Source organism: Ambystoma mexicanum, chromosome 7q (assembly GCF_040938575.1).
Source record: "Ambystoma mexicanum isolate Mex_15411 chromosome 7q, UKY_AmexF1_1, whole genome shotgun sequence".
NCBI lineage: Eukaryota > Metazoa > Chordata > Amphibia > Caudata > Ambystomatidae > Ambystoma > Ambystoma mexicanum.
The window spans coordinates 1,043,703,879-1,043,848,057 of NC_090941.1; the positions used below are offsets into that span (position 1 = coordinate 1,043,703,879).

Consider the following 144,179-nt stretch of genomic DNA (forward strand, 5'->3'; position numbering starts at 1 on the left):
ACCAACTTCCACACTGAATTGTTTCACTTCACCATCAACAATCACACTGCCTCCAAAAGCAACATCTTCTTGGCAATTCCAACCCAGGTAGTTCCCACCCAGACAACACCCCATACTGAACAGTATCATCCATTTTCCCGCTATGACCCTCTATGACCTCACCCAATAGATCATCTCCCCCACCCAACTAGCTGGCAACACTCTTCAATGTCTAATTTCTTGCACAAATTCAGTTTCTGTACAAAATAGAATCTGTGTATCATGGTCAGACATCCATGCCATCCCCTACATGCTCGCTCTGTCACGCAATATGCCCCCTCCTGCCACACATCCCCATGCCCTGATGCTAAATCAAATGCATCACAAGCACAGCGGTTGCACTACCCATACCACCCCCCACAAACCTGCCCCTTCTTAGACATAACAATTACATACCCACAATCACCCACACAGTCAACCAAATAGCCCCCCTCAAAATACACAAAAGAAATCCATGGCTGCAAGCCATGGTTCAACAATTCCCTCCACAACATCATACAACAAACCAGATGACAAGACAAATCCTAGCAAGAATCCCTTGCCCACTTCCCCTACCAGGCCATCACTCAAAGGACCTCATTACGAGCATGGCACTAGCCGTGCCTGTAGGGCAGGCATGGCTACCGCCATGTTCGCTACCGGCAACGCCTCCCATGATTGGGCAATAACCAACCCATTACGAGATAAATGGGCCGGTAATTGCCCATTCGCGGGTGGTGGTAATGCCGGGCTCCCGATCCCCATTCTGCCGCATAGGGCAGAATGGGGGTGGGGAGCATGGTTGCACCGGCACCGTTTATAATGGTGCCGGTGCAATCACGAATTCTGCTCGTGGGTGCCGCACAACCCGTCAGGTAAGACCTGGTGGGCTGTCAGGAACCCACGAGCAGAACTCGTAATGCTGCGGTCCCGTATGAACAGTGCCTGTGCCGTACCGGCACCGTTCATACCGTGACCACCACATTTAAAATGAGGCCGAAAGACTGTTGTTCCAACTACAAGGTGGCACTATGCATCTCCACAGCTGGCCCTACCTGCAAGAGCTCTACCTGTCCCCAATCGCATAACGAAACCTTGTAGCATCATCAAGTCCCTCTCAAAACCACCATCCACCCCTAGCACACCCTCTTCCACCTCAGTCTGCAACTCCCTCATGGATTACTTTATCTCCAAAATACAAAACATCAGAGAAGCCCTCCCATGCACAGTCCATCTTTCATCCCCAATCCCAGACCCTACAATGAGTGGGATATATTCCACCCCCATCAGCCAACACATCCTCAATACCCTTGCCCTCAAAACAAATCCAGCACACGTTTTGCCCCAACCCTCAGAACAGTCCAAATCACCACCTGCTTAAGAAACCATCCCTTGGCCCCTAACTCCCAGAACACTACCATAACACACACTCTTGCTACAGCATGCTAGACTCATGAAACTTTTTGTCACAACTCCAACAGCACATCAACACAAACAACTGCCTCAATCCATTCCAAACAGGGTCCATCCCAGCCACAAAACCAAGGCTGCAACCCTTCACATCTTGGATGAACTCCACAGCACCACTGACAGACAGCCCTTCTAGTCCACCTCAACCTAGCTCCAGCTTTCAGCACCATCGACCACACCACCCTCCTGAACATCATGCTCTACAGGATGAAATGCTCAGCCACTGTTCTCACCTGGTTTACATCCTTCCTCACTGTAACAGCACAAACATAGTCTGCAGCCACCCTAACGATCACATCCCACCCGGCCAAATACAGAGTACCACAGGAAAACTCATTTAATCCATTTTCATTCTATATGTTGAATCCCTTCAAAAGACATTGAACACCCACAACATTACTTACTAGCAAAGTAGCTGAAAGGCGTGCTTTTTGCTTCGTATGAGGAATTGGTATGTTATGCATAACTTCATCAACGTTTTCTTGAGACGGCTCAAGAGAACTCTCAAATTTAGCTATTACACTGTGAAACCACCTGCATGATGAAACCTAGGACATATCTCCAGATCTGCGTTCTCTGCACTGGACAAATATCACTGCAGCCGAACAACATCAAAGCCTACGGTTTGTATACATTACACCACGTCTGTGGACACGGGCCGCAGGCACGGCCATACGCTAGCATACAGCGACTGCCAACTAAAAGAAATTCGGTATAGCTGGCCATACATCAACTCTTTTCAACATAGTACCCTATTGCAGACCTTTAACAGCGCGTACCCACGTGCCTGACCACTTTAGGCCACTTAGTCGAGCCTAGCCACCCACCTAAGTCTTAGATGCTCACACATCACCTAATCTAAAATTCTTAGAACCTCCATCACATTGACTATGTGTGATCACTGAGGGCCTTCCAACCGCAAAGCTCATTGAGCCATACAAATGGGGAAAGAGCACTATATAAATGACCCAATACAATACAATACAACCCAAGACTGAGAGCTCCCACCGATGCAACAAGCAACCACATACACATGCCACCCATTCAAAGGAAGAGATAAACCTTTTCCCAAAAATGTGATCGAGTGATAATGTTATTTGTAGTGTGAATTATCCGGAGCCTCCAACTCACGGATATGCTTTAACAAGAGTTGTCTTAGGTTTGCATTAATGGAACAGTATTGATCATTTTTGTTTCATGTGGCCTGAGTTTTTCTTAATGAAACGTATAGACTCAATCGAGATACTACAAATAAAAACCATCACTTAGAGCTCCAGCCCGCATATACATTATAAAAATCTACCGTAAGGTAAGCAGTTTAAGACATTAAGAAATGTTCTCCTACAACTATTTACAAAAGAGAGATTCTAAATAGAATGTTTCTATAATCTTGTTCCCAAATAGGCAAATGTACACAGGGTTACCACACTTATCAAGGAAGATCCTTTTGAGAATGTTATGGACCCCTCATGATTTGAACCACCTGTAGTACTTACCTTTATAACATTAAGGTAAGCACTTTTCCTTTCAAAAAAGGAGAGCGTTGAATCGTGCTAAAAACTAAGGTATACAAGTTTTACAGTCCCCTCCGTTTATGTACCTTATCTACAGGTTGACTCGATAATTTTCTCCGGCCACCCAAAAGCTCCCTACTCATTCAGGGACCAGACCCACTAAGGACTGTACCCACAAGTTAAAACAAGTAATGAATAGACCCGTTCTTCAATGCAGAAAATTTAGTCTATGAGGTATGATAGCATTTATAGCTTACCCTCTGTATTTGTATGCTTTAGCAACAGTTGAACCATACAGGATCTAATGCACCAAGAAGAACTGTACTTAACCAGTATAGTGACTGTGACACCTCTCCTGATGAAGGTTCTACAATCGCTGCAAGAACTGAAATGCGTCGAGCGAATAGTCCTAGTAATAGTATAACTAGGATGTATTGGAGAAACAGAAATGAATAGTGTTCAATTCAAGAGAATCAAAACAAATTCCGAATTTGTGTAAACCATCAATGAATTACCATATAGGGTCTTCCCCCTCTCTCTTTGAGACAAAGAGAAGTGTTTGTCACTAAGACTATTACTTTTTATGATAGTTTTTATAATTGATCTATTGTGTTATGCACTACTTAATAATTGTATATTGCATGAATTGTAATGTTTTCTTCTGTTTTTAAAAAATAGAATTAATTTCTAAATAAAATGTATGATATTTTGTTAAAATCGTATCTTGGTTAAACTGTTGATCTATCTACCTAATGGTATACCTGAACCTCTGTGTGATGCACCACTGTCCATTTCTACCATCCACTCCGCTTTATCCAATCTGCAACCGCCTCATTAAACCAATAACCTCCAAAGCAAACATAAACTAATCAAATGCACATCAACCCTCACAAAAAGCATTCACATACCCATATCTCACACAGCATGCGCACACACACACGCACGCACACACACACACACATGCATGCACACAGACATGCACAAATACATACACATACATACATATACATACACAAACACACACATACATAGCTCCTCCCAATCGTCCTGTTCATTAACCGCAGATTGGTATACACATGGCAACTCTATATATGGGACGGCACCATGCACTATAAACGATACTCTTTATTCATTTTGGAGAATTGGCCTATCCACATCAATGAGCTACAGCGTCACCCATCAACCATGCCCTCACAAAGGTGTTCATGGCTTAATCATCATTTAAATTGTGTCTCAAATGTATCTCACTCATTCTACTCTCCACGCATCCTTTAACTGCCAGTCAGTGCATCACACATATGCAATTGATCGCATCCACCCTGATTCACAGCTTCCTTACAACAGGTATTTCCTTGAGGCGTTCACAAATCTCATTGCATCCATAACCTTTGAAAGCACTGACAGAGCATATCATATTGATATTAACTTTCCTGACAATCCTTCCACTGGATCCATGAAGCACACCCATACATATGACCTCCTCCCTTAACTTTACCACCCACAAAACATGTCCACACTCTACCGCTGTATTATTTGGAACAAAGCCTTCCAGCCACATGTTATCTTATCTGACTTGATAGCATCACACGTACTATTCCTCGAGTCACAAAGTGCAACATAAACTCTGCATACAAAGGTCTGAGCAAGCCTGGAAAAGTCAAGGCCATATCCATCACAAACACTTACTTGACAAACTGTGACAGGCACTGGTGACACACCACTCAATCATGTCTGTGAACATGGGACCTTTTCTTAACCATCGCCTCTCCACACTCAGCAAATTCACAGGCCTCCCTGCACATCTCCACACCAAAATGATCAAGCCAAACCCACTGCACTCGGCGACACAATAGGGCACAACGTTTGCAAAGTTGAAAACAACTAGCACTCCTCAAAGACCCTGACATCTTCATTTTGTTTTAAAATTCAACCAAATGTAGCATGGAGGCATGGAATCATCAAACGAACATCTGTCTATGACATCAATACCAACTAGGAGCAAAGCTATGCAGACCTCCTTCTATCATGAATCATTCAGTACTCAATGGTCCACCAGCACTAATATCCACATGTCATAGCATTGCCCACGCCAAGTCTAACTCATGCAGACCACTCATCCTTCCATGAAATGTTGCTACTGGGTGGACCTTGTAGCCCCGATGTGCAATACCAAAGTAAATGCCTGCCTACTCATCTCTGAATTACCCTCTGAAACCATCTCTCATCTGCCTTCTAGCTAACATGTTTCCCTTTCCTCTAATCTGCCTCTGTCCCTCACATTTTCTGCCTCCACTCTAGCACTTCATCCATCATGGTCATATCTCTAAAACAGCTGGATGTACCGCCTACGTGCACTTCAAGATTTCTAATTCTTGTCCTTAATCTTTGTAAGTCCACCCACTTATTGTCTTTCATTTGCTCCCCTCCACAACCTTGTCAGAATTTCACTCGAACTCACCCCATTGTAAGAAGCTCACTGTTTCCCGTCAAATCTGCTTTTGTATCTATGGTATGTTCTGTTGTAATCAAAAGAGCATTGTTCCTTCCTGTATATAAATAAATAAAATAATACATAAATATGCATTCTACACTCAGCACCCTACCCTACATTCCAGCAAAGGAACTTGCTCCACTGTGGGTCCAGTATATGTAAAACCTCACTCTTTAAATGTATCACGCATTCATATTCACACCTTCCTGGGCATCACATACATTCACTAGAAAATGTCCCAGCTCTCTCATTCTTTGTGAAACCTCATGTAACGTCTCCTTATACAAGAAACCCCTATGGGGTATCTCCTTTTTTAAGACAAGATTTTGAAAAACGCACCAGTGGTCGGCCATCAGGATCAAAGGGGTGCAACATCAACAGTGTTACCAAAAAGGTCCCCAAGCCAGCTACGTAACAGAGACTGAAATAATGCAGCTTGATTAGGGTTCCCTCTATTCTAATCCATACTTTAAGGCTTTGTCCTTTCACAAGTTTTGTGTCTTTATCCTCTTTCATCCAAGTTGTAGTCCTTTTCCCGGTTTGGGTTGATTTGGTTGAATACATTTCCTCGTAGGAGATTGTCTTTTGTTTGTCAGGTTCATTTTGCTGCATACATATGTAGGGGAGACCCCCCCACAGGATCCCCCTCTAAACCTCCTACCTTAATTATTCTACTAAACCCACCCCACACATATATATGTGACAAAATGCATTGCAAAAAACACGACAAATTCTCCTTTGAGGAAATGTAATGCAAAGTAATTTACCAATACCCTTATCCCAGTCATTAAGATCTACCTTTGCTCCCCATCCCAAACCACAAAAAGTCTAGGTCCCTATTCACTATATACACAACCATTGTCACAAGAAACTAGACTAAGTACCCCATAAACGTTTGCTCATTGGATGCACCTTCACCCTGTCCAGCGCACACATGATGAAAATGGGGATCGCAATAACAATCAAGGAAAAGAGGTTGCCTTCTCCTTTTTGCAAACACTCTAAGGACGAAGCTGAAACTACAACCTCTTTGCTGGATAATCTTACCTTCCCTGTATACCTTCAGAAACGAGCAAACACTTTCCTTGATCTTCCATCTCCCTCTTGCATCTGGATCTTCACTTTAACACCACCCTATATCCTGCTTACCTCTTTATTGCACCTATTCAAAAGACGGTAAATTACTCATTTGATTAACTGTATAGGTCAGTCACCCCGTTCATTTAGAATTTACTTTGAAGGCAAATCAGACTGACGCCACGCTATACTAACATCCAAAGTTAGGAAGACTGTAAGGGTGTCCGTAATTACACTCACACCAGAATCAATAAACCCCTCTAGCGAAATAAGGCAAAAAGGCGATCATGTAAGGATAACAAGTTTAATCTTACAAAATGAGGGTGCTAGCAAAGCACTCTGCTGCCTGAATGGTCTTCTTTTGTCCCTCTTCTGTTCCTTGCTTTCCAAAGTGGTCTCAAGCAGGGGTTTATCTAGTCCTGGCTTGCCATGGTGCTGTCACTGGAGCTGGATCATGACTTCAGCCAAATCCATCCTTCTTCCATAATAGGGATGCTCAAAATTCTTCTTTCTTCATTGTCAGCGGACATTGCTTTCCATGTGCAAACATTTTTCAGTTATTCTATCCATATTCCACTCATTCTGCTCACGTTTATCTGGGTCCTGTAGTCTCCTCCACACTTTACTCTTATAATTGACCACATTCTACATTTTGCCGCACAAAACATCTGATTCCTATTTTTAACCTGCATGGACCCTTGACGGACAGTAGGCACCTGGTGAGTCAGTTCGTGCTGGCCATAGTGCAGAACACTGCACACTAAGCCTGCAGTCTATTTTAGATCCCACAGACCGCATTCCTTCTGGGAAGAAGGGGGAGTTTGACTCCTCTATAGCACTAACATTTTACAAAGCGTAGGATCTGACATTACAAATCAATACAGCTAAAAGTTAATTGTGCCTTATATTTATACAATAACTACCTTCTTCAATGCTTGCCTATGTCTGTGTATGTGATTATGTTTGCATGAGAGAGTTTTCCCAGTGCCCCTCCTTCCCCCTAGTCCATTATAGTGCCTTAATGAGGTCTTGCCTAACTCTAAAGCGCTTGGGGGTTTGGGAGGACCCTAGTTCCTTCCCAACAAGACAAACAAATAATAACAATGGCACTAGACAGCAGTCCTAGCCCAGCCTTCATGAGTTGTGAGACATATGACCTGTTAAGTTGTTTACTTGTCACATTGTTGAAAGTCCATGTTTCCCCTTTTGTGTAAGAGTGCAAGATGTATGTGTATCCTCCTTTCAATACAACACATGTGTTTTGAATAACATACAAATGAGGATAGCTTTTAAGGAAGGCTGTGCTCTTTTTTAGTTTTCTCAGATATATATCTATTTGATTATGTATACTGTTTTTGTAAAGGCTGCAGCCTTTACAAAAATCCATTAAATGTCTTTGAAGCATATGCTGGAATCACCACCCCAATCCTCTCCCCCCGTCTCTGACACCTACTGATAGGATTTCTTTCAGACATGAATGTGTGTTGTTAACTTGATATAAAGATTGCGTTGCTAAAGTCATCGCTTACTCCGTCTATATAATCTGCTGGGCATCAGGGTTAATGCCTCTATCATTGCCTGGGGGGGGGAGGACACCTAAAAAATATTTATTGAACTTAAACATACCAGAAAACAGTTGCTAAGTGCTACAAAAAGTGAAAACAATACATTTAGCACAATACAATGTAATGCACATACTTTGCTACGGTCCAATGTATTTAAGTGCCTGACTGGAAAGAACATAGAGTTTCAATCTAGAATTTATATTTTGACCATTAATTTGCTGGTAATTATGAGGGAGGACGCCGGTGGTGGCACTTACAATGCTGTGTGGTACGCATCCCTGTCCCCAAAAACAAGGACAACAGTGCTTTTTTTATGTGGAAAATATGGAGCTCTGCCTCCTTTAAATCTTAACAAAAGGGTTGTATTTGTTGCATATGAAGGTTGCCACTGACAAAGCCAAGCTATGGTAAAAGCCCCACCTGGGTTTCACTGGTCCCCAGGTAATACCCCAGGTCGGTTTCGTTGATGTCTTATCTTTTATTATTGGGCTGGGGCAGACAGTCATGTGTGAATCGGAGAGTGCTAATGGCCCCTTTCCCTGACAAGTCACATCTCACTGGGAAAGGAGCTATAAGCATTCCAAAGCCCATATTCACCCTATTCTCCACAGTAGATGCCTGCATCACATAAGCCTGAACCAGTGTAATGCATGCACACGTGGACATTCTATTCAAAAGGTGCTTGTGTAAAACAATCTCTGAGATGTTAAGAAAGTAGGGCAAAACACAGAGATATCTCCCTGTCTTGTCTTAGGCAGGTTAGAGAATTGCAAGCAATGGTGTTGTAAATGTTTGCAGACTCGTTGATTTCGAGAATAACGGGTGTTTAAAATTAATGTTGGAAACAAGGAAAGGGGGTGTTTTTAAAAAAGTGGAGACGAGCATGGGTGCAACTTTAAACTGAGAGTTCCAACAGAACATTCCAGAGACACTCCCCCTTCATAGTGCACCCTCTTTATGGGGACAGTCTTTTGTCGTACAATGCTAGGGTCACCCAGGTTCATGTAGACAATGGAACCTAGTCAATAACAAACAAAAGGCTAGGTGCGTGGGGATAGCTCAAGGGCAACGTGCTTGTCTTGGAAGCAAGCCAACGCAGTGCAACACATGTTCGAATCCCGAGCCTAGAAACCTATCTGTGGTATTAAGCACGTTATAAAAGACCAATTATAATTATAAAGGCTTATTTAATGGTTCTTTCACTTAATATGGTACAATCACCTGACGTTTCTTGGACGTCACCAAGAAGAATTCAATGCTTACATGTATCTGCAATAAGTAACGCCATTCCTAAATGTGTCATGCTATGTTACTCTACATGTCAGTATTCCAGGCCCAACACATGGAATAAAAGGTGAGTTCAGAAAGTGAAGATATGACGGGGGATTTCATACATCTATATGGCATTATGAAAAAGTAATAGGGGATATGTTTGGGGTGCCAGAGTGAGTGGTTTTACAGAAAAGGTTCTACCTTGATCAGAAATCCACTTCAAATGTGTAAGCTTTATAGATGTGTCCCTATGTGGTCTTGGGAGTGGTGAAAATAATTTGCCCCAATGGAAGTCGAAATAGGCCAATGTGGCCAACCATTGATGCCCTCCGATGGAAGTCGAAATAGGCCAATGTGGCCGACCATTAATGCACTCCGATGGAAGTCGAAATAGACCAATGTTGCAGACCATTAATGCGCTCCAATGGAAGTTGAAATAGGCCAATGTGGCTGACCACTAATGCGCTCCGATAGAAGTCAAAATAGGCCAATGTGGCCGACCATTAATGCGCTCCGATGGAAGTCGACATAGGCCAATGTGGCCGACCATTAATGCGCTCCAAAGGAAGTCGAAATAGGCCAATGTGGTCGACCATTAATGCACTCCAAAGGAAGTCGAAATAGGCCAATGTGGCCGACCATTAATACGCTCCTATGGAAGTCAAAATAGGCCAATGTGGCCGACCATTAATGCGCTCCAATGGATGTTGACATAGGCCAATGTGGCCGACCATTAATGCGCTCCAATGGAAGTCAAAATAGGCCAATATGGCCGACCATTTATGCGCTCCAAAGGAAGTCAAAATACGCCAATGTGGTCGACCATTAATGCACTTCAAAGGAAGTCAAAATAGGCCAATGTGGCCGACCATAAATGTGCTCCAATGGAAGTCGAAATAGGCCAATGTGAACGACCATTAATGTGTTCCAATGGAAGTTGAAACAGGCCAATGCGGCCGACAATTAATGCGCTCCAAAGGAAGTCGAAATAGGCGAATGTGGTCGACCATTATTGCACTCCAAAGTAAGTCGAAATAGGCCAATGTGGCCGACCATTAATGCGCTCGGATGGAAGTCGAAATAGGCCAATGTGGCTGACCATTAATGCGCTCCGATGGAAGTTGACATAGGCCAATGTGGCCGACCATTAATGCGCTCCAAAGGAAGTCAAAATAGGCCAATGTGGTCGACCATTAATGCACTTCAAAGGAAGTCAAAATAGTCCAATGTGGCCGACCATAAATGTGCTCCAATGGAAGTCGAAATAGGCCAATGTGAACGACCATTAATGTGCTCCAATGGAAGTTGAAACAGGACAATGTGGCTGACAATTAATGCGCTCCAATGGAAGTCGTAACAGGCCAATATGGCCGACCATTAATGCGCTCCAATGGAAGCCGAAATAGGCCAATGTGGCCGACCATTAATGTGCTCCAATGGAAGTTGAAATAGGCCAATGTGACCGACCATTAATGCCCTCCAATGGAAGTCGAAACAGGCCAATGTGACCGACCATTAATGCGCTCCAATGGAAGCCGAAATAGGCCAATGTGGTCGACCATTAATGCGCTCCAATGGAAGTTGAAATAGGCCAATGTGGCCGTCCATTAATGCGCTCCAATGCAAGTCGAAATAGGCCAATGTGGGCGACCATTAATGCGCTCCAAAGGAAGTCGAAATAGGCCAATTTGGCCGACCATTAATGCGCTCCAAAGGTAGTCAAAATAGGCCAATGTGGTCAAGCATTCATGCGCGTGCTGTTGTGAATGGCTTGGAGAGGCTTGATGTGCAGACAGATCACACTGTGGATGGAGGAGTGGGCATTGTCCCACTTTAAATGGAAAATGGTTGATAGCAGAACAACGTTGATGTGGTGGCTCCAAATGGATGCTAATTTAGTGTAGAGAAGGTATGGCTGGAATTGCAACTCAGGCAGGTTGTGGGGTGATCCTTGTTTGATGGTTAGAAGGTTGGGAGTCAATTGCTACGTGCGTTTGAGAGTTAACTCTGCAGGTAGATTAGAGCAAGTAGAAGCAGTGGTCTTGTGCATTTTAGAACGTTTGGAGGTGAGGTGGGTGGCAATAGGTGCCTGGGAAAAAAAAGGGTTGCCCACATGACTGTTTCCCCGGCAAGAGTTAAGGATTCCAGAGGCCAAAGCATGGTATGACGGATTGCCTGGAGGCGGGATACCTCCACTGGGCTGACCACAGCTTGTCCACTAGACTCATAGACTCACCGACTGCACTAGTATCAGGAGCTGGAAATGGAGTGCTGCAGAAAGGGCCCAGTGCTGGCAAGAGGTCCCCATGTGTCGTAGCACCTGCTCAAGCTGGGACCTTGGCAAAGTGCTGGTTCGGGGTCCTCCTGAAGTGCCCCACTCCTGTGCTGCACACTGCCATCCATTCCTGTTGGTGAGGGGGTGAGTGTTGAGGGCTCACGGTGGCTTGCTGTGATCCGGAGCACCGCTGTCACCCCTGTTTTTTTGGCCATTATCTACTTTTTTCTCCTACGTGCATCCTGCCAGACGTTGCAGTAGGAAATCAGAGGGCCTGGCTGCAGCCGGATTTGTACAAAGGCATGCTGGAAGATGCATGCTTGCATGAAGCACGTTGACCGATTAGATGGCACCTGGGAAGTCCTGTTGCCACTCAGAAAATCCCTTGGAGGCAGACTGAGCACCCCTGCATATAAGGGTTTTTGGGGGCAGAGACTCAAAGCAGCAAAGATGGAAGAGTACCTGTAAGAAGACGACATTCCATACAGAAGGTCCATTGGTCTAAATGAATGTCACAGAAATGATTGGCTGCGTTTCCCTAAGGCTGCTGCCTTCGAAATATGGACCCATTTCACACATTTACCTCTGGTGGATGGCCATTCTATTCCCATGGTTACCATTGCTTAAAGAGGAACATAGTTGACTGTATGCTGTTGCCCACAGCTGCTATTATTTGTGTTCAGCGAGAGATCACTGCAAGGTGCTTTCCCTGAAGTGGGGTATCTGTGTGTTGGTGTCACTCACCACTATGCTGGAATGAGGGGTCACATGTCTTAATACCGAATACATATATGTCAAATGCCCATATATCTAAACCTTTACCTTGAAAACATTTATATTGAATGCATTTTTTTGGAGGGGGAGAGTCCACCCTGCAAACCTCCTTTCCAACCCCTAGAAACCCACCCCGAACATTTCCCAAAAATATTTAACCCTGTACCCCACCATTAATACATTCGATATACAGGTTTTCAAGATAAAGGTTTCGATATAAATGTCATTTTATATAAAATATTCGGTATAAACACTGTACACCGGAATGGTGATGTCTAACAGATTTCAAGCTAAACCCAACTTCGTTACGGGAACAAGGAGCCCAAAATATCCCCTTCCATCCCAGCAGTGAGCTGGTGGAAGACCTCAGTTGTCATGAACTTCATGTTGAGATAACATTGGCGTAAACAAATATTTCCTTCAGCTGAGTGTAAGGATTGATGGCACAGGCACTAAGCTGGATGCACACGTGCAGTACGTTTTTTAGGGGGAGCAGATTTGGCGACTGTAACGTCCCCTGAAAGTAGAGTCTGCACAGAAATGAAGACATCAAAGGATAGTCCCATCTAGCCAATGTAAGAATCCCGCGGGTTGGGGCTCCTCAGTCTCTATATTTAGGCAGGATGTCCATGTGGAGAAGATGAGCACATGCATGATTGATGTTTGCCACATCTCCCTTTATTTTCATTGCAGGAGGAGTGCACTCATCAGTGGCCCCCCTGGAGTTTCCAGTGCTACCTCTTGTCCCTTAATAGTTTGGTACATTTATTGTAGAGAAAGACATTCCATGCTTCAGATAGCCAGGGAGGAAGGGAAGCTCCAGTTTCAGGGTTGTGCCTTGATTTTCTTAACAGACATCATAGACAAGCAGCATAAAATCTCTTCACCGAAGACAAGACCGTGACATATCAAATACCCCAGATCCTTCTCATCCTCACCATCGTCTCCATTGAGGGGGCAGTGAATACCTTCATAGGTTGCACAGATGTGTGGCACAACTGGAGACTCACGTGTTGCCATGTCAATCACTTTCACCTGGAGAATGAGAATGTGCACCTAAAATATATGTTTAGAATCCTCTGCTGGAAAGCATTGTAGCATCCTAAATCTTGAAAACAAATCCCGAAGAAGCTCTCACCGGCAATACTCTATAGTGTATATGATATGTACAGCATAATTGCAGCCTCTGAAAGATCTCCAGAACCTTAAATACTCCTTGCGGGTCCAGAATTATACCTAGCAAATCATTCCAAACAACCCACGTACATTCTAAATGATGCTCCCTGCAGAATTGCCTATTTTCTGATCTCCAGGACTGGGATGCATTTGGTTGAGGAATGTAGAGTTTTGCCTAGGACCCTCTGTGTCCGCTCCCCTATCGTTTTAGCAGTTGTTACAGCATTCTGGGTTCATCCACAGAAAGGGTGGACAAGTAAATGGGGTAGTCTCACTGATGTTGCATTTATGAAAGTTGATAAGGAGGACATTGTGGATTGCCTTTGCTCGTAATGGACCCTCAGTAGAGTCCCAGGCCGTTATGTTGGAGGTTTTCAAGTTGGTGAAAGTACTTATTTGAGATATTTACATCTTCAAAGCAGTGAGGATCATGTGAGCCGTCAGAAGTGACCTTCATAGTTCAGAAGCTAAGCTATATACCCTTAATTCCGAGAAAGCCATTTGCTGAGGTGGATAGTACTAGCTTAGATTCATGAGAACTTAGTAGAAGTTCAGCACTTACCCCAGTCTCAAACGACTGAGTGCACTTGATCCCCCCTCCCTGTGACCCTCTGTGCACTTGCTCGATCCTTACACTCCGTGCCTGAAGATCGCTGTCTGTCTCTCCCTTTTCTTCACCCCTAATAGCGCTGGTAAAATTGAAGAATCGCCGTAAGGTCTATTTGCTATATCCCATACTGTTTAATGTATTTTTACGCACTTACTCTGTCTGTGAAGACTATTATCGTCTCTGTTTTTCAAGGGCTCTGAGCGACTGTTGTTTTTTCCCTGTGTTCGCACCCTCCTTGAGCGCTTTGAAACAGTTGCCTGTGTCTAGACGCTATATAAATAAACAATACAGTCTAATACATGTAACACAACATAAAGAGGTAACAATCCAGAGCAGCAAAAGAACAGGATAACTCCCAAGGAATCCATTGGCATGGGTGGTGCATAATGAACGTGGAAATGTGCATCTATGAGAAATTAAATACTCATTTGGCTTTCAGTCTCTTAGGAAATAAGATATTAATGTTACTGTTGTACCGTGCATGCTGGCTATGCATGAGCTGAGAGAATGTTGATGTGTCACAGTGGAAAGTTTGGGTGTGAGCGTCTGTCAAGGTCCCAGCTTTAGTCAGTTGCGGACAAGTCAGCCTGGGCGATGGGACCCAGCGGTTCTCTCTGTACCATCTTAAAGAGACTTACAATAAAGCTTAACTGAAGGAACCTAAGGGAGTGTCCAAGAAGCAGCTGTCTTACAGTTACGTGCTCTGTATTATATGAGGATGACTCCAAGGTAGGTATATCCATCGGAAACATATGTCAATAACCCTAACCTTTCCAGTTTGGCTGGGATAAGAGTACTGCATGCAACCTTTGAATGCACTCTCAATGGGAGGTAGACTATGACCTAGAAAATGCCACCAGAGAAACTCCTCAGCATAACAGGGAGGTGTTGCCCATGTGCCATCATCTGCGTCTGTTTGACCATTCACCAGGTTACTTACACATGCACCCATACAACCACAATCAGACACCCTCCCCATCAAGCCTGGTGTGCCTTTCGATCAGCTTGCCATTTGCAATGACCCATGCAAATGGCATCTCTCAGCACATACCCCAGCTTCTGATTGACTGGGCGGACTTGTTCCCCTCCCTCCCAGCTCTGCACTTGCCCCCCTTGATCTCCTGCACCTGTCTGCACTCTTGCATAATCTGAATGCACCATTCTTGAAGATTGTCTATCTGTTTTTTCCTTGTCTCCTCTCCTTGCATGGTGACTCTTCAATGCACTTGGAAAAACTGCAGAATCGTCATCAGACCTATTTGCTGTTATCTACACCATTAATTGTATTATATGCACTTGTTCCATGCATCCACTCTGCCTTTGTAGACTTGTATCATTCTGAAATTCAAGGGCTCTGAATGACTCTTGTTTTTCCCCCTTGTTCCCTCCCTTCTTGAGCGCTTTGAAACTCTTGCTTTGTGTATAGGCGCTTTACAAATAAACAATACCATACCAGAAAACAGTTGTAAGGTGTGTTGTAATCTGTCTCCTGAGCCTTGCACATGTAGAACCTGGAAGGCTCGGAAGCGGGATTCGAGGACCGTTGATGGGCCATGTGGCAGCTCTGTGCGAGTCCCAACAGGCGTGCTGAATAAGGAAACTTGATCTTACCTACATGCGTGCTTGGCCTCTTTCAGTGGCGACGAGGAGAGAGTGGGCATGTGGGGGACCCCTTATCCACCACGGAATGAATTAGGTTGTGTCTGCACCAACGTAGAAGCTTAGGAAGGCGGATCCCGACCCAGGGAGAACGTCACACTAAGGACGCTCACTTTGGCTCAATCAGCAGGTGAGGAGTATAAGGAAAGGTGTCAGGACGGAGCAGCAACAGGCCTCACAGATTTTGGCAGAGGCACGGTAAATTGCTTGTAGGCCAGAGGAAAGGACCTGCAAACTTAAACACCAACACAAAGCAGGAAGCCTGCCATGGCAACCCAGCCCACAACATTACGGCCAGTAAAGGGGTAACCAATCAAGCCAGCAACATGGCACAATACGAAATAAACGTGTTCACAGCGCAGTATCTGCAGATTAAAGCTGATTTCAGCAAAGTACAAGACATGTAATGACTGTTAGAGGAAAAACAGAGGGAAATCTTAATATTAGATGCTGAGAGTGACTTAAATACTGGGAAAATAACAGTACAGACAAAGGATAATCAGAACAAGTACAAACATGGCAGTTGCTAGCATGGCACCACCCCCACCTTTCTTAGCTGAACCAGGCACACCTACAATCAGGTGGAAAAAAAAGGTTGACACCTATTTCTTAGCAATAGGAGGCGATACATTTGTGTACAGTAGGAAGCAGGCTGTTCCTCTGCATAACCTAGGCGCAGAAGGGAGGAGTGTATACGACGGCCTCCCAGAACCAGAAGAGTCTGGTCAAGGCGACACTGATGAGTATATCATAGCATACAAGAAATTGCAAAATCACTTCAAACCAAAACAAAAACATCACCTTTGAATGCCATACATGTTTTGAAAGAGTGCAGGAACCGCAAGAACCGGTGGAATGTTTTGTTGCAGCTCTGAGAACACTAAATCACACATGTGATTTTGGGATGCTGACCAACTCCTTGATAAGGGATACATTAGTACGTTGTACTAACAGTAGTAGAGGGCAAGAAAACTGGCAGTGGAAGTTGCTAGAGGAATAGAGCAAACTTCCCGATATAATGAGAGCATGAGAAATGAGAAACAAGGACATGAGATTGCAGCATTAAAACAAAATAGAAGAACTAATGAAGGAAGGGAAATTAAATGTTACACGTGCCACAGCAATCAACACCTATCTTCCAACATATGCTGTCCGGCAAGGAACTTGAACTGCGTTAAATGCAAAAGGAGAGGACATTTTGTAAGAGTTTGTCGTGAATCATTTTCAATTGAACCTATTGAAACAGGGTGGAGATCCCAGAGCAAGAATAAAGGACAATGAACCAGTCCATGGCTTAAACTAAGCATGTGCTAGAAGTAAATGAAGTCTCCGGAAAAGGAGGGGGAACGACTGACGTATTCTTAGTAAATGGCAAAGTGGTGACCATGAAGGTGGATAGCTGCTCTGCTTGAACCATAATGAGCAAGGTATGTATGAGGAGTGCGTGGAAGGAAAAGTTGAAGACTTGCTAAAATACGACATAGAACCCTATGCTTATGGAAATGTAAAGATTGAGTTTCTGGGTAACTTTTCTGTAGACGTCAAGTATAAGGGCAGGAGCTGTGTGGTAGATGTCTACGTGACTAAAGAAGGATTGTTGTTGTTGGGCTGGAATGAGCAGTTCAGTTTAGGTATTTGCATACAAGCGAGCGCACCAGTACTGATTACCATAGCAGAAGTTGGTGACAAGTGGGAAAAGGAATTTCCAGAGGTTTTCTCAGAAGAGTTAGGGAGATTGAATGGTTTTGAACATTGTGTTAGACTCAAGAAGGCGGCGGTGCCAAAAGTACACAAAGTAAGAACAGTTCCACAACAGCTAAGGAATAAACTGAAAGAGGAACTGGAGATGTTGCTTCAAAAGGGGATAATTGAAAGGATTGAAAGTCAGAGTGGTTATCTCCAGTCGTGATTGTGGCAAAGCCAAATGGTAGCATCAGACTCTGTGTAGATCTAAGAGACTTAAATAAGAACATTTGGGTGGATGGCCACCCACTACCCATCATTTCGGAAGCATTATGGACACTAAACAATGCAAGATTGGTTTCAGTTATTGTCAGGGAGGTGACAGCAAAGGGATTAGTGGCATTTTTGGAGAAGATCTTCTTGAAAGAAGGTTTTCCCTCAGAAATTGTCTCCGATAATGGTGTTCAATTCTGTTTTGAATTCATGAAGAATTTTCTTAACAGTAATGTCATCAAACATACACGCACAGCCTTATTTCATCCAAGGTCAAATGTGATGGTAAAAAGGAATAACAGATTTATTAATGATGGTATCCAATAGGCATTATGGTCAGGGTTGCTGTGGAAAGAAGTTTTGGATCACATGATGTGGAGTTATCTCACCACACCCCACCCGGTAACAAAGGTATCACTGTTTGTGTCTTTAAAAGGAAGAGAACCAGGAATCATATTGTGCCCGGGGTGGCTAGGTTTGGTAAATTCAGTGGTAAAACATAGGAAAGGCATCATGGATTACATAAAACAAAGTCAAGGTACGTCCAAAGAAAGGTTTGACAAACAAAAGGTGTGAAGGATCTAGAATGGAGAGTGGGAGAATGGGTCCTTTTACAGAATCCTAGATTCACCCATAAATGTATAGAAAGTAAATTTATTGGGCCTAAGAGGATCTCTGAAGTGAGGAATGGTGTGGTGATTGTGGAAAGAGGGTACGTGTGGTCTATGGGCAGATTGGCCAAATGTGAGAATGTTTGCAGTGGCGTGTCAAGGGAAGCTGAGTCTGGTGATGTGGAATTATCGTCTAAGAGATTGAGACAAGAGCCCAAGTGGCTGCAGGATTTTGTACGCATATAATGGGGTGTATTAGTGCGTAGGTTGGATACCCTTCCTCATTTTATGTTCTCTTTCACAGGTCTTTTCGTTCCATAGCATTATTTTTTTATGTTAACTTTTGCCTTAAGTTGTTGGGTTTGGCCATCATCATTGTTTTCATATTCATAGTTTATTACATCACATTTGGTTTTGTTGTTATTTGAAGTTTGCATTGTTATTGTGGGGGGGAAGATGTGTTGTAATCTGTTTCCTGAGTCTTCCACATGTAGAACCTGGAAGGCTCGGGAGTGGGATTCGAGGACAGTTGATGGGTCGTGTGGCAACTCTGTGCGAGTCCCCACAGGTGCGCTGAATAAAGAAACTTAATCTACCTACATGAATGCGTGCCTCTTTCAAGGTGCTACAAAAAGTGCAAGCAAACAATACGTTATGTTGACCATGAATTTGCTGGTGATTATGTGGAAGGGCACCAGTAGTGGCACTTAAAATGCTGTGTGGTACGCATCCTTGTCCCCAAAAACAAGGAAAAGGGTGCTTTTTTGGTATGCAAAATAGGGAGGTCAGCCTCCTTTAAATCTTAACAAAAGGGTTGTATTTTTTCACATGCAGCTTGGCACTAACGAAGCCTGTGAAGTAACAAAGCCAAGCTATGGTAAAAGCCCCACCTGGGTTTCACAGGTCCCCAGGACATTCCCCAAGTCAGTTTTGTTGATGTCTTATCTTTTATTATTGGGCTGTGGCAGACAGTCATGTATGAATCGGAGAGTGCTAATGGCCCCTTTCCCTGAGAAGTCATAGCTCACTGGGAAGGGGCCATAAGCATTCAACAGCCCCTCATTCTGCCTGTTCTCCACAATAAATGGCTGCACCACATAAGCCTGAAACAATATAATGCATGCACACGTGATCATTTTAATCAGAAGGTGCTTGTGTAAAACAATTCAGAGATGTTAACTAGGGCAAAACACAGAGATGTCTCCCTGTTTTGTCTTAGGCAAGTTATAGAATTTCAAACAAAGGGATTACATAAAACAAAGTCAAGGTACGTCCAAAGAAAGGTTTGACAAACAAAAGGTGTGAAGGATCTAGAATGGAGAGTGGGAGAATGGGTCCTGTTGTAAATGTTTGCAGCCTCGTTGATTTCGAGAATAAGGGGTGTTTGAAATGAATGATGGAAACAAGGGAAGGGGGTGTTTTAAAAAAAGGAGAGCCGAGCATGGGAACAACTTTAAACTGAGAGTTCCACCAGGACATTCCAGAGAAACTCCCCCTTCATAGTACGCCCTCATTCTGTGGACAGTCTTTTTGCCGTGCAATGCTAGGGTCACCCAGGTTCATGTAGACAACGGAACCTAGTCAATAATAAACAAAAGGCTGCGTGACAGGGGATAGTTCAGGGGCAATGTGCTTGTCTTGGAAGCAAGACAACGCAGCCCAAAACATGTTTGAATCCCGATCACGAGCCTAGAAACCTATCTCTGGTATTAAGTGCGTTATAAAAGACCAATTATAATTATAAAGGCTTATTTAATGGTGTTCTTTCACTTAATGTGGTACAATCACCTGACATTGCTTGAAAGCCAACAAGAAGAATTCAATGCTTACATGTGTCTGCAATAAGTAACGCCATTCCTAAATGTGTCATGCTATGTTACCCTACAAGTCAATATTCCAGGTCCGACCCATGGAATAAAAGGTGAGTTCTGAAAGTGAAGATATAATGGGGAATTTCATACATCTATATGGCATTATGAAAAAGTAATAGTGGATATTTTTGGGGTGCCAGAGGGAGTGGTTTTACAGAAAAGGTTCTACCTTGATCAGAAATCCACTTCAAATGTGTAAGCTTTATAGATGTGTCCCTATGTGGTCTTGGGAGTGGTGAAAATAATTTGCCCCAATGGAAGTCGAAATAGGCCAATGTGGCCAACCATTGATGCCCTCCGATGGAAGTCGAAATAGGCCAATGTGGCCAACCATTGATGCGCTCCGATGGAAGTCGAAATAGGCCAATGTGGGCGACCATTAATGCACTCCGATGGAAGTCGAAATAGACCAATGTTGCAGACCATTAATGCGCTCCAATGGAAGTCGAAATAGGCCAATGTGGCTGACCACTAATGCGCTCCGATAGAAGTCAAAATAGGCCAATGTGGCCGACCATTAATGCGCTCCAATGGAAGTCGAAACAGGCCAATGTGGCTGACCATTAATGCGCTCCAATGGAAGTCGAAATAGGCCAATATGGCCGACCATTAAAGCGCTCCAATGGAAGTCAAAATAGGTCAATGTGGCCGACCATTAATGCGCTCCAATGGAAGTCGAAATAGGCCAATTTGGTCGACCATTAATGCGCGTGCTGTTGCGAACCGCTTGAGAGGCTTGATGTGCAGAAAGATCCGACTCTGGATGGAGGAGTGAGCAATGTCACACTTCACATGGAAAATGGTTGATAGCGGAACAGCGTTGATGTAGTGGCTCCGAATGGATGCTAATTTAGTGTAGAATAGGTATGGCTCGAATTGCAACTCAGGCAGGTTGTGGGGCGGTCGTTGGTTGATGGTTAGTAGGTTGGGAGTCAATTGCTATGTACGTTTGAGAGATACCTCTGCAGGTAGATTAGAGCAAGTAGAAGCAGTGGTCTTGTGCATTTTAGAACGTTTGGAGGTTAGATGGGTGGGAATAAGTGCCTTAAAAAAAGGGTGGCCCACATGACTATTTTGAATACATAAATTCCTAAATGTGTAGTGATATCAATTAATAAGCCACCGTTTCAAAATCTCCAGCAAGGGATAAGGATCCCAGTGGCTGAATCATTGTATGATGGATTGCTTGGAGGCGGGATACCTGCACTGGGCTGGCCGCTGCTTGCCCACTAGGCACATAGACCCACCGACCGCACTGGTATCAGGAGCTTGAAACCGAGTGCTGCAGAAGGGGCCCAGTGCTGGCAAGGGGTCCGCAGGTGTCGTAGCATCTGCTCAAGCTGGGACCTTTGGCGAGGTGCTGCTTTGGGGTCCTTCTGAAGTGCCCCACTCCTGTCCTACACACTGCCATCCATTCCTGTTGGTCACGTGGTGAGTGTTGAGGGCTCACAGTGGCTTGCTGTGACCCGGAGCACAGCTGTAACCACTGTTTTTTGGGCACCATCTTCTTTTTTCTCCTACGTGTATCCTGCCAGACATTGCAGTAGGAATTCGGAGGGCCTGGGTGTAGCCGGATTTGTGCAAAGTCATGCTGGGAGATGCATGCATGCCTGAACCTCGTTGACTGATTAGATGGCCCCTGGGAAGTCCTGTTGCCACTCGGAAATCCCTTGGAGGCAGACTGAGCACACCTGCATATAAGGAGGTTTTTTGGGGGCAGAGACTCAAAGCAGCAAAGCTGGAAGAGTGCCTGCAAGAAGACAACATTCCATACAGAAGGTCCATTGGTCTAAATGAATGCCACAGAAGTGATTGGCTGCGTTTTCCTAAGGCTGCTGTCTTCGAAATATATAATTCAGTGGTATGGATGGACCCATTTCACACATTTACCTCTGGTGGATGACCATTCTATTCCCATGGTTACCATTGCTTAAATAGGAACATAGTTGACTGCATGCTGTTGCCCACAGCTGCTATTATTTGTGTTCAGCGAGAGATCACTGTAAGGTGTTTTCCCGGAAGTGGGGTATCTGTGTGTTGGTGTCACTCACCACTATGCTGGAATCGGGGGTTACATGTCTTAATACCAAATAAATGTATGTCGAATGCCCATATAGCTCAACGTTTACCTTGAAAACATTTATATTGAATGCATTTTTTTTTTGGGGGGGGGGGTCCACCCCGCAAACCCCTGTTTCCAACCCCTAAAAACCCATCCCGACCATTTCCCAAAAATATTTAACCCTTTTCCTCACCCTAAATACATTCGATATACAGGTTTTCAAGATAAAAGTTTCAATATAAATGTCATTCAATATAAAATATTCGTTATAAACACTGTACACTGGAATGGTGATTTCTAACAGATTTCAAGCTAAACCCAACTTCGTTAGCGGGAGCAAGGAGCCCAAAATATCCCCTTCCATCCCAGCAGTGAGCTGGTGGAAGACCTCAGTGGTCATGAACTTCATGTTGAGATAACATTGGCGTAAACAAATATTTCTTTCAAGCTGAATGGAAGGATTGATGGCACAGGCACTAAGCTGGATGCACACGTGCAGAAGGTTCTGGAGGGGGAGCAGATTTGGAGACAGTAACGTCCCCTGAAAGTGGTGTCTGCACAGAAATGAAGACATCAAAGGATTGTCCCATCTAGCCAATGCAAGAATCCCGGGGGTTGGGGCTCCTCAGTCTATATCTTTAGGCAAGATGTCCATGTGGAGAAGATAAGCACATGCATGATTGATGTTTGCCAAATCTCCCTTTATTTTCATTGCCGAAGGAGTGCACGCATCAGTGCCCCCCTAGAGTGTTCAGTGCTACTTCTTGTCCCTTAATTGTTTGGTGGATTTATTGTAGAGACAGACATTGCATACTTCAGATAGCCAGGGAGGATGGGAAGCTCCTGTTTCAGGGCTGTGCCATAATCTTCTTAACAGACATCATGGACAAGCAGAATACAATCTCTTCGCCGAAGACAAGGCCGCTTCATATCAGATACTCCAGATCCTTCTCATCCTCACCATCGTCTCCACTTAGGGGGCTAGTGAATACCTTCATAGGTTGCACAGATGTGTGGCACAACCGGAGACTCAAGTGTTGCCATGTTAATCACTTTGACCTGGAGAATGAGGATGTACATCTCAAATATATGATTAGAATCCTCTGCTGGAAAGCTTTGCAGCACCCTAAATCCTGACCTAGTCAATTAAAACAAATCACTGAGAAGATCTCACAGGAAATACTGTGTGCAGCATAATTGCAGCCTCTGAAAGATCTCCAGAACCTGAAACACTCCTGGTTGCTCCAGAGTAATACCTCTCAAATTATTCCAAACAACCCTACTACATCCTAAATGATGCACCCTGCAGAATTGCTTCTTTTCTGACCTCCAGGACTGGGATGCATTTGTTTGAGGAATGGAGAGTTTTACCTAGAACCCTCTCTGTCCACCCCCTATCCTTTTAGCAGTTGTTACTGCATTCTGGGTTCATCCACAGAAAGGGTGGACAAGTAAATGGGGTAGTCTCACTGATGTTGCATTTATGAAAGTTGATAAGGAGGACATTGTGGATTGCCTTCGCTAGGAATGGACCCTCAGTAGAGTCCCAGGCTGTTATGTTGGAGGTTTTCAAGTTGGTGAAAGTACTTATTTGAGATATTTACATCTTCAAAGCAGTGAGGATCATGTGAGCCGTCAGAAGTGACCTTCATAGTTCAGAAGCTAAGCTATATACCCTTAATTCTGAGAAAGCCATTTGCTGAGGTGGATAGTACTATCTTAGATTCATGAGAACTTTCAGCACTTACCACAGTCTCAACCGACTGGGTGCATTTGATCCCCCCTCCCTGTGACCCTCTGTGCACCTGCTCGATCCTTACACACCATGCGTGAAGATCGTTGTCTGTCTCTCCCTTGTGTTCACCCCTAATTGCGCCGTTAAAATTGCAGAATCGCCATCAGGCCTATTTGCTGTGTCTCAACTGTTTAATGTATTTTTTATGCACTTACTTTGCCTGTGCAGGCTATTATCGTCTCAGGTTTTCAAGGGCTCTGAGCGACTGTTGTTTTTTCCCTGTGTTCCCACCCTCCTGGAGCGCTTTGAAACACTTGCCTGTGTATAGACGCTATATAAATAAACAATACAGTCCAATACATGTAACACAACATAAAGAGGTGACAATCCAGAGCAGGAAAAGAACAGGATAACTCCCAAGGAATGCATTGGCTTGGGCGGTGCATAATGAACGTGGAAATGTGCACCTATGAGAAATGAAATAATCATTTGGATTTAAATCTCTCAGGAAATAAGATATTAATGTTACTGTTGTACCGTGCATGCTGGCTATGCATGAGCTGAGGGAATGTTGATGTGTCGCAGTGGAAAGTTTGGGTGTGAGCGTCTGTCAAGGTTCCAGCTTTAGGGCCTCATCACGAGTTGGGCGGTAACGCTGGCGCTATTACCGCCAGCGCTATTAGCCCTACCGTCAAACCCTCCGTAGCTATTAGCGCTGGATCACGGGTTTGGCGGAACGGTTAGTGCCCATTCCCCATTGGGCCCATTTGGGAATTCCTCATTCCCCAATGTGCCAATGGGGAAAATCTGCGCTATTACTGCTGGCAGATTTCCCGTCGGCAGTAATAGCGCCGAAAATCAGCAAATTTGCAACAGATTTTCCCCTAGCTCAGAGCTGGGGGGAAATCCGCCAAGGCCATGATCTGGCGGACCCTTAAATGCGGCAGTAATAGCGCTACCGCCGCATTTAAGGGTTAACGCCAGAGTCGTGATGATGCCCTATATCAGTTGGGGACAAGTCAGCCTGGTGATGGGTCCCAGTGGTTCGCTCTGTACCATCTTAAAGAGACTTACAATAAAGCTTAACTGAAGGAAACTAAGGGAGTGTCCAAGAAGCAGCTTTATTACAGTTCTCTATTATATCAGGATGACGCCAAGGTAGGTATAGCCGTCGGAAACATGTGTCAATATCCCTATTTGGTCGAGTGGGATAAGAGTACTGCATGCAACCTTTGAATGCACTCTCAATGGGAGGTAGACTATGACCTAGAAAATGCCACCAGAGAAACTGCTCAGCATAACAGGAAGGTGTTTCCGATGTACCATCATCTGTGTCGGTTTGACAATTCACCAAGGTTACTTACACATGCACCCATACAACCACAATCAGACACCCTCCCCATCAAGCCCTGTGTGCCTTTCCATCAGCTCGTCTGTTCATGTCTATCCTACTCCTGCTGAACCTATGTTCCCACCGCTTTGCCCTCTAAGTTTTCCCCGTAGAACACAGTGTGGAGAAGCCGGGTGGCATCTCAATATGTCAAAATATTGATATCTTTCAAGAGCGTTCATTTTCAAATATCCATTTACCTGTCTGCATTTCCCTTATCGGCAACGCACACATCTCCATTTAACGACAGCCAACACCTTTGCATGATGCCCTACCTTTCTCTGTACACGTCATTGATGATGCAGCGCTCAGTCTTGCCAGCTTCTCTGAGGATGATTAAAGCATATTTGGGTGGAAGCCACCTGCAGTAACATGGAAGGAGAGGGCCCATGGTAAGCCAGTCACAGTTGTACTGTAACCACAGTAGCTCAGTACATATGAAAGTCACAATGTATTTTTTCATCTTGTATTTTTTGGCTTTAACAACCAGTGGAGTCAATCTAGAACTGGGAGGTTCTGACTCAATATGTATGGCTCTACCAGCTAGCAGGGCCAATCCTGTATTTTTCAGGACTCTTTGTAGTCCACGTCTCTCCCCTTCTTCTTCTACCTTCTTCCCCATTCACCTGTAAGAGGATAGGCCTTTACTAGGGCGTGTGCCCCTTCCTGGCATCATTCACTGGCACAGCACCCACCTGCCACAGCTGTCAGAGGCCAGGAATTGCGGGCACAATGCGCTTGCATGCCTCATCATTCTGTTCTTCTTCACCTGCCCAAATGCCCCACACTGACAAATGTATCAGCACTGACAGGATGGTTTTTTGCTGGTGGTAGCAAAGCAGCCAGGCATGGGGGAAGGGGTGATGCCAATGGAACAGGTTGACCATGGCCACTCATAGAGGGTCAGAATGTTTTGAGTGGTCCAGTGTCCTGGTGAGATTATCATTGCTAGTGACAGCGTGTCCTGTGATAATCTGAAGCTTTATCTAACACTCCCACTTCATAATCACCACTGGAGGGTGAGCAGCAGTGGAACCAGAGGCATGTGATGTGTGCTGTTCATACATATACTTATGTCACAACCTGAACTTCATGAACACCACTCTGGTGATGTAGGCATTCCTAGCTGAATAACCCAGATTGACTGACTGACCTTTGGCAAGGCTTGCATTGTACTATACATACCTCCCTGACAGCCTTCCCCTTTGATAAGGGTGAAGTAGTCCCAGACCCAGGACCCATGCATACTTGTGCGAAAGGTCTCATGTAACGTCTGAACCTACCTTGTCCCTTTTTCATGAGAAGGCAGTGGTGCAGTGGCCCTAGTCTCCTCCTCTGCTACCTGTTAGGGGAACATGTCTGGCTGTTCCCCCACGGTGCTCTTTGGGCTCTCGTTTTAAAATGTATTTTATTTATTGTTATCAGTCGTCAATCAGCCCACAAAGGACATGGTGGTTTCAACAACAATGGCGGGGGATGGTGCTGCAACCAAGTAATTTCTAAGCACCTAGACCAACCAACATATCCACGTAAAGAGGCACGCCTGACTGAAAGAGAAATGTCTTTATCCTTTTCCTGAAAGTCATCAGATCACCCATACCCCAAATATCGATAGGAAACAGGTTCCAGAGATTGGCACAAGTGACTGATCTAAAACCCTTGGAAAGTCGAACGTGATCTACAACCATGGTGTAACTTGATAGCGCTCTTAGTGGCCAGGAAGAGTTCAACCATCTAAGATGCTTCTTGATGGAGAACAAGGATCAGCCATATGAGGGTTTATGGGCTATGGTCAAAAGCTTGACATTCATCAGTGATCTTAGTGGGAACCAGTGAAGTCTTTTTAACACAGGAGCAACAGGGCATCGTCTAAGGGAACAGGTCACTATTAGGACAGCCATATTTGTTTTTCCGATAGAAGTGGTTGAATCTGGCTCAGCGTCATCAGTTGATAATGGGAAGAGCTGATGACTTTATTTATCTGAGGAATATGTGACAGAGACGAGTCCAGCAAGACCCCGGACATTTTGGCTTTTGATTGCGTTCTGATATTGTGTCCTGCTAGAGTTAAATATGGCTATGTGTTCAAGGTTTAGTAGAGTGAGCCAGAAGCAGAATCTCAGTTTTTATCTCCTACTTAAAACACTTGTATATAGGCGCGTTATAAATTCCATATCATATAACCAAAGCCACTTTTCAGATGTCCAACATTCAATAAGGACATAGATTGTCTGAATATGTGTCATTTTGGCTAATGGTTCCGGGCCAAGTTGAAACACTAGCTGGATATCACCTGCATAAACTTGAAAGAAACCCCATGATCATTGAGTAAGTCATGCAGTGGATTGAAGGAGATATTGAAGAGAGTGGGAGAGTTGCACGATCCCTGAGGTACACCACAATCTACTAATTCGTCTTGCCAGCTGTGATTAATGATAATAATACATGACGATCTATTGCAGAGGAAAATAATAATTCACTTTGCCAATTTCATTGACACTCGGGCGACATCCACGACCGGTTGTAATAAGATAACATGATTAATGGTATCAAAGGCTGCTGGAAGGTCAAGAAGTATTAGGACATCCACATAGCCTTCATCCAAAATCTGCAGTAGCGAGTCTGCGTGTTTTGTCACAGCTGATTCCACACCTCTGCCCGCTCGGGATCCTGACTGACAGTGACACAGGAGACAGGATCTCTCATTGAAATCTTGAAGTTTACGAGTTTTTGACCATTGTTATATTGCAAATAGGTAAGTGGTTTATCGGGGTTAGGCATATAAAAAACAGGAGTGGAGAGTAGTGGGTCGGAAGAAGGAGTCAGACAAATAGTGGACGTTCCTGATGTACTTTTATTTAAATTACAAGGAAACATAGCTTGCTCACCCTATCACTGTAGGGGCTTCCCTACATACATACATTAAACTAAAAGTGCCTGTCAGTCATCATGCAGTCCAAAGTCAAAATGTCCTCAGTCCAAACCTGAATCTACCTGACCCTGCAACTAACAGTAACAACTACAAGTGGCCAAAAGAAGTTTCTCTTCTGGCTTTCTCTGCTTGGCCATTTGACTTTAGGCTTTCTCTCAGGGTTTTCTTCTTCTAGACCAATCTTCAATATGTAGATGTGTCTATTTCAGAAAATCTGTTCCTTATGATATACTTTTTCTAATCCTTTTCTCAGGTTGTATTCACAAGCTCTTGTAGCTCCACTCAAATGTTCAAAGATCTTGTTGTCTTATTTGACTTTATTTTATTGTTTAAAGCACAGACCTAGTTTGAGAGTAGCGGAGCTCAAAGATACAGCATTTACAATTGTTTTCTTTGAGATATTCTCTTAGACACCTTCCTTTTATTTTATATTGTTCCCTTTTTTTGTTAGTGTTGATAGTTCCCCGCTCTTGGAGTATTTTAAATCCATTCTTCCTCTCCTTGTTTAGTTCAGTCTGTGCTTTTAGCTCATAACTATTTTGACAGTTTCTCTTTAAGTGGTCTCCCCACTCTTCATTAATGATGTCTTGTGGAAGTATCTCTTGTGGCTTTCTCTCCCTCATCCAGGATATTTGTTTCAACTTTCTTAGTGACTCACAACCATACTTCAGTTTTTTGAATAATTCCTTAGATATCAAATTATACTAATTCAATGTTCCGTTATTGCCCTTATTGCAATCATAGTCTCATCTCTTTATAAGGTCTTTCCCCCGCTTTTGCTGTTCACCCCTGTGCCTTTCGTTTGATGTGGGGGACCTTGTGGGGCTGGGCATTCGCTTAGTTATGTTGGTTTGCTTTCTCGCTTCTTCCTTTCAGACTTCACACGCAGAGCTGTCTCTGCAACTCTGCAGCTGGCCCCATTCAGTGAGCGATGGTGCATGGGAGCTGTCAACTCTCCTGGTCTTCCAGTTTTCGGGATTGCTAGACATGTGCCTGGCCCACCATGGTATGTCCAGGGCCATGCCACCACGCTGGATAGTTCCTTAGACTACGCCCTGATAAAGACTTCACTGTTGTCTGCTTTGCTAGGCCTCCTGTGACTACACTTGGCATTCTCAGCTTCTTGCAGCTCTGCAGGTCCAGCAGTTAAACTCTGCCCCTCTTCTCCACGTCGTTCTGATGTCAGGAGGCTTTCCCTGTTCACCGTATATATGATTTTCTTCTTAAAGGGGTAGTCACTTTTCTTTCAGGTGGTGTGCTGGATTCAACTTTGCCTAAAGCCAAAGAGAAGGAGGACACAATGGTTTCGATGGAAGGCAGTCCCATACATGCAGATAAAGTGTCCTACATAGGGAGTTCCATTTGGGAATGGGAATCCTTGTCCCCTGAGGGGGCGTCACTCCCAGTAAGGTCAAACTTGCCAGATCCCTAGGGAGTGTCTTGCGGAGTGGGCTCACCTCTCTAGCCTCTGGCTCACCATTGGGAAGAAAGGACAAATACTCCTGATTTGTCACAGGGGACTCACAGGAAAATCTTCGTCAGTCTCTGGTGGTAAGACGCTTGTTATAATGAAGCTGCCTCACATGTGTGTCATTTAGGCATCCCTTGGGGTCAGAGACAATAGCCCCAGCAGCACTAAAAATATGCTCACGCTGCATGCTAGACCGGAAGCAGGTGAGGCTTCCACAGCTTGTTGAACAAGTACAGATGTCCACTCTGCCCTCGGCCAAGCCTGGATTGCAGTATATTGTCATCACTTCCAAGTCAACATTTGTCAAGATTATAGTTATCAACCATCTGATTAACAGTGGCCAGCTGAATTTGCAGAGTCCCTAGTAGCAAACCAGACTCTCGCACAGCCTTTTACATGTTGCTACTCTCTCTCTGAAAGCTCACATTGGTGCCACCAGATCTAATGTCAGGAGTTGTAGAAAATGAGAGTGGCCACTCTCGAATACATTTCTTTTCATTGGTGGATTCTCATATGACAATTCACCTCTAACCTTTGGATGACTTGTTGCAGTGAGCCCTATAAATGTGTGTTTCCTGCATCGTTACATATGGCCCAGCACATCCTTTTGAGAATGACACAGCCTGGCGATTTCCTCATCCTCACATGCATTCTATTTAAAAGTGACCACCTTGACTTTAACCCATGGGTCCAAAGGGATTCCAGAGATACTCCTCATTCCCCGTCGCCTCCCACAATCAAGATGTTGCCATCCGGGGAAGGTCATCGTTTGGCTGGAAACAGAGAGTGGTACACAGCATGTTCTCGCCTGCTGTTTCAGCCACCTGATTGGCTGCGTGTCTTCCCCGGCTGAGAATATACCTTCTCCTAAGGCCTAGAAAGTTCATGTGAAGTGCTTTCCCTCTGCTGCAACATGCAAGTTGATTTTTCAATGCTTTGGCCTGCTCTTCCATATACAAAATGTAAATGGGGTTCTCAGTGCTATGTTCTTCCCTATTTAAGAGTTAAACAGATTGTCAATAATAATGAGACATGCCAAAGGGCGATGGTACAAATGTCACAAAAATTCAGTGACAGAGGCTGTATAGCAGAAGAGATTAAAACAGTGCTACAAAGAGTAACCACTAATAGCATCTGCTCACATAGTGGACATTCAGCTCAAGATAAGAATTAGGATGAATTAGTTTATGTCTCCAAATTTTCCACACAGAGCTCCAAAATTAAGAGGTGTATCCTCAGACGGCTGGAAATCTTAAGACGTGATGTCAGGGTTAAACACCTGTGTAATGAAACCCCACTTTTTCTTGCATGAGGGGCCCCATCCTTAGAGAACGCTTGGTAAGGACTGATAATGTACGTAGAACCCTCATGCAAAGCAGAAGGGTGGGTACATTCCCATGTTTACATTGTACAAACCGTAATTTTGTTACCAAGGGAGATATCATCCACCATCCTCCAACAGGTGATAAGATCAAACTACAACATTTTGCGACATGCCACACAACGAACACCATTTACAACATCAGATGTCCCTGCAGACTAGATTACGTGTGCCAAAGTAGCAGACCAGCGAAACAGCTGTGGAATGAGCACAGATGTAACATCCGCACCAAGAATAGGAATTCTGCAGTGGCACAACCTTTATTGGAACTACACCACCAGATTTTGCAAATGTGCTTCCAAATTGTACAGATGATTAACATCAGGCCACATGGTGATTTAAAGAATGTGCTTGATAAAAGAGAGACCTTTTGGATTGATAAACTGCACTCTCTGACCCCAGGTGGACTCAATGAGGATTGTAATTGTTTGTGTTATTAATGACGATGTGAGGTCTTCAACACAATTCTTGATATTTGTTTCGCTAATCAGACCTGTTGCTACAAACCATCATTAGCATCTATTTTTTTTCATAACCACGGATTATCATGCACCATTCATCATTTACATTTTGTAGCATGTATGTACCCTTCATTAACGTATGTGACGTGTGTTTGAGCATTCATCCTCGCGTGGGTTTCCTTACACCCGTCTTTTTTCTTTTCTCCTTTGATTTCTAACATGTGTTTTTATGATGTAGACATGTGTCAGCTTTGTTATTGACTGATCTAGTTCTCTTAATCTCATTTACTTTAAGATCAATTTTTTTAGACATATATTATTTTTTTATGTTTTGATATGTCACAAGCCCCTTTTTTGTTCCACAACGATGGTATTTACCAGCACCTGCTTTCATGTACATTTGAGCACAATATAGGAATATTGTTATTTACTCAATGTTTTTTTACTTTGTTTATACTTTATTTACACTCATCTGGTCCTGCTTACTTGATGCGGCCGCGTGCATGGTGACAGCATCACGCACATCATGCTGTCATCGCGCCACACGGCCCAGTCGTGTTCGCAGACTTTTCTAGAAACTCTGTTGGGTTTACATGGTTTGCTCCTAGGAGCAATAATATAGCAGATGACCGATGTCCCCCCTGACCTGGGTCACAGGTATGGATAGCAGTATCTACTGCCTTCCCTTGGCTTTTTCATGCTTCGCATGATTCTTGTGGATTTTCTTTTGGGTTATTTTGTTTTGTTTTTTCACACAGACTGGTTTTTCCATTGGCACATGGACCACTTGCTTGTTTACTCAAGCATTGTGCATTACTGTATCCACCATCTTTGGGTAGGTTGTTTATATTGCATTAGTATACAACCACGGACTTTGAGGTACCCTTAACTTACCTTGTTCTCCATTGTTTTATTTTTAGAGTGGTTATTTTTCCAGCATTTCTATAGCTAGAAGATGGTGTGTCACAGCGCTTCTTGATTGTATGCTTTTTTTCTTTAGTACGGTTCAGCATGGTTTTAGGATTTCAGCTTACACAGGTATCCCCTACCTTCTAAGAGTTACATATGTTTTAATGTGATACAAAGCTTCTATTTTAATTCTTATTTTATTTTATTTTTTTTGCCCTGATGACCGACATCCGTACAAAATGCATCAGCATTACATCATAAATCTGTTTTATTCGCATGTTATTGCAATTTTTAAAACTCAAACAGTAAATACAGTTTCCAACATATTTTCATATTAATATCTCTTAATTTTAGAAAACATATCATTACGGTCACAGCTGACCTTGTTGTCGAGTACACAGAACTGAGGGGTTTCCCTTAGCGACTATGTTGACTTCTTGCATGCCCTCGAACCAGGGGCATTGTCTCTATAGTATTCCTTACCTGAACTACTGATTATGCATCTCTAGTTATTAATATTCCACTAAACATTTAGAATTCATTTACCTTATATTCTAAGGAGGAGCTCGGCATTTTACTATTTTGTGTTCTTAGTCCTAGGGCCTTCCCCATTGCTAGTAAATGCACATGGCATTATCAGTGCTTTGAACTTCCCCTATGCCTATTAAATGTACATTGGGTTCTCAATGCTTTGGCATTCTCCTCTGCATACAAAGTGCATCTAGGGTTCTCACTGCCTTGACCTTCTGTTCATCCAAGGCTCTGAGGACCTTGGGCATTTGCAATGTTTAGGAGAAGGCCAAAGCACTGAGAACCAGGTGTGCATTTGGGTTTTCAGTGCCTTGGCCTTCTCCTACACTTTGTAAATTCACATTGAGTTCTCAGAGCTTTGGCCTCCTCCTACACTTTGTAAGTTCACATTGAGTTCTCAGAGCTTTGGCCTTCTCCTACACTTTGTAAATTCACATTGAGTTCTCAGAGCTTTGGCATCCTCCTAGGCCCAATAAAAGCGCATAGGGTTCCCACTGCATTGACCTTTTCCTATGCATAATGAATGCACGTGAGGTTCTCAGTCACTGCTCCTTCACCTAGTAAATACACATGGGTTTCTGGTTTCAAGTGAGGATCCCAGAACATTGGCTTTCCGCTGTGCTAGTAAATCCATGTAGGGTTCACAGTACTTTTGCCTTACCATATGCCTAGTAAATGTATGTGGGATTCACATTGCTTTGGCCTCACATGCCTTGTGAATTCACATTGAAATTCTCTGTGCTTTGCCTCCTGCCCATTTACAAAATATAGATGGAGTTCTCAGTGTCCTGGTACTCTACTCTCTCTACAAAATTCACACAGGGTTCTCATTGTGTTGTCTGTCTCCTGTTTTGGGCTTCCCTTATGCTTAGTATTTACATGTGGGATTCTTAGTGCTTTCCCTACTCCTCTGGCTACAAAATGCACAGGTTGTTTCCGGTGCTTTGTTTTTCTACTCTGCATACTAAATGCACATGGATTTTTCAGTACTTTGATCTTCCATGCACCTAGTATATGCACATGGGGTTCTTTGATATGCCGTATGCATAGTAAATGCATGTGGGGTACTCAACGTGTTGGCCCTCTCCTACAGAAATCTAGTGGGATGTATAGCCCCTCCATCCACAAATCACCCATGCATCTGTTCTGTACTCCCTATCCACACACAATTCACAAAACCCCCACCTACCGAGTGACATAAAACGGACCCCACTGCCCACATGGTGCGCACGTGGTGCGGGAGTACTACCACCCCATGTCCCGGAGAGCATGGGCTAAAGCCTCACCTGATTAAGATCAGGTGTGGGCCAGGCTGCAGCTTACTACAGCTGACTGCTGGTGCAGAAAGGGGCTGCTCTACCTCTGGCTCTCCTGCGCTCATCAGGCAGGAACCTGCTCCCCGGTTGCTGTCTGCTTGGATCATGGAGCTGGAGGCCTGGGAACGGAACATCGAGTCCAGCAGACCGAATGAGGCAAATAGATAAGCAGGTTTTTTGGGGGTGTATGTGTAATGTGGGTATGTGTGTAATGTGTGTAGGTGTGTATTATGAATGCATGCATGTCGGATGTGTATGTATGTATGTGCTCATGCATGTGAATTATGTGTTAGTATGTATGTACGGGTGTGAGTGTAGTTTCATGATATGGGTGGGTGCACATATTGAGAATGCAGTGTGAACGTTCTGCATGTGCTCATGAGTGAATGCGAGAAAAGGTGTATGGGTATGGTATGGTAGGTATGGTAATGTTTATTTTGAAAGCGCCTATACACAGGCAAGTGTTTCAAGGCGCTCAAGCAGGGAGGGAACAGGGGAGAAAATCAACAGTCATTCAGAGCCCTTGAGTTTCTGAACGATAGCCAGTCTGCCCAGGCAGAGTAAGTGCATAAATACAATTAACAGTGAAAATAAAAACAAATAGGTGTGACAATGATTCTGTTGTTTTTCCAAGAGCATAGATGTGACCATGCAGGAGGGGAGACAGGGAGGGAAAGATAGACACTATTTAGGCATGGTACGATCAGATTGTGCAAGTGCACAGACGGTACAGGGGAGGGGGAGGAGGACAAGTGCGGGGGGCATTCAGATGCGCCATTTTTTTATCAGAAACTGGTTAAGTGCTGAGAGATGCCATTCTCAATGGGTAATTGACCACGTGCAGCAGTAATGAGGCAAGTGCAGGCTCTGAGTCAAGTGCAGGCTCTGAAGCAAGTGCTGGAGGACTGGCGAGGGTTCCGGGTACCTGTGAGACTCTGAGGTGCTCCTGGTGGCCAGTTGGCATGCTCTGTGGGAGAGGAGGGAGAGAAGAATAGAGAGGCGAGAGAGGTTAGCAGAGTAGAGAGAGTGAGAAGGAAGCGGAGAAGAGAAATGCCTTAAGGAGTTTCCAGAATTTAAGAAGATCAGGCTAAAGACACAGGGAGGCAGGGAGGCTATTCCAGTGGGAGGCCCCTGCTGAGCATAAAGACCTCCCTCCAAATCTCTGCTCAGAGAACCGGCTCACTCGCAGAGATTTGGTGGTAGGTGAGCAGAGGTCTCGGAAAGACAGTATTTAGGAAGGCATCAGTGAAGCTAGGTAGGCCCCATGCCCCCGAAGGCCTTGTGGACAATGCAGAGGGTTTTGAATTTGATCCTTTCAGCCACAAGGAGCAGTGGAGGCATTTCAATGCCAGATAAATGCGGTCGCTTGGTTTGAGGCCAAGGATAAGTCTCACGGTTCTGTTCTGGATGAGTTGCAGAGGGCACAGAGCAGAGGCAGGGAGGTTGAGAAAGAGGCTGTTGCAGTAGTTAAGCCTTGAGAGAACCAGGGCTCTGGAGACAGTGAGTCTCAGGCGAAGGTGAGAAAATGGAAGAGTACCTCTGAGGTGCAGCTGGTAGTTGGAATTTTTAGAGATGTCCGAGATATGAGTGGAGATGGAGAGACAAGGGAGGTTGGCCAGAGTGCAAGTGGGAAGGCAGGAGGAGGAGTACCAATGCGAACAATCTCAGTCTTACGGCGTTGAGGCAGAGGTCGTTTGCAGCACACCAAGACTGAATTGTGGGCAGACAGTCAGATATGAGCATGGTAGAGGAGGTGGCTGAGGGTAGCCTAAAGGAGAGTTGTGTGTCGTCCGCATAACACTGGAAATTAGAGGTGAAACTGGCAATCTCGCATTCCAGGGCACCATGTAGACATTGAAGAACCAGGGGGAAAGGTTATAGCCCTGGAGGATGCTGCCAGTTGAAAGAGTGATAGTGGAGAGAAAGGACCCAAGTTCCACCTGGGATGGCCGGTCAGACAGGAAGGAGGTTAACCACGCCAGAGCCTGACCAGTGATTCCCAGGGTGTCACGGAGATGTGCGATCAGGATGTTGTGGTTTACCGTGTCAAAGGCAGAGGAGAGGTCAAGAAGAATGAGGATAGAGGGAGTGGTAATGCCAAGATTTGAGAGCAGGTCTTCACGGGTGGGTGACTGGTGGGTGAATGGGTATGAATTTAATTGGGTATGAATATTCTGGGTGTGTGCCCATGAAGAGAAAGCAGGCGAGTGTTCTTGGTGCACATGTGAGTGAATGTGAAAGAAGGTGTATGGGTGAGTGACTTCTCGGGTGATTGTGTTTGAATGTGATTGTCTGTCAATGTTCTGGGTGGGTGCCTGTGTGGAGAGTGCAGAGTTGAGGTGCATTATTCAAAACACTTTCTGTAAAAAATGGATATGATATGATATATGGCATTTATAACATGCCTATACACAAGTGTTTCAAGGCGTGATGAGGCAAGGGAAGGGGAACAGAGGGAAGACAGAGACAACGCTCTTACTAGGCCAGGTGACGTTGAGATTGTGCAAGTGCAGGGGAAGGGGGAACGGGAAAAGTGAAGGGGGTGGGGGAGGGGGCAGTGCAGTACATGGGAACAACAGTAAAATAAATAGAATAAATAACCAATAAGTAATAGTTCGGCCAGCTGGTGGCAGTGCATGGGTAAGTGCAGACATCAGGAGTCAAGTGCTGGAAGGGGGCTGTAGGGATACTGAAAACAGTCCACAAGTGCGGGGGAAGCCAGGGAGGCAGTGCAGGGGTGCAAATGGCAGTGGAGGGGACCTGGGCCCGAGATCAGAGGGGTAACCAGGTGACCAGTGCAGTTTCAGCCAGGAGTTCAGCAGGGGAGAGGAGGAGAAAAAGCAGAAGCAAAGAGGAAGGTTTTGAGATGCTTCTGGAACCAGAGATGGTTCTCCTCAAGTTTCAGGCGGGCAGGGAGGCTGTTCCAGAGAGAGGCCCCAGCCAAAGAAATAGATCTACCACCAACTCGTTGCTTGGAGAAGCGACTGACCCTGAGGGAGTTGGAGGCGGATGAGCGAAGAGCTCGAGAAGGAAGATATTTAGGAAGAGAGGGTTAAATGTTTTGAGGCCCCAGGCCCCAGAAGGCCTTGTGGACAATGTGGAGGGTTTTGAACTTTATCCTCGCCGCCACTGGGAGCCAGCGCAGAGATTTCCGTACTTTAGAGATACGATCCCTGGGCTTGAGACCAAGAAGTCCTGTTCTGGATGAGTTGCAAAGGGTAGAAAGTAAAAGCAGACAGATTTAGAAAGAGGCTGTTGCAGTAGTCCAGCCTAGAGAGAACCAGTGCTCTGGAGACAGTGAGCTTCTGGGGGAAGGAGAGGAAAGGAAGAATACCTCTGAGGAGGTTTAGCTGGTAGTGTGACTTCTTAGAGACATCAGAGATGTGAGGAGAGAAGGAGAGTGTGGAGTTGAAGATGACCCTGAGGTTTTTAGCCTCACAGGTGGGAGCAGGAAGAGGGCCAAGAGAGGCCGGCCGAAGAGCGATAGGAAAGGAGGGAGCGGGTGTGCTGATGAGTAGAATCTCAGTCTTACTGGCATTAGGTCAGAGATCACTGGCGGCACACCACTCCTGGATAGCAGACAGACAGCCAGAGATGAGAGAAGGAGAAGATGTGGCTGAAGGGAGCCTGAAAATGAGTTGAGTGTCATCCATTTAGCACTGAAACTTGGGGCAGAGAGCCACAATGCGGTGGGCAAGAAGTGCCAGGTTGTGGTTGAACAGCCAGTGAGAGAGGTTAGACCCCCGGGGAACGCCGGAAACACAGGGGTGTAAAAAGACAGACAGTTTACAATTGGTTTTGTAGGGTAAGGCATGGAAAAATACAATAGATTCAAGTCATCAAAAGTAGATAGGACCATTTACCAAAACATTTGTATGTCTTTCCCCACAATATATGCCAGTATAAAAAAAACATTTTCAGACTGGTTTTGCACATACATTTCCATGCTGGCTGCACAGTATACATATTCTCCACAACACTCCTGTTATGGGCAAACCTGATGACAATTGTGCAGGCTCGAGCTTTACCCTCCTTGTGCTTAGTAATTGTGAAAAACCTGAAAACCATATGAACCAGTTAAATGCTTTCAAGTGACGATGATGAAGATCTGTATACAAACTTGTTGACACAAGGACCCCCGCTGGAGAAGAAGCTGTTTTGTAGCAGAGAGGAACTGCGTAGGCCAGGAGACGGTGCAACTTGTTCACAGGCAAAAGTCGCAATTCCAGAATACTCAAAGATTGGAGCGGCTACAGTTCAGGTGGGATCAGGGCTTTTCAGATCCCTTGCTAGTCATTTGCAGTTCTTGGATTATTATTGTTTTGTACTGTCCAGTGCTATCAGGGGTGATCTGGAAATCAAAAGAGGCCCTTGAAATAATGTTCAAAGTGACCCCCATATTACACATTTTCAGCAAGCCCAAATAAAATAGGTTAGCACACAGAAGAGGGCCACGGTGCAGAGGCCTACTGTGAAATCTCCAGAGATCCCTATAGGCCAGGCCACCCCTGCGTGCTGCCTCATCTTCATGTCAGGGGCATACCGTTACACGCAGCACGGTTTCATTAGGGGGCGGAGAGTGCTCACTATACACTTCCACAGGCGCCACCCTCATTAGAATCAGTTCAAAGTGTACAGTGCACCGTACCATGTGTTTGTGGTTCCCGAAGCCAAAAGCCAAACCAGGCCTCAGTAGAACCGCAAATGAGTGCACTTTAAGTAGTTGTCATCAGGTTGCATCAAACAGAGTTGCAGTTACTTTTTAGACACTGACTTGTAAATGGCTGACTCAGGAAAATCTTAAGAGCCGATTGGAAGCCAGAGAGTGTGGAGTTGAAGATGACCCTGAGGTTTTTAGCCTCACAGGTGGGAGCAGGAAGAGGGCCAAGAGAGGCCGGCTGAAGAGCGATAGGAAAGGAGGGAGCGGAGAATCTCAGTCTTACTGGCAGATGTGTACAATTAAACATAATCCAATATTAGGCAAGACCAATCGAGATTACTGTGGATCATCCAGGTGTGTTTACTTATTCACACTTAACATCTGTTTCCAACAAGGGGCTGGTTCCTTTCGAGCGACCACAGGGAGTTAAGCGGCCCTTTCAACAAAAAAGAAAAGGGCCATTTGAGAATTGCAAGTGACGCTGAGCTGTTCTCTGATTGGCTCCTGTGGGATCTGAACGCTGCTTTATAAATGACCCTGCGTCCTCAGCCTTCTAGCCACGCACACGCTGCCTGACCTTCCTTCTGGCAGTTCATGCCGTTCTCGCTTTTTGCTACATGTTGATTTTGGTAAGTTGGCGGGATGACCTCAGGAGACTGTGCGCATCATTCTAATTATCACATTCTTTTGTATTGTCCATGGTCCATGGCTGCTTAGCTGCAAGGCGGGCCAGGCCGCTCTTTTAGAGAATATGTGAGGGTCTGTCCTGTCTCCCATCTCTCTCGGGCATTGACTGATGATTGCATTATGGTAAGTAATTGCCGAAGGAGGGTTATCAGAAAGAAGACTTCTCCAAGCAGTTCCTATTACAGTAGGTGAGAGGGCAGCCCTGGCAGGTAAAAGGACATCACACGGTTGCCTCTGTGGACAGGTTGTTCAAAGACTCCGTCTGATGCAGGATCAGAGGTGCAGGAATGAGGTGAGTACAACTATGAACGTGAGTGGCGCGACTTCAAAACCCACTTTGCTACCTCACCCACTGCACACGTTCAGAATATTTATGAGTGCATAGATGGATGCGCCCAACACTGTTTTCATATGCTGCGTGCTTATGGACCGAACAATGGCGCTCATTTCAACAAAAGACATACATTGACAGAGGGGACGACTCACATTTACACGTATGTCCAAACAGGTCTCCTCTGCGCACTTTTTGTCATTTGTACTGCGAAGTGCCACAGGGAGGTGCCTTTACGCTTCCCTTTAACACTTTACAGTGCTAAATGAGTAAACACAGCTTGTTATTTACACGTGGCAGGCAGCGTTTACAATGGGTTCCTATGCTGGTGTAAAAAGCAGGAAGCGTCCATTGTAATCCATAGGCTTTAAGCCAGCATACAATTGTCATGCTGGCATAAAACGCAGTGATTTTGAAGGAAGAGGGGAAAATGGAGGCACACACGTAACACCCTACTCTGCCTTCAAACTCCACCAAAATGGTGTAACAGCTTAATTCCTGTCTTTGACACTGTCTTTTACGTGCCAGCGACATGGCAAATTATACACGTGGCAGCTGCTGAAGCTTCCCCATACACAAAGTGCATGCTGGTCATATCTGTAAGCATGTTTTAATAAATAATATTTTATATTCATATATTGTCGGGTTGCTTTACTATGTGATATGGGTACTTGATAAATCAGTGCTCTAAAATAACATGTTATTGTAGTTCTCAAAAAATGAATCGATGGAAAGAATCACCAATAGTTGTACTTTCCCTTACAAATAGATCTGAGAAGTGATGTGTTCAATATAGGGTTTAAATCTCAGCTTCACCACTTAACCAAAGAGTGTGATCCTGTCCTTGTGACGAGGCATGGTGAGTACCGTGTAGTAGAGCGCCGCCTTAGGTCCGAGTACAGAATGCAAGTATCTGGCAATTGATATGATATGATAAGGTATTTATAACACGCCCATACACAAGTGTTTCAAGGCGCGACGAGGCAAGGAAAGGGAAACAGCGGGAAGACAGACAGCGATCCTACTAGGCCAGGTGACATTGAGATTGCGCAAGTGCAGGGGAGGGGGAAAGGGAAAGTGCGGGAGGCAAGGGAGGGGGCAATAAATAATAAATAAAATAAATGAATATAGTGCAGCCAGCTGGAAGCAAGTGCAGGGGGTAAGGGCAGATTAGAAGTCAAGTGCTAGTAGGGGCTATAGGGATACATAAACAGTCCCCGAGTGCAAGGGTTGCCAAGGGGGCAGTGCAGGTGTGCAACTGGCGGGGAGGGGACCTGGGCCCGAGATCAGACGGTAGCCAGGTAACCAGTGCAGTATCAGATTCAGCCAGGAGTTCAGCAGGGGAGAGGAAGAGAGAAAGCAGAAGCAAAGAGGAAGGTCTTGAGGTGCTTCTGGAACCAGCATTAGTTCTCCTCAAGTTTCAGTGAGGCAGGGAGGCTGTTCCAGAGAGAGGATCCAGCAGAAGAAAGAGATGTAATCTTCCTGTCAAGAGACCTGGTTTTAGGGTTTTCGTATACCTGTGTATTTTTTAACCCCAGTTTTTTAAGATAAAGATGTCTTTTTATATAATAAAAAATAATGTTCTAATGATTCAATTTAGATGTGTGACACTACTCTTTTTCGTCAAATATCAATTTGTTCTGTTTTCCTTTATATATTATAAAACTTTGTCATGTTGTCCCCAGAAAGTGGAGACTGCAGGGTTGTGCAACAGACCCTTATGTGGGGACGTTTTTCATTGTTCTGACCTCATATGTGCTACTATGTCATCAGTGATGTCATCAATTACATTTGTGATGTCATCTTTGATGTCCTGGTTGTTAGTCTTAGCAGTACACAGTGGTGGCGCAAGCTATGGTTGCTTAGCTTACCATAACTGGCGAATTGCGGAGGTTTTTCGGTTATACTTGTAACCATAACGTCCCTTTAACAAAGTTTTTTCATTGAATTTCATAGGTTTTTATTAGTGCAACTTAAACATAACATTCCTTTAACAAAGTTTTTTCAGTGAATTTTATATGTTTTTATTGGTGCAACTTAACCATAGCGTCTCTTTAACAAAGTTTTTGTTCAGAGAATTCCATGGGTTTTACCAGTGCATGCTATTTTCCTACAACTTCTAATTTCATACTTACCCAAACATAGCAAAAATTATGTCCAATTTACAAAGTTTCACCTTAAAACTCTGCCATTTGCCACCTTCTAGTATCATTTCTAACACTTCTATACTTTTCACACTGTTTTTGCTTCCGTCGACGTCCGCAAATGTCTGACATCATTGCGGACCTTCCGGACAGTGCTACGTGACCATGAGCTTGCGCGTGGCATGATGACGTGTCCATGAACACGTTTGCACTTTGTGTTCGGGTCCTTGCTTCGAGGACAGTTCGGAACTGCATTGTATACTGATCTAGGAACTTTCAAGCTCAAAATGTACCCTTGTACAGCTCCTACACCTATTCTTACTCATTATCCATTAACAATCTAGTATAAAGCACATACTTGGAAGAATAGTAGCAAAACTGCTATTTATTTTAAACATGGCATCAGCTATTGCCATCCCTCCTCCCCAAGAGCCACCACCACCACCAGTTGGAGGACCCACACAACAAAAAAAGTGCAGTGTTTCTGAAGACAATGAAGAGTACCTAGAATGTGAGGTAGAGTTAGTGCACACAGAGAGAATCACAGGTGTGGCAGTTCCTTACCACTGTTGGGAATGTACCAAAGGCTAAAGCTACAAAAGTGAAATGCACTGAGTGCAACTTTGTACTCAGTCGCAGACTACCTGGACATTACTCCTATGGGACCACCTCCATGTGCCGCCGCACCAAATCCAACTACTGCAATGATCTCAGAAAGATTGTTCCTTTCTTAGCAAGTAGTTGGCTGTCTTCCTCCACATCATCTTCCTCAACCAATACTGTAACCACACAGCCTACTTCCGTGGCACACAAAATCCTACCAGCTACCTTGCAAGCAATAAAAGAGGCTGTTGATCCACATCTTTGGAAGACAACTGTCCTCTGTACACTGCAACCACCACTCTGCTGGGGGAAGCAATTTCGAAGTGCGTTTGAAACTGTAATTAAGGATCATGAGAAACACTGCTCCCAACCATAGAAGTAATACACACGCAACATCTTCCCCTGTCCATCTGCCCCTCCATATTAGTGCTTGGTGCCTCTTCCCTCATTTCCCTCCTCACTTTACGTTCTAACCTCGCCTGCAAACATTTTCTTTAAAAACAACAAAAGAAAGGTTCCTTTCGGAACCACCTTTCACAGTTAAAAAATAGAACAAAAAAAAAATCTTATAGACTCCATCTACTTTACATTTCTCAGTAAAGTACATAGACTCAATACTTTTTGGCAAGATTTCCATTAGCATTTTGTGTTATGCTAATGGGAATAATGTGGCGTTCATCCCCCGTTCCCAGGACCGGAACGGGGGATAACGACCCGGCAGCTCAAGTTATCGGCCCAAGTGAATTGTGTCAGTGTGCCCCCTGATGCCTGCGGGTTTCGGCGCATTATAAATAAATAAATAAATAACGAAGGATCCGTACCATTATCCTCCATTGCAGCCCCTGCAATGGAGAATAAAGGCCATTAGCACACCTGGTTCCCAAAGCGGGAAAGCAAGGTGCTAAAAAATCAGAAGGAAAATCCTTTTCCAACATGGCCTCCATGGAAAGGGTAGGCGGGGCTCCGTACAGAGCCCCTCTTCCATTTCCATGGCAGCCTGCAGAAGGCATAGAAATAACCCTATGACCATATTACCATTTATTTTTCCCTTTCAGACCTGTCCCACTTTTGAATAACTTTACCACATAGCTGGTCCCAGGTGGACATGGCCACTTTACACCATTTTCCGTTCATCGCTGTCATGGCCAGTCGCCAGATTGTCCAGGTCATGACCTTATACCATGACCCAGATTATCTGTAATCTGGCCACTGACCATGATCAAAGGCCATATCTCAGTCACCAAAGGTATATCACTATTTTGTGTACCTACATTATGTCACTTGTCAAAAAATTAAACAAGGGCACATTTGCAAAACCATGCTTCAAGGACTCTGCCAATGCTCCTTACAAGAGTCTGCCTGAAATCCTCCCATGTTTAATTTTTCAAAAGTGTCAAAATGTTTGTACATACCATAGTCATATAACTTGGCCCCCACTTGACAAAATCCCTCAGTCTTCACACAAACATTGAAGGTTGGGTCTATAATCTTTCTGAAAATTTGTGTCCACATTCGTCAAACAGCAGAAGAGTTATAAGCCATATAAAAATGTTGCGACCCCCCCTATAATTTAGCCCATTCTCGAGAAAATCCCAACAACATTCTTTAAATAACTTGATAGATTACTTTCTTAATTCCTTTGAAACAACAAAACCCCAAGAATAACATTAAATATACTTTCATGGTGGGATTAATTCCCTGATTTTTTCACCTACCATAGAGAATTCACTTAACAGCAAATTGTAATCTTTCTTCATAATCAAAACCATATGGATGCTCCTGCTTGGGTTAAAATTGAGACTTCATTATTGCAACTGTAAACTTAACTCACTTTGTTTTAACAAATACATGACCAAACGGTAACCAATTTCCTCTATTGTACCTTTTTAAAACCACCTGGAACAACATTTTAGAAACTTTTATATTGCAGCTGATATTGATAATACATGCATTTGGTACAATACATTTATTCCGATTAGATTTGTTCCTATCAATATTCATAGATGTTACTCATTGGCATTTATCGAATCAACCAGATATTTGATCATTTTACTTCAATTCCCTTTCCACATTTGAGCTTTCAATGTAATCTACTTCAGACTTCTCCTTCTACTCTACTCTTGTTAAGAGTATCACTAGCGTTCTTAACACCCTCTCCCAGAAACCTATGTCTAACCTGTTACTCTTGATAGCAAATTATTTCTCAACCAGAGTTGAACAATGATATTCTTTACTAAATGAATCTGATGATAGAACTATGCTTGAAACTAATACTATAAAGAGTGGGATAGAGATTGGCAAATGTATTTTACTCTGGATATTTGGAATACAATTTGGAAGCAATACTATACTACTTAACAATGTATTTTGCATGGATCTTATATAACCCCAAAGAGCATCACCAAGTTCTCTATGAGTATCCCTAATGAATGTTGGTCTTTCCACTACTCAAATGCTGCTTTTAAGCACGTTATTTCTAACTGTACATTTGTATTTGCTTTTTGGGAAAGGGTTTGGAAGTGTTTACATGTTATCTTTAACTTTGATGAACCATTAACTTTAGGTAACTTGATGATTGGAATTCTTATGAACCCAAATTGTGTTTAAATGTATTCCCCAAGTTAATGTAATCTTTTTGTCTGCATTGGATTTAATCTAATTTTATCTAAGTGGAAAAACACAGCTATTTTGAAATTCAACTTTTGATGGAAAGTTATCGGCTCTATACACAGAATTGACACATGTGCTGCTTACTTTAATGAGAGCATGCCAACATACATTAGCAAGCAGAATGCATTTACAAATGATCTCAATAATAATCGAATCTAGGTATTCCTGTTTATGCATTTGAATTTAGTGTCTTTTTGCTTTCACTGCCAAAATCGAATCTAGGTATCCCTGTTTATGCATTTGAATTTAGTGCCTGTTTATTCAGTTGAACAGTGCTTGTTTATGCATTTGAATTTAGTGCCTTTTTGCTTTCACTGTCAAAATCGAATTTAGGTATCCCTGTTTATGCTCTTGCTCACTCTGTACTCTCAGGTTACCCTTATGATTGCTGACACCTAGTCTACTCGAGGCACTTGTATCTACTGTGCCGCTCTGGTTATTGAAACTATAGTCCCTTCTATGAGACCCTACCTTGACTAGTGTGAACAACTTCGCAGGCATTGTATTCTGATAACTAGCACCACCACCATGCACGTCAGTGTGCTCCTTCTTGCTTCTTCTTCTATACCACACTCTAGCCCTACGGGCTACCCAAGTCACGCAGTCACTGACTACAACAACCTTCCCCCTTTGGGCTAAACCCCACCAGCCACCCAATAGTCTGGCTTGCCCGAACCTACATTTCCAGGCACAGCCAACTGTGATTGTGACTCCTAGAATGAGCCCTGCAGCAACCACCGCAGGTTTACATTACTCTAGCAACCCTATTAACCAATACCTTAATGACCCAGCGCTGTGGCTGGATCACTTCGCCAGGAAACCCACACCTAACCAACCATGTCCCCTCTCTCTTAGAAACAAGAGATTAGGCACCAGATTCCGCCTTCGACACTCCCGCAATAACTCCACCAAGCAAACTCCACACTTACCACCTGATTCACCCTCTTCCACAGCCACATGCAACTCCACCAACACAGAGGTCAAGCTTCCTGTGTTCAAGGGCGCCCTTATCAACGCTAGATCTCTCACAGCACACGCATTAGACATTGCTGACCTTATCACCACCTCTGACCTTGACTTCATCGCTATATCCGAAACATGGCTACATGCTGCATCTGGCCCCTCATTATCCCTGGCCTTACCACCGGACTACAGCATTACGCGTTGTGACTGTACCACTGCCCATTCCAGAGGCGGTGGTGTGGCCTTCATCCATAAAAACGCTCTTGACCTAAGAGTGGTACCTGACTCCAAACTCGAATCAGCCGAGTCGCTGTCAGTCAAACTATCACTAACGCCTAACCAAACAGCCACCCTCTACCTTATCTATAGGCCCCCAGGTTCGGCATCAACCTTTGTCGATGAAATATCCACTCTCCTCCTTGACAAAGCCAAAAATAATTCACAAATAATCATCCTAGGCAACCTTAACTTAGGTCTTGGTGACCCAAAAGATCCTGTCGCGAAAGATCTGGAGAATGTTCTAACTGACCTTGGCCTCACCTTGTACATTCAAGAACCCACCCATATCAAAGGCAGAACGCTTGACTGGTTAGCCGGCTCCAACTGCAATATCAAGGTTCTTGACAATACCCCTTGCTTATGGTCTGACCATCACATCATAACTTTTAATATCAAAGCAACCCCGCGAATTCCAACACCGATAGCCCCCCAGCACTCCCGACTAGAAGTAAAAAGGACATAACTAAGGAGAAACTCCTCCCACTGTTACTCCCTTCATTTAATGCGGCCACCAACACCTGCTCTGATCACACTTCCCTAGCAGACACTTATAACCAAACTATGCTTCCGTCCATAGACTCCATAGCTCCTTTAAAACTCAGGAAGGCTAAACCACAAGCAAATCTCAACTCATGGTTCACCTCACAGTTAAGAATGCTCCGCAAAGCTAAACGCTGTGCTGAAAATCGATGGAAAAGCCACCCCTCTGATGAGCATAAAGATGGTTTCCTTCTTGCCTCACTTACCTACAAAGATGCTATCATCACCGCAAAAAAAGAATCTCTTAACAATCGCATTCTGCAAGCTGATTCGAATACAAAGGAACTCTTCAGAATCCTAAAAGAGCTAGAAACTCCAGTCTCCCCCCCAGACACTTGCACAAAAGATATTAAATGGTGTGCTAACATTTAAGTAGCCTTACTAAATAAAATCTCTACGCTACAATCTAAAATTAAAAACAAGCAGGACAGCCTGAAGCTCGACAACTGCTCACACTCCCCTGCCAGGGCCCTCCCTCAAGACAGTGCTAAAACCACACCATTTGCCTTCTCACCACTCACCGTTACCTAGGTAGAAAATATCATCCTGAGAGTCAAACCATCTAACTGCCAAGGTGACCCCTGTCCAGCTCCCATTATTAAGGACGCTGCACATGACCTGGCCCCATTTATTACGGTCTTTATCAACTCCTCCTTTAAAACAGGTATTGTCCCAGACAACCTTAAGGATGCTTCGGTGATCCCTTTGCTCAAGAAACCATCCCTAGACCGTAGCATACCTACTAACTTCCGACCTATCACCACAGTCCCATTTTTGCTTAAGATACTAGACCGCGCAGCATACCTTCAGATCCAAGATCACTTGGAATCTAACAACTTGCTAGGTCTACGACAATCCGGATTTCGCCCTAGACACGGGACCGAAACCGCTTTAATAGACCTAAAAACCCAAATTGAGGTATTGAAGTATCAGGGCAAACTAGCAATGCTACTACTTCTCGACTTCTCAGCCGCATTTGATCTGGTCAACCACCAGATCCTATGCAGGCACCTCCACTCTGCTGCCAACTTCTCGTCCTCTGCTGCGGCCTGGATCAAATCCTTCTTGAGCAATAGATCCATGAGGGTCTTTGCCCCATCCGCAGCCACGGACCCTTCTCCTATTCACTGCGGTGTACCTCAGGGATCTTGTGTGTCACCTACACTCTATAACATTTTCACGAAACCTCTGTTTGATGTGCTCAACTATCTGGGTGTCTCCTACACTAATTATGCGGACGACACCAGATACTCATTCCCATCACAGGTGACTATCTAGCTGACACCAAGGCCCTTAACGAAGTCTACCTGGTCATCCAAGCCTGGATGGCCCAACATCAGTTATGTCTAAACGGCGACAAGACGTAGCTCCTGATCCTGGGCACCGCACAACACCTGAGCAAACTAGAGCCATCATATCAATCATTCAACATTGACGGTAACACCATACGAGACTCAAAAGATACTAAAACGTTAGGTTTTACCTTGACACCACCATATCTTTATTCCCACAAATAAATGAAGTCAGATCTGCCTCGGCTTACACCTGCAAACTTATTGCAGCTTGCAGACCGTTTCTTACCACCCCTAACAGTGTCACACTAGCTCCTCATTATGGCTAAAAATGATTATTGTAGTGCTCTTTACCTAGGCACCAGCCAAGTGAACCTGAATAAACTTCAAACAACCCAGAACAATGCCATCTCGGCTGCACTAAACATTCCCCGCAACCACCGAATTTCAGAATCTAGAACTAACCTAAAATGGCTACCTGTCAAGCAGAGAATTTCACTAAAAACTCTCGCCCTCACGCACAAATGCTTTGCTAACAAGGCTCCTATCTACCTCTGCAGTCGACTGTCACGCCACTTGACCTTACAACCACTAAGAACTGCCCAGTCCCACTGTCTATCGATCCCTAGGTTTAAACTGCAAAAAGCGGGGGGCTCAAGCTTCCCTGTCCTAGCCTCTAAGCTATGGAACTCCCTCCCCGCTACGATCAGAGCAGAAGACTCATGCAACACATTCAAGGCCAATACCAAATCTTGGCTGTTCGACCAACTTTAAGACATGTTCAGCACCCCTATCTTACATGACCTGACCTACCGACCTACGTACTTTTGTATGTAGGTATGGTATATCCTCTGTTAAGCCTTAGCGGCACTGAAACCACTGTAATATTTGTAGATAGGAACCCTGTTAATATTTCTGTTAATGTTAATTTCAGTAATTCTCTATGTCTGTATATATGCATTTTCGTAACTTTGTACAAATTGCACCCTGTTGCCTCCGGGCCTGATGGTTTGCACGTTATAAATAAACAAACAAACAAACAAATCATCACTCCTTTGAATTATAGTGTTAAATATTTAAAAATATATGATGTCCCCCTTCTTTCTACTATTATTTATTTGTATGTCATGTCCGTTCATTTATTTATTGGACATTTATATGGCGCGTACACACAAGTTTTTCAAGGTGTGACACGGCAATGGGGAAGGGACAGAGGAGGAAAACCAACAATGAAAATGCGCAGCAGTCCTACTAGGTCTCATGACATTCGGATCATGGAAGTGCAAATAAGAACAAGTGCCGTTGGGATGGGGCAGGACAGGGAGGAAGTGAATGGTAGTGGGGGGGAGAAGTACAGGAGGGCAGCGCGGGCCCAAAGGTTGGGCAAGTGCAGAAGGGTACTGGAAATGGCAAGTGCCAGAGCGAGGAAGGAGTAAGGGTAGGCTAGTGTGTGGGTGTGTGGACCAAGTGCAGGCTGGCCAGGAAAAGGTGTCCAAGGGCAAGTGCTGGAGGGGGGTACTGTGTGAAGTGGATGGGGAGGGTCTGGACCCAGTTTGGTACATATGGGTCTAGGCACCAGTCGCAGAGGCAGGAGACACTTTAGCCGGGCAGTAGGAAAGAAGAGTTGAAAAGGATAGTCTTGAGAAGTTTCTGGAATTTAAGGAGATCCGGCACAAGTCTGAGAGGGACAGGGAGACCATTCCAGAGGGATGCTTCTGTAAAGAAAAAATCTACCTCTCTCTCTATGCTTGGAGAAGCATCTGATCAGCAGAGAGTTGGAGCTAGAGGACTGAAGGACTCTAGCAGGGAGGTATTTATGGAGAGAAACCTGGATGTAGTGGGGTCCCAGGTCCCAGTAAGCCTTGTGGATGATGCAGAGGATCTTGAATTTGATCTTAACAGCAAGTAAGAGCCAGTGGAGAGATTTTAAGGCAGGAGAGATGTGGTCCCAGGGTTTACTGTCAAGGATAAGTCGTATAGCCCTTTTCTGGATTAGATGAAAGGGGCGAAGGGAGGAAAGAGGTAGATTGAGGAAGAGACTGTTTCAGTAGTCCAGCAAAGAGAGAACCAGAGCTCTGGAGACATTGGGCCTCATTACACGGAAGGCGGTAATGGTTAATGGTCACCGTTAATGGTAACTGTGACCGTTAACCATTACCGCCTTACTAGGTGGTCCCTTAGCTAAGGGACCTTGGTGCTAATTACGGCACCGCAAAATTGCGGTGCCGTAATTAGCACCTTCCCCATTCCCATTATGGGGCAACAATGGGAATGGGGAAGGGCAGTGGTGGAAGGGGGAATTACCGCCTGCCAACCATGGAATGGGGCGGTAATTCCCCTTTCCACCAAGGCGGTGCCGGTATTTTACCGGCATGGACCAAGGTGCTAACAGCACCTTGGTCCTCCACCGTCCGTGTAATGAGGCCCATTGAGCTTAGGGGGAGAGGTGAGGAAAGGGAGACTGCCTCTGAGGAGGAGCAGAAAGTTGGACTTCTTGGTAAGATCTGTGATGTAACGGAAGAAGGAGAGAGAGCAGTTGAAGAAGACCCAAGGTTTTTAGGCTCACAAGTGGGTGAGGGCCCAAGGAGGGAGGCCAATGAGTGGGAGGGAAACAGGGAGCAGGCATCCCAATGAGAAGGATCTCAATCTTAGTGGAATTGAGGCAGAGACCATTAGCAGAACACCACGCCTGAATAGCAGCCGGGCAGTCAGGTATGAGCGAGGAAGAAGAGGAGGAAGTGGAGGGAAGCTTGAAGGAAAGCTGTGTGTCATCAGCATCGCACTGGAAATGAGGAGAGAAGGTGAAGATCAGGTGGGCCAGAGGGGCAAGGTAAATGTTCAAAAGACACAGCAATAGGATAGAACCCTAAGGAACACCACAGGTAGAGAGTGAGGGGGAGGAGAGGAAAGGGTGCAGTTTCACTTGGGGAAAAAAAGGAGGTCAGCCAGGCCAGTGTTAAAAATTGCTGAAATTTTATATTTTACCATAGATTAATAATCACTTTATAATTTGCCTTTAGTCCATATTCCTTTTGTTATTTAAATATTGGAATCAGCCTAACTATACATATTGTAATTGTTTACTACTATCAACAATGTCATGTTTGATATGTTCTGAAATCTTAATAAAAAATTATTTAACATGAAAACAAAATACTGAGTCAGAAGAGCATCAGATGAACTTCAGTAGGATTTTCAAAAAAGTCCTCTCTGATGCTTGCGTCAATCGTGTGCAGTTTGTCAAAGAGCGAGCTCGGTTCCTCCAGTGTCATCTGACCTGCCAGTTCTTTCTGACTGATATCCGCCCTATTGCTGGTGAATCATTGCTTTGCAGATAACCACTTGCTTCACCAAATAAGGAATGTTTTATTGTATGTCTATCTGAATCACAGCATGCGAGGCAGGCAATGACCTGGCAATGACCTGGCAATGACCCGGATGCAGTTTCTTGGTGACCAGGGGAGATATCAGGAAAATAGACGGGTAAAGAACAGCAAGGTTAGTGTGCTTTATGAATAAGAAAAGAGCTATGTTTTTGCGGGATGAAAAATGCTTGTTTATGTATCTTTTTTATTTATTTGTATATGGTTTAACACTTAAACCTTTACAAAATTAATTTAAAACAGAGAGTACACCATGTTACATAAACTAGAAATCTCTTACTTAAAACCACACAAGCTGACATAATACTCAAATACATATAAATGAATAGCTCCAAAACATTTCAAATAAAAAATAAATACAGTGAATGAAAAAATGCAAAACTAAGATTGGGTTTATTGTCAGACTGGTTATATACATTTCCCCAGCCTCGTAAAAATTCATGGGTAAATGTATAAACATTATAAACACTAAATAACTAACGCTCTATGAGAGACACACTGAAAATTAATCAAGTGTATAAAATGCCTCCATTTCCCAGGAATTTCATGCCCGCTAGGTTCAAAGACGCTGATTTCCCACATAGCATGTTCAGCCAGATATAATCCAACTACCCCCATTCAGTGTTAACTACACACTTTATAAAATTGGAGATACATTCTGCCAAGAGAGCATGGCACAGCAGTAGTAAATGATGAAGGGTTTCCTTTTCAGTGATCACATGGCAATGTCTACAAACTGAGTTTTCCTTCACATCACGGTTCCTGATAGCAATAATCTCCTTAGTGAGGAGGACCTTCATGCGAAAACACATAAAGTTGTATCTAAATTCTTTCGAGGGTAACAGGCTTAAATACGATTCAACAGTACCCAGGCTTTTGTGATGAAGACAAAGGTACTTATACAGTGTACACTTAGCGGCCCGTTCCCTTGTTCTAATCCAGTCATTCAAGAATGTATTTTTCTTCAAATTAATAGGGTTTGCGATTCGAATTTATAAGCTACAGCCTGAGGAGAGCAGCAATCCTATTAATCTTATTTTCAGCAGAAGTCCATCCCACAATACGTCATTGCGTGAAGCGGAAAAAAAAAGCGCCTTTTAGTTTCCTCCCACATGCAGTAAGCAGAATTTGAGAGAGGTCTGCATCGTTACTCCATGCAGATTTGAATTTTATTCCAGGAAGGATAAACAGGCAAACAGAACTCCACTTTTTGACCTTTTATCAGCTCTTAACCAATTGATCCCTAGAGAACATAGCTCCCCTCTTATTCCACTTTTGCATCTTAGTGCTGCATACCCAGGATGCTATGAAATCAGACAGCTTTGATTGATAGACCATAACACAGTGCCTCTAGCGTTCCCCCAGTGAAGTATTAGAACCTGAAACAAGAGTTTGTCTGTGCAATGTGTGTTGAACGGTACGACGTCTTGGGATGTTTTTTCGTGGGTTTTTTTTTACCGCAAATTTCTTTTCGATAAAAACCCATCAAATTTTTTAGAACATGGGGGGTTGGGGAGCCCCCCAAAAAATAAAATAAAATTCGATTGTTTTTTTTAACAAAAAAAATCACTGTAAAAAACCCTGCGAAAAAACATCCTGCAATGAAATGACATGGAACCGTGTTGAACATTATCAGAATTTGTTAGAGAACAAGACAGGAATGACTGGTCACCCTAGTTTGTGAATTCAGTTACATCGTTTACATGTACATGGAGACAGGCAGACTGGGAGACAAAATACTGGGAGCACCTGGTGGAGGTGGGCTTATGGAGATGCCTGAGTAGTGTGAAACTTAATTTGAATGAAACAGAGATAGTATGTCCTTCCATTCTACAACTGAGTGAGTTTATAGGTTCTGGCCTACTTAGATGGGAAAATGCCCCACACCAATGTCTGCAGTATACAAATATCTCTCTCCTTCAGATCCCAGAGGTTGGCTGCTTTCATTTCTGTCTTGAGTTAATATTGCTTCTATTGTGTTTGCTCATGCAAGTTTCAGTTATTTCACTTTCCTAGACACATTTTCAGTGTACACATCTTTATCACATTCAGAATTGACTATTGGAAATCGTTTTATCACAGCAAGCCACCATATGCCCTGCATTTACAGAATGCTGTTACACATATATCATCTGACTGGAAACTAGACTGGCTTGTAAGGCGAAAACTAGAAAACAGTCTTTCTCGAGCTACGCTCCAATCCTCTGGAACTCCATCCCGGTGGTAATCCAGACTTCTGAACCAGACGACCTGGCTCTGTGAACAATATATTTGTGTTACCTAGATTTCGGCTATCTTGTGCACACCTGCATAACTATTACTAATGTTAACTTGATGACTTGTTACATTCTCGCTACCAATGTTATGCTGAATTACCTGTACAGGGCTCCATTGCTCTAGAGCTAGGTACTTGCATAATAATAATAGTAATATAATATGATATGATATGATATTTTATTTATATTGCGCTCATACACAGGTGTTTCAGAGCGCAACCAGGCAAAGGGAGGGGAACAGTGGAGAGAACAAACACACCGATCTTACTAGGCCCAGTGACATTGAGAACGCGCAAGTGCATGTGGAAGGGAAAAGGGGGAAAGTGCATGGGAGGGGGGAGAAATTGGAAAGTGCAGAGCATAAGAGAGGACAAGATAAATAATAAGAACATAAATAAATAAATACAGTGATCCAAAACAGTGGTGGTGCAGCCTGTGAGGGCCAAGTGCAAGCTTAGTCAGATAGGGAGTATCTGATCAGTGCAGACAAAGAGTGAGGGGGGCCTGGATGGGTATAGCTACAGGCCCCAGTGCAAGGGGTGGACCGGAGGCAGTGCAGGACGGTGGCAGGGTGAGCAGATACCTGGGCCCGAAAGGGCAGAGGGTGGCCAGGTGCAGCATTGCTGAGCGAGAAAGCAGATCAGCAGGGGAGAAGAGGGGCAAATGCAGAGGCAAAGTGGAAGGTCTTGAGGAGCTTCTGGAACCGTAGATGGTTCTCAAGTTTTAAGGTGGCAGGTAGGCAGTTCCAGAGGGAGGCCCCCGCAGAAGATAAGGATCTACCACCAGCTCGTTCCTTTGAGAAACGGCTGACCCTGAGGGAGTTGGAGGTAGAGGAGCAAAGGGCTCTAGAGAGGAGGTATTTACAGAGGAATAGTTGAAGGAAATTTGGACCCAGGCCCCAGTAAGCCTTGTGGACAATGCAAAGGGTTTTAAATGTAATCCTTGCAGCCACAGGGAACCAATGAAGGGATTTCAGAGCTGGAGAGATATGATCCCAGGGCTTGAGGCCAAGGACAAGTCTCACAGTCCTGTTCTGGATTAGCTGTAAAGGGCGGAGAGTAGATTTAGAAGGAGGCTGTTTTAGTAGTACAACCTAGAGAGAATGAGAGCTTGGGAGACAAGGAGCTTCTGAGGGAAGGAGAGGAAAGGAAGAGTGCCTTTAAGGAGGTGCAGTAAAAAGTTAGACTTTTTGGTGACATCAAAGATGTGTGCAGAAAAGTAAAGTGTGGAGTCAAAGATGACCCCAAGGTTCTTAGCTTCGCTGGTGGGGGCAGGAGGAGGGCCAAGGGGGGTTCAGCCAGAGAGTGAGGGGAAAGGATGGAGGGGGTGTACCAATGAGGAGGATCTCAGTCTTGTTGGCGTTTAAACAAAGATCATTCACGGCACGCCAACTTTGAATGGCGATTAGGCAGTCAGAGATGGGGGAAGGAGAGGAGGCGGCCGAGGGAAGTCTGAAAATGAGTTGGGTGTCGTCAGCATAGCACTGGACAATTGAGCAGAAAATGGAAAAGCTTTTCCAGGAGCTTACCCATAAAGGGAGTAATGGAAATTGGCTGATAGTTAGCCCAACAAGAGGGATCAGCTGTGGGTTTCTTGGGGAGAGGATGCACGAGGGAGTGCTTCAGAGGGGCGGGGAAAGATCCAGAGGCAAAGGAGAGGTTGCAGAAGTCGGCAAAGGCCGGAGCAACGGTATCAATGTGGTCCTTAATAGAGCACGGATGGACCTGTCTTGAGGAGGCTTTCATAGATTGTACTTGTCTAGCGACCTCATCAGGGGAGAAAAGAGGTAAGGCAGAGAAAGAGGGAGGAGGGGTAGTTGAGGGTGGATCAACAAGCAGAGAGGGAGATGGTGTAGAGAAGCGGGGGAGGAGGAGAGTGAGGACAAGATGTCCTGTGTATTAGAGATAAAGTGTGAGGCAAGGGCATTGCAAAGAGCCTGAGAGGCGAGAAGAGGGGCGGATACTGCATCAGGGTTGGCCAGCTCCTTCCAGATTTTAAAGAGTTCGGCCGAGTTGTTAGATGTCGCAGAGATACGGGCTTGAATATGGACTCTCTTCTTGGTATGTACAGAGAGACAGTACTGCTTTTGGAGTAGGCGGTAGGCCAGTTTGTCAGAGGATGAGCAAGAGGCCCTCCATTTCCTCTCGGCCGCCCTACACTTACGTTTGAGTGTAGCAAGGTCGGAGTCAAACCAAGAATTACACTTGGTTTTGGGCTTCAAACGGATCCTCATGACAGGGGCAAGAGCATCAAGAGTATCAGAAATAGAGGAATAGAGGAGAGACAGGGCAGTGTCGGGGTGTGAATTAGCCAGAAGTGGAGGAGGGGGTGAGAAGGTGGCAGCGAAAACCTCGACTGACATACGTTTCATGTGCCGGATGTCCGAGAAGGTGGGTGGCAGTCTTGGGGTAGGCTTGGCTTGAGGGCAGGAGATGGGAAGATGAGAGGAGGCAGTGTTAATAATCTTATTTAAACTTAAATTACTCAATGATATGTTCTGCATTTAGGGCCTTATATTCATAGCCAGTTGGTGAACAAATGCAACACAATTGAGATAGCATAAAGGAAGACCACAACACTCTGACCACCACATGCTTTTATTACAATGCCTATGAGAGGTTCAAAGGATTAAGATATCTATCTGCATTTTTTAAGTTGACAAGAAGGCCAAAGAATTGAGAACCCTATGTGATTTGTGTATTTGAAGGCGAAGGCCAAAGCATTGAGAAGCCAATGTGCATTTTCTAGGAGTAAGAGAAGGCCAAAGCACATAGCAATCAAAATAAATGAATTTCATAGGAGGAGAAGCAGTCCAAACTCCATATGCATTCTTTAGCTGAAGGTGAAGGCCACAGGATGAGAGCCCCCACGTGCACTTTGCAGGCATAGGAGAAGGATAAAGAGCTGAAAATATCATGATTATTTTGTAGGAAGGGGGAAATGCCAAAGCACTGAGAACCCCAGTGTGAATTAAATTAACATGCCAAGTCTACTTCAGGATAGAACTAAGGTAGGGATAGAGGTGACGGTTGGAGGAGTAATGTATCTATTGGGCAGCAGCTTTTTCTGTTGGAGAAGCCCAGATAGGACATGGATTTCTGTTCCTGCCACAGCGGTCAGTGATAATCTGCAGACCTTTTCCTCTGGAAACAAAAGAGACACCTGTCTCAAATACATCTGGTCCATCAGGGATACAAGTAATTGTTCATACAGTAACTAAGCAAATGCAGTAGGTGCCAGAACATGGAGTCCAGGCGAAAACAGGGGAAGATGAGCTGCCACCAAGCAAGCCGTAAAAAGAAGGAGATATGACATCACCTCAGCAACAAAGAGAATAATCCACATTTGAGGACAAAGAGGTGATTCCTGAAAAATCCCCACCTCTGATTTCCTTAGAATCAGATGATAATGAATGACAGGACAACGATTATGCTCCACTCCCTGATTCAAGTTTGAAACTCCTTCACTTGGACAATACCACAGACAGAAAAGGAGAACTAGAGACATAGCAAGAGGATGCAGGCATTGAGTTTTTTCCTTCAGTTAATTTGTTTTGATGTCATAGTTCTTCGTAAGCATTTACCTGGAAGTGGAAGTAACCACCAGATCTTAGTGCATTTGTGAAGGTTTGGAATTTTGCAGTTGTTGGATGTACTCTTGGAATTTGTTCCAGAGATAATGGGCGTATACCTAGAAGGTTGTGCTGACAATTTGAGATTGTATTTTTGAGGGATTTCCAATGTGATTTTAGGGGTGCATTGTGTGATATAATTTGTTTTTAGAGCACATGAAGCTGAATTGTGGTTTTCTGCATGGAACGCTACACAGTGCTCCTTGAAGGGAAATGATCATCGATATAGAAGGCAAGTAATGCTGTTAGAATGTGCTGAAGACTTTGAGCAGCAGCCTGTCTCTGGTGTTCTGTTGCCAATAGGCAGACACTCTGAGGTAAATCATTCTGGCTTAGTCAAGGTGTGACAGGGCAATGGACATGAACATTTGAACATTGTGGGGGAAAGATAAGGAACACCAAAACACAATTAAATACTTTAGGATGGTACTCTCGATGGAGGAAGGGATTAAACATGTCCCTTGACAAATACGACATCATCTATTGTAAGCATTTTCGAACAGAAATTGGTTAAGTAGGATTCAGTGTTACTTATGATGGGGAAAATGTTCCATGTTGGGATCAGGGAAGGGTTTGTCCTCATGGATTCTGAGGACTATCAGGCTGTCATGAACATAGTTACAAGAAGTCAGGTAGTGTGTGTGTGTGTGTGTGTGTGTGTGACTAGGCAGTCCAACCTTAACAAACTGCAAGTCATTCAGAATAATTCCATCAGAGTGGCATTAAACATACCTAGAAACAACCACATCTCCAACCATAGAAGTCTTCTACATTGGCTTCCTGTTAAGCACAGAATCTCATTGAAAACACATGCCTTGACTCACAAGTGCCTGTCTAACCAGGCCCCCACTTACTTAGCCAAGCGACTCACAGCTCACACCTCCACTCGGCCTATGAGAGCTGCCCAAGCCCATAGCCTATCCCTTCCTAGATTCAAACTACAAAAAGTTGGCGTGTGAGCTCCCTGTCTTGGCCTCCAAGCTCTGGAATACCCTTCCTAATGCTATCAGAGCTGAGCCATTCTTCCAATCATTCAAGAGCAAAACCAAATCATGGCTCTCTGCACAAAACATATGAGACAACTGGCGCTCTACTCCTGATACTGCCATACTGTTACTCACTTTTGTTTTCTGCCACTTAGTATGCGTTTATAACTCCTGTTTGATTCATTGTATATATCTCCTGTACCTAACTTATTGCTCTCACATTGTCTTGCTAGCCCCCTTCACTCGCTTGACCTTATCTTTTAAGCTAGCGGTTTATTTCCCCCTGCCTGCAAATGCATTTTGCATATTATTTTGTACATTCTCTTGTCATACTGTAATCCTGCCGGCACGTACTGTAAGCTGGTTGAGCTACTCATTGTTGCCTCTTTGTATGTAACTGTAACTCTGTTCTCCTACGATTATGCACCCAGATGCCTTTGGGCCCGGGGCGCTTTATAAATAAACAAAATAAAAATACAAATAAAATTAAGCTACATTGTATCATCCTATACTCCACTTGATTAAATGCAGAACTCTCAATGATGTGTTTCATTGCTTAGAAGGAAAAAGTCATTTGCTGAGTGTATGGTAAAAGTCACCTTGGAATTGGATATGTAGTAGACTCTGATTAACGTTGTTGCATGTTTTATTGATTGCATATTGTTTTCCATTCATCTTATTCTGAACCCCAGATTTGGGTACACCGCTTGAATGTGAGGAGTGTTTTTAAATGGTTGTACCCTAGTTTTGATGAACTTGATACTGAATTATTCCACTGTTTTGGATCCCAATCAATCAATCAATCAATCAATGTATTAAATCAGATTTCTCCATTAACAATAAATAAACACACATTACAAATAATAGTATCATAAATACACACATTTTAAATGAGAACATCTACCTAAAATCACCCACCTACCTCAATGGATAAAATCATCAAATTCAGCTCCAATACCCCCCACTCACTAGTAATCTAAAGACAGACTAAAGGAGAATCAGCCTGGCCTTTCATGTCTCTTGCACGGCAGATCAAAGCAGCCCTAACACATTCACACAGGTTATAAATATAATCAGCATTGTTGCAATTAATAATACACTGGATTGCCATACCGCAATGCCGAATATGTTACTGATAAAATATGGTTTTGATAATTTCTTACGCAGATCCATGAAACACTTGCAGATCAGCAAAAAATTACATAAATCCTCCAGAGCTGCCATTTCACAAAACAACTATTAGTCGCTTCTCCCCTCCCCCATGTAATACAAACATTTAAGGGGAGCATGTTTAAATGGATCATCGGGTGGATGTCAGATCGGCTGCTCCCTATACCTTCTGTTTTATTCTCATTTATTATTTTGCTTATTTAAGGTTCTCATTTAAAAATCTTTGGCCATTCCACAGATATTCAAACATCTAGTGATGTAAAGCGTTTTATACCATTAATAGAGGGTGTTGGTGTGTTTTTGAACTCATTCCTTTTGACATTTCTTATCTATACTATTAGAATCAACCCCATTTGGAGCAGTCTCTGTATTCAGTATGTATGATATCTAAGCCAATCTCCATTAGCAGTCTAAAGGAAGCAAGGATTTGGCCATGAAAAGGAAAGTACCACATCTTCGGTTGACATTTTGGTAATGTCTGGATCACGGAAGCTGTATATCAACTCTGCAGGCAATGACTTTCAGCACCTAAAATAAATTGTCAAATTTCACACTCACAATTTGTATTCGTTTTGTGTAGGCATATCTATGAATCCCTCCCTAATTGAAAGAGCAGTTGTTTCTGTGGTCAGTACATCAAAAGAGCTGCCAAAAATTGAGGTAGCAGACACCTCTGCCTACCAGATCCTACCGAACAGCAGGCTGCACCAACTTTGTAAGATTGTTTGTGTGTTCCTTTACGGTACCTTATTCCAATTATTCGCCTTAAGCCAGTTATATGCAGCCTGACGAGACTAGACACACACTCTGCTAGCTAACAAATGATGCATTTATTACTGGGAACTCCCTACTTTTTCACTGTCGTATCTTCACAAAAAGTCTTTGGGTCTCATTACAAGTTTGCTGGTCTGGAATTAAAGTGCCATTAATTCTGTTTACCGGCATGTTTCAGGATCGTCAAACTACAAGTTTGCTAGTGCGGTGGCCTGATTTACCTGCAGCTAACAGCTGGAGGTTAGTCAGGCACCCTACTGACAAAAACAGCCGGTATTACACACACAGGTATTACCTGTGCAAGAGAAACTGGCAACCCCCTGTGAAATCCTATGGGACTCCATGGAATGGGGATTTACATGCCCTTACATGCACCTGTAATCTTCCAGTAGTTCTGGCAGATCAGGCACTGGAAATGGTATTACCGTCTCCTGGTATCCCAACGGATTTACCGGCATGATACCACCAGACGGCTAATGAGGCCCATTCTCTCCTTGACTTGTACTGGGCCATATTAAGCCTGTGGACAATCGGTACCCCAAACTGCTACACTTTAACAAGCATAGCTTGCTTTTTAGTGTTGCCACATTTGCTTGTCCACGTTTTTTTTTTACGTGAGGCCAAACCTTCAATCACTGGTACAAAAGAACAACACTTGTAAACTGCGTTTTTAACTCTCTATGCAGGAAATTACTTTAAAGGTTTAAAGCATCTTGCTATTAGTCACTTTATTGTTAACAGTGAAAGCTAACTTTCTCATAGAGGTGTCTGAAGATTTGAAAACTAGACAAAATGTCCTGAAACTTTCCAAAAGCTTTAACATATAGTACATATATCTAGAAAGTTCACTTGTTGGGTTCTTAATAAAATATATATTGCTGTTATTCAGTATTATAGTTAACCCTGATTTTGTTGCATCATTATGGTGTGGCCTGATGTGCTAAAATCCCTCACAATACCCTTCTACCCCCAGAGCAATCTCTTGAATGTCCAGAAACTGAACTCTAAATAAACAGCTCTAGAAAGGTACTGGCTCCTTACAGAAAAGGACAGGACATACACAAGATTTGAAAAATAAAAGTCAAGAAGCAATTGCAAAGGAAAGAGTAGGAAGATGTGTTTTCAGTGCAGATAAGTGCCTTAAACAGGTGAGACCTTTTGTTAATTTCCTCTACAATACATGATGAAACATATGGTGACATGGATCTAAAGATTTCTCCTTTAAAACCTATTGGCAGAACAATGCACTGGGTCTAATCATGAAGGTTTGCACGAGAGAACATCAGGAAATTCCCATGATCTGGAAGATTTTGACTGATTCTGAACCATTAAAACAGGAATCCATATGGTGATGCCTGGAGAATATTTTGTGATGTTACATCATATTGTTTTTGTAAAATGCTAAAAACCCAGAGGCATTGAAGTGTATTAAAAATTGCAGCAGATAGAATCAGGCTGGAGAAACAACCACTATCAGTGAGAAGGCCAGAATCCAGACATTGCCAGAACTGGCTAGTTTTATATAGCTTTTTAAAGTGAGAAGCTTGGTTTCTACGGATAGCTTCAGGAATGCATTTTCTGGTAAAACTATCCAGAACTGAATGGCTTTCTCCTCATGCCAATTTGGGATTAAATCTAGAGGGGACAAAGATGTTCAACGTCGATGTGCAAAGTTGTCTGGTTGTATTATGCAACTTCCTGTGTTTTGGGGATGTCCTATAAACTCCCCTGTGGGCACTTTATTCAGTTTTTGATCAGGAGCCAGTATAAATGTTTCAGAATCAGTGTGCCATGAGATCGTGCCTTGGCTGCACTATTTTGTGACACCTACAGCCTCTGGTTAGGGCTTTGGGAACTCCAATGTAGTGGGGGCCACAAGAATCCAGTTTTGTTCAAACTGTGGCTCTGGCTCTAGTTCTTAGAGGGGCCTTGCTGAGGTAAGGTTGGATCTGCTTAAATATCTATGTGCAGGAGCGAGCATTGCTAACCACTGTGTGTACTTGGGATCACATTAAGATGTGAGTTGAAAATAATTCCCAGTGTTCTAACTTTGGATAACATTGGTACAACCTGGGACCTAGCACCAAGGACATGAGATGACTGCATTTTATTGTAGACATCCAATAAGATGTATTTGGGACCAGTTTAGTTTTATTGAATGTAGGCTTAGCCAATTTCTCTGCATCTGATCTTTAACAGCTGCATTCTGTTGGTCTGGTGTTATTTGTCACAGGCAAGGACCTCAGTAAGCTTAATGAATAGCAAGTTATCATCTGCATAGCAGTGGTACCCCAGTTCCAAATTGAACCAAAGGTCATGCAGAGGTTAGGAATACACATTAAACAGTAGGGGGTAGGGCTGAGCCATCTGCACTGAATCAGTGGAGGCTTCATGGATAGTTGCTTTGCAGCAACACAGTACACTTGATCCCCTTGGTAACATTTAAACCATTTCACATCAAATTTGAGATTTACAAGCATTTGCATGAGGTCACAGCATAGGTCTAGGAATCTCCAGAAGCACTTTTAATTGGTTCTTAACGATTCCCTAATGGCGTATCAGATGCAGATCTTGGCTGCTCACGGGCATCTCCTGATTTGCTCCAGTGAACATATTTGTCAATCAGGTGCATGGTGTTGACAGCTAGGTCACCTTACCAATGTTCTTACTACGAAGCACCTAAGCATATGTTAACCCATCACGGGTCAGCGGTAGGGAGGATTTAGCTTTTACAATCAATTCTAGAAGCGGAAATATCCACGGTCGTGGACAAGGTGCTAGGGTAAGATTTTGCCAGCCTGTTGGTTACAAGTGGAATCTTCAGTGAAAGAGTCTGATGGAGCCCAAGCTTTGATACATTGAGCATGTCTTATAATGTGAAAAAACTCCAGATTTGGGGAGGTTATGTCATAATTGTCCATCAAGAAGAGGTTCAGGCAATGCCCCATGGTCGCTGTGGGAAAATATACATCATTAGTTAAATAAGCGTAAATTTGTAATTGATCTATTACACTGAAAGACAGTTCTTAGTAGATATCAGAAGCATTAACTTGATTATAAACATGTAAATATGTATGGCCTAACAATTTTGTTTTGCATCTTTACGCTGCAGGTTGTTTAAAGAGGATTTGTCATTTTTCTATTCGTGCAAAGCCATGCCATCAGGCCACTCCAACAACTCAAGCCTTCCATCTTTCATTTTAATGGCCTTTTCTGGAAATAATATGGGACACATCTGGATGTCCATTCCTTTGTGTGTGTTGTATCTCCTGTCTGGTATTGGGAATGGCCTTTTTTTATTCATCATTAAAACAGACAGCCAGCTCGGTGAACCCATGTACATGTTCCTCTCGATGCTCGCAGCCACTGATCTGTGCATGACTCTGGCTACACTCCCCACAGTGCTAAGTGTCCTCTGGTTTGACTTTAGATATATCCACGTGTATTCCTGCCTGACCCAGATGTTCTGCATCCACACCATGTCCTTAATGGGATCCGCCATTTTGCTGGCAATGTCCTTTGATCGCTACTTGGCCATATGTAACCCTCTGAGGTACACATCCATTTTACGCCCACTAACAGCAAAAATAGGGCTGGTGGCTATCGCGAGAGCAGTGTGTCTAGAATTGCCATTACCAATTTTGCTCAGTAGGCTTCCGTTCTGTGAAAACAAGAATCTCACCTTTCCTTTCTGCTTCCATTCTGATGTTATGAATCTTGCCTGTGCAGACACGTCTATAAATAGCATGTATGGCCTGGTTCTAGTCCTGTCCACCTACTTGGTAGACTCAATATTTATTCTCATTTCCTATTTCATGATTCTACGGACGGTCTTAGGCATTGCATCCAAGGAGGAACGCCTGAAGACACTCAGCACCTGTGTGTCCCACATTTGTGTTGTGCTGATGTTTTACATCCCATCAATTGGCCTGGCTGTTGTGCAGAGGTATTCGCAGAATACCTCACCTCTTCTGGTTGTTCTCATGGGTCTTGCCTTCCTTTGTATACCACCAGCGCTAAATCCAATTATATACAGCATGAAGACCAAGAAGATCCAGTACGCCCTCCGCAAACACCTCTGTGTGGAGAGGAGGCACATGTGAAGGACTGACCATAAGGTGGTGTTTGATAACATCAATGCCATGATTTCATTGGCACTTGAAAAGTAAACATAATGTGTCCAAGCACAGTACCATTCTGTAGTCCTTGGTGACACAGGAACATTGTTCTTCACCTCCAGGATGTAGTTCCTACCACTTATGTGTTGTAGCACTATTCTAACATGTCAACCACTAGTAATGGAAATTATATTTATGTTGCGTTATGACATAGTGTACTGCATTGTTTTATGATATGTTATTGGGTTGTATACAGAGCACTACTGCCACTTGCATGGTATCTTTAAGTTAGGGAATCTGCAAGAACGAAGGTTTGGGTAATAGGGACAGAGGAACTCAGAAATATGTTTTCATTGTTTTGTTCATTTATATCTCACTTAATACCAATGAGTGGTTTCTAAGCAGTGGATTGGGATTGGAACCTGTGTTGCTCTGCGTTTTCTTGCTTCCAAGACAAATGTGTTGCCCCTGAGTTGTCTGCCTTCCCCGGTGTGGGGGAAGCTCTCTGGAGAGGAATATGTTTAGGTGATTTATATCAGGGGCCCGTGAGATATGTGTATCTAGAAGGTCGTCTACTGTGCCCTAGTGCTGGACTGGTTGGGCTGGGACTGTGTTATACCAGCTGATGGCCAACATTCTCATTGTTTTAGTGTGTATTGAAGGGGGAGTTCAACTTCATGCGTGAGTGTCTCAGTAGATGGACGTAGTGTATGCTGAGAAATGGGGATTTGAGCGGGTTAGTGAGAGATGCAGTCAAAGAATTATAGCAAAAGTCCAAATGGGGATAGTTCCAGGGGGAAATCACAGTGTAGGGAACACCTAAGAGCACATTGCAATGGCAATACCTTTGAGACAAATTACAATGGGTTGTTCCTGGATGTAAATTTACAATGAAGAACACCTGGAAGCACAATCACCCTGGGAACACCAAGGATCAAAGTCACAACTGGAAAACCTAGCAGCAACACCACAGTGGATGCATGAGGCAGCAGGATCAGGAGTGATGGACTCTTGGCCAATGCCCTTACCTAACGAGTGTTTCATTAGATCCTGGCATGGACTGTGCCTAAGTTATCACACTGTTTTCTAGGTGTGGAATCTGTCCATTGTTTAATGCGTAGTGACAAAACATTCTGTTGATGTTCTCTTAAGTACAATGTATTTACCAGGCAGTATTATATTTGGGGATCACCCAATTTTTACCCTATGTTATAATTCATAAAACGCTATAATTAACATCAACATTTAAGAAGTCGGCCAGAAGCATAATTGTTTGTACAAAAATGTGCTTTTTCATTTCATTGCACATTAAAAAGTTGGGTTTTGTATTCATACAATAGCCATAAAGGGACTTCTGGTGTTAGGGATATTAATATTAGATTGCTATTGAATGCATAACTAGAGTAGGGGGGTTGATGAATGTTTCTTTTCCCCCAACAATTCTTTAATAATATTTTATTTGGATGATTCTCAAACAAACCGAATCTCGGTGCAAGTACTGATGCCCACACAAGTGCAATTTGTTTAAGTTCATTGCATCGGGGCGCCACACAAAGACAGGTACTAAGGACCAACGAGTAACAGAAACATAAAGAACAGGACACTTGGCAAACCAAGACAAAGAATCTGTCGCTGAATTGGGTCGTCAACTTTCATTTGAATAAGAAGGTTTTCAATGTCTTTCTGAATTTAACATGATTGGGCTCCAATCTCAAGTTTAGGGGTAGTTTGTTCCAACTGGCGGCTGCCCGGGTGGTAAATGCTCTGCCAAGGCCATTTGCTTTCTTATGTGGGTTAATTACAATGAACCCTTGGGCCTCAGATCTCAGTTATGAAGCCTGCCTCCTATGACACGCTGTGCTGCCCCTTGATTTGACTCCTTCCACCTAGAGCTGTAACTCTCTCCCGCCACGTAGCCTGAACACCAACACCAATCTCAAAAATGCACACAAACAGATGCTCTTCACCAATGAAGGCACTCCTGCTCTGACACCCCTTCATTATCCCTACCTGTAACCTCCCCAAACCTACAAAATTGTACAGAATAGTTGACTTATCCGTATGATCATCCTGTCAGTGAATTAATGTACACTTACTACTCTGTCTTTTGGACCTCCTGGGCGGGTGAAAACTCCGATTTTGTTTTTGTCGGGTGAAAGCCCATCGACTTACATGGGCGTGTAAGGGGCTTGGTGGTTAAGAGAGGTATGTGTTAGTATGCACTGTCCCACTTTTCATGTTCCTATAGTCTGTCCTTACCAACAGGATGATGAGTCATTTATGTTTCATTCATTGATAGTGTCGTTGGTGGTGGGCTCAACCACCTGGTAACCAAGGACAGCAAATTCTATTACCAAGGATAGTGGCGCCATTACCAGCCAGTTACCAGCCAGTGCACCAAGGCGATTATTGACGTAACAATAGTCTCCAATGTACATAGTTCTGGTTACCAGTGCTTCCGTGATCTCATACTATTCTGCATAGAACACTTCCCTTGGTAGCAATTAGACTGTAGAAACATTGCAATTTTATTGTAAGACATGAATGAGTTGAAATGCTGGCAAAAGAGAGAGAGCTGCAGCCTTACGTGAGTTACTGAATAAAACTTCACCAACCCATTCAGTTGTGTGGACATTCACTTGGAATATAATTCTGGCGAGGAGGATTGACCTTTGCCTGGGCTGCAGCTGATCAAGGTCTGGTGAACACCCCTGGCAACCCGGGGTACATGCCATCCACATGTAAATGAGACAAAAGAGTGGCCAGTGACCCCGACACCTACGTGATTCGTGAGTGTGTCACGGTCTCAACGCCCGGCATAAAGGTGAGTGCCTGAAATTCACTGAGTTTGGGGAACCGGGTGAACGCGAGCGATTAAGGCTCATTGCGTCTCAGAAAGTGAAGCCCTGCTGATGATATGTGCATTGTTTATGCAGTGCAAGTGATTAGGAATACACGGTTACAAAACGCAGTCCATTTAAGCAAATGGAAGACATCTAGTTATTGATGCACCATTGTTCTGTTGAATAACTACAATTATTTATTTTTGGTTTACATGAAACATTACACACAAAACTATTTTATGGACAGAGAAATAAACGAACAAAGTCTGCTAAAAACATAACAGGATTAAGCATCATGACAACAACTCATACCCTTTACAATTTACAGTATACCTAAAGAAATAAAAACAGAAAAAAGAAATCAGTTTCATTCAAATAAAGTGTTCATGTGTACTAAACTTAAGTCCATTGTCTTTGCTTCCTACTATATACAAACAAGATCAATTCATTCAGGAAGCACACCAATGCAATCATTAGGGAATTGTTCTCACCCCCACATCAGTCTTGCCCATAAAAATTCCTGCCCGTAATCAGTTTTTAAAGCTTTCCCTTTCTTTTGGAAAGGAAACTGCCCAAATTGTGCTTATGGCAGGACACTCTAGAATCCAGTGTCCATGCGTCTCGATAGTTGACATAGACTTACAGAAGCGACAGTTTAATTCTCTCCCTTCCAATGCAGAAACGGCCCAATGTTTAGTCCTTTCCTTGGTATGGATTTGGTTCAATCTGAAGCACAGGTAGATGTTCCTTGACTTTTTACAAGGAAAGCCCGTCAGATATGCAGACAATTGGCCCCTCGTATGTGGAAACCTTGCATGCTCCTGATAGGATGAGTACGAAGACATGGAATCAAGTGTCAAACTCCAGTCTTCCCTTAAGAGTTTGTTCTTAGTAGCATATGGATTACCTGTGAGTTCTAACTCCGAAGAGTCAATTCCTTCTAACAAGTCATGCATGGTGTCAGCATACAAAAAAAACGATTTTACTGAATGTTCTACCCACATCTGATGCAAATCAGTATGCAAAGAATTCGTCGAGGGAGCCAATATTCTGGAATATATCAACAACTGTTGCCAGTGAAATTGGGCCTGCAGCGAGATTAGATTCAATTCATGGCATAAAATGGAATTTGGAATGGCTGATGAGAGACGCAGAACATTCTTCCAAATTAGGACCTGCAGGGGATCAAAGTATGGGCCCAGATTTGCGGCCACCATACATAGCCAATATAATATTAAGGGCTCAACCTTGCCCAAATAATAGTTAAGTGCAGCAATAATGGAAAATCCACAGTTGCCCGAAGATCCTCTTCATATGAGCAGAAAGAGGTGTGTTCTTAGTCTTCAGGGCTGCCTTACACATAGCCACAGAGGAAACATTTGTCAAATTGTAACCTAGATATCGAATAGAGGCCACTAGCTCAACCAAATCGGTTCCCATACTTCACCAAATAGTTTAAGGCTTGATTTGTTAAGAGAAAATCACCACCTTCGATTTGCCACCCTTTTCAACTAAATTTTTACTAGCGGCGTACAAATAAAAGATGTTAAGCTTCTGTTGAAGGCCACTGGCAGTCCTAGCAAATAATATAATATCATCTGCAACAGCCAACCAATGGATCTTCAGGTGGCCCAGCTTGACTGGAATTAGATTGTGTAAACAATGTAGGTCGTCCATGTCGGATAGATAGATGTTAAAGAGCGTGGGGGCCAGAATACAACCCTGTCTAAGACCCAAATGGACAGATTTCAGCCTGCTCAATGTTCTTCCTTATTGATTCAAATTCTCAAAGTGGAATTGCGTTGGAAGCGCGCAATAAGCTAGCAAAGCTTCAAATGGAACCTTTAATCTAATCAGTTAGGCCCAAAGATGTCCACGGACTACACAGTCGAATCCTGATGACATATCCAAAAATGCCATGTAGATGTTGCCCCCATCGTCGCTCTTGATTTTTTGCAATAGATGTTTCAATACCGTAGCATTTAGGGAGGTGCCAATATGTGTGCGGAAGCCCACCTGAAAGCAAGATAAGATGTCTAATTTTGACAGACAGGTGTTAAGGTCTCTCAGCAACAAGATGGCAAATATTTTACTAACCACATCTAACAGGGCAATAGGCCTATAATTGGCAGGGTCAGAAGGATCACCCTTCTTATAAATAGGGATGATAACAGAGTGGGGCCAGCACTATATAAGGTCAAAGTTAGGTTTAAGGAAGTAAGCCCAGGCAACTGGATCTTTCCTTAGGACAAATGGAGGGAGACCATCCAGGCCGGGGACCCTAAAAGGTTTCAGTTTATTAATGACCCACCATAGATCTTCAATGTCCATGGGACGATCCCCAGCTGCAGCCTTGCCTCCAGCATGATCGGCCAAATTGGCAAATTTGTTCGGAATAGAAGATTTCCTAGAAAGAAAACGCACCCAAGATTGTTTCTCAATGATATCTCCTCTTTGTTATTAATGCACACTCAGAATTGTCTAGAATTAGACTTTAGTAGGGTCCTTAATATGGACTGATTATCTCTAAGATATAATTGGAGCGGAGCGAGAGGGAGAGCAGTCTTCTGCAGTCTGTCTACGCTGTCTACGCTGCCTGAAGTGCTTTAAACCTGCCATTCTTCGCGGAGCGGTGAGCGGAGCGAGAGCAGAGGGAGAGCAGTCTTCTGCAGTCTGTCTACGCTGTCTACGCTGCCTGAAGTGCTTTAAACCTGCCATTCTTCGCGGAGCGGTGAGCGGAGCGAGAGCAGAGGGAGAGCAGTCTTCTGCAGTCCGCTGCTGACAGCGGAGGACAATGGAGGGGAAAGAGGTGAGAGAGACATTTAACCAGACTGAAATATCGGAGTTTCAGTCTCACCAGTCACACCAACTCATAAATTCGATAAACCCCTCCCCCCAGGAACAATTCCCTAGAATTCTACGAAGTTCCCTGAAATCAACAAAAAGCAATATTACAAATCTGAAATCAACGCTACCTATTCCAAAACACCAGCGACTGCCACCAAAAGCAATAGTCGTCTCTCCCGTTTCTAAAACTTTAACAAATGCAGCGAATATTATTTTTTCGCCGATCCAAGCTTCAGCGACCACAGGGGCCGGTGAACAAAGACCTGAATATATGGCCGGATTTGAAGCAAGACTTCCAAGTACCTCGAACTTCTACTCTGAATCAATAGATTCGCAATCAATCCCCCTGACGGACACGTCTGTAAACGTCTCGGAAAATTCAGACTCAGAAGGGGACCCAAAAAACAGACCAATGGAATTACAGGGTCATTTCACTGATTCAAACAAAACCAAAAATATGTTACCAGCTATACCTGTATCCCCAGTTTTTCCAGCGACACGGACCTGCAGGGGGGGACCCCACGACGCATCGTTTTCTGATGGATTACAGCTGCTTCTACCTCCTCACGCCGGTAATTGTAATCAGCCCCCTGCCCGACAGGCTCTGCCTTCCCGTTTCGGAATCGAGACGAGTGGTGCTTTGGGTTCTTCCGTCGGAGGACGGGCGACCATGGCACCTGTGCATCCAGCCCCAGGCAGGAGGAGGGTCACCGCGGGAAATAGCATGACCGCTACCCACGCGGTGGATTCTCTGGGAAACCAGGACGCGAGTGTGGAGAGTGTGGAGAAAATCACGAGTACAGAGCCCGCCCAGGACGATGTCGTCTCATTGCCGGTACCAAGGGGCCATACCAAGGAACTTACAACAGACACAGTTTTCAATACAAACTCAACGTCAAGTACGGTGGCGGCCCAGTACCATGCCTCCCAAGATACTTTCCTGAATAAAACAAATCCTCACTTGATCCCCCAAGAAAGAGCCGGTGATAAATGTCCGACACAGGGAACCGTGGTTGTAGAGGAGGTGTCGGTATGCGGATCCCCAAAGAACTTGCCCATCCATCAAAGCAATTCATGCGTAGTGCTGCTCATGGACTCACTTTTGGACTCGACGAGCGTCCAAGTGGAGAAAACCACGATATCAGAACCACAATCTAACCTCTTACAGGAACCTTCAAAACAAACCCAAAAGAGAAAGAGAACATACCCCTCAAATGTCAAACTAAAAGGACATAGAGCTAGGAAAACAGGAAAGTCAACCTTACCGTCCCCTCTTCTGTCAAGTGCCCTGAAAGACTTTATAAACAAACAATTTAAAAAAAAACTAGAGCAACCAAAAGAATTATCAGACGCTGAAATACTAGAGGCAATTCAAGATTTACCACCGATGAGCAAATCACGGAAATTAACCAACGAAATGCCGGGTCTGCCAAATCAGGCACAGATACAAATAGCTGAAAGCATCCAATCGAGGGGGGGAAAAGAAGTCCTGGAACCCCCAAGAAACGAACAGCTAGCTGAAAAGCGTGAACCATGTAAACAATTTAGGATCGACTCGAACAGTGAAAGAGGTGAAAATCTAAAAACCATCAACCCAGAGGAGGTCACTCGTTTACCTATGGATAAACCACGCTTGTCGGAGGTCAATCCGAAAGGGGCTTCTAAACCATCTAGCCCCAAAACCCTCGAACGGGACTTACAAACTTCGTCCACACCTATAAAACTCCCAGACCGACAATCCAGTCCATACGTGATGTCTCCAGACATCTGTCCCCTGCCAGATTGCCGGTCTTCAGATGTGGAGACCTTTAATCCCGACGCTCTCCCGTATGTGACAAACCAAGCATCCCAACAAACATCTCACCTTAGATCTCCTCCAAAAAATCGAAGACTGAGTGAAATTGCGACTCCAGGAAATAAAGATTCTCCATCAAAAAAAACAGACCTCCCAATCATCATGTCAGCTATCACCATTGCTTTGGCACCTTTTTGTAAGCTTTATGAAGCAATTAATGACTCACTAAAAGACAGCACGGTCTTAACCGCAATGATGCATAGCAAGCTGATTTTTGTTGAAGGTTTCATCACAGCACTAGACAAAAAAAATAAAGACCATATCGACACTTGGAACGAAAAGCTGAGCAGGATAGAAGACGTTTTGTCTCGTTTAAAACAAGCCTCCCCAGCTACAGTGGACAAGGAATCTCAGACTGATGGGCAATCTGTGCTTAGAGATCTGGCACCGGTCTTTATTAGAAAACCAGAAGAGCTTCCTCAAACCACCACAACAGTGTCTGGCAAACAGAAAATGAGTGAAACACTAAAACCAGTAACACCTGCAACTAAAAGTAAACCACTATTGAAAATCGGAAAGAGGAACGAACCGAGAAAAAGTGGGGACCAAACAATTTCGGCTCTGGATCCACTGATGGTAAAGAGAAGCAAACAAACAGATCGAGCAAAAGAAATTACGACGCTACCTGAGTCAACTGAAAGCGCAAACAACTCAATAATCTGTACGTCTTCCTCTCCGAGATCGGTAGAAGAATTTATACTAGAGAGCTCACTAATGGACGTAAGCCAACACCTAGATGAAACAAAGATGATTTCAATGAACTCTACGGCCACGAAAGGTGTCCAGGTTCAAAAAATCAAGCCTACTGATGTTTCTAATGCTCGGATACAAGAAAAGAAACCTACTGAAAAAGCACCGGCAAAAAAAAAAAACCCTAAAGAAATAGACCTCACCGGTGTTCCGGTTTCGACAATCCGCAACATCCCAAAACAATCTACAGACTCAGTCCCTGACTCTTCTCGGAAAAAGAGTCCACTGAAAAACAGCAGAGACGATCGTGCGAGACAGAGTGGTCCTTCTCTATCAAAGACGCGTCTCTTTAAGATTGAGCAAACATCCTCAGCGGACCAGTATATGGTCCTAAATCGCAATATGGTGCTGAAGATACTTAAAAAGACTAAAACTCTGCAAAACTTAAAATCAGACGATTTCGCACTAATTGAACCCTACCATAGTAAGAAACTAGCAAAGGCGTACTTGCATATTAAACAACGAGCTTTGAAAGACCTCTCTCAAGATGCCTATCTGGAATTAGAACACCTAGGGTTCAGTTTATTCGAGATCCCGACGTCGATCCAGAAAGACTCGTCAAGATACCCACATAGGACCTCCCCAAAAAGGAACTATAGGTTCAAATCTAGAACCGAAGACCTATATAGACCTGGAAGAGGAGACCAAAGTCCACAAACTCGAGCCCAGTGGCCGAATAAGTCAAGAAGAGACGAAAGATTTGATCATAGACAAGAGAGGAGACAAAACTATAAATCGGCTCGAGACACAGAACAAGCCTCATCAGAACGCTTGTGTGACCAGGAAAGGAGATCACTATGGACTGAGTCTCCATTAGGAAAAAAAACAACCAATCGAACCCACCATGAAACAGAAAACGAAACAAAGAAGAGTAAATGGAGCTGGTTCCGCAATATTTTAACGCCAGGGCAAGCAAAATAGCAATCACTAAGGGATGCAAAGCCAATGATACCAGCATCCCATTCGTCTGCAACAACTCCAATAAGTAACACTTTAAGTATAGCATCTTGGAACACTAGGGGACATGTACACCTTACCAACTCCGAGAGCCACGATCTCAGCGGGTATGACATCATCTGCCTTCAAGAGACTTGGCTGTGCGAAAAACCGACACTCGATGGCTATTCTATTGAAATATCACCGGCACACAAGGGACCACTTGGCCGCCCTTCATCGGGTCTACTTACAGCAACTAGGATTGGTTCTGGGGTAGCAATTATGAAGGTGATAAAGAGGACATACGAAATGCTGGCAGTCCTAACTGTATGGAATTCAAGAACATCCAAGACAAAGCCAGAATCACAAGAGCTGGTAGCAATAATAAATGTGTACTGGAACCCCCAAAAGACTTCAACAGTGAATATGTGTGAAGAAGTAATAAATACAATCGACGAAATCTCTATCAACTACAAATCTCCCAACATTATGATCTGTGGTGACCTAAACTCCAACTGCGCAACGTCCAGTTCAATTGAAAGAAATCGATCTACCAATTCAACCACGCTAAACAGGGGTCTGGCCTGGAACAGAACCATGAAATCTCGCAACCTACATAACGCGGCTTCAATGTCGACTTCGGAGTCTTTGCTACCGACATGGGAACGGGTTGGATCCTCGGCAACTCTTGATTACATTTTCGTCTCTGACTCTCTACACTGCAACATTGTCTCTTTTGATATCATCAAAACAACGCACAGTGACCATAATTTATTACATCTCAAATGTAAACATCAGAAGACTCCTTCGCAATTCTATGTGTCTGAAATTGAGACAAATGCACAACACACCCGTTTTCGAATGATTGCTTCGGATGTCTCCAAGCTAAATGACCAGTTCACAATTCAAACTTCAAATCCTACAGTGCAAGACGATGTGGCCAGATCAAGCTACATCCCTCTTCTCTTGGCCTTTAAAAAACCAAGGAAAACCACGAATATGATGTTCGTCGAGCATACTCACGAATACAATGCAACTCTGGTCGCAAAACGCAGAACATTAAGAAGACTAAGAAGGAAAGCAAAAAGTGTCAATTTACCATCTCTGTGGGAAACTCTAAAAACAGAAACCAGAGACTACAAACAATGGTTGAAAAATTCAAGGAATCTCTTATATCAAGCTGACGCTGAACAGATGCTGAAAGCATTAGCTAACAAAAAATCTCGCGACTTCTGGGCACTGATAAATAAATCAAACAAGATCTCAAAATCACACATGATAAATCCAGTTTCAGAAGAAAACTGGATCACACACTTCTCAAATCTATTCAAAGAACCAGAAGAAAATAAGGAGGTTTTCATCAGAGAAGAAGACTCATCATGGGTGGACCTGACAGATGTGAGAGATATCAACAACTTAATAATGAAACTAAATTCATCAAGAGCAGCCGGACCGGACGGCCTGGCAAACTGTGACCTAAAGCAACATCCAGTCGAGTGGTCGAAACTTATAAGCACGATCTTTAAATTCTGTATGGCAAAAAGAACATTACCAGAATCATGGTCTCAAGCGTTGATCGTTCCCATTTATAAAAAAGGCCCCAGAGACGATCCTGTGAATTATAGGCCAATAGCTCTTCTGGACGTTATCGGGAAGATTTTTGCCTCTTCCCTTTTATGTCACTTCCGGAAATGGGCGATCTCAGCAAATTGTTATGATCCTCTACAGACTGGCTTTCAGAAAAATGCAAGTACCAGTGCAAACATCATGTGTTTGACGATACTTAAAGAAAAAGCTCTGACAGGTGGCCCTAGAGTATTCCTTGCTTTTGTTGATCTATCTCAAGCGTTCGATCGAGTGGATAGGCAGAAACTCTGGGCGAAATTGAAGACATGGGACTGTCCGAATACAATCTTAGAGCCCATAGTCAGTCTCCATAGAGATACCTCCATCAGAGTCCGCCTAAACAACGCTGGCCTCACCTCGAAACACATCCAAACATGTCGAGGGGTAAAGCAAGGTTGCCCCCTGGCCCCAGCCTTGTTTATATCATTCTTGGGAGATTTTAAAGAAGGCCAAAACAAGATCAGATCTTTTCCTCCCAAAATAGGTGCGACTCATATTCCAAGACTGCTGTATGCAGACGATTTAATCCTACTTGATTTGACTCAGGTTGGTCTCCAACGTCAACTGGATAATTTATCATCATACATTCAAGAAAACAACTTGGAGATCAACAAATCCAAAACGAAGATAATGATTCTACAAAAAAGGGCTTTCAAAAAAAAGGAGCGTTTCCACTGGCATCTGAACGAGAAACAAATTGAAGTGGTGGATTCGTTCAAGTACCTGGGAGTGTTCGTGGATAGCTCGAAGAAAGCAAGCAGTATGCAAGTAAATCTATGGTCAAAAACCAAAAGTCTGACAGCGCAGCTGAAAATGGTTGACCGAAAATACGGAAAGTTCTCCCTCCAACCGGCCATAAATTACTACAAGGCAAAGATTGTTCCATCTCTGACTTATGGCATGGACGCCATACCATCCATTCCACCTCTAATTTGGCAAAAACTGGAAGGTTACATATGGAGAGCCGTCCTGGGTCTACCAAACTCAACTCCGATCGCCCCAATCAGGCGAGAACTTGGCCTTCTGTCATTGAAGGCAGTTGTGGACCATAGCTCTCTTCAGTTATATAGGAAAATGATCCACCCCGAAAGTTTGGAAATCTATCAAATAATGGCATCAGAACTGGAAACGGGATCTAATCAAACTATGAATAAGTGGGCTGAGGACCAAAAACAAAAATTACATCAAATTGCGTGTACAGAAGCAGAACTGAAAGATAACCCATCCAGGATAAAAACAAAACTGGAATGTTGGGACTGGATTAATACCATTGAGTCAGTATCATCTTGTAAACTTCTTGACCACCTTCCAATGAATACCAACAAATTAAAAGAACCGATGGTGTACTGTAAGAAATATCCCGACAAATTACTGATGAGAACTTTTCTAAAAGCCCGTCTAAATGTTTTACCGACTGGAGAAATTTTAGCGATTAGAGCAGACTCGGAGAAAACAAACTGTAGATTATGTACTAATCCCGAGGTCACTGAATCAATAAAACATCTGCTGATGTGTTGTCCTGCTCTTCACCAGGCGAGGATTGCATATTTCTCTGCCTTGACGACAACCTCCTTTGCAGGGAATGAAGATACTTGGTGGAAACGCCTGATAACGGGCGAAAAGACTCAATGGCATACGGCTGCCGCAAAACTTTTAAACTTGGCCCTGGAAAGAATAAAGGCGATTTCGGAGGCTGGCGCATGATTAGACCCACACTGAATCAACCTGCCAGGCTTCCATCATTTAGTACTTATCTAGTAAAACTAGAAATGGACTCCCTTCAGTTGGACTGAAAAACGCCCTTGTAAAAATCTGTTGTTTATATGATTAAATACAAGTAAATAAAAAAAAAAAAAAAAAAAAAAAAAATAAAAAAAAAAAAAAAAAAAAAAAAAAAATAATTGAGATTTTAGAGATTTAACAAAGTTCCTATGCCTTTGGTAAGCCAGTTTCTTGGCAGTTACATAGTCTTCCACAAAAAGTTCCTTCATGCATGCAGACTTGATATTGTTCCGTTGTTGGGCCCTGGACTGTTTTATCCTTAAATCAAGCTGATGAAAATTAGGATTATTGCTAGATCGAGTGCCAGCCTGAGAGGAAACCTCACTAATGCACTCATTGATAGAAACGCCCAAGCGTTTGACGTCAATGCCTTGTATGCGCCCCCTCAAAGGAGAGATCTCATCATACCCCTTCATCACAGAGTTGAAAAGAAGCTTGGTTAGTTTGTTGTAGGTTAACCTATCCCAGCAACAAGCCAGACAATTCCTGTCTGGCAGTACTGGGACCAATACAGGCTGTACTTTGTGATTCCCAACGGACATTTTCCACGTAAATCTAATGATCAAAGGATCTCCCACGAGTGGGTCACAAAGGACAGATTGCTACTCATTGAGGCTAAAGTAGAGTTGACAAAAAAGTAATCACTGTTCTAGTAGGAATTAGAAAATGCAGATCCCAGTCATACATGAAAGCATCCCATATCATTCCCCATGTAACATTCTGGTTGGATACACGTGGGGTGCACAAGATTTGATTGCACTCATTGCCCTAGCCACAATAGACATTAAAGTCCATTCCTACAATGATTGCAGGTTGATTACCTTTCCGACAACCATGTGTCCAATATGGAGGATAGAGACTCAAAAAACTCATGTATGGCGTGTTTAACGGGATTCCAATATATATTGAATAATAGTAATTCCCCTGCATTGTTCGGCGGGGAGACCTTGACAGCAAGAATGCCCTCCCCAAGAAACCACAGAGAAGAACTCATATTTAGGCTAATGTTAATTGCAATCAACTGACCCCCACTAGAACGACCTTAGCCGAATGGTTGAAAAGTTGAAAACCGCTGCAGAAAAAAGTTCTCAGTAGACATAGTTTCTGGTAAGAACAAAATATTTCATTTTTGTAGAAGATCAGAGCCATTCCACAATTTCCAGAAATTTGAAAAGCCACAGGCATTACAAGACAGAACATCAGTTTCTAACAGGCTAGAGTTGATTCAAGCCTTGGGTAAGAGTCGCAAAGGTTTTAATGGCAGACTCTAACCATGACCAATCTTGGAAGCATATGCAGGCACCAAAGAATGGCCAGCCACAGTGTCTGGAATGACTGATGAATGTGGAGTGACAACGGTGGGAATTATAAACTGTTTTACTACATCACTAGAGTTGAGTTCACACAAGACCTACCCAAGACCACGAAAGGTAGCCCTTTGATCCCAAACCAGTTTTGCCACAATTTCAGAATGGAAATAAGAGACCATACAATTGTTGTTCACCACCAGAAGAGAGATGAACTCAATGTCCCCAGAATGTAAAGATCTTAACTGGGGAGTCAAGGAAAATATGTCCAAAATCTTTGATCGATTCAGCCGAATCGAACCATGCGTGTGTAAGTTTGTCTCCCAACCCAAGGTTTTGGTGGAACATGGGGCCAGTTGCTCCAAGGAAGAAGTCAAATTGCCAGCAGAGAGATTCATTTTTGGTTGTGGTCGTATAGAAGACGTGCTGGAGAAACCTGTGGGGGAACGACAAGCAGAACGGGCCTCAGATGGTTCAGTGGACCTTACAAGATGATTACTGGGCATCTGGGGCAAGTGACCTCCTGTTGCCTGTTGAACATCCATGTTTGACAATAGGCTGCTCCCTGTTACTGAGGCAGGGATAGAAACAATGGTCGCTGTCAATTTTCTAGACTAGGAAGGTCAAAAAGATGTAATTTTTGCTTGTTCTCCTCTAACTACAATTATACTGCAAGCCTCACCTCTGAAGAAAACAAGGACACATAAGAAGCTGAACAAAGGCAGCATCCCATCAAAAACTGTGAATATAGTAGAACATCAGCATTATGGCAAATATACTAGGTCTGGTGATCTTCATTCAACAGGGATGTGGTGAACCAATAATCAAATGGAGGGAAAGGAAAAAAGATTTCTTAAAATTCACCCTGGCAGTATATGGTCCGAACTATTCAGTGAACAGGAAAGATGCCTTGTTGTTTCACTGTCTTGGACATGACAGCCAGGAAGTGATACAAAGGTTACCAGACCCACCAAAAGAAGAAGGTCACATGCTCAATGCATTTGATATCAGCATTTTGAAATTAGACAAACATTTTGAAGTCAAAGAAAATAAGATTTTAGTGAGATACAAGTTTGCCACTAGAGAGCAAAGAAAGGGTGAGACAATTTAAGAGTTTCAAACAGCTCTAAGGGGTCTGGCTGTAAAGTGCCAATACAAAGCCTGTTGCAAGGAAGAACACTTGCGAGATCAACTCATAATAAAATGCATGGAGAATAAGATGGAAAGAAAAAGACCCAGACTTGTGCAGGGCTATTGAGATATTAAAGAACGTTGACATACCTCCATCTGTATCAAGGAATTAGCACAAGAAGGTATAACCCTTTAAATTGACAAAAATAATCCCTTTGAAGGTACAGAGATTAGTTTTGTCAGGAGCGAAAAAAACACAGGGAGGGTAACTTTCAATAAGAAGTGTGCTGAAATATCTGGTTTCTGTGGAAGAGAAAGAGGTCTTCAAATGTACAACAGATGAGGAGCATCAGTTGCTTCCAAGCACACAGAGGAACATTTAGGGGGCGTAATTCAAGTGGAAGTGGTGGAGGCTAGAGATGTGGCAATATCAATCATTTTGCCATAGATAAAGATTTGGCCAGATTTGTTGAATACAGACAATGTGGTAGAAGGGGACACATTTCTAGATGTTGTAAGTTTTAGAGTGGTGAAATGGGAAATTTTGAAGTGGATGGTGAGGACGAAGATGTTGAAGTGTGTGAGGGGTTCAACCGCCTACAAGTGATTGATGCTGTCTCTGCAACAAGTAAAATCAAGGTCAGGAAGCCCAGAGCCATTATTGGGATACATGGGACTGGCATTGAAATGTTAGTGGACAGTTGGGCAGATTGCACGTTGATAAGTAAGAAGTCTTTGCAAGATAACTTAAAAAACTGCACATTGAAAGAGGCTAAAGTCAAAGCCAATGCACATGGATAAAACACCATTGTTATTATTGGTGAATTTGATGCTGAATTGAGCTTCAAAGAGAAGATAGTTAAGTCCAAAGTGTATGTCACAGATGTAGGTGGAAACTTGCTGTCATGGACATGTCAAGCACAGTTAGGGATAACATTAGATCCCAATCAAGATGAACACGTGTATAATGAATGCAATCGCACAGATGTAAAATCTCTGAAGGGAATAGGTGAGCGTGGTGAATGTATTGAACAGAGTGACAATAGCGAGGTGGGCAACAAACCTCTTTCAGTATCATGTTGGATGTTTGAATAAGTTTGTTCATAAGATTAAGTCGAGAAGGAATGCACTTCCCTTTGCTCCCAACATTAGGTCTGTACCATTAGTATGCAAAAAAGAGGTTGAGAAAGAAATTGAGAGAATGTTAAAAGATGGTATAAAAGAGACAGTGGAAGCTTCAGAGTGGGTTAGCCCCATTGTCATGGTTAAGAAGCCTAATGGATCAATGTGTTTGTGTATAGACCTTAGGGAAGTCAACAGAAATGTAAGTACGGAGAGGTTCCCTCTTGCCAAGATTGATGAGATGATCACTGATCTTCATGGTTCCAATATTTGATCCTTGCTAGATTTACGCACGGCCTATCACCAAGTGATAATTCATCCTTCTTCGTATGACATCCTCACATTTATAACAGATGTTCAAGTGTGCCAGGATGCCCTTTGGCCTTATTTTTACAGCCAGTGTTTTTCAACGTGCCATACATAGTATTCTGGGAGGTTTGTGTGGGGTAATGTTTTATCAGAATGACATCTTCGTGTGGGGTAGGAATGTCAAACAAGAAGCAGGTTTAATGCTAACCTTAGATAAGTGCAAGTTCAAAAAAGAGACAAGTAGATTATCTAGGCTACAGCATTTTTGGACAGGGGGTAACACCAAAAGGGAACACAGTGCAGGCAATTGTAGACATGCCTGCACCAACTAACAAGAATGAGGTGTCTTCATTTCTTGGTCTCATTGAATACTATTGGAAGTGTATTCGAAGATTAGCAAGCACATCTACCAATTTGAGAACATTTACTAGAGGAGGAGTTACGTTTGAATGGAATGAGAAGTATGAAAAGGAGTTCAAAGTGGTAAAAGAGGATATAACGAAGGAACACATTCTACAATGTTTTAGAAAGGAAGCCAAGACCATAGTGTATATGGATGCATCAGAGAGTGGGCTAGGTGGTGTTTTGACGCAAGAGGAGATCTCAAGACAGTACAGTGTAGCGTATGCCTCCAGGACTCTAAAAGAGGTGGAATGTCGATATTCAGTTTTTGAGCAAGAGGCCTTGGCCATTTTGTGGGCTAAAATTCAAGGTGCATTTATTTTGGAGGAAATTTATAGTTTGCACCAATCATAAGCCACTTATAGCCCATTTTAAGAAGAAGGGTTTGGACGGTATTTCGAGATGTATTTTAAAATGGATCACAAGGTTACAAGGTTTGGAGTTTGTTGTGGAACCTGTGAGTGGTAAAAACAATATAGTCGCAGATGTTTTATCCAGGAAGCCAGTGGTTTTGAATGATGATGTAGAAACACTAGATGAGGAAAGTATTAGTGACATATTTGTTGTTGCGGAATCTCTTCAGGAGGAGGAGTGGTCAGCAGAATGTGTGGAGGATGCTGACTATCAGGAGGCCATGACTAAGATGCTGCTGAAATGGAGGTTTAACAATGAAAAGTATCTAAAAGGGAAATTAAGAGAATATAGGAGAGTCAAAGATGAGTTGTGTCATAGACAACATGTTGTGTAGAGGACAGCAACTGGTATTACCTGAAGGCGTGCACAAGAACGTTGTAGATCTTGGGCATAGGTCCCAAATGGGAATCAGTAGGACAAAAGCATTGATCAGAATGGATTTCTGGTGGCCAGGGATGGACACATTTATTGAGACAAGGATAAAACAGTGCGAGCAATGCAGAGATAGTGACATGGTTTTGAGAACGAGAGTACCCCCCCATGGTGATACCAGATAGTCCCAAAATGGTATGGGATACCAATGCGATTGATTTGTTAGGACCATTACATTTGTGTAGCATGCATGAGGTATATGTTATAGTTGTGATGGATTTGTTCACAAAGTAGTCAAAGACATCACGTCCAAGAATATAACTACATTTTTGTAAAAGATATTCTGGAGGGAAGGTTGGCCTGAGGTTATCATGTCAGATAATGGTCCTCAATTTGTTTCGGGTGAATTCTGAAGTTGGTTGGTCAGGAATGAGGTCAAACACAAGAGGACAGCACTTTATCATCTCCGAAGCAGTGGGTGTGTGGAAAGATTTAATAGGACACTCATGGATGGAATACACATGGCGGTACAATTTGGCGATTATTGGAAGAAGGAAATGAGTTGGAGAGTATTTCAGTATAGGAACACACCCCATCCTGTGAATGGTGTCACTCCCTTTGAACTGATGCATGGTTGGAAACCATACACCCCGTTCATACCCTGGTGGATGGGACATGCATAAATTGTGAAGATTGATATTCAGTCAGTGAAAGAGAAGATGAGACAAAGCGGCGAGCAGAGTAAAAGGTGGTATGATGTGAGACATGGGCGTAGTTTGAAGAATGTCAACAAAGGGGTTGAAGTACAGATAAAACTCCCAAGGTGGACCAGAAAGAATTATAAAAAAATTCTCTGAAAACTGAGGCAGTGTTAGATGATCTTGCTAATGCAGTTCGGCTGCAGGGTGAAGTTAGGAATAAGGAACGTGTTGTGAGAATGTAACTTGGTAGATAACCTTAGCACATTTTCTCTTTCTTGTTGAAAGTGGAGGAGGTGTGATTTAAAATGTAATTTGTGTAGATACCCTTACAAGCTTCCTCTTTCATGTCCAAATGGAAGAGGTGTGATGTAATTGTAAATAGTCTCCACTGTACATAGTTCAGGTTACCAGTGCTTCAGTGATCTCCTACTATTCTGCATCGAACACTTTCCTTGGTAGCAATTAGAATCTAGGGACATTAGAACGTTATTGTAGGAACTGAATTGGTTGAAGTGCTGGCCAAAGGGAGAGAGCTGCAGCCTTACATGAATTACTGAATAAAGAATCATCAACCTATCCAGTTGTGTGGAAGCTTACTTGGAATATAATAATTATCACCATTAATACCCTTGCAAGTCTGGGGTGCTTCTGACCAGAATGTTAATGCTTTGTTTTTACAACAAAACACGTTTTACTCTCATGAAAAGACATTCTGAGCAAGCGTCCCTTCATGGAAGGAAAACTTGCCCAATGAAAAAGGGCTGACTTGAATACAGGAATAGTGCCCTACAAAATGATTCCCTTTTATCTTTCCATAGGTGGGATGCCATCGACAGACGAGAGGCATGAACAGAGGAGAGAGATGACTGCAAGTGGAGCGGGATGGAAGTGTGCAACCGTTCAGACTTCAAATGTGTGCCTTGAACTTGTGATTAATGCCTGGTTATAGGAACCCAAAAACAGGATCATTCGGTTTACTGTTGCTCTTCTTGTGCAGTGTGACTTCATAACAAATAAACGCAAATGCAAAATAAAATGAGAGGCTGCATTTCCCACACAAAGGGGCTGCATTACGAGTATGGTGGTGTGAAAACAAACGGCGGTAATCCTGTGGTAACTATTTTACAACGCGGCCATACTAAAACTTTGGCGGTAAGGTGGAGGATTTTCATCAATGTGATGGTGCCCCTGCACACCAAACTCAGAGCAAATGATGTGCACTAGTAACTTCCAATCAGCAGATAAAATGAATTCTATGAGTAGCTTCTAGTTGTCCCATGCATCAGTGCTTTCGTTAAATCGAAAGAATATGCTTCATTAAAGGAAGGTCAATATGATATTTAGTCATATTGCAGATCACGTCCTAATGGACCTCCCAATATTTTCATCATCATCTTCAAAATAAGTTAATTTGAATAAAAATGAATACAAATGTACACCATATGACCAAAAGAAGAAAAACAAAGAAATTAAGAAAATGAGATACAGGGGAAAAACAAATTACTGTTAATTATTATGAAAATGTTTAAAAAGGCTGAAAAAAATCAATGGTTCAGCACTGGCCAATCTATAATCAAGCAAATTAAATGTCCTAACACAGGTGCTATAAATCGTTGTCTTGCAGTTGTATATAAAGTGCTGAAAAGTAGGACATGTTGGCCGTTCCTGCGTGTGACTGTCGCTTTCACGAATACGTTTATGATCATATGCTCATTTTTCACCGCTGTTGTGTGGTGAGATTTGATCATAACACATTCGTGTGATGAGCTTTCTTATTCCGGCATTGATTATAATGTGTAGGTAGGATTCTTCAAGTGCTTGAGTGACTGCATGCAGATAATATAATCTTACAGCACTTTTATGACGCAATGTACCTGTAACCGACTCATATTTTATCAAAATAGGATCATTCAACACACGTGTATCTAGTTTAGAAATATCATACTTATTCCTGTACATTCTTTCTAAAACAAGATTTTGTCAGGTAAACCAACCATTTTCTTTCCGTGGTGTTGCCAAATTTAGGTCATCATCTATGAGATACTGGGTTAATTTTGCCTGCGGGTTGGACCAGACTGATAACCAGAGAAATGTGTGGCTGCCCCCATCATAACCTCAATCGCTTGCCTTTGCAGCTTTAAATATAGGAGTTATTTGCTGTTGTTTTCCTTACTCAGAAAATACATTTTTAAATTCTCACCCCGTTTTACCCCCGCAATCATATTGTTTGATTGACCAGACACCTGCCCCATAGCGTGATTGCCCCCAGATGTTTGCTTTATATACCTCCAGAGCAGTGCCTCAAAAATCAGCCATAAAGAGCTAATACCTGCATTTGATTGCATCAGTTGTGTTGACAAGTTGTGCGTCATGGGTATACAGTCTTTTTATTGCAAACATTACAGAACAGACAATAACAGAAACACACTGAACATACTGAAAATATTAAATAAATATATAAAGGGTAGTGGGGTAAGGGTTTAAAATGGGTTGGGATGGTGCTAGGGTGGCGTTATAAGAGTGGAAAATTGGGGGCTTGGGGGGAAGGGGGGGGACCTCCCAAATTTAAAAAAAAACAAAAGAAATTCAGTGTTTTAACCGCAATGAGATGTACCGCTCTGTAATTGTGTTCAGTAAAATCACATATAACCGTGGTCATGTCTTGTCCATGTAGATTTATTCTTAAAACAGATGAAAGAACATGAATGAAACATACCCATTTAGCAACTTTCCAATTAGTACAACATCATCCGCATCCACGAGACATAGGACTAGATATATACGTGGGATGTCAAGTGTCAATGATATTAAAATATCTGAAAGGCTGTTTAGATATACGTTTAGATATAACTGAACGAGCATAGATGCTATTATGCAGCCTTGTCGAACGCCAGAATAAATGCCAAATTATTCACGTCTGGTTCCCGTGTTAATAATTTGGCATTTATATAGCGCTACGAACCCTCAGGTATCTGAGCGCTGCTTATTATTACCCACGTGTGTGGTGCTCATTTATCGACCTCGGAAGGATGAAAGGCTGAGTTTGGCGCTGCCGATTCGAACCTGCGTTCGCAGGCTCTGCACTGATGTCAAAGCGAGCGCGCTGTGCCACTTGACCGGCATTATGGTTGTTATGATGACGAACAAAAGCAGTGGTGTTAGAATATAGTTAAATTATTAGATTTAAGAGGGCTCAATGTATATTCAGGGATACCAAAATCTCCCATAACGTGCAACTATCCACTATATCTAATGCAGTGGTTAGGACCATAACAGCCAAATAAACCACTTCCCGTTAAGATTGACAAATTCAAGCATTGTTCAACAGTTCCCATTGATGGTCGGAACCCCAGTTGCATGTCAGAAAATATCCTGCCATCTTCAGCTCATACGCGCAATTTATCCAACACAATTTTCCCCAACAGTTTAAGAGAGACATTGCGTAAGGAAATAGGCCTAAAGCATTCACAACTTGAACGGTCCCCTTTCTTAAAAATGGTGATTGTTGGGTTGGTTAACCAGGGGCCCGGAAAAACACTTTGCTTTAAAGCAGATTTGAATAAATTGGATCGGACTGGGGCCCACAGTTCCGGATCTGATTTGTGTAAGTCCCCTGGAACCCAATCCGGGTCAGGAGTTTTATTCCATGCAAGCTCGTTTATGGAACCTTCTATGATCGTTGGATTTATTTCATCAATAAGACTCTGAGCACAAGATGCAACAACTTGACTGACAGATAGGCTATCAGAGTTTATGATGGGTGCTTTATAAATGTTACTATAGTGGGCTAACCATTCCAAGCCTGTGATATTTGATTTCAATGGCATATTGGTTGAACCATTGGACATTCCTCATTGTAACAAATTTCCCAACATTTCTTGAGTCTTTATAACCACATATTTTATTTAGTTCCTCCCATGCCTTCAATGTTTGCTGTTACATTGCTCTTGCTTGTTTTTGTATATATAGTCTCCTTCCATCTGTTATTTCCTTTTCAGTAATTTCATGGGATTTCAAGGTTAGTAATACGTTCTGTTTGTCGTCCCTACATCCATCATCAAACCAATGGGTTTCAGGATTATGCTGGGATTTTTTGAGGGCTCAGCTGTCAGGCAATTATTAATGAGAACATGTTTATGTATTCATACTAGAGGAAATGCCTACTGCTCTGCAGGAGTGGGTATTATCCCCACTCACCTCTCCATCATGAAGGTAAAACAGGCACAGCGTGAATGGTACACCGTTTTCGCCTCTTTAAGGCAGTATGGGCCGCGGGATGGCTATACTCTGCAAGAGAGTGTGAGCCAGCATCAAAGAATCCCAACAACCATAGAACATGAAGTACCAAACTAAACAAAATGTCCAATCACAATTCTACAAAAATAAGACTTTAAACAAATTAAAAGGACAGACACATTTTGAAAATCACTAATAACCTAACCTGTACGGAAATGCATAGTGCAGATTTACAGGGATTAGCAGTTAACAAGAAAAGTTAAAGCAGTTCAAGAATATGTGCATTCATTTATACTGTCTTGTTTTAAATGCCACTTGAGCCCATAGAACAAGGAGGGGAAAATAAATGTTGTTATAAATGTTGTTAGACGAGTGGTTGAAGTTACGGAAACAGTGTTTCCCCTACTTTTAGTTGGATCCATTTACCATTCCTCTACTTTGTACGACCCTATTCACCATTATATACAGGGGATATGTCCATTCATTTCCCTTTGCAAGTACAAAGCTGTAATAGGAGCCTTAGTTACTAGTCACTTAGACTATTGCAATGCCACGGCTACAAAACCTCATCACATGTTGCACTATGCTTCTGCCTACCCTCTCCCCTGCCGAGACCACCGTTCCACTACTTTGTTCAGTACACTTCTACCACTGTGTTAGACACCTTATCACCACATTTCAGGAGCTTGACATTGTCAACTCGCTTTCTGGGAGCATTCTGGTGTGAGTCGGTTGAGCTGGATCGATGGGATTCAGCAGTGCCTTGCATTTAGACGAGGGGCAATGGAACAGATCTCAAGGATACTTGGGACAAGAGGCAATGTTCAACTCCATGCATGGTTTCGATGTATGAAGTGGCAATTCAACTTCAGTGCTGGGCTGTCTGAACTGGAACCCATGGCCTGATGTGGTTGGACAAGCAGCAACCGTTTGAGGCTGGAAGAAGATTGGGACAGTAAGTGATGTTTAGATCAACACAGTTTATAAGAACTCAAAGCAGTTTGAAGTGTAGAGTGTTGTAGGAGTGCAATCTCTGTGTCCAATAAATAAATACATACATAAATAAATAAATAAATATGAGAATGAATATATGAGGGAAAATGATGAGGGAAGGGGGGGTTCTGTTGCAGGAGGGGTTGGGACTGTCTCGTATTAATTTTAATGCTCCATCCCCTCTGGGGTTACAGGAGCAAGGTCATAGGCCCACTCCCAATGTGAACAGAGCATAGCACAAGGGCAATGCACTGGTCTTGGAAGCAAGACCACGCAGAGCAACAGAGGTTCGAATCCCGGATCCATGCTTAGAAACGAACTGGCAGTTATTAAAATAACAATTAAACAAAAAAATAAAATCTGTGCAGCTTGAACTGGTACAAACAATGGACAGTTGTAGGATGTAGTTGTTATGGCGCTGGAGGACCCTACACCCCTTGGCTGTTGAGGGACTTGCCCATAATTCATCTCCACTTAATGACGAACCATGCTCTGCTGGAAGAATGTTGGCAAACGTCCCTTATTTTCATGAACATTAAGGTAGGACTCCTGATGTATATGGATCTGTAGGTGGGATGAACGTGCCAGAAGCCCTATGTGGAGGATTTCTCAAACCTTCTGAGGTCGGGTGAATGTAAGTCTATAAAAAAAGGGGGCAGGGTTTAGATATACAGATTTTAATATGGGCGGATGCTGTACTCTTTAGTTTGAAAGCCAACTATTTCTGTGGTTATTGATTCTGGGAAGAGAGTATTGGAGAAGTGGGAAGAGGAATTGGGATGCAAGATTACGGAGAAGGATTGGGAAAATATGTGGGGTGTGGGATATAGGAGCAAGTTGGATCTCAAGTTGCGGCTTATTTTCCAGAAAATTTTAGGACGCTTGTATTGGACACCGTTACGTATGTGTAAATTGGGTCTAGCTGACAATAATTTGTGTTGGGGATGTGGGGCGGAGGAAGGGACACTCGTTCATATGTTGTGGTATTGTTCTCGTGTGTTGGACTTCTGGATGGGAATGTTAGACAGGCTATATACGATATTGTCCATAAGTATTCTTAGGATGCCTCTACAGGTGCTACTTCTGTCAACGAAGGGGCGATGCAAGGTTGCTCAAAATATGGGCAGTGGATTCATAAGGTACTTATAATTGCGGTAAAGCAGGTGTTGATGGTATGGAAGACAAGGAAGAAACCTAGAGTGACGAATTGGATAAATGATGTATTGATATTATCAGGGTTTGAGAGGATGATGTTCCAAAGGTAGGACAAGGGAAATAAGTAACTAGCTCTCTGGATGCCATTTAATGAATTGTATGTTGAGTGAGTACCTGAGGATTGTTTAAGTCAAATAGGTTTTATTGAATTGGTAGTGAGGATTGGGGTGTTGATCTGGGATCTGTTTCGTTTGTTTGATTCTATGTTATGTGTGTTTTTTTGTCTTTTTTTTCTGTTTTCCAGTCTGTGGGAGTGTCTTCATTTTTTTTAGTGGTGGTGTTTTGTGTGCAACAGAGTTATGATTGGGTAAATATGCATAAGAGGAGTCATTTATATTGCCTGAAATGTTACAGCGGTTCTTGATGTACTGAATTGGTCTTATCATGTTTAGCTATGTAACGTTGTGCGATAAGAAATGTATTTTGTTGAATTGCTGGCCATTGTCTTATTGATGTATTTGAAATTATTAAATACATATTGAAAAAAAAAGAAATTAAGACTCTCACCAATACAATGTAAAAATGACAGGGTCAGAGAAACCTTTCTTCCAGCTAAAATATGGAACAAAAACCAATCAAGATCATGCAACTTGAATTAACCTAAAAATGAGTTAAAATGTGTCTATCTTATCAGTAACATTTGGGGACAAATTAACAGCAAATGTGGCAGAGTTCGAGTCACACTGTAATCACTGCAGAACCTACAGAACCTGCGCATGATCTCAGTTCCATTCCCAGACCCTTCAATCTCTCTGGTGTGTAATAATTTAAGACGGAACAGAGGAACTTAGTTCTCCACACAGGTGAGGGAAATCACTTAATATAGAATTCAGGGACTGACATAGGCTTTACACTTTTGAACCCATTTTGAAATAAAGTGTACTTTATAACAGCTTCACCGGTATGAATCCAATCCTTGACCCCCAATGCTCTTTTCACTTTAAATGGTTCAACATCCAGTGACTCCATAGATCTATCCAAGCCCATCAGCACAGTCTTGTTATGTTATGTTATGTTACTTCGCATTTATATAGTGCCTTGGGTATCATTGGTATGACCTCAAAGCACTGGTAGGTTGAATGCCCTCAGGAACCGCAGTTCAGGTCAGTAGAGAGAGAGAATGTGGTATGATGCGCGGGCGCACCAGATATGTGTGCAGCTGGTGTGGTTGTTGCATGATAGCTGCTTCATAGCGGTAGGTATGGTGTTGAGGAAATTAGTTGGATGTGTTCAGTCTGGAGGGTGGACACTCAGACTGAGTTCTGGCTGTGTTCGGCCAGAGGAGACGCTTAAACTAGCCAGAACGTGCTCAGCTAGCTGTCTTTTGTTAGGATGATGAGGTGTTCGTGGGGTCATGTTAGTATGAGAACAGCCAGGCCGAATGTGTCTTAGCATAGCTGTGTTCTAGTTGAATGATGGTGTATTGGAGAGAGTACGCGTAGTAGTGTGATATGGTGGTTTATAAGTGAAGCGCTTGCGGCCAGGCATGAGAGCTGGACAGGGGGCATACATAACGGCATACGTATATAAACCATTGCCATGTGCTGTTATAAAGCTCTCTAAACAACACATTTTGGCAATTAGCTCTTTCAGTGCCAACCAAATCTCCCTAACCTCAAAATTGAGGTTTGTCATAACCTCTATTGTGGAATCTGATAAAATGAGATGACTGGATTGTTATCATTAGAAGAATCATAAGACCCATTGGAGAGAATCATTAGACCCATTGGAGAGAATCATTAGACCCATTGGAGAGAATCATAAGACCCATTGGAGAGAATCATTAGACCCATTGGAGAGAATCATTAGACCCATTGGAGAGAATCATAAGACCCATTGGAGAGAATCATAAGACCCATTGGAGAGAATCATTAGACCCATTGGAGAGAATCATTAGACCCATTGGAGAGAATCATAAGACCCATTGGAGAGAATCATTAGACCCATTGGAGAAAATCATTAGACCCATTGGAGAGAATCATTAGACTCATTGGAGAGAATCATTAGACCCATTGGAGAGAATCATTAGACCCATTGGAGAGAATCATAAGACCCATTGGAGAGAATCATTAGACCCATTGGAGAGAATCATTAGACCCATTGGAGAGAATCATAAGACCCATTGGAGAGAATCATTAGACCCATTGGAGAAAATCATTAGACCCATTGGAGAGAATCATTAGACTCATTGGAGAGAATCATTAGACCCATTGGAGAGAATCATTAGACCCATTGGAGAGAATCATAAGACCCATTGGAGAGAATCATTAGACCCATTGGAGAAAATCATTAGACCCATTGGAGAGAATCATTAGACTCATTGGAGAGAATCATAAGACCCATTGGAGAGAATCATTAGACCCATTGGAGAGAATCATAAGACCCATTGGAGAGAATCATAAGACCCATTGGAGAGAATCATTAGACCCATTGGAGAGAATCATTAGACCCATTGGAGAGAATCATAAGACCCATTGGAGAGAATCATTAGACCCATTGGAGAGAATCATAAGACCCATTGGAGAGAATCATAAGACCCATTGGAGAGAATGTCTAGAGAACCAACATTCTTTTTTACACAACCAATACCCATTAGTACCCATTGTTAGAGAACCATTATTCAGTGTTATCCCTTTAAGAATGATTGCATCCTGTTTAGCTATCCATTGTACAGTGCAGAAGTAGCATCATTACAGTTATCCATATACTACACTGCCACTTTGCCATTTGTAATACAATGACACTTGCACGTATTTGAAGTGCCAGAGACACAGTATATTTGACATGTAGAGAATGATTTGCTATGCATCTATGTTTGCATTATAGCGCTTAGGCTGAGAGAAACGTATTGTTTGCAGGAGGGCAGACAAATGAGGCCTGGAAATGACACACAGTGCATATTTGAAAATGACATGAAGAACCATTTAGAATGGCATAGTATGCTTTGTATTTACACATTTAGAGATATGTTTGACACGTATGTATGTATGTATGTTGAGTGTGTATTTAGAATGAGTTTGTATATAGTTAGTGCTTGCATTGCGAGAAGAATAGAGTAAACGCTAGAAAGCATTTAGCACGAGGCCTATGAGCCATTTCTGATGGAAACACACAGAAGTTGTTGAAGATGTTATGGTTAACATTGTGAAAGAAGGAATTTGTAAACAGTTTGCTTGATAAGAAGTCACCCTTGTCCGAGTGGAGAGACGGCCTAGGCTTATCAGCTTGTGTGCCGCAGAGACAGCAAACAGGTGGGGTCTGTGCCATGAGCGACATGGGGAGATGGGAGGAGTGCCTTTTGCATGAGAGAGAGATGGCCTATTTTCTGGACAGAGAGAGTATTTCGTGATGCCAATAGTGGAGTGAATGGGGAAATAGATGGAATAGATGGTATTTTACGGTGCGCACACAGATGGCCATTAAAGAGATATCATGTCCAATGTCACTTTGACACACTTTGATACAGCACACGTAGTGACCAGAACACGACATAAGAACATAACACAGACTGGCAGGCATTTGCTATACGCTGATAGACAGACATTCTTAGCTTAAAGAATGTGAGTAACCATGGAGAGATGAGTGCGTCATTTGAAGAGTATAACCAAGGGGGAGAGGGGACTGTCTAGAGAGAGTTGCGGGGAGTTCCAGGAGTTAGTTGCTGTGAGTGGCTGGGAGTTGTTGTTGGTGATGGTACTAGATGCGATGAGAGAGAAGTGTCTTGGTGCAGCAGAATCCGTTGGCTTTGATGAGATCGAGATCTTGGAGAGCTTGGCAGTTACCAGATCTTGAGGCCTGCCACTGACTGGCTGATTGCAGAGTCGTGCATAGAGGAGAGCCCTGGCAGACAGAGCTGGAGACCAAGGGAAGCAAATGGGAAGTATGGTCTATGGCCTAGACTAAACTGATTGCTTTGGGTTTGACAGAAGGGAAAATCAGACAGGGATTGTTTAGAAAAAGAGAGTGAAGGATTGGTGTGTATTGGTGTGGATTTGATCTTGTTAATGTTAATGTTAATGTTAAAGGACATTTGTACCGCGCACTATCACCACCGTAGTGGTCCCTTGGTGCTCTGGCGGCTCTGAAAGAGGAGGGGAGGATGAGATAGTGGGAAGAAGCAGGAAAAGTGCAAGAGAGCAGTGCTGTTGGCGGCCTCAGCCAGGTGAGTCCGTTGGCTGGGCCTGGGGTGTTTGCAGCCGTAGTCGTCGTGTACTGTTGTGCAAGGCTATGTGTGTTTTTGTTTTGTTGTTGCCATGTAGTGAAGTTTGTGCGGTTTGTTGAGTTGTAGGTTTTGGTTGTGTTTGGTTTGGAGTTTGAGAGGTGTATGCAGAAAGGGAAATTGTTAGTAGGGTTGGTTAGTTTGCGTCTATGTCCTGAATTGAAGCGCTCGGCTTGCGTAGTCTCCCCTGTTGCGGCTCTGTCCTGATCTTGGTCTGACTGGCATGCAGGTTCCATACTCCTCTAGTCCCCGCCTCTAATATGCATTCTGATAGCTCCCCTTATCCTCCATTTAGACTCTAGTGGGCCTGACAATGACAACCTCTCGGGTAGTGGGGGAGGTTGCCAGTGTCTCGATAATTCCACACCAATGTGGTACCTGGCGGTAATTTAAATTAAGGGGCGGGCGAAAGTGTTGGTCGGGTTGTCAGGGTTAGTCGTCTCAGTCTCCGTGTGTGCCGTCTGTGTTCCTGTCTATTCGATGTCGCCCGTCCAGCTGCCGTGGGCTTTACTCTCCCCGGTCAGGGATGTCCGTGTCTTTCCAGTTTAGTTATCCTTTTTACCAGTTTCGTTTTCCAGGTTTAGTCTATGGTGTTGTAGAGCCAGGTTTTTAGTGATTTCCTGAATTTTAGGTGGTCTTTCTTATTTCCTTTGAGATGTTGTTCCAGGTTTTTGCGGCTAAGTGGTAGAAGGAGGTGCCTCCAAGTTTTTTCTTGAGGTATGGTTTGAGTTTCAGGCGGATTTCGTTGCTCGATCAGAGGGGTCTTGTTGGTTTGTAGACTGTTATTTTCTTTTGGAGGAATTCTGCTTCTTGTCCGCCGATTGCCCTGTGTGTTATGCACATTGTTTTGAAGGTGCTGCGATGTTTAACTGGAAGCCAGTGTAGGGTTTTTAGAGCTGGAGTGATGAGATCTCTTCTGGATAGTTTGAGGAGTAGTCTTGCTGCAGCATTTTGGATCCGTTGCAGTTTCTTCAAGAGGTATTCAGGTATTCCGAGGTAGAGGCTGTTTGCATAGTATACTTTAGACATGATTAGGGCGGTGAAAGTGAGTGTTTTGTGCACGAAGGAGAGGAAAGGTAGAATTCTTCTTGCCGTTCGGAGGAGGAAAAAGCATTTCAATCAATCAAAACAAATTTATTCGGATGTATAAAAACAACCATTAAACGACAAATGAACACATTATTGCACAAATCCAAAATACAAATTCTTAAAATTACAATTCATAAAAATAAAGTCAATATACATTTCCACGGACAACATACAGATACAATTAATTATCAGATGGCTATAATAATAATTGAGTAAGGGATCATACAAAAAGCAATACAGGAACCTTTGTCCCATTACTAGTGCTATTAGGCTTTGTTACAGACCTTCACCCCCTTGCAGTTTTAGAATACTATTTCTGAAATACATTGCTCTTTTCAAGAACGTCAAAAGAGCCCATGCTGTTTATACAGTTTCGGCACTCAAAAAGGACACAAGAGCAGCCCTATGTGTGCGGATCAACGTCTTCTTAAGAGCTGGAATCAGTGTCAGTTTACGAATACCAACATACCCAGTGCAGAAGAACAGCAAATGAGAGAGATCCTCTCTACAGTGTCCACAGACTGGGCAACCCGCTGTTTCTGGAAAACCCTTCCAATTATGGGTGTTACCTTGCAGCCGAAGGCAATCAAACCTTGCCCTCGTAATCAACCATCTGTCCTTTTTTAGCGTACTCCATAGCAGATATGGTTGGATTCCATTCAGACATCTAATGCTGGTATGAAATTCACCCTTTCTGTGGCCATACTCTAGCAGAGTTCTTTTTCTTACTAAGGTTTCACCCAACATATCTTTGTAAACGGTCCCTTCACTCTTAGAAATGAGTGTATCAGCATTTCTTCACTGTTGCATTTATTTGTGGCTCCAGGGTTAGGTTGTTGTCCATTAGGACTCGCAGATTTTTTACTACCTTCGATGGTGTTGGTGCGTTTCCCATTTCCGTTGGCCACGGGATGGTTGTTTTGTTCTCATGGTCTTTGGATACAATCATGATCTATCTTTCCTGGGTGGATTTTCAGGTTGTTGGCATCCATCCAGTCGAAGACTTCTTTTAGACAGTTGGTAAGGGTTGAATGGTCGGCATCGGTGTCTTTGATTTTGTAGATGATCTGAGTGTCATCTGCGTAGTTGTAACATGTGATGTTGTGTTTTTTGAAGATTCTGATGACCGGAGTCTGGTAGGTGTTGAAATATAGTGGAGATAGTGAGGATCCTTGTGGTACTCCACAATCGTTAACTCGTGGACTGGATTTGAAAGGTTTTATCCATAAGGTTTCTGTTCTGTCTGTTAGGAATGATTTGGTCCAGCCTAGTGTTGTGTCTGTTATGCCTATGTTTTCTAGTCTTTTGGTCAGGGTGTCGTGGTTAACTGTGTCAAAGGCTGCGGAGAGGTCGAGCAGAATAAGGGCTGAGGTAGTGTTTGAGTCTGCGTTTGAGGTCGTCCCAGATGGATAGTAGTGCTGTTTCCATTCCTCTCGCTGGTCTGAAACCGATTTGAGCTTGGTCCAGCAGGTGGTGTTTTTCTACGTGTTCTTGGGTTAGTTTATATACGTAGGTTTCTAGAAGTTTCGCTGGGTAGACGATGTTAGAGATCGCCCTGTAGTTGGAAAGGTCATCTACGTCACCACTTGTGTTTTTTAAGAGTGGCTTGATGTATGCTGATTTGAAGATCTTCCGCACAGTCCCCGTTGATAGTGATAGATTTAGAAGTTTTCTGTAGTGTTCTGCTGGCGATCCTTGCGCGAGGATTGATTTGTAGATGTCTGGGGGACATGGGTCCATAGGTGATCCCGCTTTCTTGCTTCGTTTAACCAGCATTGCGAATGCCTCTGCTGATATTTCAGGAAAGCTTCGGAGTTTGTGTTGTGGTTCTGAGTTGGGTTCATTGGGTTGTATGTTGTGGTTGGTCGGTCGCTTTTGTATAGTCTGCCGGATGTCGTTGATTTTTTTTTTTAAGTGATCTGCCAGGTCGTTGCATAGTTTTTCTGAGGGGGTTGGGGTGTTATCACAGCCTGGTGGGTTTCTCATTTCTGCAATGATGCTAAACATTTCTTTTTGTGTGTTGGTGGCATTGTTGATTCTGTCATCGTAATGTCTTTTCTTTGCCTTTTCAATTTCATTCTTGTATGCACGGATTTGTTTCTGGTAGTGTTTTTTTCCCTGGGTTGTATTCTTTCCTCCATTCCAATTCCATCTTTATGTTGTTTAATAGTGGGGTGAACCATTTTGCCATTGCTCTTTTTTTTTGATGGGGTGAACGTTTTTTCCGGGGCAAGCTTGTCTATCGTATCTGCGATCCATTCGTGCAGTACCTCTGCTTTGCCGTCTAGGTCAGCTAGCTCCAGTTCTGTAGTTGAGGGTTTCGTTAATTCCAGTAGTTCGAATAAGTTGCTTTTTTTGACGCGTTTCCAGTTTCTTTTGGTGGTGGTTGTGAGTTTCTGGTGTTGGATGTAGGATTGGGTAGGCAGAGTGATCACAAATGGGATGATGAGGTGGTGGCTCCATAGTATTTGTATCAGAGGTGCTGTGGTGATGAGTTTTTCTTTGGCAAAAATTGCGTCTATGGTGTGACCTTCTGAGTGCGTTGCTCCTTTTACTAGTTGTCGTAGTTTCATGGTGCTGATTTGTTCAATTAGTGAGTTTTGGGAGTTGGTGTGGCTGTCTTCAAACCAGATATTGAAGTCCCCCAGGATGATTAGGTGTTCGTGGTTGATGGCTAAGTTGTTGATGACTTCTATGAAGTTATCGATGAATGTTGCATCATATGTTGGTGGTCTGTATACCAGGATGAATGTGATGTTGGTTTTTGGGCTCGCTGTTAGGTGTATTATCATGGTTTCACAGTTGAGGATGTTGAGTGGTTCGTCAGTTTTTATTTTCAGGTGTTCTTTGAATGCTATAGCGATGCCTCCTCTTTTGTTTTTTCTGTTTATTTGTAGGCATTTGAAGTCTGTCGGAAGGCAGCTTTGGAGTGTGATTTTGTAGTTGTCATCCAGCCATGTTTCTGTGATGAACAGGATGTCAATGCCGTTGTCATCGAGTAGGTTGGAGATCTCTGTTGAGTGTTTTGACATGGATCTTGCGTTTATTAGATTGCCGTGAAGTTTGGAGGTGTTTGGTTTGGGTTTTGTCGGGGTCGTCTTCCGCCCGGTGTTGAGGTTTCCTTCTTGGTCGGCCACTTGTTGGGCTGCGGTGTTTGGGGTGTCTGCGTCTTCGAAGAGTTCTTCTAGGTTTTGTCTTGGGTTTTTTGTGTTTTCATCGGGTCAGACGCCCGGGGGTTGTGGTTGTTGATTGGAAGTTCCTCTTGCTTTGGTGATGTAGGGTGTTATTGGGTCGCTCGTCTGTATGTTGTTTGTTTTGGTCATCCTTCTACTTGCTTGTGTTAGGTTGATTGATGTTGCTGCTTCTGATATTGGGTTGGATTGCCGTGGTGGCCAGTTGTCTGCGAGGTATGGAGTTAGGTAGAGGGATTTTTCTCTTCTCTCAGAGTTCCTTCGGTTTGGGTTCCTGCCTGTGGCGGTCCAGTCAATGGTTGTTCTAGGTTGCTATTCTGGCGTGTTTGTTCTTTCATCTCTTCGTCTTTTCCTCGGCATTGGTAGTTTGCACGGCATTGTGGGATTGAGAATTGTTTAGTCTTTGTTTGGTTACGTCTAGTTGGTCCTGTTTTGGACCAGTTGTCTTGTGGTGCAGTGGCTGGTGAGGGGGTGTCCGCTACTAGTTTGGCTCCGTTTATGGGTGGTATTCCGGCTGGGGTTGACCGCTCGTTCAGTCGCTGTCCTAGGAGGGGAAGGGGGGGTGGTAAGGATTATCAAGCTGGGTGTTATCAGTGGCTCTCTTTTACTGTTCGTTTCCCTAAGCGGCCTATCAATGCAGTTTGGGATCACACAATGCACTTTGGTCACGGAGGCCCTGCTAAGTTTGAGACACCTGGATGGTGGGAGGGAGGCCTAACAATGCAGTCTGGAGATCACACATCATTGTCTGCCTATCTTAACTCCTTGGGACAAAAGAGTTTGCAGGACTTACAAGAACGCTCGTCGTGGTCACGAGGTACGCACCAATTGCATTTGCGATGGGTTTATGTCCATGGGGTATTTTCTGTTGCACGACAGACAAAATTTAAATGGAAGTCCTGTCCATAGCAGATGTGAAAGGCAGTCAGACCAGAAGAGGGGAAAAGGAAATGCATTCTCAGAAATAAGCAACGCAGGGCCCCACTCTCCCTACTGTATGGGCCTGGCCGGAGGGCTGAGGCCACGCGGTAGACAGGCGTCGAACAGCAGTGGATGTCTTCGGCTTAGGAGTCTACGAAGCAATTCAAGGGAAGTAGTCCAAGACTAGACGACCATTGGTCACGGCACAACGAAGTAACTATTGAGCAATATCAACTCTTGTGAGCTCCACATAAGGAGACCAACTAGTTGGGCGGAAAAAACAATCCGAGGTACCTCGAAGCGTGAGGGATTTTGGGTACACTACAATGTCACGTTAGGGATAGGGTTACAGTCATGCCCATTTCAGCGTCCCTTTCCCATCCTCTAATGAAAGATGCAATACTCTGAGATTACCACTTGATGTTGAACTATATGCACAGCATGCGATTCTAAGCAGATTAACAAGCATCAGAAATATGAGGCTTGTGGATCTGCTTAGAATCATATGCTTTGCATGGATTAGCGAGCAGTACTAGTAGGAGGTGGGTTGTTTTAAGGTAGCTCTGCAAAGAGATGTTTCAGCACTGCTTGTCCAACCTGTGCATCACCCCTGGAATCCGTTTCCAGACAGTAATGTTGGGTGAAAGTGTACACTGAACTCCAAGTGGCAGCTTTGAAAATGGCATCTAGGGGCACATTTGCTATGAAGACGAGTTACCCCTGTGCCTTGCGGTCGAGTATGCTCTGGGCTTGAATGACATTGTTCTCTTAGCAAGAGAATAACAAAGTTTGATGTAGTTTATCGTCCATTTAGAAATTGCTGCCTTAGAGATTGGATGACCTTCTCTTCCTGTGGCTATAAATACAAAAAGGATTTGTTTTTCTGATAGGTTTAGTCTTTTGAAGGTAGAACATGACAGCTCGAGATATATCTAGTGTATGAAGGCTTTTTTCTGTTGCGTTTGTTGGATTCTCGAAAAATGCAGGATGTTCTATAGGCTGGTGTACATGAAATGCAGATACATTTCAGTGAAAATCGAGGGTGAATGCGTAGCACTAGCTTGTCTTCGCGGATAATCACAAAGGGGTCTTATACTAATATAGCTCGCAGTTCAGTGGCCCTTCTGACAGAAGTAATAGCTATTAGAAAAGTGGCTTTATATGTCAGATGTTTAAGGCTGGCCTTGTGCATGGGCTCGAAGGGGGCATCCATGAGCCTTGTGAATACGATATTGAAGTCCAAACTGGGAATAGGATTAGAAACTGAAGGTTTATCTTTTAACACCTATGAAGGCTTTAACTGTCACTTTCCACCATTAACCTTTGGACTGAGATTTGGTGTAAACTGAGAGCTGCCAGGTATACTTTCAGTGCGTTAAAGACTAATCCAGAGTTTAATAGATATAGAAGGTAGTTGACTATATTTGACAGTGAACATTCAGTTGGATTTAGAGAAAGTGTCTTGCACCGCACCATAACACAAATTGCTTCCATTTGTTAAAAAAGCAATGTTGTGTGTTAGGTTTGCGTGCCTTTAAGGATTTCCATGCACCCTTGGTCCAGGTGACCAAATTCTAAGACTTAAGGAGCCAAGGTGCAAAATTCGATGTCTGAGGGCACGGGTGGAGTATTGTCCCTTGATCCTGTGTCAGATTGTTCAGACAGGGTAGTTTCATGGGAGGACACATGGACATCACTTGAAGGTGGGAGAATAGGTTTGTTGTGCCTACATAGTTTGTTTGTTTGTTTGTTTGTTTATTTATTTGTAGAGCGCTCCGGACCCGTGGGTAAAAGGGCGCTTAAGGAATCGGTTACAGGCATAAGATAAGCATTTACAGATACAGAGTACAACAAGTTACAGGGAGCATTTACAATTACAAAGTACATCAAATAGAGAGCATTTACAATTACAAAGTACATCAAATAGATTTACAACGTACAACAATTTACGTATAATACAGGTGTGGTTACGGCTGTTAGAGTTTCGAGATGAGGTTAAAAGCTACTCTTTGTTCAGTAACCAGCCTATAACAAGTTTCCTAAAGATAGGGAAGGACTCAGTGGTTTTAATGTTGAGTGGTAGGGTGTTCCAGAGTTGGGAGGCTAGTACAGTGAAGCTGGCGCCTCCTGCTCTTTTTAAGGCAAATCTGGGCACTAACAGGCATAGGGAGTTGGACGATCTGGTGGTTCTGGGTGTGGGTTTTAGAGTGAATTTGTCAGAGAGGTACAGTGGGGCTAGGTTATTTAAGGCCTTGTAGGTGAGGCAAATAGTTTTGAGGTCGATTTTTTGCTGTATGGAGAGCCATTTACACGCTTTCCTGGTAGTGGAGATGTGCGCACGCCATGGGATGTTCAGTGCTGCACGCAGAGCATTGTTCTGAAGAACCTGGAGTTTGTTAGTTACGGATAGGTTGGCTCCTAGGTACAGGCTGTTGCAATAGTCTAGTTTGGATTGAATGAGTGCTCTGGCCAGAGTGAGGCAGCTGTCGGGGGATAGGAAGGGTCTGCTAGCCCTGATTAGCTTGCCCGTATAGGCGGTGGCCGAGGCAGTTGAGTTGATTTGTTTGGAGAGGTTGGTGTTGGCATCGAGGTGAAAGCCTAAGGTTTTCACACTTTTAGCAATAGGGATGGTGTGACCGTCTATGATAATATTCTTGTAGCTAGGACTGAGTTTAGACAGGTTATGAGGAGAGCCGACCAGCAGAAGCTCCGTCTTCTCATCATTCAGGCAGAGGCCGTGGGTGGCCATCCATGCCTGAATGATGGAGAAGATTTCGTTGATCCGGGAGACGTCCGCGTTGTAGTTGCCTGAGATGGTGAGGAGGATCTGGGTGTCATCTGCATAGTTGGTGTAGGTGACACCCAGACGGTCCAGTTTGTCGAATAGGGGCTTCGTAAATATATTGTACAGGGTGGGGGAGACACAGGAGCCTTGAGGGACTCCACAGGTAATGGGGATGGGGTCAGCAGCGGCTGTAGTTGAGAAGACTCGCATGGTTCTATTCGCCAGGAAGGATTGTATCCAAGCGGAGGCAGAGGAGGTGAAGTGGGCTGCGATAGATAGGTGGTTGCATAGGATTTCGTGGTCGACTAAGTCGAAGGCCGCTGAGAGGTCTAAGAGAAGTAGGATAGCTGCATTGCCTTTGTCTTTGATTTCGTCAATCTGGCTTTTGAGGTCAACCAGAGCGGTTTCAGTTCCATGTAGAGGTCTGAAGCCAGATTGACGTATCCCTAGCAGTTGATTAGATTCCAGGTACTCCTGAATCTGGATGTAGGCAACTCTGTCCAGAATTTTTAGCAGAAAAGGGACAGTGGTGATGGGTCTATAGTTGGTTGGTATGGCAGGGTCTAGGGATTGTTTTTTTAGGAGGGGGAGCACCCAAGATTGTTTTAGGTTGTTGGGGACAAAGTTGTTTGCAAATGACAGGTTGATAAGCTTAGTGATGAAAGGGGAGAGGTCTCTGGCAGCGTCTTTTATTATTTGGGCGGGGCAGCTGTCCCCTTTGCAATTAGAAGGTTTTAGGGAAGTGATGATTTTTTGGACTTCTAGGATAGTTACTTTCTTAAAGGTGAAGCCTGTGTTGGGTTTGATCGGTGTTGGTGGGCTTAAGCTAGGGTTAGTGGTTTTGTTGCTGAAGAGTTGTTGACGTTTGTCCTCAATTTTGGTCTGGAGCCCTGTGATTTTATTGTTGAGGGCATTCTGGATGCTAGAGCACCAAGGTTTGTCTTTTGGGCAGTTGTCTAGGAGGGGAATAGGGTTTTCTAGCTCCTTTAGAATTTTAAATAATTCTTTAGTGGAAGAACCTGCCTGGTTAATCCTAACGTTGTAGGCATCTTTTTTAGTGCGAATAATCTCACTTTTGTATAGTGCAGAGGTGGTATTTAAATTGGATTTGTTTACAGGTGATGGGTTGGTTTTCCATAGTAGTTCAAGTTTAGCTTTCTTTTTCCGGAGTATTTTGAGTTCGGGAGTGTACCACGAATTCAAGTGGTTTATTGGTTTACTTTTGCGTAATTTCAAAGGGGCAATGGTATCGATGGCGGTGGCCATGGAATTGTTGAAGGTGTCAACTAGGAGGTTAAGGTCAGCAGTGTCCGGTAGAGCGTTAAGGGTAGGTAGGACCAGAGGTAATAGTGCTTCGGCAGTGATGTTGCGTTTGTTTCTGGTTGGGCAAGCTGGTGCCAGGGGGTATTTCTTAGGCGTGGACTGGTTGAAGTGAATTTCCAGTGGGATAAGGTAGTGATCCGTCCATGTTAGAGGTTGGGGGTCTTTACAGGTAGTGTTGCAGTTAAGGGTTGCTACCCAGTCGAGAATTCTGCCTTTCCAGGTTCCAGGTGTAGCTTGGACTAGTTTGTTGAGTAGAGGAATTGGAGGAAAAACATATGCAAATCTCCTTAACCAATCCATTAGCAGCGAGTTCCATTTGGAACCTCGCTAGGGAATCCTGGCCCCGTAATCTAGGCATGGGAGTAATGTCTTACCTGGAATTCCATTTCTCCACCATTGGTATCTTCCATGGATTCACATGCTGTGAACATTCCCAGTCAGGCTGGGAATCCACGGCCACCTCAATACAGTAGTTTTCCTATGGAAAAAAAAACAGCCACCTGAGTGTCCCACTAACGTCGTTATGGGTGCTTTTGGCAGCACCAATGGGACGTCGAGTGTATAGCTCCACCCCTACAGCTTCCCCTCAGATGCCCCAAGATGGATGTTTGTCTTAGGCAGAAGGCTGGAGGGCGCATGTGAATTCATGAAAGCCATCAACGCTGGAGAAATTGAGTTACAGGTAAGAAACTACTCCCATCTCCAGCATTGGATCTTTCATGGATTGACTTGCTGTGAATAGATTTTGTAGCAGTAGAAATGCTTGGAGGTGTATATCAGGCAAACAGGAAACAAACCTTTAACATGACATTAAGCAAAAGCATATAACAGGACAAAACCCCAGAAGAAGCAGGGCTTACCTTACTGGAACAGTCATTGGAGGACTACCCGTCCCATTTGCACATCTTCAGCATGTTGTTGATGTAGACAGTAGTGCCTGATGAACGTGTGAAGCACTGCCCAAGTTGCTGCCTGGCAAATGTCCCTGATGTGTACCCCCCAACCATAAAGCTGTGAGGCTGCTGTGGACCTCGTGACATGAGCTCTGGGAGCCGATTGTAATGGCCTGTTGGCCTTTGTGTGGCAGAAGGATATAGTAGAAGCCACTCATCGTGAGATAACTTGTTTCTAAATAGACTTCCCTTTATTGGAAGGGCCAAAGGCCACAAAGAACTGATTAGAGGATCTAAACGATCTCGTGTGGTCCAAGTAGTACTTCCATGCTCTCTTAACGTCTACAGAATGAAGAGCCTTTTCAGCAGGAGTAGAGGCATTAGGAAAAAAGGTTGGAAGAGTGATTGTTGCATTTTTATGAAATTCCCATGGAATCTTGGGAATGAAATGCAGGTTTGTAGAGTGACCCACCTCGTCCCTCATGAAACACAGATATGGTTGATCAAGGACCAAGGCCTGGAGTTCTGAAACTAGACGTACTGGCCACCAGAAAACTCACCTTCCAAGTGTGAAACTTGATGTTGGTTGTTGACATGGGCTTGGAAAGGACGTTTCATAAAGGCTGTTAGAACTAAGACTCCAAACAGGAGGAATCCTTTTCCTTTGGGGAAGGTTAAAAAAATGCTCGATTAATCTGTCACTTTAAAGTGGGGTAGATGTTCTTTACCGTGTAAATCTCGATATTGCTGACACGTGTGCCTTGATAGAAGCCACCGCCAAACCTTTTGCCAACGACAAAAGATAAGGAAAGAGTTGTTGAGGTGTTATGTTTAATGGTTGTAGATTAGGTTGTTGTGTACACCAAGCATAAAATCTCTTCCACTTTCGGCCATAAGAGATGTTGGGCCGCCATGATGCGGCGACAGTCTTGAGGGATATTTAGATATCCAAACTGATTGGTCAGGAGCCATGCCGCCAATTTGAGGGAGTCTGGGTTGTGATGTAATATACCTTTGTTCTGTGACGGGAGATCCGGCTGGGATCCTAGGTGAAGCAGATCGGAGATCCAGGTCTGCATGGGCCAGAACGGGGCCACTAGGTTGATCTTGCACGGAGCTTTGTGAATCATTTGTATAGTTTTCCTTATGAGAGGAAGGTGGGGTGGGGGGAGGCGCGTAGGCAAACATTCCGTTCCAAGGAAAGGAGAATGCGTGTCTCCGGGAGTTTGGATGTGGGATCCTGCTGGCGAACTGCTGGCATACTGCTGGCATCGCTTGTTTTCAGGGCTGGCGAAAAGGTCCAGAAGGGTAAGGCCCCATTTCGCAGAGATCTTTGCTAGCTGGATTCTGTTCAGTTGCCACTTGTGGGTCTGGGAGGAATCCCTGCTGAGGATATCTGTCTGTTCCTTCTGTATCCCGGGAAGGTGGAAAGCTAAAATTTGAATGTTGTGCTGAATGGCTCAGTGCCAGATGGTTTATGCTTTCTGGAATAGGATTTCTGAGCATGCCCCTCCTTGCTTCCTTAAGTAGAACATTGTGGTCGTGAGAACCCACACCATCGAGCCCTTGATGAGGGGGAGAAAAGATCTGAGAGCCCAGTGTACTGCTCGCAACTCTAGGACGTTGATATGCAGTGAGGTCTCTGTGGGTGACCGCAGGCCCTGGACCTGGAGTTGGTCTATATGAGCACCCATCCTATTTGTGAGGCTTTGGTTACAATAGTGTGTAGGAAGTCTGGTTCCACCATAGGCATGCCCCGTGTGATGTTGTAGGGATGAGTCCACCATGATAGGGCATCTGCCAGCAGCCAGGAGATGATTCCCTGTCAGACCAGGAGCCCTGATCTGGGACCAACGGGATGAGGCGCATTTCTGTGCTGGGCGCATGTGTAGGCAGCAGTGAGGGAAGCATGACGACATGGTACGAAGGAGAGCCATGTAAGAGCAGATTGTGATGTTTTGTTCGGTGTAAATGAGCCCGCTAGAGCTAGGCACTTCTGTACTCTTTCACCCTCCCCCCACAAGGGATTCACCAGATTGTGGTTTGTCAGGAATGGTGCTCACAGGGAGACCAAGTTCTTTGAGGGAGTTGAGAAGAATTTGCTGTAGTGGATGGTGAAGTCCAATCGTTGGAGTAGAACCTCTGTGCTGTTGAGAGAGTCCGTCTGTTGGTGAGTTGCCCCCTGAACCAACCAATCGTCCAAGTACGGGTAAACGCGATGGCCATGCTTCCGGAGGAAAGCTGCTACAGGAGCCAGACACTTTGTGAATGTTCCGGGTGCTGATTTAAAGCCAAAGGGGAGAACCCAAAACTAGAAATGGCCGTTGCCCACTGCAAATCTGAGCAATTTTCAGTGCTTTGGGTGAATCTGTATATGAAGGTATGAGTCCTTGAGAGCTAGACGGTAAGAATTCTTTTGGCTGCACAGCTCTTATTACATCTTGCAACGTTATCTTGATTTTTAAAAAAAAATGTTTTATTTAGCACCCGAAGGTCTAGAATCAGGCGCCACCTTCCATTTGGTTTCTTGACCATGAAGAATCTTGAATATACGCCCTTCCCCCTTGCTGAAAGGGCTACCCTCTCGATGGCCCCGTTTTGTAACATGAGACATACCTCTCGTCTCAATATGTGAAAATGTGATTGAGACGCCTTTATGGGTGGAATGGGAATTAGTGGACGTTTGAACTCAAACAAGTCACCGTACTGGATAGCATCTAGTACCCATCCGTGGTTATTGAACACCACGCGATGTGAAACGCCACCTTTCCTCCTATTTGACTGCCTTTCTGGCAGTCATTGCTGGGTTTTGTTTTGACAGCCTCTTTCGGAGGAGGAAGACCCTCTTACATTGACCCCGGTAGTCTCTGCTGCGTTGGGTGGCTTGGAAGTTACGCTTGTAGCCCTGTGAATAATATGTGGATCTATTGTATCCTTTGTTATCCTGAGAGCCTGACAATCTTGAGTTTCCTGATACTCCATGAAATGGGCAAATATATCTTTTGCTTTGCAAGGTTGCAAGTGAACTTGCTGTGGCCGAAATCAGCTTTCATGGTCCTCAGAGCATCATCTATCTTTACACCAAAAAGATTCTCACCATCGCATGGCATATTCACTACCTCGTGCTGCACTTCATGGCGGAAATCTGTGCAGCCAAGCTAAGCTTGGCGCCTGAGAACCACACCATTGTTAATTTGTTTAAAGCCCGTCTCGGCTAGGTCTACAGCAATATTTATGGTATGGTTAGATGCCTCCTCCCCTCTTGCACCAAAAGTATAGCCTCCTTCATTTGATTTGCTGTTCTGGCAGGTGATCCAATAGTGGGGCTAACCGATGCAACATTTCCCGATCGTATCTTGTGACAGTGGCTAAAGAATTTGCTGCTTTCGCAGTCATCGCTCCTATAGTAATAACTTTCTACCCAAAGGCATCTAACTTGCGATTATCATTGTCCGGTGGAGTGGCACATTTATGCTAAGTGAATGCTTTCTGGCTAGCTGCAGCTGATACAGACTCCGGAGCTAGTTGTGATGTTCGACACTAGGAGTGCGATCTGGAGCTTTACATTTTTTTCTCCAAGCAACCTTTCACTGCTGGCTCCGTAAATGGGCGTTTCATTGTGTGGAGGCCTTCCTGCCATACATGATCCAGGATTGGAATTGAAAAGACAGCTTCATTTTTGTGATCAAATAAGAAGCACTCCTTTTCTTGAATTAGGCCGAACTCCTGGCAGGCCTTAGACATCAGAGTGGAATACTCCTATGTCGTCCATGGGAGGAGGGGGCAGGGGGAGGCGGTGGGGGGGGTTGTTGAGTCAGACTACCGGGCGCATCCAAGTGTCGGCTCTCCTCGGAGAAGACGAGACGGTGGAAAACATGTCCTGTGGAGAAGTGCCCGGATCCGTGTCAACCAGTTCACCTTCCTGTTCTCCGTTGAGAGCTAAGAGCTCTTGGAGACGGAGGGAGATGGTCTGACCCGGGATTGCCTTCTAGGGCAGGCGCCCAGGTCCCAAAGAGAATCAGACGTGTACTTCTGTCGAGGTGCAACCTGTCCGCTTCCATACGGCTGGACTGTTGGAGCCTGAGGCAGAGGAAGACTAGCATTCAGTTGTCTGAGGAGAGACTGAAGAGTGGAGAGGACCTGCATAGATGGTAAGGAATGTCGATTCAGGAGAGGCTATGGTGATGGGATAACACCCATGTCTACCCGATGTGGACCGTAAGGAAGGTGTTTGAGATGTCCGCTGCAGGCCCAACACAGATGGATCTGGAAAAGGTGGTTGTGAACCTCCTTCCTCAGGATCGGATTCAAAAACTGCCCGATCATCATAAGGAGGTGCCTCGGAATCCGATGTAATTTCGTGTTGCAGAATCTCCTCAGGTAATATGATTAGGGACCATTCTAAAAGAGGTTGTTCCAGTACTGTATGCCCAGTTGCATGCTTTAATCTGCCTTTGGGGGGCAGGACTGTCTCCAATTCACAACACTCCAGCCCAGTAGACAATTTACGTGTCAGCTTTTTTGCCCGGGATTTTTTCCGTCATCGTTGATGAGGTGGTCATCGACGGAATGGTTGTGTGATGGTCAACGAATTAGTCGTCGTTGACAGGAGACGAGACTGATGGAGCCAATACGGTTGTCATCATAGTCGACTGTGAACAAGACGACGGTTTGGCTGGCAATTTGGCAGTCATGTGGTACTTTGTGGAGGACGCGTGTCCGGAAGAAGACCTGTGGGACCCTGATTACAAGTGATGTTTCTTGCTAGTCAAGGAAGACTTCTTCGCCGACGAGGTTGAGGAGGATATTGGCCTCAATTTATACCTCTGTCAGCGATAGAGATTTTTGATACGAGTACGCAGATTTTGGCAGGTGTGAGCCCTTCTCCCTTGGTCCCTCCGACCGCAACTTTGCCATAATGCTCTGAGACGAGTGCTTAGAGTACGTGTGACCCTTCACCACAAAAGAGGCCTTTTCAGAGGTAATGAACGCTTGGTTTTATGACCGGAAGATGACAGTCTCACCTTTCTTTGTCAGCGGTTCCTCAGATTTGGATATCTGGCGTGACGGTTAGCTCTTGCCTGAGGGGGTGGCTGACCTACAACCACGTGATAAGCCGTCCTCTGACACCGGATAGGCTCCCTCATTGAGCCTAGAAATGAGGCATCTATTTCTGTCTAAGGGTCTTTTGCAAGAACCATTGGCAGATATCGCATTCTTTCGGCTGAATTTTTTGGGTACAGACAAAGGCACGCCTAGTGCCTGTCTCCCTCATACGTTCTTCAAGCCGCAGGTCTTACATGGCCTGAACAGGGACTTCTTTGATCCCGAAGATTCCGTAACAGGTTCAGAACCAAGCTTTTTCAGCGTCAAAAGACAGGAAAACCGAACGTTGAAAAGAAATGGTTTTCTCAAGAAAAAGTAGAATTCTCTCAGGAGCGAAGCGCAAGGAATCCCAACGGTTTGGAAGATGGTTGAAATCTGAGGGGAAGCTGCAGGGGTGGAGCTATACACTCCATTTCGGGCCACCCTAATTTAGCACACCCTTAGGGGCACCAATGGTGTGAGCTGCATCTCCTACTTAGCCTCACTCTGCTTGCGTGAAGGAGATGGATGCTGACACTTGCATTAGACTGCATCATTAGAACCACAGGATTGCATTACAGGCTTGCATTAGAGACCTCGAAGGTTTATAGTTATTGCATGGTAGATTTGCACCAGAAGCATAAAAGGTGCAAATTCGAGATTAGCTAGAGTTTTAGCATTGCCTGCATTATGCTTAGATGAGCATAAATAAATGTATTCCATTGTTATAAGTGAATTGATTGATGGGTTTTCTTTGTGTTTTCTTTGTGTCTTATGTTATTTGTGTCCACAGTAGTAGGATAGGAGTAACACAGTGCTCATAGGGCCTGAGATACGAATGCAGCAGGGGGGTATAGTGACGCATAACCCCCTAGGGGATTGTCAAAGATTGTCTGAGACCGGAGCATGCTTGCCCAGGGGGGGCAAGACGATGATGGTTTGGATTTGGTTTTTCAGACTGACAAATGGAGGGGGCACCCGGACCTTCACTAATGCTGACTGATAACATAGATTGACACTTATCGGTTTTGCAGCAGTCGAAGTTTGAACATCTTGTGCAACTGTGTTTTTTTTTCTGTTAGTTCGTCGTGGGAATAGAGATTTTTTATGTTTCATGTTTTGTCTGTCTTGGGGATGTTATTGATTTAGCGCATGCTTTGTCCCAATTTTGTTCGTCGTGGGAAGGAGAACGGAATTGTCTGACTAACCTTTGAAATCCGAAATTGAATTTGATATTGATCCAGAGTAACTCTGACAATAATTTGGTTGAAATGTACATTTAATTGGACCGAATGAGAGAAACAGTATTTTTTATTGAAGACGCTTGTGGTACTTTGTTTGGAAATCCGCAGAGACTGACACTTTTTGATGAAATCTGAACTAGGTTTTGGTTTCCATTTGGTTGAGGATTTGTGTACACATTTTTGGCAAGTTGTCATAGACTAGATCTGTTAGTTTTAGGAGAAGTCTTGGAACTTGTTTTTTTTTTTGTAAACTCACTGAAGTGTCGTGAGATTGGGAGAAATAATTGAAACTGCAGAATGAGTTCATTTCTTAGTGACCTGAAGGCAATAAGAAATCGGCTTAAAAACATGCTCGAGGCCTGGGATGTATCACAGGGACCAACTGTATTGAAAGTGAATGGTGAAATAGCTATGAGAGAGAGGGGCCCATATATTGTTGATTTGCATTCAGTAATATATTGTCTCAGAGATATGATTAGAAACTGGGAGAATGTCCCAGCAGAATCAGACCCATTGAAAGCAGAATCAGACCCATTGAAATCAATTTCATCAGAAGTGATGGGCGGGAACACAGCTCCTAGAGTAATGTATATTGTTCGTGGGGAGAAAGAGTTACCTCAGAATAATGGGAGAGATAGTGCAGATTTGACAGACATGTGCAGTGTGCCTAGAGAATTGGCTAGAGGAATGCATAAAGGGGTTGACTATGAAGATTTGAGGCATTGTGGAACTGTATCATTGAAGACACTTTTGCATGAAAACAGTTATGTACACGAAGGTAGTTATGTGAAGATCTTTGATTTGAATAGAAATAATAACAGTTTTTGCACCAGCACTCTGACTACGTTTTCGAGTGAAAAAAAAATTATTGTCTAATGACATAGATAATATGATAGCATTGAAGGAGAAGGTGAATCGCGCTGTTCGTGCTAAATTTGGATGTTTTGAAACTTTGCATGCCTGGAATTTTTGTAGTTTAAATGAGTGCATGGGAAGGAAGTTTGTTGACATTAGAGATTGCGCTGGACTGGCAGACTGTGTATTTGAAGCAGGAGTTAGCAATGTATTGCAGGAATGTGTGAATGTGAATCGCATTGTATATGAGAGAGGCTGTTTGAATGAAACAGATTGGATTTTTCAGCATGTAGTAATTCAACATTGTGAATACTCAATGATGAAAAAATAGGAGAGTGCTAGAGGACATGGAAGTGACACAGAAAATGCAGTTGTGACATTTTTGAATGTGCAGCATCTGAATGTGAAATGTTTGGAGTATGTGAAACTGATTGTTTCATTTTGTTTTGGAAAGGACAGGGATGGAACTGCAGGAGTCATGCATTAAAGCAGGCATGCATTATGATGCATGGAGAGACAGGCATGGAGAGACAGGCATAGTAGTTAGATGCACTGACACATTGATGGAACTGACTGAGACACAGAGGGAAAAAAAGATTGTTTTTTTTTGAGAGACATGGGAAAGTGTAGAGAACTAGATGTGCACTTCAACGCACAATGAGAAATGCTGTTTTGTTTTTTGGCTTTGAAACCACCTGAAACTGATTTAGACTGATACTTGCACTTTTGTTTTTTTTTGCATGAAATCTGGAGATACCTTGACCAGACCGAGATTGCACAGACCGAGATCGCATTGATGACCAGACCAGATGGCATCGCCGCATGAATTGACCAGACCATGATTGGCACCAGCATGTCCAGATTGACCAGACTGGGCAGACCAGATTGACCAGACTTTGATGACCGTCTGTTTGAGATCCATGATGGCTGACACCTTGTGACTTTGCAGCACCAGAAAGAGACTGGCTTTTGTCACCTTGTAATGTGACTTTGCATCATGGCTATTTGTTTGCAGCAATGATGAGACATTGCCAACTGACTTTCGCTACGCTTTGCAGCAACACTTTCGGGGAATGCCGACCGACCAATTTGAGGCCTTACGGTGTGGCCTTGTCCAATGGCTGTGCTCTGAGAATGTACCCAGAAAATCTGCTGCTACACAGACTTCATGGCATGACACCTATTGCCATGGGAAGTGAAGATTGTGACCGACTGTGCAGAAAGAATACACCTTGCAGCATCCTGTGCGAAGTGAGAGAGAAAGAGCAGTGAAAGATTGTTCAGCAGAGAAGAAATTCAAATTGCTTTGTGAGCAGCTTTTGTAATCTGCAGCGAGAAGAGAATCCATTTGGAATGCCTTACTTTGTGAACCAGTAGCAGACAAGTTTGTGCCTGAGGAGAAAGAGAGAAATGCGGGAATGAGCAGGAAGACACGCTCTGAAAGCATTTCTTGCTTGATCCACGTTTGAAAAGCAGTGAAGCTTTGTCCATTGAGTGAGCAAAGATCTTTGAAATTTGCACTCACATTCAATGCTGGCTGGTCCCTCATTTGAAGAGCATGGGACTGGCATGACAGGAACTGGCATGGCATGAGCTGGAATACTGGCAACAGCATGACCTGGCGAGGAAGAAGAGAATTTGAAGCTGGAGTTTGGGCCTATGGAGAAGGGTCACTGTGCCAGAGGAGAGTTACCATCTGCATGTCTTGTAAACACTCTGAATGAGTGCACCTGTGCTTGTTTTTGCACTCACCTTTGTTCCCCAAATGTGAATGAAGGCCTAGGAAAAAGGGAGCATATGCATCAATCTGCATCAATTGAAAGTTCTGACACGCAGTTTTCCCAGTGCTACCTTTGAAAAGTGAAAGGGCATTTGTGATCACCCCATGGGAACAAGTGGGGCACATATGGTAACGACACTTGATGCTTGCTCCTGTCTTTTTGGAGCTCTGTGCAAAATCTCATTTAGCTTGGTGCCATTTATCAAGCAGGCCAGCCTGAATTGGCTTGTACACGTTTCTGCTATCTGAACACTATTGGCTTGAACACTTTGTTGCTTTACACTTTGTTGCTGTGGAAAACTTTGCTACCTGAACTTTGAACATTTGCTGAACACACTGACGCTCTTAGTGAACACAGTATCCAATTAATTTGTGAACACTTGCTTCGTTGACACTGCATCTTTGTTGACATTCCTTGGCTGAAACCTTTTGCATTAGAAATTGATTTGTGCTGATATGGAACTGTGCACGGTTGTGAGGACACCCATACCTCATGAGTGACTTGGAAATACCTTGGACTGGAATATAACTGAATTGGCCTATATGACCAATACACTGGATGTATACACTGATATGTATGCATTGATCTATGGAATGTTTGGCCTGTTTGGCTACTGACATCTGTACTGACCTTTGAAACCTGTGAAAGTGATTGTCATATTTTGTGCTTGACAAATTGAACTGGAAACACCTGTATCCACAGTACTTATGCATTGATTCTATGCATTGCATTTTCATTTTGAAATTTCTGATTGTAGAGACACTTTCACACCTTTGGCTTGTAGACACCTTTGACCTGTGACTTTTGGCTTGACTTTTGACCCTTCACATTTGGCTATGCTATTCTGATTTCTGACACATTTGCAGTTATGCATTTGATTTTTAGCTTGCCACTGATAGAGTGAAATGCTTGCATTTGATTTTTTTTAAAAGGGGTTTTCTACATCATGAGAAATATGTTGTTTTTTCCCTTTCGCAAATTTGCTCGGTATTAGCATACCACATTGCTATGTTATGTTAGACATATGTTATGTTATGATTTATCTAACGATAAAAGGAGAGAATTGTGGAATCTGATAAAAAGAGATGCCTGGATTGTTATCATTAGAAGAATCATAAGACCCATTGGAGAGAATCATTAGACCCATTGATAGAGAATGAGTATTCTTTGTTACAGAACCAATAACCATTAGTACCCATTGTTAGAGAACCATTATCCAGTGTTATCCCTTTTAGAATGATTGCATCCTGTTTAGCTATCCATTTTACATTGCAGAAGTAGCGTCATTACAGTTATCCATATATTAGACTGCCACTTTACCATTTGTAATAGAATGACACTTGCACGTATTTGAAGTGCCATGTAGTGCTTTAGAGACACGTATATTTCACATGTAGAGAATGATTTGCTATGCATCTATGTTTGCATTACAGCGCTTAGGCTGAGAGAAACGTATTGATTGCAGGAGAGCAGACAAGTGAGGCCTGGAAATGACACACAGTGCATATTTAAAAATGACACGAAGAGCCATTTAGAATGGCATTGTTATGCTTTGCAGTTACACATTCAGAGATAGGTTTCACACATATGTATGTATGTCGAGTGTGTATTTAGAATGAGTTTGTATATAGTTAGCGCTTGCATTGCGAGAAGAATAGAGTAAACGCTAGGAAGCATTTAGCACAAAGCCTATGAGCCATTTCTGATGGAAACACACAGAAGTTGTTTTCCCTGGGCTCAGCGCAAAGATGTTATAGTTAACACTGTGAAAGAAGGAATTTGTAAACAGTTTGGTTGATAAGAAGTCACCCTTGTCCGAGTGGAGAGACGGCCTAGGCTTATCAGCTTGTGTGTTGCAGAGACAGCAAAAAGGTGGGGGCTGCGTCATGAGCGACATGGGGAGATGGGAGGAGTGCCTTTTGCATGAGAGATAGATGTCCTATTTTCTGGACAGAGAGAGCATTTCGCGATGCCAACAGTGGAGTAAATGGGGAAATAGATGGAATAGGTGGTGTTTTACAGTGCGCACACAGATGGCCATGAAAGAGATATGATGTCCAATGTCACTTTGACACACTTTGACACAGCACACATAGTGACCAGAACACGAGACAAGAACATAACAGAGACTGGCAGGCATTTGCTATACACTGATAGACAGACATTCTTAGCTTAAAGAATGTGAGTAACCATGGAGAGATGAGTGCGTCATTTGAAGAGTATAACCAAGGGGGAGAGGAGACTGTCTAGAGAGAGTTGCCGGGAGTTCCAGGAGTTAGTTGCTGTGAGTGGCTGGGAGTTGCTGTTGGTGATGGTACTAGATGCGATGAGAGAGAAGTGTCTTGGTGCTGCAGAATCCATTGGCTTTGATGAGATCGAGAGCTTGGAGAGCTTGGCAGTTACCAGATCTTGAGGCCTGCCACTGACTGGCTGATTGCAGAGTCGTGCATAGAGGAGAGCCCTGGCAGACAGAGCTGGAGACCAAGGGAAGCAAATGGGAAGTATGGTCTATGGCCTAGACTAAACTGATTGCTTTGGGTTTGATAGAAGGTGAAATCAGACAGGGATTGTTTAGAGAGAGAGAGTGAAGGATTGGTTTGGATTTTTGTGGATTTGATCTTGCATGAAGGAGATGGATGCTGACGCTTGCATTAGAATGCATTAGAACCACAGGCTTGCATTACAGGCTTGCATTAGAGACCTGAAAGGCTTATAGGTATTGCATGGTAGATTTGCATCAGAAGCATAAAAGGTGCAAATTTGAGATTAGCTAGAGTTTTAGCATTGCCTGCATTATTTATGTTATTTGTGTCCACAGTAGTAAGATAGGAGTAACACAGTGCACATAGGGCCTGAGATACGAATGCAGCGGGGGAGTGGGGGAGTATAGTGATCCATAACCCCCTAGGGGATTGTCAAAGATTGTCTGAGATCGGAGCATGCTTGCCCAGGGGGGGCAAGGCGATGATGGTTAGGATTTGGTTTTTCAGACTAACACTATCTAATGAATTTAAAAACATGTGGTAGAGCTGCAAAGGAGACAGCATCATCTTCAATTCATTAAACTTGATTTTGATTATGTACCCTACTGTCCCCTACAGTGTCCTCCTCTGGATGAAGCACAAGATTGTTTCATTGCAGAAGGCTATTGTGAGAACTATTCGCTAAACACACAATGGGCCTCATCAGGAGTATGGTGGTAAGTGGTACAATTGGAGGTAACTGAGTTACCTTCAATTTTGGCACTAAGCCAAATTATGAGTTTTGACTTTGAGTGGAGGATTTACCTCCAGCAAAACCCTGAAGGTAAATCTTCCAACTCAACACCAAAAAATCTGCAGAATTACCACTTGTAATTCCACCGGTGGTAATTCCACAAAAAGATCCCCAATGGAGTAGTATGGATTCCAGAAAATGGGGAGGTTTTACCATTTCCACATTATCAGTCTTTCCTGAAGATAAGGCACTGCTAGTTGGCCCTTGCAAATAATTATTCCTGCCAAATAAATTTGGTGAGTTCTCTGAAGAATGTATACACTGCTGAGCTCTATGAAGGATGATGTCTTGTCCACCATCAGCCACTGGGCTTAAATTAGATCTTAAATCAAGAGACAAACTCACCTGTTTGGCTAGTTCTTGTGACACCACAAGGGCTAAGATGGAAACATTGGAGATGAGATCAGTGTTGACACACTGCTCCAAGTCCTCTATATCAATATGCTCCATGGAACATTAATCAGCACCAGTTAAAACATCTTCCCCCTTTCACCAGCCAACAGATGGATTTGGGGATTTCTTGGAAAATAACTTCTTATCTTATTAGGATTATTCACATCCAATATGGCAGAGAGGGATTTACTCTGGCAAAACATAGGAGCTGGTGTGGAACATTCCCCTTGCACAGTGTCAGCAGATCCCACATTCAAGCAGGTAACCATTGTCTGAACATTGTCTTCACATATTAGAGCATACATCATACTCACATATAAATTGTCTAACCACCAAAAGAAGACCCAGGAGCCTCATCCACTGCATCCACAGCAACTGCAGTAACTGCACTTACCTGCATTTCGCGGGTGATTTTCGCCACAGCAGGATCTATGTACAGTGTTGCCCTCTCCTTTTTCACTCTTCCCCGGTCAGGATGCAAACACAAAGCGAGGACTCCCAGTAGTTCAATGGAACTAAGCACTGCTCCGTTAAGCATGCAATGCACCAAACACCAACACAATGAGATGCAGTGCTCTAGGCTCAGCAGTAGAAAAAAAGGGCTGGGGTCTTTCAATAACAGCACTTTCCCGCACTTCGCACTCTGGTTGTATTCATGACAAGGACATTCTCTGGAGTGGTTTCGGGTAACAATGCAAGTTTTTGTGGTTTATCTATGCAGGAATTTAGTGAGACCTGAAGACCACTGTGGAAAGTTCCTGATGTGCAGGGTGTTCTCTGCAGACCGTATGGGAGAGATTGTGCACTGCATATGTGATAGAAGATTGTTTCCTTAAAGGAACATTACTGGCAATTGTATTACCTGATTCATGAAATGGACTATAACTAGGGTGGTCTGCATGGAAAAATGTATTCTCACTGATAGGGCATCCTACTGCCCCTCTAGCCCTGTGTCATATTCTCTAAAGGTTCATTGTCCTCCTTGTCCACCAGGTTCTTATTTCCGGCGACTGTCCCTTGCCTGATTCAGGGGGTAAGTGAGGGCAATCTAGGGATCTCACATATACCTCCTCCACCAAAGGGGGGGGTTCTCTGCTCCATTGATCACCCTCTTAGACGTCCCCAACACCAGGAGGGGACATTGGGGGTCATTCCGAGGTTGGAGGTAAGGAATTACCGGCACCGGTAAGGGTGCCGATGCGGTAATCGCTTACCTCCGTATTCCGAGGTCCCTTTGCGGGTCCTTTCTTACCTCCTGCTTTTAGCAGGAGTAAAATACGGGACCCGCAAAGGTAGTTCGGAGGTAATTACGGTACCGTAATTTACGGTGCCGTAATTACCTCCTTCCCCATTCCCATTGAGCCCTATGGGGCAGAAATGGGAATGAGGAAGGGCAAAAGATGAATGGGGAATTGCCGGTCCCTCCAACCCTGGAATGGACCGGTAATTACTCCATTCACCATGCCGGATTTGGGACGGTTTCAGAGGCAACCATGGAGCTAATTACTCCATGGTTAGCTCCAAACCCGGAACGAGGCCCATTGTCAAAATACAATCATGTAGGACAAAAGAAGGATAGAGTAGGGGTTGGAGTCACCCCTTCATCATTTAGCATGTATAGATTAAGCCAAATCCTGAACAATAATGATGCCAGAAGGACGTTGATGTGTGGAGGGGAGAGCATTTCAATGGAAGGGGATACATACACAGAAGAAGTAGAAGCAGTTGAATACAATGCGTGGGAGGCAGAGAAGAGAAGGCGAGACTAGCCAGATTTAGTTAGCAAGGTAATGGGGAAAGACCGGGACAGATTTCAAGATGAGGAGTATATCCAGCGTGGTGGCATTGGGTTAAAGGGGCATCTAGGTAGGTTTTTCAGTGTGTGTAGTGAAGTCCAGAACCTTTTATAGGGAGAGAGGAGTAAAGGTGAAGACCAGGTGAAGGCTAGAGAAGTAGTTTGGAAATCTGAGCAAAGGACAAATATCAGAATGTTAGCTAAGTGTTGGTTTGGGTGGGGGCAGATCTTTCTTATACTTATAAGATGAATTCTGACTGCAGTGGCCGTTGTCATTATGATCTGGTGGTATCATTAGTCACTGTCAAAAAGTACTTAATGGTTGCGAGACTTCGGTGATGAACGGTGAAGGTCAGAAGGGAAAGAGGTGGGAGATGGAAGAGTAGGGATTGCATTAGAGGCAGGGAAAAAGTTGACAGAACTTGGAGAATTTAAGTAAATGGCAGCACAGAGCCATCCAGAATTGGATAGCTGTGAGGCAGCTGGTGATGCATTCAGAGATGGCAGAGGCGACAGTAAAAAGATCTGCACAACATCAGCCAAGATGTGGTACCAAAAACCAAAGATTGAGGTGAGTTTGCCTAGAGAGGACCTGTAGAATACGAAGAGGAACATTGTGGGGAATAATCCTTGAGGGACACCCAAAGTAGGAGTGTAGGGGAGGAGCTGCAAGAAAGTAATAAGATTTAAATGGTGTTGTCAGAGAGATATGATTCCACAAAATTGAATATGGTGTCCTTAAACTAAAGGGAGGAAAGATTTGTAGGATGGAGGTCATAGTGTGTAGGACTTCATAGAGGTCAAGTAGGATGATGATGGAAGAGAGGGGGAGCAGGGGGAGCGGGTTACATGAAGTACTCCCTCCATAAACCTGAGTTGGGGTGATACAGAGCATGTGGCCCCTCAGGTAGTTGGCTTTATAATACAGAAAAACATGCTTGAAGAATTTCAGTGGTGGTGCAGCAGAGAGGCGGGTTGCTATGAAGAGGGATTGTTAGGTTTTGAAGTGTATTTTAATATGTGCATGGGTGTGGCTACATTGCAGTAAGCTTGGAAGATTCCTGTTGAGAAGAAAAGATTGTAGAAAATGGAAACCTAAGCGTAGGTGATGGGTATAAGGTCCTTAATTGGTTTGAGGTGCCAAGAGGTCAACGAGAGCAAGTAATGGGCAAGATGTGCAAAGGGTGTGCATGGGTTCACTGCGGGAGGTGGGAGAGAAGGAAGTGAGAACGTGAGAATATATTGGGGTGACAGGAGGTGGAGAGATATGTAAGGGGTTGCAAGCTATTTGAAGTTGAACCAGTAGTTTAGTGATTTTGCAGGAGAGGTAGGAGGCAAAGTCATCAACACAGAGAAAGGAGGGTAGGAAGTAATTATTTGGCAGTAAAGCATTGTCTGGAGGGTCATTGATAGTTTGTTGGGGTCTGAGTGGAGAGAGGTAAGGACATTTTGCATACTTAGCATACATAGCAGCACTAGTGAAGCCACAGAGAGAACCATTTAAGGCAGAAAAAAGATTTTGGCTCAGGAGATCCATGGTTAAGGGTGAATAAACAAGCAGGACAGTGACACTCAAAGGAGGTAGCAAATGCATTGCTGAGCACAATAAAGGCAAATATGTTAGGATAGGCACATGGAGGGGAGAGTGCATAAAGGGAGGACAGTACTTGGGTAAGGGGGGGGCCATGGTGTCAGGCTTGAATTTCGTTTTGGTAATAGATGAAGGGGCGGGTGAAACCAGCCAAATCAGGCCTCAGGAGATCCTGAAATGAGTGCACTGAAAGTAGCTGCTAGGAGATTGCATAGAACAAAATTGCAGGTGCTTTGGGCCTCATCATGAGTTGGGCATAATCCCGGCGGTATTACCGCCAGGATACCACCTGCGCAAATATTGCTACCACCAACTGGTCCACCACGGGTCCCATGCATTTTTGGTGCAATTACCACACACTAATACCGCCGGCGGTAATTGTGCCAGAAATTGTCATTTTTTCACTGTATTTAACCCTAGTTCAGAGGTCAGGGTAATGTTGCCAGACTGGTGATAGGGCCAATCCTTAAATGCAGTGGTAATAGAGTTACCACCACATTTAAGGGCTACCGCCCATTTCGTAATGAGGCCCACTGACTTTTAAATGGCTGACTCAGGATAATCTTAAGGCCCATTTGGAAGTTAGAGTTCCGGTGATCAGCGAGCAAGAGGATAAAAGTTAACAAATAAAGGGATGTGCAAAATTATACATAATCGAAAATTGGGCAAGACGACAATCGAGATTTCTGTGGATCATCCAGATGTGTTTGCTCATTCACACTTAACATCTGTTTCCAACAAGCGACCACAGGGAGTTAAGCGGCTCTTTCAGCAAAATAGAAAAGGGTCATTTGAGAATTGCAAGTTAAGCTGTTCTCTGATTGGCTCCTTTGGGATCTGAAGGGCGCTTTATAAATGACCCTGCGTCCTCAGCCTTCTAGTCACACACACGCTGCCTGACCTTCCTTCTGGCAGTTCATGCCGTTCTCGCTGTTTACTACTGGGTGATTTTGGTAAGTTGGCGGGATGAACTCAGGAGACTGTGCGCATCATTCTAATTATCACATTCGGTTTGTTGTATTTTCCATGGTCCATGGCTGGTTAACTGCAAGGCGGACCAGGACATTCTTTTAGGGAATATGTGAGGGTCTGTCCTGTCCCCCATCTCTCTTGGGCACTGACTGAAGATTGCATTATGGTAAGTAATTGCCGAAGGAGGGTTATCAGAAAGAAGACTTCTCCAAGCAGTTCCTATTCCAGGAGGTGACAGGGCACCCCTGGCAGGTAAAAGGACATCACACTGCTTTGTCTCTGTGGACAGGTTGTTCAAAGACTCCGTCTGATGCAGGATCAGAGGTATAGGAATGAGGTGAGTACAACTATGAACGTGGAACGTGTGACATATTGCCCCATCACAGGTTCAGAGTATATATGAGCATACATTTGGGGTGGGACCAAGCAGGATTTGCTTTTGTCTTTCCCCTTTTGTATGGTTTTGGCAGCAAATAACTGTGGTCTGGAGGGTTGCACAGAGCAATGCCAGAGATTAAGATTAGGTCTAAACCTTCCAGACATCACCCCTTTTGTTTTTTTTATAGTCACCCCGAGTGGGACCAGTATGCCCAGACTTCGGTCCCATGCCTGCTGTGCCTAGAGACTCAAGCTACTCCCAATGATGAGGCCCAAGAAGGCCGAAACATGTCTGAGGATGCTTGTGGTCTCGTGTAGAAAGGATTTGACCAAGCAGTCTGGGCTGGACTGCCCCTTTTGGTCTTTCCCCTTTTGTAATGGCTTGGCAGTCGATGATGGTCTGGAGGTTTGCCCAGAGCAATGCCAGAGGTTAGGATTAATTCCAAACCTTCTGGACATCACCTCTTTTGTTTTGCATAAGTCACACCAAGTTGGACCGGTATGCCCAGACATGGGTCCGGAGCCTGCTGGGCCTAGAGTCCCAAGCTACTGCTCACAGATGATGCCCAATGAGGATGAAAAATGTCTGAGGATGCTTGTGGTCTCGTGCAGAAAGGATTTGACCAAGCAGTCTGGGCTGGACTGCCCCTTCTGGTCTTTCCCCTTTTGTAATGGCTTGGCAGTCGATGATGGTCTGGAGGTTTGCCCAGAGCAATGCCAGAGGTTAGGATTAATTCCAAACCTTCTGGACATCACCTCTTTTGTTTTGCATAAGTCACACCAAGTTGGACCGGTATGCCCAGACATGGGTCCGGAGCCTGCTGGGCCTAGAGTCCCAAGCTACTCCTCACAGATGATGCCCAATGAGGATGAAAAATGTCTGAGGATGCTTGTGGTCTCGTGCAGAAAGGATTTGACCAAGCAGTCTGGGCTGGACTGCCCCTTCTGGTCTTTCCCCTTTTGTAATGGCTTGGCAGGTGAAGAACGATGGTCTGGAGGTTTGCCCAGAGCAATGCCAGAGGTTAAGATTAACTCCAAACCTTCCAACCATCACCTCTTTTGTTTTGCTATAGTCAAAAATGAAAATTGCCCTGAAATTGAAATGAATGCCATTGTTCATTAAGCAGAATACAAATTATCTTTAATCGCTCATCAACCATTCTGTCTCCATATGCATGTTCGTTTTCATTCAATACCTACCAAGAATCGGAGGCTAATCAGTCCCAAAAAATCAAATAAGCAAAAAAGTTCAAATATTATGAACGCAGCAACACAAAGCCAGATGTTTTACTGCATGCAGCTGTAAAGTGAAAGTGTCCCACTTCCGCTGCACTTCGGCTTGACTCTAACCAGATGAATGAGAAAGGGGAGTCAAACAAGAGAAGGCACATCCCAGATTTTCAACTTTCTTCAATACCTCGCACTGGCCAATCAGAATGACAGCATGAAAGGGACAGCAGCAAATACGAGACATGTCCTTTTCTGGCATACGCTATAATTATAATACATACATGAAATAATGCATGGAGATGGTGGGGGCATGGCCACACACGTGCATATGTATCGATTTTGAAATCCTCTCCTGCTCTCTTCAAACTCATAGCATTTTGTTTTAGCTACATAGGGTGACATTTAAGTGATACCAATATGAGCCAAAAGCTAAGAAGTGGCATGCTGGTGTATAAACAGATTACTATAGCCTCATTACAACCCCGGCGGTAGCCGTGGTAGTAAAAAAGGCAGGCTGCTGCCAGAGTTGTGTCTTTTTCCGGTGCCTGGCTTTTGGGAATCCCCAGAAAATGTTACTCCCCATAACCATTTGAGTCCCATAGGATTCAATGGGAATGGGGAAGACGGAAGCACTGGCACTGTGCGCAACAGTGCCGGTGCTTACGTCAAAGTCGGCTGACGGGTGCTGTTCCGCCTGACAGGTCAGACCTGGCAGGCGGGACGGCAACCGCTCGCAGACTCAGAGTTTGTGGGTCTGGTAACAATGGTGCTGGTAAGCCTACTGGCACAATTGTTACAGGACGGACCTGTTCAAGTCTTAAGTGATAAATCTTAGAGAATATTGGTTAGGCCGATGTGAATTGGTATTAAGGTACTTGTATCCTTCCATGTAGGATTGTAAAAAAGACACATTAAAAAAAAGTTTAAAAAAAGTTTAGAATCACACTCTCTTCACTTTACTTAGGCTATTTATATCCATGTGCCTAATAATAATTGCTTTCTGTATAGCCTTTCCTGTCAAATCCCTCCCACTACTAATTTGCAATAGTAGCTTTTCTTATTACTCAATTTGGCTATACTCAATTTATGGGACTTTGAAGGATGTAGGGGTAAGTCAAATATACTTCACACGAGGGGGTGGAGTGTGAGTGGCAGCACTCTGGGTCCCAGAACCCCAGCACATCAAACCTCTACATTCAAAGTGATCGCCTTCTCCATGTGCTTTCATGCCTCTTGCACTCATCAGGGAGGCTGTTCAGTACATGTGCTAGTGATTAACTGCACAGTAGTTGTTGCAGGGAATTCTGGTTGGTGTAGCCAATCAAGGCCACCAGGAACCAACTCCAGCTAACACAAAATGCTCCTCTCAGCCCCATTGCATACCTAGTTTTATATTTATATATCATCAGGTGGGTATAACATGTGATTTGTGCACATTGAAAGAAGTCATCTATCTATATGGAATAAAGTGTTACTCTAGCTCTTGGGAAATTAACCATTGACCAATAATTGTGCCTTCGCCTCCATATAGATCTCTATAATATAAGGCTTAAATCTAAGCTTAATTGCTTAAAGAGTGTGATTATGAGAAACTCATTTAATCTTACCATGAATTACATTCCAAAATGGACAATCCCTAAGGGTTTTTTAGTTCACAATATGTGCTGTTCAAAAGAAGCCACACTCATCAATACACTTTAGTGCAGCTCCATATTCGATATTATAGCGACCATTACAATATTGCGCATCACAAAGTATTTGTTTTTTTGACTCACCCATGGAAACAACTCTTGTTGTATATTCTGCCATCACGCAAAACCAGGTTGTTTAATATGAATATAGAGAATGTGTGCTTTAACCATAAGGCACAGACACCTACATGTGAGCACATAAAGCATCCCAACTTGTATGATTGCAGATTATGTATTTATTTACATTCACATTCTGGCATTTAGATGATAGAAAGTGTTTCCAATTCCGGCAGACAAGATGAATCTGGTGCACGAAGGTAACATTATTTGCACAAGATTACACAACACGCTCAAATTGAGGAACTGTGATTAGATGCTGGTCCGCTGAGACCAAAGTCACAACGTTACTAGACACTAATAATTAGATGATTACCAGTCTCCCTGGAAGACATCACATTTCCCAAAATGTAAGTACCTCTGAAATAACTGGGGCAAGACCCGCCCAGATGGCTATGTGTCTGAAATGAAGGAAAGGCTGTTAGTGAGACAGTGCCCATCTGGGAGGCTAAGTCCCTATCCTATTGCAGATACATGTATCCTTACATGCCTTGCTCACTGGTCCGGCTGTCTTCATGATAATCACAGTGAGTCCAGTAAAGTGGAGCCCTCCCATTAGATTAGCATACAGAATGTATGATGGAAGTATCTGGTATTTTAATCTGGGCACAACAAATTAACTTAGCCCACTACCTGGCACTGGCCAATAAAAGAGGCGCAGGGGATGGGATTTTTTACATGCTAGGTAATCCCAGCTCTTTATTCAAAATACACAAGAAGCTGGCGTGAGGAACATATCCACATACATGTCCCACTTAGTTTTCCAACAATTACTCCATTACTAGACAATTGTTTTTAAAGACAATAATTGTCAAGAGTTCATTCTGACAAGGAAGCTACAAAACCTATGTCTACCACGTATTGGTTTGCACAGCTAGGGCATATATAGTTCCTATAGGTGCAACACTCAGGATTAGAGGGTCCCTTATCTGCTATCCAGCCCATGTTAGACACCACATGCACTTACATCACTTCCCTTACATTTCATAGGCTAGTATTAGACTGAGGTAATGTGGGTTCCCATTGGTTGGCACAGGCTGGGCTCAACCTTGAACTGATCAGGTGTGAGATATATGGAGTTTGTTATAATGAGGGAAGACAGATCAGAGTACCACTCATAATTGCAATTAAATAACATCTCTTATTTTCTCAGTGCTATGTACAAGGCTATTCTCTAGTCATTCCCTGCCTCTGTCTAGTATGGCAGATGTGCTTATCTTAGTATTTGACACGTTGACTAACTGCAGTCTTAATCATGTGTTCCTTGAGACCATGTTTTCGCTTTGAAAATATGGTATTCAGATTGTAGCTACCGCTAAATGCAAAGTTTATCTGGCTGCATCCATCATTGTGTCGGGGGGAAATTCTGCCGGGGTCGGCCGGGCCGTCCGCAGACCTCCGGGCAGAGAGGCCCCAACTCCTCCCGTATATCCCAGATGAGATAGAGTATGAGACACACACAAGGAGCAAGGCGACTCTGCTGTTTATTTATACAAAACGGCAGGGATGGGTCAAGGAGCGTACGCGTCCGTCCTGACACACACACAATCGTGGGGCTCGCAGGCCCTTTTTACTGCATTATGACGCGCTACTTGCGTCACTTCAGAAAGTTAACAAAAAACCTATCGCCACTCTTAATTGGTTGCTCGAGTGGTAGGGTTAGTATAGTACACATATAGAGAATGATATTAGTGGACAAGGTGTAGTCAGGTGGTATATCTGGGTTGTCCCTATAATTGGATACATAAGAATTGTTACATGAAGGCTCCTGAGGATTGGCTAATGTTACTGACGTCTGAGATAAGAGCCCCATGTTCTGATTGGTGCATCCGTGAGCTCCCCAGCCTGGGACCACCGTTGTTCCCAGCTCTCGGTGTACCTGTGTTTGCAACAATGTTTCAATATGGGTACGTGCAGACAATGTGAGGATTTATTCATAGGTGGAAGGCTGACCGCTCCCACTGTAGCAGGTGTCCATTGAGCCTTTCAAGTGTCTCGGCCTGTGTCTCGTAGTGAGGGACCCAGACGCCTTTTCTCTCCTGGGTTTTGGCATCTCGTCAGATTCGGCTTGGTCACGTGAGGCGGGACCGTGTTTGAGGCAGAATTCTGCACAATTAATATTGCTTTTCCACTGTGTGTCTGGTTTAATTTGTAGATATGACTTTAACGTTGGTACGCGGAGTGCGAGGTTGCAACATCGTGCCTTTGATGATTTGTTCTTGGATGTGGGCTTGCAACATTGCGACCTTGGCTGGTTGCTCCATCGGGTTCTTTCTGCAGGATCAGCAACCTGACTCTTGCTTTGTTAATGTCCATGGGAGCTCTTGTTTGAGGCCTACTCGGGCCTGGTGCTTAAGTAGTCTGTTTGGTGCATAGGTGCTTTAGATTATAGTAGCATACATTTCCATGACCAGTATCGTGTTTCCATTATACCTCTCATGGTGGTAACGGGTTTCAAGGGAAGCGTGAGCAAGCGTTATAGATGAGTTCATGATGCATCTTGCGTTTCTGCATTCTGAAAGCCTATGTAAAAATAATAAAGATGCACGTCCGTGAATATGCCTGTCGCCTACGTCAGAGCACTGAGTATGTTCTTCGTGTAGATTGGTGTGGAAATGTTAAGTGTGTATACTTGTACAGATGTGCTTCCCGTTGTCTAGGTCGTCATGGCATCTCTAACGACGTGTGGTTTTTAGTCTAGCTGATCCGAGCCGCAGGTGTCGGCATGGCCAGTGCGGGCTGCTGGGCAGGCAGGTGGACACATCCGTATGTTCCTGTACCAGGGTACCTGGTCGTCTGGTAAATGGACAAACTCTTCTCGCGGCGGGTGTCTGGGCCGTGACCCTCTAGGCCAAGCGCGAGAGGTGAAGGACGGGAGCCTGTTCTTCCATTCTCCCACTTCAGTCCCCCCTCTGGTCGACCTGTCGACCACAAACATATCCTTCTCGTTATCTCCTCTTACCCTCCATATCTTAGTTATCCCTCCGAGATGTCCATAATGGTTTACATGATCTTCAAATGACCAATACATGTATTCACATGTTCCTCCAGGAGTACAGTATACCCATCTTCCTATGTAGCTCCTGGGGTTCCTTGGGTTCTCAATCTTCACTGATGGTGGGTCTAGATGATTGGTGATGATTTGGGTGCGCAACTTCTCCCTTTCTTGTATTATCACACCTGTATGCTGGCCGTCATCTGCTGGCATTAAGGGGTGCATTCCCACCATTTCCAGCAACTCGTCAGTCGTGCGTGCTTTCCGGGCCTTCCAAAATCTAATTATGATCAGGGTAGCTCCAGCCAAAATAGCACATCCCACTATTATTTTCAGTCCATCTGACAGCCAAGATGGCATCCATGACCATAATAGTGAAAACCAGCTCTTATCCTTGTTTACACCTTTACTTTCGTCCATCATTTTGGAGTGCATCTGGGCCAATTGTGAAACTGCTTCTGTCAGTGTACCATTGTCAGCATCGTTGGCAGGTATGAACGTGCAGCAAGATTGTCCTATTTTTGCACAAACTCCTCCTTCCATTGCTGTGAGAAGGTCCAATACATATCTGTTCTGGAGTGCTACCATCCTTACAGCTCGCAGCTCCTCTTTAATTGCGTTGAACCCATTTACTGTTGAATTGATGGTCATCATTAGTTCCCACCTTGTTATTTGGAGCCATTTTGCGTTTGCGTATGCCTGCAGTCCCGGATGTATTATTGAGGAGAAGAACATTGCTGCTCTGCTGAATAGTCTGTGTTCTGGCGGTATTGATGTTAGTTCCGTTTCCGACCTTCCCCACAGGTAATTTCCTGTCAATGGCTCTCCTTGTCTTTTTCTCCTGTTTAGGACAGTATCATTGCTGTTGGTCCTGTTTCCTTGCTCCTTCTGAAGTGGTGCAGATCTCTTTCTTCTCTTATCCCCTTCATCCATTTTAGGAAATTTCGCCACATCGACATGCTTCTTAGGTACCACTAGTGATGGTACATTGACGTGTACCATTGTGCACACACCATTCCACAGGGGAGGCAGTGTATGATATGCCTTTTCCCCACAGGCCCAATAATGGTCCATTATTACTGCTGTTCCCGCTCCCCCCTCAGGCAACTCCATCACGCTTGCACAATTGGTGTTATATCCTACGTCCACCTCTCCTTTATGCTGGTAGCATACTTTAGGCGCAGTCAATGGTAGTATAGTTATCGGGTCTTCATCTTCTTCTACCCACGTGAGCATTGGTACATACTTGATCCACGTCGTCCAACATCGATGATTGTGTGTCTCGATAGTTGAGATAGTTTCTTTTGTTACCATGTTGCTGCCAATCACTCCTATCTCCCAGCTGTTGTCCAGGAACACCTTTCCTGTTATCGTCAGTAGCGGCCTCTCCCAGCATCCTTGTTTACCCGGAACTTCAGTTGCGTACCAATCACATGGTAGATACTGCAGTGTTACCTTCTTTGTTTCTCCTTTTGCAGGGCCACTTGTTATGTACCTGAATGCTTCAGCATGTAAACTGGTCTTGTGATAACTCAGATAGGTCTTGAGGAAGTTGTTTTCATATGGGTATGAGTCTCGTGTTTTCCATGTCATGTGCACTACTGTTCCTTGAAATCTTCCTTTCGTTTGGAACAGGGCCAAATATATTATGCACTGTGCTGTTTTTTCATCTATTTCTGTGGCAACAAATGTTCGTGAAGCGCTCATGGCGTATGGTATTAATGAGCAAACGTAACAGCTATCCTCAGTTGTCTGCTTACCAATGCGGGTCATGTGTTGGTACCATATGTTGTTTGTGACGTGTGCTGAATCTTGTACATAATTATCAATACCTTTATTGTCTGAGTACGTGCTGCGTTTAACTCTATTTTGCTTGGGTGCAAAATTACGATTACCACCTGACGTAACACCTGTTGCAGCAGGGGACGGGGGTATATTAAGTTTGGTTGCAGCAATAAAATTAATAGCATAGCTGTACTGCCAGACAGAGGCAGCCAAGAACCCGGTGATCATAAAAATCCCTATTATTTTTATTACATATGCTAATTTCACCGGCATTTTGCTCTTACCTTGCTGCGGTCCTGGCAGCTTATTCTTGCGACGTTACAGTTGCCCGCCTAAAAATTCTCAAAAGTGCTCGTTATTAAATGTTAATTTTGTTTCCTTTAAGCTCTCCCTATCAAGTAGTCATTCAGTGCCCAGGCGAAGAGCTGCTCCCACGCTACTCTAAGTGATGGGTCTCTTAGGACCGGCAAGTATGGGCGGAGGTGGGGCATGTAATATTCTATGGCCAGGAGGAAGGCTGTGTAGTATACACGTACCCTTCTCCTTTTTAAGTATGTTGGCCTCTTTATTTCGTATACAAATTGGTGTGACAATTCTTCTGGGTAGTTATCGTCTGGCAGCACCATCTACACCTGCACACTGAACTTGTTAATTAGCTTTTCTTAACAATACAATATTACGCGGTTCCTGTATGTGCGAGAGAAAAAGAGAACATTCACGTGTTTACATGTGTATTGGTGCAAGCAATGTCCTTCAATTTTAGTTACAACTGTACTTAGCAGTCAATGGGGGGGGGTTTGCGCTCAGATGGCGGAAGTATTTTTACTCTTTGAGCGAGTGACCATGGGGTGGGCAGTATGGGGGTCACCCCCTTCTTCGTCAGTTATTGTCTCCGAGGGAACAATTGGGTCGTTGTCTGTGGTGGAACTTTCTTCCGCTGTCGGCGATGTTGTTGCTGTTCTTCCAATGGACCTGTCGTTGGCGCTGGGGCGGGTCTGCAGTTTGTAGATCTTTACGTCATGTAGGTGGTTCCAGGCACGCTTATCCTTTAGTTTTACTGCTCTTGTTGATACGTCCTCTACCAGATGGGGGCCAGTGAACCTCTTCTCGTGCCACCTTCTATTGAAATTGCGAAGTAGTACGTGGTCACCTTTGGCAAGTTTGCACGAGTTCTCCTTTCCCAATTCCGTACTTTCGTCTTTTTCTTGATTGCTGGTAGACCCGCCCCGTGTGCGCTCGAGCTGTTGAGACACAAACACGACACTAGTAATCAAAGAAGACACATATTGATACATTTCATCTCCTAACACATTCGCTGAACTTTCGTTATCGGTGAATGCCCTTGACGTTGGTGTTAGGGGAAGGCGCATTTGACGTCCAGTAACCACTTCGTGAGGGGTGAGGTGGTGGTCGGACCCTGGCCTGTTTCTAAGTTCAAACAATGCTAACGGAAGGCAATACAACCAACTTTTCTTTGTTGTTTGTTGTATTTTAGCAATTGCCTCCTTCAATAGGCCATTCAGGCGTTCACATACACCATTAGCCTGCGGGTGGTATGCACATGCAAATTTGTGTTTAATGTTCAGCAGGGATGTAATATGCTGGAACATTTCATTTGCGAAATGGGGGCCGTTGTCTGATCTTAACACCTTGCACACTCCCCACCTGGGGAAGACCTCCCTTACTATGAATTTGGCTGCTCTAAACGCATCAGGGTGTGAACAGGGCCCTGCTTCAATCCACCTAGAAAATGGACATACTACTACAATCATATACCTATTGCCTTGACAGATGTTGATCATATCAACATAGTCAATGTGAAGGTGCCGAAAAGGTCCTTCTGGCCGGGGTATTGTACCTCTTATCACTTTTAGAGTATGACCGGCCGTAAACTGTTGACATGTGAGGCAATTGCTGATAAAATTTGACACATGGGAGGTTAACTCGGGACAAAACCAATCTTCTCTAATTCGTGCTGCAATTATTTCCTTGCCTGTATGGGCAGGGTGATGTAATTGGCTCAAGGCGGTATTTAACAGTGCCAACGGTATTACAACTTTCCCAGTGCCACCCTGGCGCCATAGTGCGTCGGTTGGTGACATTGTGCATCCTCTTTTCACCCATACTTCTTTTTCGGCCATTGGTGCAGCCGCTTGTAGCTCCATAATCTGTGTGGCTGGGAGATGGGTGTACCCTTCTCTTATTAACATCTCCCTCGCTATTCCCCTCCCTCTCCCTCTCTGTGAGTCTGTGGGGTTCCATATATCACCAAAATATGCAGCATATTTCGCATGTGCGTCTGCTGCTGCATTTCCTTTTGAAACGTAGTCTTCTCCATTGGTGTGTGCGGTGCATTTTACTAGGGCTAGTTCTTGGGGGTCGTTTATTACTTCAATTAGTTCAGCCAACAAGAGGGCATGTTGTACTGGAGTGCCATCAGCTCTCCTAAACCCTCTCCTTCTCCATTTTGATAGCCCTGAGTGGACAGTGGATGTAACATATGCACTGTCGGAATATATAGTTACTCTTTTATTAAAACTTTCCTTTAATGCCAATATTAGTGCAACGAGTTCCGCCGCTTGAGCAGAGTAGTGCTGTGGTAATTGCACACACTTCATAGCCACACACACCGGCGCCTCCATCATTTTTACTACTGCTGCCCCAGTCCTTCGTATCCCATCTCCTTGATCAATAGTTGATGACCCATCAATAAACAAAAGCTCACCTCCCTCTAGTGCGTTTTCTTCAACTTTCCTAGTACATGAGTATATTTCAGTTACTTGGGTGCAGTCGTGGGCGTAATCTCCCTCTTCAATTACTTCTGCTAGGAACCTTGCAGGGTTAACCGTGCTACATCTAACAATTGCCAGTTCAGCTTTAGACAAAATAATCTCATAACCTGATGCCCTCTGTGTCGTTAATGTGGACTTAGGTTTATTCAATATCGCAAATAGTGCATGTTCCACAAATAGTGTAGTTGGACACCCCATAGTTATTGCTGATGCTTTTTCTACTGCAAAAGCAGCTGCAGCAAGACCTTGTTCACAAGAGAAGTGGCCTAACATTATAGGGTCTAAGTGACCGCTGTAAAATGCTACTGGTTTATAGCCCATGCTAGTTTTTTGGGCCAATACTGCTTTCATCACTGCTGAGTCGCAATGTGAAAATATAAAGAAGCGCCGCTCATAGTCTGGGGATGCAAGTACTGGAGCAGTTGATATCGCGTCTTTTAATTCGTCAAATGCCTCCCTCATTTCCATAGTCCATCCCAACTTTTTCTCCCCTTTATTTGCTTCCTTCAAACCCTCAAGCAGGGGTCCTATGTATGAGCTGTAATCAAATACCCATGCTCTACAGTAGTTGCACAGCCCCAGAAATTGCTGCAGTTCTCTCACAGTCTGTGGCACGGGAGTGCTTGAGATGGCCTGTGCTCTTTGTGGTGCAATCCTTCTTCCATGTTGGGATATCAGTTGACCAATGTAAAGTACCTGTTCCTGACAGTATTGTATCTTTTCCATGTCTACCTTGTACCCCTTTTCTGCCAGTATCGTCAACATTTTTAAGGAGTCCTCTCTACATTTACTTTCGTTTGTACTGCAAATTATTATGTCATCCACATACTGTAACACTGTGCTTTCCACCTCAACGTTACCCAAATCCATCTGTATTACTCTATTGAAAATTGAGGGTGATTCACAATACCCCTGTGGTAATCTGGTATGTTTCCACTTTGTATTTCGGTAAGTGAAGCTTGTCAAATCTTGTGAGTCTGGGTGTAATGGTATTGAGAAAAAAGCATTTTTAAGGTCAATCACTGTAAATCGTGATGCTTCTGCTGGAATGCCACACAATATTGTGGCCGGGTTTGCTGTTACTGGATACTCTGCTTCTACTATGTTGTTCAAGGGTCTGAGGTCCTGTATGAAGCGCCAGGACCCCCCTTTAGCCTTGCGCACCGGGTACACAGCTGTGTTACATGGTGATTCTGAGGGGACCAATATACCATTGTTTATAAGGGCCGTTATGGTTTCATATATGCCCTCATCTGCCTCTTTTGACAATGGGTACTGTTTAACTCTTGGTAGTATGGCACCTTTTTTCAATTTTATCCTTACACCCCCTATGCTTTTTATGCATCCCACGTCATAAGGGCTTATAGTCCATAATGATTTGGGCACCTTTGACATATCCTCCTTAAAAAATGGGACCGGGGTGCCTGCGGGTGCCTCAAGTGCCATTGCAATTTTCTGTGCTACTTGTTTGTGAGCCACTCTTAGCCATATTTCTACACTCATCATGAACACCATTTCATTTTCTTCCTTTTCTTCTGAGAACAGCTCTTCATCTGACACCTGGGTCAGCCTACATCCTTCTGCTAGTGCTATCACCGCCCTCCATGCTCTCCCTTCTTTATCTTGGGCGTGCACAGCAACATAATCAGCTGTTGCAATAATGCTCTCAATGTCCACTACAAACACCTTCCCTTCTAGTTCATCAACTGGTGTTTCTGGTCGGAATAGATAGGCTGCTGGTCTCCTCCATATTTTCCCTTCTATCCCTGGCATCCATGCAAATGCCATGTCAGTGCCATATTGGAATATCTCGCCATCTACTGGCTCCGCCCTAATCGCTGTCTGCCCACAGTATGCTTGCAAAATCTGTCGTGCTGCGAGCATGTTAATCCCTGGAGTAGAGCAAATTATGCCATCCTCTGTAAAGGAGATCGTCATGTTCAACCTGTTCATTATGTCCCTCCCCAGTATATTTACTGGTGAGGCACTATAATTCAAGAGTGGAACTGACAGATCATAATCTCCAATAGATAAGGGAACATTATCAGTAAATGGAACCAACCCTTTAGCCCCAGAAAATCCTTGGGTGTTCATGGCTTCGCCTGACATCTTAAATTTACCTTCCCTTATGCAAGACCGGGTTGCCCCGGTGTCAACAAGAAATGATAATTTTTTGTCACCTATCGTTACCTCTATGCGTGGTTCCTCCGCACTATTAGGTGTTACTGACAGGATGGGACACACCAAGGCCGTCTGTGGGCTGGCCTATTGGGGGTACAATGATTGGCCATTCCCTGTGTAAGGGTTGTGTCCCAACACCGTCACCCCACCCAATTGTGTTCGTTCATTTTGGGGTGGTGGTTGTATTAACGCTACTTGTTGTTGTGGCGGTGGCAGGTACTGTGTTATTTGTTGTTGTGGCAGTGAATAGGTTTGTGGCTGTTGTGTTGTTTGTTGTTGTGGGTCACTCCCTTTTTGTGACGTCTGCTGTTGTTGTATGCCCTGCTGTTCTTGTAATGTCCTAGGTTGTGCTTGTTCATTCCATGCTGGTGCTCCTGGTCTGACCCTACATGTACGTGACATGTGTCCTAATAGTCCGCAGCTCCAACACACGGGTGGTTCCCTGTTTTGCCATGGGAAGCTCCCTGTGTTGTCCTGGTATACGGGTTGCCCTGTGGGGTAGTTATTTCTTAGTCCCCCAGCCTGTTGTTGGGTATTATATCCATATCCTCTCCCCCTCATAAACCCTCCTCTCCCTCTGTTATAACTATAATACCCAGTTCCTTGCATTGGGTACCCTCCTCCCATGTTTGGTGCGTGTAATTGCAGAGGCGGCACTTGCTGTATTACACCTTGTGGAGGCGTTATTTGTGCGGGATCTTGTGCAGCCACTACTTGTGTTGGGCTTTGGGCCATTGGTGTGGGCGTAGTTATTAGTGCCCCTTCCATTGTGTATTTAGTAAGTTTTTTCTGTACTAATTTGGCCTCTTCTGTTTTCCTATCCTCTTCCTTTTGTTTCATTTTTCCTTGCCATGTTCTGCAGTGATGTACTATAGTCAGTTGTATTTCTGGCCATGGTTTTGCTTCCATCCCCACTACTTTCTTTAGTTGTTTTTGAACTCCTTCTGGGAGCCCTTGTACTAGTATATGATAAAATATGGCTGGTGTTTTGTCCCATTGTTCTCTAGTTTCCATGCGCCACTTCTCTTGAACATCCTGGATATAATCAACAGGATCCTCATTTTCACCCATCTTACGGGAAGTAATTGCTCCTATGTCTGATATGTCTGGGTACTGCACTCTCAGTGCCTGCCATAGCGCATGTCTGCAGTTTGCAAATGGTGCCCCATCATGCGATGTGTTCGTTATTGTTACCCCATGGAATCCCGCTCTTTTCCAAATGTCATCCGCTCTATCCCCTAATATTGATATTAACAGGCCCTTCACATCTCCTACTGCTAGTTTCTGTCCTGCGGTGTGTTTTTCCATTTCATATATCCACTTACCTGCACCTCCACTTAGTGATGGGAGCCTACATTTTATATTTTCCTTATCCGTATGTTTCCAAGGTACATACTGTGGTCTAACCCCTCCTCTCTCCAGCAGTGGCATTAAATTCTGTCTTGTGTCACCCTTTACGCTCCATAATGTTAAGTCTTCACACCCCTCCTCTTCCCCCATTTCTTTTACTACTTCAAATTCTTCCTTACTACCTCTGCTCCTACCTCCCTCTTCTTCCTTTCCCCTTTTTTCATCATTTCCTGTGTTCAATATGGGTATGTTTATTTGTCTGTCTTGCCTGCGACTAGGGAGGTCCCTAAGCCGACATGCATAAGGTGTAACTTCGTTCATGAAGGGCGCGAGCTTTATTCTGTGCATAGAGCGCGCGGTAGTTGAACATGTAGGGCGTGACGTGGGAGGGTGCGATGGTGATGTGGGTGGCGTGGTTTCATTGGTTTGTGTTTCCCCTATTCTTTTCACTTCCTCCTTACTTCTCTCCAGCTCCTCCCATCTTCTACTCATCCAGGGCGAATCTATGTTTGTTCTAGTAAGGTATAGTTTATCTAAGCTTTCCCTTTCACTCTTCCTTCCATCCTTCTCCACTCCTCCTTCCTCCTCACTGCAAAAATCATTCATAAATGGCACCCCCCACTCTGCCTTTTTTCCTTTTATTGTTACTGTTTTTAAGTCTATTAGGTCTCTTTCTCCCTTTCCGTTGTTACCAACTGTCCCCCTTTGTGCTGATGTTGTTGCTACCTCTCTACTTTTATATACATCTCCCCATCTTTCACTCTCCCAACCCCTCTCTTCTCTTCCTCCTTCACTCCTCTCCTCCATTTCCCTACTATTTTCCTCCCTTTTCCTTTTCAACTCCTCCATTACTTCGTTGCTCATCTGTTCCAATATCCTTTCATCCTCTTTCTTCCTTTCCCATTTCACCCTTTCTCTTTCTACTATACTCTCTATTACCTTCCCCTCTTCATATTTCTTAGTTGCCTCTGATATTATCCTCCTCCTCCATATTTCCATTTCTTTTTCCTTTTCTTCTTCTTCCTTCTTCTTCTCTCTCAGCACTACTCTTGATACCCTATCTGCTGCTCCTTTTACCCTTTCAGCTTCTCTCTTTTGTTCCTCACTTCGTTCCCTTAATTTTTCCAATTCGTCCTTACCTTCTTTCCTTTTCCTCACTCTCTCTCTTTCCTCCCGCTCAAGTTGTTTGATCAGTTCATTCTGCTCATCCCTTAGTTCTGCTAATCTTTCCTCCAAAATCTCTTCCTTCTGCCGTAGTAGCTCCTCTCCCCTCATTTCACTCTCTCTGGCACTATCCTCGTTTGTTCTCCTTACCGCCTCCCTTTCTTCTCCAGTTAGTGAGCCTCGTAATTTCAACAATATCTGTGCAGCTATCCACTCATCGTTTCCTATCTCTACAGTCTGCTCTTCTCTAATCCTCCTGTCCCCCATTGGTATCTTCCCATGAGCCACATATGGTGGAGGGCTGTATGCCGGGTTTGAGTATCCTTCAGCCGCCCTTAACTGTCCTGCTATTTCTCCTAATTCTCTTAAAGGGTACAACCCTCCTCCCTCTGTTTTCACTCCCGGTGTTATGGGTATCCCATTGCTCGGTTCCTTTTTTATGTCGTCTGATTTATCAATCTTTTCTCCTCCCTGTCTTTCGTTCCCCGTATTCTTTGTGCTTTCGCACTCCTTTTCCCCACCCGTTCCTTCTTTCTTAATCTCCTTTTCTTCCGGTGTTTCCCCCATAGTGAACATTCCATTTGGTCCTGGTCGAGACCCCTGGAACATCCTCCATAAGTTAAACACCTCCACATGGTTTGCCAACTTCTTCCCCTTGTATGTATTGTGCAGATGATTCAGTAGTGAATGTTGGGCATATGTATCGAAACTACCATTAGGCGGCCATGGTGTTAACATTTTGTTATCTGTACCCTGGGTCCACTCTATGCTGTACTTAATTAACTTCTCCCTATGTGGTGGCAGTGTGGTGCATATGTGCTGTAGTGGGGTAGTGAGGGTGTTCCCCCACCCTCCCGACCCTCTCCCGTATGACATAAATTCACTCCCCTTTTTACCCTTCCCCTTACTAGCAGTTTACGATATACAACCTTGTATTGCTTACCTCGCCCCGCAAGTGTGGGGACTTTCGACAATCCTTTTGACAAATTATGCAATAATAATAAATATGATGTTATATTATATTCCTTCCCCTACGGCCCCCTGCGGCCGAAGCGCACGCAGCCCCCTGCGGCTGCGTACCCCTTACGATGATCTTATACAGTCGTCCTGTTTCTCCGTTCTCCTCCCCCGTTTACACTTGCCATGGCCGGCGTTCTCCGTGCGCAGCCACGCCCCTTTCCCCTTTTTTCGATCCACTGGTTTATAGTTTATCTCCGTACCAGCTCCTTTATCATGCTTCTCTTCCCCACCACTCTCAAACCCAAAATTCCTTGTGCTCGCGATATCCTATTAAATCCCTACTGGTGACGTCACCGATTTCTTCGAGCTACTGGTATATTCTTGTTATGTTTTTTAAGTTCAAAATACACTTGCAATCTACCCCGCTAACCCTACAGCTGTCTTCCTGTCTCTCCTGGAACAAGGTAATCTCATCAATAATATAACCGGACTGCGCACGCTGCGTCGCCTCGCGTGTGATACGCCCCTTAACAGGAGGGCTTAACCAGCCAATTATCTTCCGTTTTGGGCAACTATGTAACTAGCTACCGCCCACAGGGAAACGTCATCTACCTATCGAGTTTCTTGCTCGAACAATAGGGAACCTCATCTACTCATTGATCAATAAATGTCAAGTCGTAGGAAACCACACACACCCACCCTCACACTTAGTCGCAATTTAGACCATCAGTGTCTTACGAGCGGCTGCACGTGATGTTTTCGTGCCCCGCCCCCCTCTTTCGCCTAACGTTAGCTCACTGTTACGAGTGGCTGCACGTGATGTTTTCGTGCCCCGCCCCCCTCTTTCGCGTAACGTTAGCCGACTGTTCTCGCACTCGTTTTGCTACCATTCATTCCATTAGCAACACTCAGTTAAACCTTCGCCGCACATCTCTACAATACCTCCGCCCTCCCTTATTTACTTCCTCCCCCTCCCTCACAATTTCGCATTGCTTGTTGTGCGTGTCATGCTCACCAAGTTCTCTCGATGCAGGGCCGCTCGACTGCGTGCACCCTCCAAGCGGCTCGCCACCTCCCCTCGTCTGGACCACGTCTGGACATTCGCCGACCGCGGGCGGGATACTTCTCAACCGGCTCCCGAGGGCCAATATCCGGATTGCGCTGTCCGGTCTTCTCGCGGCTCCGCGATGGTCCTGTAGTCCTCAGAAGGGGGCAACGGCAGAGGGGGCCGCGCCGCCGGGCCTCCTCGCAATGGGAGTGCCTGGAAAAACTAAAAATAAAAGTTGATCTTAAACAGATCTCAGCAGTGCCTCCAACTTGTCGGGGGGAAATTCTGCCGGGGTCGGCCGGGCCGTCCGCAGACCTCCGGGCAGGGAGGCCCCAACTCCTCCCGTATATCCCAGATGAGATAGAGTATGAGACACACACAAGGAGCAAGGCGACTCTGCTGTTTATTTATACAAAACGGCAGGGATGGGTCAAGGAGCGTACGCGTCCGTCCTGACACACACACAATCGTGGGGCTCGCAGGCCCTTTTTACTGCATTATGACGCGCTACTTGCGTCACTTCAGAAAGTTAACAAAAAACCTATCGCCACTCTTAATTGGTTGCTCGAGTGGTAGGGTTAGTATAGTACACATATAGAGAATGATATTAGTGGACAAGGTGTAGTCAGGTGGTATATCTGGGTTGTCCCTATAATTGGATACATAAGAATTGTTACATGAAGGCTCCTGAGGATTGGCTAATGTTACTGACGTCTGAGATAAGAGCCCCATGTTCTGATTGGTGCATCCGTGAGCTCCCCAGCCTGGGACCACCGTTGTTCCCAGCTCTCGGTGTACCTGTGTTTGCAACAATGTTTCAATATGGGTACGTGCAGACAATGTGAGGATTTATTCATAGGTGGAAGGCTGACCGCTCCCACTGTAGCAGGTGTCCATTGAGCCTTTCAAGTGTCTCGGCCTGTGTCTCGTAGTGAGGGACCCAGACGCCTTTTCTCTCCTGGGTTTTGGCATCTCGTCAGATTCGGCTTGGTCACGTGAGGCGGGACCGTGTTTGAGGCAGAATTCTGCACAATTAATATTGCTTTTCCACTGTGTGTCTGGTTTAATTTGTAGATATGACTTTAACGTTGGTACGCGGAGTGCGAGGTTGCAACATCGTGCCTTTGATGATTTGTTCTTGGATGTGGGCTTGCAACATTGCGACCTTGGCTGGTTGCTCCATCGGGTTCTTTCTGCAGGATCAGCAACCTGACTCTTGCTTTGTTAATGTCCATGGGAGCTCTTGTTTGAGGCCTACTCGGGCCTGGTGCTTAAGTAGTCTGTTTGGTGCATAGGTGCTTTAGATTATAGTAGCATACATTTCCATGACCAGTATCGTGTTTCCATTATACCTCTCATGGTGGTAACGGGTTTCAAGGGAAGCGTGAGCAAGCGTTATAGATGAGTTCATGATGCATCTTGCGTTTCTGCATTCTGAAAGCCTATGTAAAAATAATAAAGATGCACGTCCGTGAATATGCCTGTCGCCTACGTCAGAGCACTGAGTATGTTCTTCGTGTAGATTGGTGTGGAAATGTTAAGTGTGTATACTTGTACAGATGTGCTTCCCGTTGTCTAGGTCGTCATGGCATCTCTAACGACGTGTGGTTTTTAGTCTAGCTGATCCGAGCCGCAGGTGTCGGCATGGCCAGTGCGGGCTGCTGGGCAGGCAGGTGGACACATCCGTATGTTCCTGTACCAGGGTACCTGGTCGTCTGGTAAATGGACAAACTCTTCTCGCGGCGGGTGTCTGGGCCGTGACCCTCTAGGCCAAGCGCGAGAGGTGAAGGACGGGAGCCTGTTCTTCCATTCTCCCACTTCAATTGTGTTAGCTCATCCATTTATTTGCCTTTGCTCCTCCGTGCACCAAGGCTGTCTGCCTTGCATCTAATTCATTCTAATGGCCGCCACCCTGCAAATCACTTCCTTGTGTTTCCGCTGCCCTTATCTTCTACCACGGCCATTGCATTCCATTCTGCGAAGCACTGTGTGGCTCTTCCTGCCTGCTTGAAATGTATTTATTTCGTGACCCATTTGAGTTTTGTGGGTCCTAACTAGATTTTTAAAACCTGCTTTTCATTTGTAATACTTTTAAAGATGGACTTTTCATGCTAGCTTTTCACTGCTGTATTTTACAGGGATTAAATGCATTTTCTGCCATATATGGATTTCCTGTAAGTGTATGCCGCCTCTGGCGTTGCCATTTTAGAACTTTCCCTTCCAAGTGTGGTGATTCCCTGTCTGTGCACATGTGTCATTTCATTTGTATATCTCAGGATTGGAGTAAGGCTGTCTCAGCTTATATCTTATTTAACCAGCTCGGTACTGGTAAGTGGTAGGGGTAAAACCTGCTGGTAGTGACAGGTTCATCTGTACTCTTGCATTATTCAATGGAAATACCTGGCAATTGCTGTCAGTAGCAGGCATATGTTTGGAAACCTGGCTTATGATGACAATCAAGGGGATGATGAGTGTGCTTGGCTGTTTGATGGCACTGTCCCCAATGGCTGACTTACATTGTGAGGTCCAGTTGTTTTTTCTCAATAGCTGGCATATTATGTGCTATACTGGGCATTTGATGGAACTAAATGTATGAAATGTGAGTGCCTGGCATCTCATTGGGATACTGGGCTTATCACAATGCTCTCCATCATAAGGTGCAGTAGGGTGCCGGGCAGGGAGCAGGAGATCCTGTCAGCTTAGTGTTGATTGGACATTTGCTTACTGCCAGTCATGACCCCATGCAGGCTCCTGGTTTCCTTGATGGTTTGAATCTATGGACAAGGAGGCAGCCATTTGTTCCGCAATCTGCCCCTGGAAGTTGTCGGTGCTCTCTTCGCTATGACTTGCCTTTCACATCTTGGATGCTTCCTGACTGACCCAGCCATGTCCAAAGTAAGGGCAGGTTCCAAAACCACATACGTGCTTGGAAATCTGACTAGTTTTTGGTCTACACAGGACTGGCTGGAGTGGAGGGTCTCTGCAGTGGTCATATTGCTTGATTGGAAGAACTGTGCAGGAAAATACATCTTTAAGTGTTCCTTTTTCCTGACCTTTTTTGTTTTGGTGATTGAGGCGGAATGCATTATTCAGGCTGCCCTGAGGCAACTGAATAGTGATGGGTAATTGTAAAAAGGGGTGCCCCTGCGCTTAAGCGTCAGTGCGGTGTGGCCTGGGCAGACGTTGCATGTGTTTTGCATTAATTGTTACATAGGCTGCCAGCTCCATAGAGGATTTCTATCTGGATGAAGCAGGAGGAGATTCCCGAGCAGAAAGCTAAGCAAAAGCACCAAAGCTGTTTAAGGGGGCACCAATGAATGTTTTCCCACCCTTCTAAAAAAAACACACAGATTTACATGGCGGGTCATGGACAGGTTATCTGCACTGCCTTATTACTCCCTGGCAAATCCACTTACAAGTCCTGTGCACATGCACATGCCTGCATAGAATCACAACCAGTAGTCCCAGTTCCAGTGGCATCATGCAATTTCCCCAGTGCCCATTCCTGCAGTCACTTCCTCCTGCTTGTCTTGCTCCTCTGTGTTCTATCTAATATTAATCTATTTCTTCTGCTTTACATTCTCCACAATGGCTATGCTTTGCAGGGATGTCATTTCACCAAAATGCTACGTGCTACGTGTAGGGGAAGTGACATCACATGGCCCTTGACCTCCCGATGACATCACAAGTGATGCCATTTGACCCCAACCCACAAGTGACATTACCAGAAGTGATGTCATTTGACCCCACCGCCAAGTGACATCACAGGAAGTGGCATCACAGAGATCGTCCTTCAGTACTCTAAGGAAAATATGGTTACAATGTCAGTATAATGTGACATGCATTTCATAGAAGAATGAATCATTACATGCAGCAGTATGTCAAGGTCCATATCACCACGAGAAGTGTATGAACCCAAACCCCCTCTTTATGAGGATCCGCCCTGTTATTTCAACATGACTACAGAGCAAAGGGGTGGACAGGGGTGGATAGACAGGTATTGGGATAGGGGAAATCCAGGTAGAAGGGGAGAGGGTGAATGATTTTGGCACTTACCATCATCATTTTCTTTTTATTTGACAAATTACCTTCAGGGTTACCTCTCAGTGGAATGTGGTGTGTTGTGCTGTTTGCGGTTGTTTCATGGACTTCATTATTTCTGCAAAAATCAACCAGACGTCCCCGATATTCTTCTGCTTCAGAATGTACAGTTAAGTTTAAAATTGATTCGATTAGTGCATTGGCAAATACTGCTCCCTGATCATCTTCCTGTATCTCTTCAAAGTGCTTGCATAACTCAAGAGGAACAAAACATTGTAAGTTCTTATTTCTATACATTACTAGTTTCGCACTCTCACAGTTTCAAACAAGTATAATTTTCTTGTTTCATGTTCACATCCTACCATACAAGGTCTGCAGAAGTGTAATGCGTTACAAACCCGATTAGCAACATTGAAAACCTGTTATTCCACTTATGGAAGACTTCTTCATTGACATTCTAGTGCTGCAAACTTACCCAAAATCTGAAAAGGAGAGTACTTGCAATACTTTGCCAGAGAACCTGCCATGCACAGCATACATTTGAAGGATGGGTAGAAATTATGCTCACATCCTGAAAACAGAGATCGAGACTCCATCTTCTTCCTTGTACTCTCATGAGGCTTCTTGTTTAAGACTAGTTCTTGTGTGACTTCGGCTGCCAACAGTGCAGTACTGAGTGATGCCAACTTCAGTACCAAAAGCCTCCAACCTCCTGTTCCCATACTTTACGAAAAGAAAATCCTGGCTGCATTTTGCATTACTCCCACACTCACCAACGCCCTTTATATGCCTAGGTTGCTGTTCCTACATGTTCATTATCCTCTACACCAGGTACCCCTCCATAGAGGTGCATATCCCAACAATTTGCCCTAACGTACAGATTTGTGGGTAATGCCCAACAGTTGCTCTTCCTTCACCATTCCGATCATAAGACTTAAAATTAAGTTTCTTGCCAAATTGAGCAGAGCAATGGTTTGACAGACTTGTCTGATGCTGCAATTTCAATGGCAAAAGAGTTGGGCTGCGGAACAGATGGTGCATGCCTTTTTTCAGGTAAGGCGAAGATTCTGACTGGAAGGCAGGTTGTTGCTTAGGTGACCAGAATCCACAGAGGCGGGCTGTGAGTGTTTAATGGCAATAGATCAAGACACAGAACTCT

General features: G+C 44.0%; 1 protein-coding gene across 1 annotated transcript; it reads left to right on the top strand.

Annotated features, from left to right (window-relative positions):
* Positions 1-18,370: 18,370 nt before the first annotated feature.
* On the top strand, positions 18,371-71,668 carry LOC138528122 (olfactory receptor 51G2-like). Its single transcript, XM_069639575.1, has 4 exons — positions 18,371-18,395; positions 29,335-29,464; positions 64,029-64,973; positions 71,488-71,668. The coding sequence occupies exons 1-4, from the start codon at positions 18,371-18,373 to the stop codon at positions 71,666-71,668; spliced, it is 1,281 nt and encodes a 426-aa protein (XP_069495676.1).
* Positions 71,669-144,179: the final 72,511 nt, after the last annotated feature.

Bases quoted from the DNA above. Each gene is read 5' to 3' on its own strand.
- LOC138528122 (XM_069639575.1), top strand. From the start codon at position 18,371: ATGGATTACATAAAACAAAGTCAAG. The intron at 18,396-29,334 runs GTACGTCCAAAG...TCTTCCTTTCAG, and splicing joins TTACATAAAACAAAGTCAAG to ACTTCACACGCAGAGCTGTC. The intron at 64,974-71,487 runs GTACGCCCTCCG...CTGGGAAACCAG, and splicing joins ATGAAGACCAAGAAGATCCA to GACGCGAGTGTGGAGAGTGT.